This window comes from Parasteatoda tepidariorum, chromosome 1, assembly GCF_982258835.1.
Source record: "Parasteatoda tepidariorum strain Cologne lab strain chromosome 1, Ptep-v5.0, whole genome shotgun sequence".
NCBI classification, from domain to species: Eukaryota; Metazoa; Arthropoda; class Arachnida; order Araneae; family Theridiidae; genus Parasteatoda; species Parasteatoda tepidariorum.
Window position 1 is genome coordinate 95,283,765 of NC_141755.1, and position 101,435 is coordinate 95,385,199.

The 101,435-nt window shown below is 27.7% G+C and overlaps 4 protein-coding genes across 5 annotated transcripts; 2 read left to right on the forward strand and 2 right to left on the reverse strand.

The window, feature by feature from the left end:
• Positions 1 to 7,465: 7,465 nt before the first annotated feature.
• On the reverse strand, positions 7,466 to 20,576 carry LOC107451689 (uncharacterized). The gene is made up of 6 exons (XM_071179436.1): positions 20,335 to 20,576; positions 18,126 to 18,308; positions 16,737 to 16,898; positions 15,844 to 16,051; positions 14,634 to 14,829; positions 7,466 to 10,228 (listed from the first exon to the last, which is right to left on the reverse strand). Exons 2-6 carry the CDS (start codon positions 18,297 to 18,299, stop codon positions 10,042 to 10,044), a joined length of 927 nt encoding a protein of 308 aa, XP_071035537.1. The 5' UTR covers positions 18,300 to 18,308; positions 20,335 to 20,576; the 3' UTR covers positions 7,466 to 10,041.
• A 168-nt stretch (positions 20,577 to 20,744) lies between these two features.
• Positions 20,745 to 35,321, forward strand: LOC107451690 (gamma-soluble NSF attachment protein). Its single transcript, XM_016067859.3, has 10 exons — positions 20,745 to 20,913; positions 23,404 to 23,471; positions 24,844 to 24,928; positions 26,856 to 26,873; positions 26,946 to 27,086; positions 28,072 to 28,138; positions 29,291 to 29,361; positions 31,075 to 31,233; positions 33,801 to 33,921; positions 35,014 to 35,321. The coding sequence occupies exons 1-10, from the start codon at positions 20,852 to 20,854 to the stop codon at positions 35,143 to 35,145; spliced, it is 924 nt and encodes a 307-aa protein (XP_015923345.1). The 5' UTR covers positions 20,745 to 20,851; the 3' UTR covers positions 35,146 to 35,321.
• Positions 35,322 to 46,920: 11,599 nt separating this feature from the next.
• l(1)G0320 (signal sequence receptor subunit 1 l(1)G0320) lies at positions 46,921 to 71,523 on the reverse strand. 2 transcript variants are annotated; one of them, XM_016067866.5, is made up of 9 exons: positions 71,273 to 71,523; positions 69,074 to 69,165; positions 64,618 to 64,720; positions 60,704 to 60,831; positions 58,279 to 58,410; positions 53,686 to 53,765; positions 53,527 to 53,605; positions 53,127 to 53,229; positions 46,921 to 47,145 (listed from the first exon to the last, which is right to left on the reverse strand). In XM_016067866.5, exons 1-9 carry the CDS (start codon positions 71,340 to 71,342, stop codon positions 47,012 to 47,014), a joined length of 921 nt encoding a protein of 306 aa, XP_015923352.1. In that variant the 5' UTR covers positions 71,343 to 71,523; the 3' UTR covers positions 46,921 to 47,011. The 2 variants fall into 2 exon arrangements, with proteins under 2 accessions (XP_015923352.1, XP_087025320.1); XM_087169194.1 differs by lacking the exon at positions 71,273 to 71,523 and adding an exon at positions 70,803 to 71,266.
• A 350-nt stretch (positions 71,524 to 71,873) lies between these two features.
• On the forward strand, positions 71,874 to 89,125 carry LOC107451691 (RIB43A-like with coiled-coils protein 2). The gene is made up of 7 exons (XM_071179434.2): positions 71,874 to 71,977; positions 74,218 to 74,351; positions 75,749 to 75,830; positions 81,506 to 81,725; positions 84,119 to 84,359; positions 86,543 to 86,770; positions 88,598 to 89,125. The coding sequence occupies exons 2-7, from the start codon at positions 74,238 to 74,240 to the stop codon at positions 88,844 to 88,846; spliced, it is 1,134 nt and encodes a 377-aa protein (XP_071035535.1). The 5' UTR covers positions 71,874 to 71,977; positions 74,218 to 74,237; the 3' UTR covers positions 88,847 to 89,125.
• Positions 89,126 to 101,435: the final 12,310 nt, after the last annotated feature.

The window sequence follows — 101,435 nt, forward strand, 5'->3', positions numbered from 1 at the left end:
AACAATGCTCAGTTTCCGAATCAATGATATTTATTCTTTATAGTAAACAGTAACATCATGTTAAACCAATTCGTAATTAGTAACAATTTTGGAATTTCAATGTTAACCCTTTCAACTCCGATTCCACTTTTTATATTTCTAAAAATGTTGTGACAGTCGTTAAGGATCACCTTTAATTGACTGAACATAGTTGAATTTCATAAATCAGACAGTAGAGCATCAATCGATCTATTTAAACAATATATATTATATATTTTAGATGTTACTAGTAGTACACTAAGTAAAGGCTACAATTATTAACTTACGGAGATGTATAGACATGGTGGAGTAGAAAGGGTTCCTTTTAAAGAACAACAGGAGGAAAATCTATGCATTAATAAAATTATTTGAAACAAATTAGACAATGCACACACTGTAAAAAAAATCTGAAATGTTGCCCATAACGCATTTCGACATTTTCATACTATACCTCCAAAAAATATAAATTAAAATTTTGATAAAATGGAAATCGGAGTTTCCTACTACTTATTAAGAATAATATTGGTTAGGTTTATCTGTAAGCGTCTCTAATTAGCTTTTGTCAATAGTTTCAGATTGATACTTTTTATTTAATTTAATAACTGGAGTTATAAAATAAAATAAAAACGGCCAACACAATTTTGACTTTACGATTAGCAATGTTCAACTCCGTAGCCTTTTAATTTTGAACCCAACCCAGAAGACAAGGGAACCCCTGGATCAACCACTAGGACAAACAATTCTTCATAGAGGACTTTTTGATGGAACAAACCCACGTTTGCGTTACATGAGGAGATAAATCACTAAAACATCCCACGGTTAGCCCAAAGGAATTCATTCTTTTTATTTTATTTTATAACGGTAGTTGAACAGCCGACCAATTTTTGGGTTTACGACTGCTAATGTTCAACTCCGTAGCCTTGTAATTTTACATTAATAGAAGACAATGGGAACTCCTGGATCCAGTACCGGACGAAATTTACCTTCCATGAGAACTTTTTGATGGAACTGACACGCATTTGAGTTACATGGAGAAGATCACGAAAACCTCCCACGGTTAGCCTCACAGCAAAGGGACTATAACCCATGATCCATCTACCACTGAGGATATTTTACGTCAGCATTGTAGTCGGTTCAAGCCGGAATTCGAATCGACCAGCTATTGTTGGGATCGAACCTGGGTCACCCCATTGGGAGGCGAGCGCTCTATCCCCTGAGCCACCACGATTTAGGATTCATCCTTTGTGATGAACGGTAAACAATACTGGTGCCCGTGTGCACTATATTACCACAAATAAAAGATCAGATAATTGTTGTAAATAACGCTCCCCACCCATATGTGGGCTTTGGGGCTCTGGTAACTAAATTAACCCTGCAGAAGCCTACTTCTTTATAAAACGGAACATTTCTGAGCTGGCAGCTCTTGGAAATATAATGTAAAAAAGAGTGTGGAATTTATGTTACACTACATTGTAATACTTCTAAATACTGTTCAATATATTTAACATAAATATCGTTTTACATATCTGACTTTGAAACAATTCTTTTGCTTGTTTTAATATAATGCTTACTAGCCCACATTATTCACTCAGTTTTATTGACACTAAACCAATTAATGGGAATTCATTGATATTCAATACACTTTGAAACTTTCACCACATTCTTTTACAGCCTATATTAACCAATGTTCAATGATGGGATTAGGCTTGTCACCAACGTCTCACTTTACAATGGCCACCCAGTAATTGGAGGAATAAAAAACTGCACCACATTAAAATTGTACAGGTTCTTAAATGGTTTGAATCCTGTTACTGTTAATATCTCACATGGTATTACCTCACTACCATTGGTGGAACCCAAAACTGTATTAGATTTATGAATTTTGATTTAAAATCTAAAACTGATTTAAAATGTACCCTGGTCATTCCAATGATTTGTCACAGAACAGTTGCATGATGTTAAAAAGGTTTTAAAAAACACAGTTATAACAGATAATAAAACAAATAACACTTCATTATTTCGGCATTTTCGAAAAATAATATCCCATTATTTTTGCCTGCTTCGCAGTGGAACAGGTAGATAGGCGATAAAAGAAATGTATGTAAAATTAAATCATGGTATCCCTAAACTTACAAAACAGCAGCAAGGAATACCGAATTTTAATGCTTTTTAGATTTTTCATGAATTTAACTCGTGCAAAACTCGTGCATTTTGGAAACATTCCAGAAACTTTTTACAGTGTAAAATATTGATTGAAAAGTTAACACTTAGACAATATTAAAATATAATAATGATAACATCATATTAAAAAGAAAAGACAAAAAACACTTTATGGACGGATCTACACAAATTTTAAAGTAAAACAATAAGACTGACTTCCCTATAAAATAAATTATTTGAGGGTCAAATATTACCCCTTGGCTCCATTATGCTTACATTTAAATTTGACGTAGATGTTCTAACTTTCTGAATTCTAAAATTTAATGTTCTCTCTTTTTAAGTAGTTAGTTTCAAAGAAATGTTTAATTTGAGATAAAATGTAAGTAGTTTTACCAAAGTGAAGTTTTACCCGTAATATTTTCATTTTCCATTTAATCTACAATCTTTACTATGTTTGATTGATTACAATAAAAAATAAATTTTAGCTCTTTTATAGTTAAAAATAAGAATATTTTTTTCTTAAAAATACAAAATAAACAGTTAAAATAACTGCAATTTTTTTCCTTTATGAATAAATTTGATTAACCTTACTATAAAATATAAAATAAATAAAATTTAATTTTATACAAATTATATGTTCCTTTACAAAGAAGAATAATAAATTAATAATTATAATTAATTACAAAATAATTATACTGAAAAAATTAATTATATAAAAGTAAACAGTTATTCATAAAATATATTTTTTTGTATGCATACTTTCTGAATTTATTAATATTTCCAAAATTGTTATGAAATCTAAACTAAATAGAGGGAAAACTGTTTCTAAATATTTTTAAATAGAGTACAAACAAATATAATACCAGCAAAATAGCAACAGCAAATGGTAAACAAGAGGTAATAAATGCCCCACAAATAGATAAACAATAAAAATCTAAACAATTGAACAGATTAAAAATTCAAATATAGCATTATAAATATTTTTTAAAAAAACATTATGAAAATAATATAATGAACTCATAATTAAATCAAATATTCAAAAAGCATTATCAAATATATAAAAAGTAAAGATATATTTTTTACAGTTGCATAGATTTATTAGAAATCGTTAAATATGAAAATATGTGCCGTAGCATTTATTACTGAAGAATAATTTATGCCTACATTAAACTATTCCTAAGTATATATATTTTCAAGAAATTTTCTTTTCCCTAAATAATAATCTGAATTTCTAAAAAATAAAGAGCAATTTTATTTTAAAGCCATTTAATTCTATGATCAATATCAAATTAAAACAAATTTAATAAACACATATTTATAACACTTCATAAATACACATTTATATAATCCCGATAGGTACAATACAGTTACTCCAATAAATATACAATCTAATATATATATATAATTATTCCGATAAATATTTTTTTATAAAATTTATATCATTTAAAAAAGTAAATAACAATGCATGGAAAAAACATATTGCATGAATTGTTTTTGGCACAAAAATGTATGAAAAATTCAATATAGAAAAAGGTATAAAAATAATGTATCAACACACTTGAAATCAAAGATGATTTTGACAACATTAAAAATACTTAGAAGATACTTAAAACAATTTAACTTCTTAAAATACTGAACAAAGATTGACACAAACATGATAATCTTTTATGTGAAATTCATACACTTACATTTATTTTTAAATAGTGTCTGAAAATAAAATTAATAATATATTAATATCATGTATGCTATATATATATATATATATATATATATATATATATATATATATATATATATATATATATATATATATATATATATATATATATATATATATAATGCTGATAATAATGATTATCATAAATTGAAAATACCTATGGTCATTAGAAATTGTTTAGGTTTTTTCACATACAATCATAAACTTATTATTGAGATGACATGAAATAATATAATTTTATTAAAAGAATTGTTTCCTAACACTTTCAGGTTTACAGTAGAACAGGTAATAACAGGTTACAGTCAAATTTTGCATTCACAAAATGTTGTTAAAAATAATCTTTAAAATTTTCTATAACAAACAAAATATTGTTTTTAAACAATTTATAGTTCTTTAAAGTTTCTTTAATTGAAAAAAAAGGCTAAATTTGAAAAAAATAAAATATGTAGTATAATTGGTTTAAAAAATTGCTTTCTTTTCTCAATTTGAAATAGTTAAACAAAAAAACTTTTATTGATGCATTTCTTGAAAATGATCGTTATACCATAGAGTCAAATAAAAATTGTTAAGAAAAAACTAATGTACCGAATAAGAAGAATATTAAAATTGTCTAGATATAAGGAACTGATATTAGATTAACAAATTAGGTAATGTCAAAAGTCTTGATATTAATAAATCATGGCATAATAAAACATTCGAACGACAATAATTCTGAAAGTTATGTAACATTTGAAGGCAAATTTTAATATATTTTGTCCCTGAAAATATTTATTTTCCATTCTCTGTGACATTTAGAAACAATATATTAATTTAAATAAAATTTTTTTTAACTGAATGCATTACACCTGGTGAAGAAAATACACTTAAAAAGTTATTATAGAGAAAAGTTCTGACATACACTGTTAAAAAAAACTTATCACTAAAAAAATAATGCTGACTTGTGGAATAATGAATGACAAGTTAAAAAAATTAAAAATAATACTAAAATGGCAGGCATGTTTAAGTTTTATTGAATGTATATTTATGTGACTTGAATATTGTATAACAAACAGTATATTAAAATAATTAAAAAGGTCACTTTTATTCAATAAAATTTTGAAATAAGAAAAATTGCATTGCAACAATTATATAATTATCAAAAAACGAGTAAAAAAAGTAAATTTGGTTTGAGGTATTATAATTTGAAGCTAAACTAACGATATTAAATTTAAATTATTAAATTAAAGCTAAATTCATCTAATAAATACAGAATAAAAGTTTGCACTAAATATTTTGCATTCATACAAAAATAGCCCTCAGCAACAAGAAGAAATAGTAGGAACAATTATTGTACTAGCTTTTTTTTCTATTGGTATTACAATTTTAAAGTAAATTACTTTACTTCTCTAATTGCATAAATAAAATTATCTCTAATTGCATAAATAAAATTATCTCTAATTGCATAAATTAAATAATACTGAATGAGAATGGAATTAACTATTATTTCCTATTCTATTTATGTGAGCAGAGAGTTTTGTTTTCTTTCCTAAAAATAATCAATGATATATAACTATTTACACATCATATACAACAATTTTAAGTTTCACAATAAAAATTGTTAGATACCTGAAGAAACACCACATAAATTGCCAACATACATAAAAAATTTAAGGATTTTTCTTTTTCAAATTTTGAAAAAAATCAAAGCAAATAACCTTTAACATCAAACTAATAATTTCAGTCAACTATCTGATTTCTAATTCAAAATATAGTTTAAGAACACGGTCCAGATTTCGATGACAGTTGCATTTTTTTTTTTATATTTAATTTTTTAAGACATTCTTTTAGGTTTTAAAATTTTTGTAATATTCGTTCATCCTTTAAATTTTTGTGATTTTTTTTAATTGCAATTATTTACATAAATGTAATTAATTAGCATTGGTATCATTTAATGTTTTCTTTTGGTTAAGTATTTAGCAATTTACAACATTTAAAATTTTAATAAAAATTGATTTAATTTTTCTAAATATATTGAATTAATTTCTCTAAATATATAAGTGTTTCTACTTTAAAAAACATATGTAAACTTAGGAAATTCAAATAGGAATTAGTTTAACCTTAAAGGCATTTTTATAAATGATCACCAAAATCTGGAATCTATTAATAAACTACAATGCGTACTTGAAGTTTTAAGACTTTGCACTTCTCTGTAATACAAAAACTAGTTTCTACTAATTAATTGCATTTCTGCTATTATAATCTGTTACAAGGCCAAAGCTTAATATGATTGGAGCAAAGGCCAAAACTGTTTCACTGCAGGTACCTAAGTAAATTTAAAACAATGCATGCTGTAGTAAAAAATTTCAAGAACCAAAAACTTCTAAATAATTCACTATTTCTGTTTGATTAGCTGAAAAAAGTAAAAACATATGTGTGCTCTCTGGCTGGCATGAAGAGCTAACAAGGGCTTCAAGGGAGCTGGGTTTTTTTAGGGTTGCTGGTAGCCTCAAATATGAAGTTTCAACTATTAAATACAACTTCCCTCAGTAACATACCCTCCAACACACATTTGAGGGACTTAAAAAAAAAAATTTTTTTTAGTGCTAATGAACTCAGGTAGAAATTTTTGAAACAAATAGAATTTTTATAAAAATTTCAACAAAAACTTAAAAAAAAAAAAAAAACAACAACATATATATCAGCTAAATATGTATAAGTAGTGAGGCACAAAACTTATTTAATTCTAACAAGTTTCAAATATATTATCTTTGATGAAAGAACTGGGGAAAATATTTTTTGAAATTGCAGAAATTCTTAAGTAAATGGAGGGTATGCCATGAATAAGGTTAACAAGTTTTTATGGTGCAAAAAATAGCCCTATAAGTAAACTGTTCGGCAATTCAGCATTTAAGTATCTAGTGTTAAATTACATACTATATTGCCTACTAAATTATTGTCATATAATACTTCAGTAAATACACACATAAACCCCATAAACTACAATAAAATTTGAGCAAAAATACAACAACTAGATTGCATTTTGTACAACTCTGGAAGTAATAACTGAAGGACTTCTGGACACTTCTACTACATAGAAAATAAATTTCCTATTAATTGGAAGTATACTTAATAAGTAAAAATTAAAGTTTAAAACAAATGGATTTATTTATTTTTCAAGGCCACAATCAGGTTGAAGGCCAAGGTTGAAGGTCAAGGCCAATATCAGGCACATGCTAAGGATAAGGAAGAGTTAGAGAGTTATATACATTTGCAAAGACAAGTTTTATATTAATACAGTTCCGTAGTGGTCATTGACATTTTAACCAGTTCATTTTTAAACAACTGTAAGTTCATAAGTGTGCTCCTAAAAAATTTGATTGCATTTTAAAATACAAAGCACTTAATTAATATCACCTCAAATGAACAAACCTTAGGTGAATTAAAGCTGATACAACAACCAAATACAAAACCAAAAATACATATAACAAACACTAAAAGAAATGATAATGTGTAATGGAATAAAATTTAGTTACAGAAAAATGAAGGTATCTAACTGGATAAAAATCGGCGATTTCGAAAAAAAAAAATTCGTTTTTATTTTTTTTTTACTGTCTACATTTAAATTTTTGGCCTCCAATCTTTAGAATTGAAGTTTTAGTTGTTTTTACACTCTTGCTGACAAATGAAGCAGAATAGCAATTGGCTATCAAAATGGGCTACAGTTGGCATAGAGCAGAACTCTCTACCTATGGCAACACATCGCATGCTTTCACCATTAGCGTGTGGAGAGTCATAGAAGAAGGAAGGAAGTTAGTTAGTTTCTGCCTTGACTTAACATAGACACTTCTAGATCAAACACTTTTAAGTTAGGAAACATTATGGAACTGAAAACTGCATTGAACATAGTTCAAAAAGAAAGCCTCATGGAAATTTTAAAAAATATTTTTGACAATTAAGGGACAATATATTAGTACATTCCTATACAACTTAGAAGAGGAGGAGAGGAAAGGGTCAATACTCTTCCCCAGATGGATTATTCGAGCTTTGCAATCACGAATTGCATACTTTAAATGCATTTTCAGGAAAACATTGATTTTAAGAAACTCTCTTTATATTAAAATCTCTTCATTGTATTAACACACATTACAAAAAATGCTAAATATAGAATTCTTTGAAACTTTGTATGTAGATTTTGCATAATGTTAAGTATGTTTTGAACTAATAGATGGGGTCTAATCGTGAATTCATCATGTTTTAAGAATGCTTAGAATTTTTATTTCAAAAATAAATGCTCAGCAATATATTTAGTCTTATTTCATTGTTTATTTGAAATTTTTTAAAGATTTTAGTTCAAAACATAGGTAATCATAATTTTCATCTAGAAAAAAAAAATTGAAATTTCTGCATTACAATTTGTTGTAGAGCTGTATTCCTGACATAAAAAATGTGTAGTTTTTATCTCAAATAGGCTATTTTCAAAAAAAAAATTAAGCCGAACCCAGTCAGATACCTTAATATAAGACTGCATATATCTGTAGTTTTTAGGGAAAAAATGAAAAAAAATTTTTTTTTTGAGTTATAGCAAAATTTGGTGCTTTCACAACATAAGTAATTCCACTTAAGCGCTATAGTGCATCAAATATGCCAAAAATAAAAGTGAAGATGCAAAAATAAAGTTTTGACAGGTTCGTTGGGACATGTAATTCATAGAAAATTAAATAAATATTATTGAAAATAAAACTGACACTCAAAATTACACTGGTTCTTTTATTTAAGGCAATTGTTGAATCAGTTCAAACTAAAAAATTTGATATCAATTATAAATTTATTCTTGCTTTCAAATTCTTTGTTTTGATTATAAATATATGCAATCCTTATAGATGTGCATATTAATAGAAGAGTAAAGAGGTAGAGAATTTGTTATCTATTCAATATTACAGAACAATATTTTTCACAACTTGAAGTCTAATTTTCCTCTAGTTAACTTATTTTAAATTTTTGAGAAAACATTTGAAGCAGGAATTCGTTTTATTTCAAGCAGAATTTCATAATTATTGAAAATTAAGAATGTTCTAAATGATTTATATTATTCTAACCCCTTTGGCCCTATCGTCCTAGCACGTACTAGATCACTTTAATACATTACTCTATACTTTGTATTTTTAAGATTTCTATCGCAAAACTTAGTATCCTACTAATAAAATACATCTGAGAATAAAAGCACGCTATAAAATTTGCTCAGTTGACAACAGCATTTCTAAAACAGAGAAAATAAGTAAAAATTATATATAAGTAAAAATTATAACGGAAATAAGTATAAGTCCATTTGCATCTAAAAGGTAAATGCAACTTTTGTTAGTTTTCAAAATATTAAGTGTTATGCCTTGCATCTTAAAATTATTTCCTGGTCAAATTAGATTTTTTTATGCCCACTTGAGTACTTTTAAAAGAAAATTCTGTACTTTTAACTAAAAACCATTATTCTTAGCTTATTTATAGCCTGCTGTACAACTATTAGGAAATTTTTTATTTACTTTCGTAATTAGCACAATATAATAACATTTCATATTCAAGATGCTTACATTTAATACAGGGTATCTAACCAGTCATTAATTTTCTTCCGCCCAATTGATACGTTAGGGCCAAAGAGGTTAAATTGGGACCCTGAAATTCGGAAGCACTGAGTCTTTAGGCTCCGTAGTAACCAAAGTCTTGCAGAATCACTGAACATGCCTTTCCATCTAGGAAACTAACTCTAATAAACAGTAATTTATCTAGGAGCTGTAAGCTTTTAAAAACTTACTATTCATACAAATAAAATTGTTTCAAATTTGATTTTTTGTAGCCACTCAACCAAATCTTAATTACCTATAAACCACAGATATATAAAGACAAAAAAAAATTTGATCAATCATAACTAATTTAAGTACATATTCAACTAAAATAAAAAAAATAGATAAGAAAATTCTTAAAAGCAATAAAATGACTTAAAAGGAACTAAAACTAATAAAATAAGCATATGAGTTAATTTTTTAATCGTCATTTTTTCTACCATGAAGCAATGCTTTTTGGATAGACAGAAAAAGTTATAGTCAATTTTCAAATTCAACCCTCACATGTGTGCCTCATTTCTTCATGACTGAACAGAAACAGTATGTCTAACTGCTTCATGTCTGAACAGGAATAGTTTCTCCAGCTCTGTCTGAGGCACCTTTCTCCGGATCTAAGTAGTTGTACAGAGGGAATTCCCAGAATATGAGAACTTTGAATAATGTTGGAATATCTGCATAAACAGTAGGAGGCAATGGAATAAGTGGACTGGTTGTGGTTTTGTAAACTCTGTATTCTTCAATACTGTAAAATAAAGAAATACCCAGAAATGTTAATTAAAATTTAAAGTTAGATGTTTCTAACATTAAAGTGCAGGCAATTTTTGTGCTTAAAATTTTTTTTTTCTCTGGAGTTTAACACAACTTAGAAGCTTCAACATAATATTCTTTCCTACTCTAAAATTAAGAAAATTCATAATCTATAGTAAAAACAATAGTGCATACATTGTAACAAAACCAGTGAAACTGTATATTATTTTATTCAATTATAGTAGGGAAAGTTTTAATTAAAAGTTGTATACATATTTTTAGAAAGTTTCAACGTATGTAATTTTAGATGGCAAAATACAAAATTTGTCCAATAACTTCTGAGCTATACAATATTAAATAGTTGCATACTTAAAATTTAATTTCTTGAGGAATATTTGTTCAAATAGTGTAATTTACAGTTTAAAATTACATACTTTAATACTATGTAAGAGTTTCTTTGCTTCACAATTTAAAATTTTTTCAACTGGTTTAATAATAAAAATTATAAAAATGATAAATAATTCTTTTTTACATTGAATCATCATTGGATAAAAAATTGTTAAAATTAGGTGCAAAAAGAGAGGTTAACATTAAGGGGTACAAACTTTAACTACTCTACTGCCTAAACTATTAGGACCATATTTTCCGAATTATCTTCAATATTTTGCATGTCAGGAGGTCAAATTTGTGGAAAAAATTTATGTTTATTTAGAGAAAGTAAGTGTTTGATTTCATAACTAAAAATATCATATTTAGGTTAGACCCTTGAATCATTATGATTCAAGTCCTTATGTATAAAAATTCAATCATTCGATCAACAGTTATTCATAGTGCTGTTTTTACAATTTTTGCGCACCATACAATTAAAAAAACTACTAAAAAACATTTCTCTTATAAACAATTTTATATAAAGAGTTGGCATGATTTTATGTTACTTAACATACAAAATACTTATAACTAAAATTCTGAAAACTTAAAGTTTTCTAGGTGTTACATAACGTCACAAGTTTCTTCATTTAAACTTAACCATTTAACAACTTAATAGATAAGGTTGAGCTAGTATAAGAAACACAATGAAATCCGCAATATGCACAATTACAACTAAAAGCTTAAAAATAATTATGACTTAGTACTTAATAATCAACTTTCTTATTTCTCAATAACTCATGATGAAGTGAAAAGAAAATTATATATTCAGTTTTATCAGATGGTTTAAATACTAGTAACTCACATTATCATGATATCATTGTTAAAAAGTTTAGCCTTTATAATTTTAATTTAAAGTTCAGAAACGAAACAAATAAGTTGTTTTTTTCTTGAGGATTTATACTAATGTGCTGTATTAATTTTTCATCATTAATTAGAAATTAATAATATAATATAAAATCAAAACTTAAAAAAAAATTTTTTTTAAAGAAATAAATTACCATGAATTCAAAATAATTTAAAAAAAAGTACATTATAATTCATATTGAAAATAATTTACTTTTTCTCAGATAGTTTAATTTCTTACTTAAATATAAGTGTCAATTTACTCATCAGATTATAAAAAATATCATATATTGCCAACAAGCTATAATAACAAAACAAAAAAAAAAAGATTTTTCTTGATTTTACTCAAATAAAAACTGTCCAATATTTAAAACAGAATAAGCACAAAGTGATAGGTAGAAAAATGGTTATTGCTAAGAGATTCTGAAATAAGATGATTTCTTATAGAAAAAAGGAGACTTTCTAAACAATTAAAATATCAATTTTGACTATAAATAAGCTCATATCACATTTTAGTTTAATCAAACAATAAGATTCAAAGTTTAAATGTAAAAAAGGTAATCAAATTAAGAATTTTTGTTTAAAAAACTTATTTTAAAAGCATATTTGTTTAGAATACATGTTGAAATTAAATATAAATTTACTAATAAGCTTGTTATTAAATCATAATTTTGGTTAAACAGCTTAAGATTAGATTTGTATATTATTGCTTCTTCAATAAAATTTGCATTTGACCACAAAAATCAAGTCTCATGTTCTTTCAATTCCAGACCATTCAACCCAATGAATTTTAATTCAATGCAAATTACATGCCTATTTAGTATGCATTCAATCAGATAACTTTTTGACCAATCTAATACAGAGAAACCTTACTCCTACAAAATGGATGCCTCTCATTACAGACATTCGTTTTTTTAATTCTCTTCCATTAGAATCTCTTATGAACAATCCATTATGCACCCTCTCCAGCAAATATTCCTGTAACCAGACATGGACAGTCATTTATGACCCAAAACATTATATTCAGTCTCTACTTATTTTATCTTTGCAAAGAAAAGGGAGAAAATTACAGAGCTCATGTGAAAATATTGCTGACTGCAGCATCTTTTGATCTTTTCATCTGGACAACACAGGTTACGAGACCCTACAAGTTGAAATGAAACATCAAATGATCTCAATTTCCCTTCTCCACTGAAAATTCCTTTTTTCTTCTAATAAATTCGACGTCTGTACTTGACACGGCAGGGTTAAAAAAGAGAGAGAGAGAACAGAAATTTAGTCATAGCGCTGTTCATGCAAATCAAATAGTTATGAAGATTCTTGATAATTGGTCAATAGTGAATATAACAATTCCTTTGGGCTAGGTTCTTTACAGGTTGGTATGGCCACATTCTCTTATCATCACTCACAGGATGTTTACCTTTAAAGAGATATTGCTATCTTTTCTATCAAGTGACTGGAAGGTGTTCAGGGTGTAAACCTATTGTTTGAAACTTTACTATTGAAACTATTGGGAAACAAATAAGACTTAAAAATTTCTATTTGTCATAATTTTTTTGTATCCAAAAATGTTGAAATTGGTGTAAAAATGAAAAAGCATTTAAAAAGACAGGTAACAGCCCCTTAAAACAAATTTCTATCACATTTTTTTTTGAGTGCACAAATATAAAACAAAAGCATGAATATGCATATCAAATTTTTTCATCTATTCTTCATCAGGGTGCGTATCAAAATGTTTCAACAAAAAATAAGCACCATTTAAGTACTTTTCAAGCACTATACATTAACAAAATGCAAAATAATTTTCAGACTTTACATGATCATGATAAAATAACTAGCTTCTGTCAAAGAACTCTTTTTTATCATTATTATATTAGCTATTATAAAATGAGCAAGAGATTTTTCGGTTCGATATCAGAGGGTGGAAAATGAAGCCTGAAATATCTTGCAAAATGCAGCAGAGTTGCACTTGAAAAAGCAAGAATCTCAATGAACCCAGCTCAGTAGACACACATGCTGACTGGCAAGTATTTCATCAAACATGCAAAATGATTAGCGCTTTCATACGCTACTGACCGATGGTAAGCCGAAATGGATTGTGGTTAAATGAATTGTAAAAACGTTGAATAGAACAATGTGAAAAGCACGCTTTTGCATAACAAATGGCGAAAATAGACATGATAAAGAAAAAAATCTCTTTTCGAAAATGGAAAATTAAGCACTTTTTAAAAACACCCAATGAAAAAAGGACCTTTAAAGGCTTTTAAAAAACGGAAATCAAAAATCAGCACCTTTAAGTACTTTTTAAAAACACTAAGCACCATGTTTATGTATTGTAAATTTTTATAATTTTGTTAAGTTTAAATAAATATCAACATAAATAGTTAAAATATATTACTTAATTATTTCTATATCATTGCAATTAAAAACAATTCATGGTGTCAGCCTTCGTAACTAGTGTACTTTTCATGTAAATGAACAACTCTCAAAAACAGATAATTTTTTTGATCTCAAGAGTGTTTGCTTAACACAGGGTTTCACTGTAACTCTCAATAATATTACATTGAAAGGTATTCTGTACAAAAAAAAACTCATTAGTGCATCAGTCTTTACTTAAAAATTATATATCAACAGCCTACAACAACTGTTTTTGCACAAATTGAAAAAAAAAAAGTTTTTTTTTTAAAATCTACTTTAAAATACAAATCTTTTTTCCAATCCTTTTAAAACACATTTCACTTTAGTATTACTGCATAAGAGTGTTACTTTGCAATGTGGTGCTACGTATATAAATAAACAAAACAAATTATCTAGCGAAATTAATCGATACACATGCTATAAATTTTTAAAAAGGAAGTACAATAAAATATTTTCATGGTTTTAGTATGTTATGTAGTTGATCAGATACTTTTGAAAACATTATAGTAGCTAATATTAACATTAAAGCATGATTAAGTACAAGAAAGGCAGAAGTTTTATATAAAATACAAAATAAAAGAATAATAAAAAAGCACAGCATTTGCAAAAATCTAAATACTCAATGAAATTTTATATTTTTAGCTGTTATTAAAAATAGCCCAAGTTTAACAGTTATAATTATACTTGAAAATAATCTAATTTCAACATACTTGCGATATCTTTCGTCAGAGTTTCTTTCTAGTAGAGGTATTCCACTGAGGAAAAGGATAATTAAAGTAGTGAATACAGGGCTCAAAATAGCAATCCACTCATAACCACGAATGGCATTAATTGATATAACAAATATACCCCACCATAGTAGGATTTCTCCAAAGTAGTTTGGATGACGTGAAAATTTCCACAATCCTAAAAAATGTAAGAAAATTTTTAGCACTCCAATATTTCAAAAGTATTTCTTTAATTACTAAGTCTTAAGGTAATGAACACTTACACTAATTTACATAATTTTATTAATTAACATATCATTAATAATAAAATTATATTATTATGAAGTTATTTATTATGAAGTATATTATATTGAAATATCGATAGAAACACTTATAGTAATTATTTAATTTATATTGTCTTAAAAAAACATATGCATACCTTTTTTGAAAATAAACTAGTTATAAAATTTTTTTTATAAATAAATTAGAAAAAATGCAATGATAATTAATGAATAAATTATAAAAAATACTTAGTAAAAATAATACGTAATTCAACGTTAATTGCAAATGTATTGTATTACAAATTTTCTGTGTTTAATAGACAGACAAAAAGAATAAAAATAGAAGATTGTAAAATTTTGAATTTAGAAAATTCAGTGGCAAAATAATTATAATCAATATTAACATTAAACTTTTTATAAATATTTTTTCTCTTACTCATTAGTTCTTACACTAGACAACCTTATAAGAGTTTTCTTTTCACAGAGGTAACACTATATATTTCACAGAGGTATTACTTGTAAAACAGAACTTAATATAAATTTTTACTATGCACAAAATATTTTTTAAAACTATACCAAAAACAAGAAACAGATTAAAATATCTGCCACTGATAACAATCAGTTTAAAAAAAATAACAACAAGATAATAATTATATTTCCAATTTTTCCCCATGTACTACGCAAAAAAAATGAAAGTTATTATGTAGTATTTGCATGCCACCAGCACCAAACTGCTAAATAAACAAAATTAAAACAATTTTTAAAAAAATTTAAATATCCAACTCCCTTTACAGAAACAAAATGCAAAACTTAAAAAACAGTCCTAACAACTACTCAAGAAATAAGAACTATAAAATGTAAATTATATTTTCTTCATCAATACAAAATAGATCAAGTTAATATCTTTCAAATTAACTGTTATTTATCAGCACCTGCATCACACCATCGTCCCTTCGTTGTTGGATTCTCCTTGAATTTGAATTTCTGTATATCCGATATAGACTCACACAAAAAGCCAACAGCAAACATGACTGTTCCTGCAATATCCAAATTTGTCATGGGAGTTGGATTCATTTCTTTCTGTTTTTTAGGTGAGTTGATGAAGATTACTGGAAGACTAACAATAAATACCCAAATGGCCTAGTTAAGAAAAGAAAAAACATGTGTAAAAGAAGCAAAAAAAGTTATATTTTAGAAACAAATATAGAGTATAATTTACTGAAAATTTTTTTAAAAATATTTGGAGTAAAAATGAAACTTTACATACATTTAAGAGCAAACAACAGGTAATAAAAGTATAAAAATCTAAATAAATTTTATGAAAAACATTTCAACATAAATATGATACAATTTAAAATGAGCTCTGGTTTTAGGAGATCCCAAATTTAATCAAGAAACTTTCCTTAACTTCTTAAAATTTATTTTATTTCAACTGTCAGAAAAAGTATTGGATTATTCAAAGAAATGTCATTCCTTTAAAAATGGTAGAAAAATACTAATTTAGTCTTATATTTTTAAAAATTGTAAGTAGATACTATAAACATGCATTAGATAAAAATTGTACAAAATTTTATTCACATAAAAACTAACATAAATTAAATTAATGACATGTTTTGTGAATAATAGTCTTAAAAGTATAAAAACAAAGAAATCAAATGCAACCAACAGTTTTTAATAACTTAAAAATACCTCTGTGGACAAAAGAATTGCTGAAACATTTTAGAGAAGCACACACAAGTAAGATAAAAAAAAATGCAATTGAAGAACAATAGAAGTTAATAAGCGTTTTATATCCAAAATGTCTTCATAAATAAAAAAAACTTACTTGGAAAGTCCAGAAAACAGCAAATCTAATAACATTGCTCCGTCTGTCATCAAATCTTTTATCTCGACCAATTTTAATTATCCTATACAGCAGAAATCCTGAAAGTCTGAGGCCCCATAAAATAACAAACGATGTTACCATAATTTGCCTTAATTCATAGGTCTGAAATAAAAATATAAATATTTTACAAAGGTCAACAATTATACAAAAGTAATGTTCAAGCAATTCTAGAATCAAACTTTATTACATAAGTTCGTAAAATCCAATTAGGTCAAATATAATGAATGCTAATGAAGCGAAATATTTGATATAATTTTCATGGTAGCCAAAATAATGCAGCTCAAAAAACAAAAATATTGTGGAAACTAATTTATTAAAGTGCATTATTTTATATAATGTGAAAATATTTATTTGAAAATCTAAAATTTTTCATAAGTTTTATTTATTTGAAAACATGTGATAGGATACATAAAATAATGGGTTTCAATGATTTACTTTATCAATTTTTTGGAGGAGTCACAACAATGACAGAGGTTTACATGAAGGTTTATATGAAGGTTTATATGGTTTCAATGTCACAGTTCTGTGACATAGAAACCTTCAAACTACATTAAATTGTAAAAATTTTGATTGTCTACAATTTCTTGAAAGAAAAAAGAAAGAACTCAAATAAACAGCTTCTGAACACAAGACTGAAAAATATAGATGGCTAAAAAGACACAAAACTTGAAGTTTTTTATTTGCTACAATCACAAAACTCTGTATTGTTCTTTGTGACTCTTTCTAAAGTTTCAATTTCAGAAAATCAAAGTAAAACAGTATTTTACTTCCTATGAGCTTTCAAAAGCAGTTTGAACTTAAAAGAAATTCCCTTGCAGAAATTGTAGATGCATATGTGTTAGATTAGATGATGAGGGTAATAAACTATTCACAACAAAGTTAAATCTAAGACGCAGTAGAATCATAAAAACCACATTTTCTTCAATTAAAAATATATCTTTGAAAACAAAATCTAAAGGTTATATGATAAAACTTTTCAGCATCTATCTACAATTTAGATACAAGTTTCCATTATCAAGAGAGATTTTCAATTTTTTCATGAAATTTTTAACTTTTTGCAGATTTTAGCCACAAAAAATACAACAGCTCTGGTGACAATGCTAAAAAATTAGAAAAAAAAAAGGATAAATAAAAATCACTATTTTAGAACCTACAAAAATAAAATTTTTCAGCATGATATAATTATGTTCTTTCAATATTTAAAACACAAAAAACTTTGAATAAAATAATAACTAAATAAAAAGTTTCCACACAAGAAAAGTCTTACATAAAAAAAATTTAAGAAGACAGTTAAATAAAATTAAGAAATTAATTAAAAGCTGCACTCACCTGTGATAGTACAAAAGTTAAAATAGCCAAGATAATAAAGTTGACACCGCCAGCAAAATCTGTAACTTTATCAAACTGAAAGGTAGCAGCAATAATAAAAAATATGAACTGCATAATAACAGTTATAATGAGACTGATTAAAAGATGATCATCATCCAATACTGAAACAGCCATGATTGGTATCTAAAAACATAAAACAATATCTTAATTGTGATAATTAAACAATATCTTAATTGTGATATCATAATGTGAAAGGTAAAATAAAAATATAAGTTTAACATTTGAAATAATGTATTTCATTAGCTACAGTAAGAAATTAAAGACAATTAATGATGAAAGATATTTCAATTTTATAAGTAAATGTAATTATGACTTTAAGACATAAAATTATCTTCTTAACATGTCGCTCTGAAAAAAACTATCATTCCAGCCAAGACATGAGGGATAATTCTGTATTGGTACCTGTTCGTGCCAACAACTACCTTGAAGGCGACAAAAAGTTTTTGTACTTGCACCATTTCTTCAAAAAGTCTCTTCTTAACATGTCGCTCTGAAAAAAACTATCATTCCAGCCAAGACATGAGGGATAATTCTGTATTGGTACCTGTTCGTGCCAACAACTACCTTGAAGGCGACAAAAAGTTTTTGTACTGGCACTATTTCTTCAAAAAGTCTCTTCTAGATAATATAAAACCAGCAACAATTTAATTTTATTAAAAAAAAAAAGAAAAATTTATATAATTTTATTTATTAATTTAAAAAAGGTTAAACTCATATTTTATCTCTACATTTTTTCGAGACATATAGATATTGAGAGGAATTAATCTTAGACTATATCAACCTTCATCTATCAAGAGGTACCTCCTAATGCAGTGTTTCCCAAACTTATGAATTTTTTGTACCCTTTCTAAATTTTTTGTAACTCTATGTACCATTAATAAAAAAATAATGTATTTTTTACTATGAAAAATGCACAAAAGTTAAAAATCACAACTGGCTGTTTACACCACTAATTATTAACTGCTAACTCTGCAAAAAAATAGCCAATAGAAAAATACATAATTGTAAATTTTCATGGCTAGTTCTGTTTTTAAATAAAAATTTTTGAAATTTTCGTATGTTGCAAGATACCTGTATTTTGCATAAGAAAGCGTACCCCCCGCTAAACTGTTCCCGTACCCCTGGGGGTATGCGTACCACACTTTGGGAAACACTGTCCTAATGGAATCAAGTTAACATGTCTTATATACTAGTGATTTGATATTTAATATTTGTAGTGGTAGTTACACCACATTACTCCCCTTCTAGAATTTTATCTGTGATAGAATTCGATGAACGAATACCACTAGTTGATTCATGCTGTTAATTTATTTATATCAATTTTTGCTTATTATATATATATATTTCTAGCATTTCCCTCATTTTGTTTTCCTTCTTAATTCTTGCTTATAGCGTTTCACTCATTTTTTTGTTTCTGTTTTATAGCATTTCGCTGATTACTTCTCTTTTCTTCTTCAATATTGCTTATTGACCGGGAGACTTTATTTTACTTCACCAGACTTTTTTTTCTTCGAGCATTATATTTTTAAGCAAATCAACTGTTTAATGTGTATCATTCATCCATATTGGCATGTTCTTATCACGTCCGCAGGTCACCAATGAAGGGAATTAGTAAATCGACCTTCAAAAGGTACCTCCTGATAGAATCAAGTTAACATGTCTTATATACTAGTGATTTGGTATTTAACATTTGTAGTGGTAGTTACGCCACTAAACAAGTTATCAGTTTTTATGAAATCTAACAACTATCAAAATTATACGTAAAGAAAATTTCTTTTTCTGCAGTTCACTTCCAAAAACAGGTTATGCTTCTTAAATTATAGATTTAAAAACATATGAAACGGTAGATTTCTAAACTTCATATTAACATAATCAAGTAAAAGATCTGCAAGTATATAACTTGCATACTTACATAACACCAAAACTTAAAACAGTAGAATTTGTATATTAACAAAAAGAGTAGAATGAGTATATTAACATTACATATTATTTTTTATAATATACTTCCTTCCATGAACATACATAAATCTCGAACTTATAAGATTTGCCAAGAACACAATTAAGTATGAAAAGTAAAAATAGTGTCGTTTACAAGAAACATTACAAGTTTACTGCAAATAGTTGTCAAAATACACTTCAGGACACCTACCTACTTTTACCGAAGACGTCCTAAACAGTTTATTTTAAAACACATAAAATTCCGATTGAGTTCACCCTTTCTTAAGATTTTTCACATGAATTATCAAATTTCATTCTTTGTCACATGAAATCTAATTACTTATATAATTATCAATTATATAATATAGTTGCGCATTTTGATAGTTCAATGTTTATACCGCAGTCTGCAGTTTAAAACCGAAAGAAAACATACGCAGAAAGCGGACAGAAATCGATTACGATAAATTAAAAAAAAATAATAATTTAAAGTTATGTCAGAAAACTAATTTTTGGTCATTTTAAGATATACAGAAACAAACAATATTTAAAATTTTTAATTAAGATATTGAAGAACAAATACTTGTTACAGAATAAAAAAAAAAAATAAACCAATCATATGTAGTAAAATAGAGTTCAAGCCAACTCCTAACTAATAAAATCTGTACTGCAGCTGTTAGATTTGTTGACATTTTATTTGGATCCGTAATCTAGGATTTAACATCAAAAAAATGAATAGTCCATCAAAAAATTTAGACCAAGCAAATCAAAGTATTAGAGAAGCTGAAAAATTGTACGAAAGATATCAGTTTTTCTTTAATTCGTTCCCTTAATTATTAAAATTGTTAATTTCAAAATAATTTGAGATTACGTACGATAAATATAATTTTACTTCTCTTTACTTCAGCTCTGAGTGCTAAAATAGAAAGATTACTTATATAAACATTTGTTATTTTGTAAGGCCTTGGAGTTTTGCAGATTTTGTATTATAAATTAAAAGTTGAAGTACCTCTGTCGAAAGCATAACTTAATGTTTAAAATTTCTTTTGTTCGATATGAAAAGTCTTTATTTGCATAATTCACCGTTTAAATTTTAAAAAAACGCTTTGAAATAAGTAGCATTATGGATTATATCTTAAGAAGTCGCTATCTTTTTCTCTAATTTAATATCCAATATATATAGTATTTATATGGTTAAACTGTGTTGCTAAACTAAAAAGGAAACTTTTGCTTGAATTTTCATTTCTGGATGTTGAATGTGCATATTTTTCATTGTTTACTAGTATCTTATGTACACTTAAAAGTTTCAGAAAAGTCTATATATCAGCTTATTATAATATTAATTGTATGTTGCCAGGAGATATTTCCGTATTGTGATCTGTCGAGCCAACTATAATCGCGAAGATGCCAAACAAATTTTAAACTTTCAAATCGCTGCCTGGAAGTTGCAAAAAGCTTGGCGATTATTCTGTCACAGATTACGATACGAAAATCTCCCCTGTTGCCAACAAGGATAAAAAATTTGGCATTTAATGTAATGCTGAAAATTGAGCAGCTATGTATGAAATATGTTTTCTTTTTCATATTTTGGACAGGCATGGTTTGCCACTATTAGTTGGGGGATATTTCCGTATTGTGATCTGTCGCGCCAACTTCAATCTCCAAGGTGCCAAATAGATTTTAAACTTGCAATATTTTTTTAAAAAAAACATGCAGATGTTTGCTCGGGGGTGGCTACGAGTTATACCTTTTGAGTTGGTCCCTTTCTGTGATTTTTTTTTTGTTTGCTACTCGCGGGCCATTGCCCGGAAGTTTCCAAGACTTGGCGATTATTCTACCACAGATCACGATACGGAAATCTCCCCATTATTTGGAAATCACTATTACACTTCTCGATTTCTAGGGTCAAAAAAAATTTCTTATCTCTTAGCTATATTAGCATTACTAATTACAGAATAACTATATTAGTACCTATGACCACAGAAATTTTTAATTAGTATAACAATAGCAATAATACCTGTTGCCACACTCCTCACCTGGGGCAATGATAATACGGCAAATTTTCCAAGTCTTCCCAAAAAAGGAATTAAGTCTATAACTGTACTGTATTTATTTGGTACAACCAATAGGTTTTTACTTTATTTTTAAGAAGAAATACATAAATATGGCATTTGTTAATTGCCATACACAAATAATAATAACTAGGATGGTAACTATTCATGCATGTGAGAGCCATAGGTATTCTCTGCACTTATTTTTTTCATAAGACTGTTGCTTGGTATTTCCTTCATTAATATTTTTTTTGATCAAATATGATTAATTACAATCAAAATGCTTGTTAAAATAAAATTTGTGTTTCCATAAAAAATTGTATGATAGAGCGCAATTTTTCTTTGGTCATCAATTCTGTAATTTTTCTAAAGGAAAGAAAAGAAAAAAAATAATATATTTCCTTCTTGCAAAATATAAAGCATGAAGCAATTATAACTAGTTTATGCTATTCTAGAATTCTAATCTATCATTTCCAAAAAAGAAAGAAAAAAAAAACATGATTTAAAGATGTCTAATTTTGATACCTATGCATTTTTATGGTACAAACATGACAGAAAAAAAACTATTTTGCTGAGTTCTAGATTTGTTTTTACATTAGTTTTGCAACTATTTATTAAAAATATGTTTTTTCCTTCATTTGCTTTTTGTTGTATTTTTCATGCAAGTTTTATTTATTTATTACTTTTTTTAAGGAAGTAAGGATTATTTGTTTGAATGGATGTTAAAATATATTTTGCAACCTGAGTACAATAAAATTGTTATATCTAGCAATTTTCTAATGTATATAGCCTCCTGAATGATCATAAATTTTGAGATTAAAATATAAATTTATAAAACCTAATCTAAATTCTAAAATGTATTAAAATCTTGAACTGCTAAGTTAGGCAAATGAAAAGCTAGCCTATTGGAAATCCTAGTCACTAAATTGTTTTCATTTACAAACATGTAGTAAAATAAAATTGTATAAATTAAGTTTAATATTTTCTGAATATGCTAGTATATTAAGACTAAGATCTTAAAGTATTAAAACTTTAATCTTTCATTGACAGTATTTTAAGAGAACCCTATATTAAATTAATATCTTTCATTTATATATTGCTGGTATTCTAAAATAGTAATTTCATGTATACTATTGTAAATAAAACTTTAGTTACCAATTGGATTTTGAATAATACAGAAAAAAAATTTTTAGTCATCTGATTTTATACTTATACATTGCTTTATTTTATAGTTTGAAGACTTCATTTTTAAAATGGAAGCCTGACTATGACAATGCAGCTAGTGAATATGTAAAAGCTGGTGAGTTTATTTTCTTTGCAGTAATAATGTATACTATTTCTGATTGAAAACAGTGACTTGTTAGGCACTTTTTGATCTTTTTTTTTTTAATGCAATATCTACCTAGCCAGCTGACCAAGCTGTCAGCTTACCTAACTGCAAAGCCGATGATTGTTAGTTCAAATTCAGGGTGAAATGAGAATGTAGACAAGAGCAATAATATGTGAGGTTAAATCTCGCTGATCACACACTAACCAAATTAGTTATTAAACTAATTAGGATTGTTGCCAAGTTTAACCAAAAACTGTAGTTCCAAAATTCTGATTAGAATTTATATTTCACGTAATTTTTACCAATATAATCAGTGAATAGCAAATCTGTGTCTTCACATTTAAAAAGGATTAGTTTTAGTGCGGCAGAGATGCATGCATTTGAAAGTTTTTGTTTTTGATGTTACATTGTTAAGATCAAAGCAAGTTGTTTTACATATTAACTGATTACATTCCAACAATATATCACCAATCTTTTTCATATAATAAACAAATTATATGAAATAAATTTTGTGATGCCTAATCGTGATTAATATTTGTGTGAATCTCTCACAATTAAATTAATATTTTTGTTATTAAAGCTTATGTTACAACATTACAACATCAAACATTATGTTATCTTTCGTATTGTGGTGGCAAAAGTTTTTCATAAAAAACAGTCTGTACAAATTATAGATTCAAGAATTAAAATTTTCCAAAATATATTTTTAACTTTTTTTTTATTTACCAAACATTAAAAAAAAAAAAAAAAAAACATTTAAGTGCAATGAAAAAACTATTTCCTTCTCACTGTTAGAAGGACGTTCAAAAATTTTTATTCTTTGCAATATTAAAAATTTTCTCATTTTAAAGATTGGTCTAAATATTGGGTAAACTGCATTCTAACTGATAAATCCATTAGAATTTTAGATAATATGTTTTCTCTCTCAACGAAATATAATAAGTTTATAGAGTTCTAAACAATATTTTCTGAAATTCAATATTTATCTGAAATGATTACTTTTTTTTATTGTAATGCATTGTATTTCTTAATATACTATAGTACGTAGATCCGATATTTTTTATTGCATTAATACAATATATTAGCACATGTTTATAAGTTATTAAACAAACATTTCTTCTAAGAACATATAAATAAGTAAGAAGGAAGTTATGTTGATTCATCTAATGAAACCAATTTAATTTTTACCAAACATTAATTATTTTATGATTTTCTTTTAAGGTAAGTAAAATTTTTAAATTAAGTTCTGACAAGCTTTTTACTATCAGAATAAGTTAATTCTAATTTTATGTAATACATACAACTGTTAGTAAATTGTATTAAATGATTTTTTTATTTTTAGCTACCCATTTCAAATCTGGCAAGCTTTATACTGAAAGCAGAGATAGTTTTATGAAAGCTGCTGACTGTTATGCTAAAAATAACTCGTATCCTTATTGTGTATCATTATTTGATGCATCTTTTTAATCATACAATTAACCCCGTTTAAAGCCATCATCGGTTCCAGCAAAATCTATGCAATTAAGTGGGTTATTGGATTAAAAGGGGAATGCAATATTCATTCTTAAATTCTAAATTTTTGTGAAATTTTACTTTTTAATGGTATTTAATGCATAGTATAGTGTTTTGATTAAATAAACTCTGTTTTATGAACAATAAATAATTATAATTAAAACTGATTGTTTTTGTATCATAAAATATAAATGTCATTTAAAGTTACATAAAAATAAATCAATGTTAGTGAAAAGTATAATATAGATACTAAAATATTATTTGTTCCCTTCCAAAAAAATCTATTATTGAAAACTGTTTTTATGCCCTTTAATTCATCAATTTATGATAAATAGATTTTCCCTTTTGGTTTCTGCTTATACTTTCATGACCTTTGTGCTTCTTTCAAATACATTCGGAATTTGTTTTATTTTTATGTACTTATTTATTTTTTTCTAATCCTCAAAACTTAAGAAATTTTAAATCAATGTGCTATTTTAGTTTGGGATTTTTTTTAATTTATTGTTTCTAAGATTCATTTTTTTTCTTTTTTTCTTCTTCCGATTAATTCAAATCATTCCTTTTCACTCTCAACTTGCAACCAACTCAGAGTTATTCACTGGATTAAGCAATGATTATTCCACTTAAGAGAAAGACACACTGTACTCTAGTGTGTTAGGTTTGTGAAACTTTTTCTTATCAAAGCTAATAGTGCAGTAGGAGGGGACCACAAGTCTTAACCACAAAACAAATCATTCTGTACCTTTTGTACATTCTAAACGATGTGTGAGTGAAATAAGCCAAAGAAGGGTGAAACTCCCTTCCTTTATTTCAATGTATAACTGGCAGCAAGATTTGATTAATTTTTCAACTTTACTCCTAACACCTGTTTAGACCAATTAATGAACAGTTAAGTCTCTATTGAAGTGACCACCTATTACAACCTTATCTTAACTGAAAAACAGAAATTCCAGTTTAGCTGGAGAAACATTTCTCAAAAATAAAAATTCATTTCAGTACCTCCTCTTTATGCAATTAGGCACGGACATAAATAATCAAATACTCCTATAAACGGGGAAGTTTAGCATTGGTTTCATATAAAATGATTTGGTTCCATAAAATTTTATTTGTATAAGCGGGTTATTTGGTTATCCGATATGCCATTAAATGGGGACGACTGTATTATTCTCTGTTATAAATTACCATTAGAAATTATATTATTTCATTTTATATTGTTTCATTCTAATCTGAACTGATTTATATGCTTGATAGTTTAAATACTACATATGCAAGAAATATTATCTAAGTATATGGAATAATACTTCAAGTATATAAAATATACTGGATTGACTTGTAAAAATATACATTTGTCTGTAAAAATATTTATTAAGTCTTAAGATTGTGAGTTATATTTCTGCTGTATAAGGTTTTTCTATCACATAAATATATTACTTTATATTTTGTTTCATATTTTATTTTATTACATGCATTAAAATAAAAAAGGATAAGTTTTAACATCAAGAAATTTATTATATATTGTTTAACTAATATAAATCTAAAATCATTAGTAGTTTTCTGTGTTTATATTTTATATATCTGCAACTAATATATAATTACATTTTTTCCAATGCTTTAAGAAGCTAAAAAAAATTTTTATGCTCCCTTGTTTTATAATTTTTACCTATTTTACAAAAGCTTTAAAGTAATTATGTTTAAATTTTATTGCAGAATGTTTCCTAATTTTGATTTTAGTTTTATTTTATTACTCTAGTTATTTCATTACTTTGTATTGGTTTTTAAATATTTAAATATAATTTAGTCTATAAGTTTTTTTTTTTTGTTGTTGTCCTTAATTTAAGAAAGTTTCTTCTCAGCTGCAAAGTAAGTACTTAATAAAAAAAATTTAATTTGTATAAATTTTTTTGACATTGTTTTAAAAAAAAATTATTTTAGGAACTATGAGCAGGCAGCTTTGATCTCTAAATGTATGGAGGATTACAAGACTGCTATTGACTTGATTCATCGAGCATGTCAACTATTTAGAGAGCATGGTACACCCGATACTGCAGCTTTAACATTGGACAGGGGAGCAAAGTATTTATATATATTTCTTTTCACTTTATAAGTTTGCCATCTTTGATAATTTCAATTGCTCATTTTAATAGTTTAAAAATAATACTTGCACCACATTGAATTTGCAACTTTGCAACAATTCTTTTAATGTATTAAACAAACAGGTATACCATGGTGCGTAGCGTTTTTAAAAAGTGCCTAATTTTCCCTTTTCAAAACTGAGATTTTTTTTTTTTACCATGTCAATTTTCTCCACATGTTATGCAAAAGCGTGCTTTTCACATTGTTTTATTCAACGTTTTCACATTTCATTTCAGTGTACCATCGGTCCATAGCGTATGTAAGCGCCAATCATTTTGCATGTTTGATCAAATACTTGCGAGTCTGTATGTGTATCTACTGAGCTGGGTTTGGTGAGATTATTGCCTTCTCATGTGCAACTCTGCTGCATTTTGCAAGATATTCTCAATTTCAGATTTCATTTACCACCCTCTAATATGAAAAATCTCTCGATCATTTTATAACCGCTAATATAATCAAGAAAAGAGTTTTTTGTTAGGAACTAGTTATTTTCTCATGATCATCTAAAGTCTTTAAAAATTATTTTGCATTTTGTTAATGTATATAGTGCTTAAAAATATTTTTGAGTGCTTAAAAAGTACTTAAAAGGTGCTTATTTTTTGTTGAAAGATTTGGCTGCGCACCCTGATTACTGTTCTAATCTAACTTACATGTTTTAAAGCAAGTTTCTTGACATATCTGCCTGAAACACGTTTTGTCACAAAAAATAGAAAGTTTATCGTGAATTTTTTTTTTCGTTAAAGAAGTAAATGGTAAATTTTTATGATTGCTAAATCTTTTATGTAATAGGATTTTAATGCCAGATATATGTTCAATTTGATTCTACAAGAAAATCTGTACTAGGATTATTGAATCAGTTTCTTTTCTTTTTTTAAGTTACTTCTCAAAAAATATTCTTGAAATAAGCTTTTTTTTTTTTTTTCAGAATGGTTGAAAGTAAAAACCCTGAAGTAGCTTTACAACTTTATATAAAAGCCGCAGATGTAGTTATGGTAAATATAACTTTATTTATTTTATCATTATTACTTTATGTTTATTGTATTTTTTTCAGTTGTGATTCAAAATATTAGAATTATTTCGTTTGTATGAATATTTCAATAAAGAAGTTTTATTTAAGTGTCATTCATCAAATAACAGAAAATAATACTCTCTGTAAAATAATAATTTTAAATAAAAGGTTAAATATTAATAATTTTGTTCAATAATAAATAATTTATGTATTACAATGCAAATTGTAAATAATTAGTTGGCAGAAAAATCTCAATTCATTTCTTGTAGTTCAAAATTTGAATCTTTTTCTTGTAATTTGCAATAATATTTATATATTTTTATTTTAAGCTATGATGTAATTAAATGAAAGTCTAAACAAATTGTTTATTTCTCTTAAATAAGGCAGCTTAAAATTAAATTTGAAACAAATGGGATTTTAAAGAGGATGTGAAATGATTTATTAAATTATTCTTTGTCTGCGAAATTCATTTTTTTTTTCAAACATTAGTGCAATTTTAAATTTTATCTGATGATTTCTTACAGATGTAACAAATGAAACTTTAAAGCAAATGATTTATTCCTTAAATCCTTTTATATCTTTTTTAAAGCAATTTTATTGTATTAAAATATTTTATACTGTTATAAAAACTGTGTTTAACACTACCTATTTCTCATCAAAATAAAATCTTTGAAGTTACACATCGTGGTATGTGCTTTGCACTTGTGTTTTTAAGTTGCAAAGTTTAGAAGTATTGGAGAGAAATATCATGGGTTTTTGTAATTACTAAATTTTAAAGTTATTACATGTAAGTTACATTTATTTATAAAATTTAACACTTTTTAATGCAAACTATTTAATTAAAACAATTTTGCTTAAGCAGTTTCATGTCGCTGTTCTTAAATTATCTTGTAACCAGAGTAATAACCTGAGAAATTTTGTTAAAATGTAATACCCTTTAAATAATAATAATGAAGGCTTTTGACACATTAAAAGAAAGTGGTAGGTAAAAAAAATTGTATTATGTACTAGGTGAAAAAAATTGTATTATGAAATTTTCATTAATTAGTGAAAACAATCATATTATTCTGTTGCTAATATTGTTTTAATTGTCATTCTTTGAAGAAGTTTAAAAATTTTGTCTTTTTAATTTTAGATAGAAGATCGGCCCACACAAGCTTCAGAATTTGTTGGGAAAGCTGCTAGGATTTTGGTCAAGCTTAGAAGGTATAATAACTATTAAATTTTGGTTATAATTGTACTTGATCAATATAGACTCTCAAACATTTATATTAGCTTTCTAAATATCTAACTGTACACTTGTCTCTAAGTGCATTCTCTTTCTTTATCAAATCTAAAACTAGTTACTACGAGACATACCAGTTGTTCCAAAATTGTTAAATGTTAATATTACCCTTCAAAAATTATATTTGCTCCAAAATATTTTTTTTCTTGATTTCTGGTTTCCTAAACTCAAACTTACCTGTTCCATAATGTATTACTTTCCTTATTCAAAATTCAATAAAGATATTGTATTCATTTTAATACCACCTTCTTTTTATTTATTTATTATTTTACTTTCATTTAGTTTATTTTTTTAATGAAAAAAGTAAACTGTGTTTTCTTATGATTGTATTACTTTGGATTTATCATGCAATATATTTTTCTTGTTAAACATTTACATTATTTTTTCAGAAAAATATGCTTGTTCCAAAGTTTATATTTTTTCTTTTCCTTTATTCAAATGAACTCCTATTTTATGAATTTTATGAACCTATTAATGAACTATTTAATGAACCTATTTAATGAACCTATTTAATTTAATTTAACAACCTATTTAATGAACTTTTATTTTAATAAAACTCATTTTTCTTAAGTTTACATATTTTGTTAAAGCAAAAGTGTGAACAAAAGAAACAAACCATTTTGATTTATGATTGTGTTAGCTTTTAATTTACTATGCAATGTATTTTTATCATTGAATTTTTCAAAAAATTTAAAAAGATGAGATATTGTTGTGCTTATTCTTTTTATCTTTTAAATCTTGAATTTATTGACAAATAAATAAATTATTTCTTGGCTAAACTCTTAATAAAATCGGTTCACCTTTGAATCCTAATATCGGTTAATTGGATCGAAACAGCTATAACAAATCATTAAAGGGAATCATTTTCTCGTTCAAGTTAAATCGAAGAATTGAGTACTATTGAAAAAAGGTATTGATAATACTCAATACTATCAAAACAACTTATTGATACTTAAGAAAACACTATACCATGGTAGAGACTTTTCATTGCTAATTCTCTTTCATCTCCATAAGTAATTTAAAATTTATAGTGTTAAAAAAGTAAGTTTAGACAAACCTAGAATAAGCCATTAAGTTCCAAATACTGAAGAGAAATTTTCAAAATACTGATTACTTTGTTCCAAATAAATTTTTCCCCCTTATTTCAGATTAACTGCTCAATACTATATTAATTTCCTCATTCAGACTCCAAAATTGCAGTTAAGATCTCTAACAGTGAGTTTGAGCCATGCAAATAATACCAATTTCTTCTTTTTATTAGATTCTGCTTCTTATTCCTTTATATATATAAAAAAATGATTTATTTAATGATTGTGTTGTTAGACTTGTCTAACTTTTAAAATAAATTTTCGTTGACATAAACATTTTTGATACTTATATTTGTTATGCTTCTCAGATCTTATTTTTTTAATGAAAATCTTGGTTCATGTATAAAAATAGCTTATATGAAGAATATGAGGATGCATTTTGCTTTTCATTCATTTGTTTTAAATGTAGAGAGAAAAATGAAATGAAGTAGTCTGCTATTTTTCAGCTTTGTTGTCTTTCAACATAATTCATAAAACACCTTTCATAAAACACCTTTCATAATACTCATCTAACTGTTAATGATAATTATTCTTCTAAATTGTTAGGTTTGATGATGCAGCAGACATGGTTAAGAAAGAAATGGAATATCATCTACAAACTAATAATACAAGAGCTGCTGGGCGGCTTGTAGTAGCACAGGTTTTGATTCATTTAATGAGAGAGGATTATGTTGCTGCTGATAAAGCTTTCAAAGAAGGCTGCAAGTATGTATCACTCTTGATGACTCACATTGAAATCTTTGCTAAGAGTATTCATTTATGAGTAGAACTTTAATTTGTAATGAATACCATTATATTGCTATGTGTGCTTCTTAGATGATGCTTATTTTGTAATAATGATTTTCTAATGTAAGCCTGGTTTAACAACTACTGGAAAAGAGATAATTCTTGGAACTCTGGCTGAAATAGAATCTCATTTTTATTCATCATTATTCACACCTTTCTTTTAATTTTTAATCAGTTAACGGTCTGTTCAAATATAACATAAGTACCTAACTGAAAGAAGGGTTTGTATTATGCTTATTTTTGCTGAGAATTGCAGCAAAAGTGGTATGAATTTTGTTTTGAAGCATGAATTTAGTTTTTTGCAAAGTTGCATCCTCGATCTGAATTCAATCTTAAAATTAGAATACTACAGTTGATGCCAAAGTTAAAGTAAAAGACAAACGGAGAGAGGGGTGTTACAACTTTCTTTTGCAAGATTATAATTTTCTTATCTCTGCTGACACAGGAGAAAGAAGAGTTTGAAATGGCTAAAAGCATACTTACATAATGTTTGAACAATATATTTTTTAGGTATATAACAGTATATGCATAATATTTTTATGTGATTGTTTATTTATTTATTAGAAAAGTAACGATTCACACAACTTTGATAAACCTATTTTTTATTGTTACCAGTTTCACAATATTTTAATGTTAAAGAGATTTTTTTTCTAAAATATAACAATTTATTTATTAATTTTTTCTTACAAATTAGCACATTTAATAGAAGTAATAGGAAGTAACTGACTAATCTACAAAAATGCACTAATTCTTTTTACCTTATTTTGGAAATTTCTAAAACATTTAACAACTTGAATATTAGAAATATAGGTAAAGCTGATAAAATTTGTATAAAAAATTTATATTTAAGAAATTAAGTACAGTCTTTAGCACACTAATTAGAAGAAAATAATTTTGTAATCAAAAATCAAGAAGAAAAAGCTGAATTTGTAAAAGAATTTAGTCTTTTCTTTCAAAAATTACTTCTTTTTATTTCAAGTTTTGCACTCTATATTTGCAATTAAATTATTTTATTAATATTCGTTTTTTCATGTAAAAAATGCATATAAAAATACCAAGACACTTCTATTGAAAAATATAAAAATAGTTGAAAAATAAAGTTTTCTTTTTCTAGTATGATTTAATTTTGTAGGGAAATATCAAAGAAAATAATAGCTAGCATACTCAGGAGATATTTTAGCTTTATATAATAGCTTAATAAATTAGCTAATATTTAGCTTAATTAATTAAAGTTTATTTCACATCATTGTTTTTTTAATGTAATGCAATAAATATTGCTTTTTTGTAAATTTTGATCTTATATGGATAATTATTTAACTTTATACAGAATAAACTGTATAATTGATGGTTAAAGAGGCACATTTAAAAGAGAAATTTTCCGAAATCTTTCAAGTACACTGCACCATGGTTGAGGCCTTAAAAGTTTTTAATCATCAGTGCTAAGTACTGATGATAATGATGCTTGTCTCCATACCTGCCAAGTCTCCTGTTTTTTAAGGGAGACTCCTGTTTCTTACGACTATCTCCTGTTTACCGTATATTCTCAAATTTCTCTATATTTGTTGAAGAAATTTTAAAAAAAACATTTTTGGCAATAAAATATCTGCTGATGGCAAAAATACTTCTCTTATTCCTCAACAGCTGGTGCTAATGCAGTGCTGCAGTATGTTGAGTGTTTATAGTTTAAGTAATTATAAATAATGGTTTAAAAAAATCTTCTTTAGATTAAGATTTATATATATATTTTTTTACTTCACTATATGTAAGTGCTTATATTATTTCCAATTTAGAATTTCTCTTTTTGACTTACATGAATATGCATAATGTATCACAACTTTTCTTGCAAACTAAAATATGTCGCTAGTAAAATCTCCATTATTTTATTTCTCCAACGTTGTCAGGTTCAGTTGAGCCATTGTATTCAGTTTCCTCATTGACTTTCAACGAGCTTTACTCCTTCAGGAAAAACAATGACTTAAAGTCTTGGAAGATCCTTCCATTCCATGATTGGTATTGGCAGAGATGTCCTGGGGGCTACATTGGCCTTCCCTGCGATAGAGCCGACCAGACGGCACTGTCGAAGTTTGCCAGCGGCCACCTGAGGAGTGGCTTCTTTTGTAATAGCAACAGGGTTTTCCGGGTTTGTGCAAAGTGCGGAGTGGAAATTGCATCCCCATAGCACTTTCTGGCTTGTCTTCGCATTTCTAAGGAGACTTTCGTGATGTGATATACACATTTCTCGCTCTAAACTTTTTGAGAGTGTATGGACTCGTGGATATGCCTAGCTGCCGCTAGACAGTGAGGGGATTAGTCACACATGCGTTGTCAGGTAAAGTATGAAAACAGCCTTACGCCCCTGATCCACGTTTTATTTTTACATTTCTTACAACTTACAATGATCATTCCTTTGATTTTATATTGTTTACAGGTTTTGAATCTAAAGTACAATATTCTAAATTGTGCAATATATTAATTTTTCTTATTAGTTATTGTGAGAGAGATGAATGCGGCACTCTTTTGGATATATTAGAAGGCTTTGACCAAGGTGACGCTGAACAGCTCAACAGGGGACTTAACAGCCCATTTATAAAGCACATGGATGTAGAGGTAGAAATATTATAGTGTTATAATATTATTTTATACATATATTTCTGCTATGCTCTTTGTTATTCAAATGAAATACATGCATAAAACATAATTTATATTTACCATGCAACTTATATTTATATATTTTTTTCATTCTAGCATATTCTCTTGTCACGTAAAACAATATTTAGAGACCAATTAAATAGTGCTGTGCTAATTTAAGTGTAGTTGCTAATTTAATTCTTATAATAAACTGAAATTAATTTCTTTAGTTGGAAAAAAAGTTTTCCAATGATTACTTTCGCTAATCACAGTTACTGATAATTACTAAAACTGGTTTCTGACATTCATCAAACATAATTGATTCAGAAACTTGCATTTTCTTAATTCTTCTTAATACCGTAATGATTCTAAAATTTTTATACCGTATATTATATTTTTTATTGGAGTATTAGCTAAGGTATTTTAATTAATGTAATTAATTTTTAAAATGTAATAACTAGTTTTATTAATATTTTAAGTTAAATTAATATAGCAATTAATTTTTATTAACATAATGATTTATAATTTTAATATATTTTTATTTGAGTTCAAAGTAATCTTTTCAATACTGTAATAATTTGTAATAAAACTTAAACAGTTTCATGCATCAAAGTTTATTTTATTATTTGGATACTTTTATAAAATATAATAACATTAATTGGTATACATTAAAGCTTATTCTACTTTTGGATACTATAATAAAAGGGATTTTATACAATAGTAATTTATTATTCAACTTATTAAATTTTAATATTCCTATAAAAAGTCATTTTAAAAATTGTTTTTGTTGCTACAGAAACAGAAAGTACTCCTAATAAAAAATAAAATAAAGAAGTATACAGTATAAATAAAGAATACGGAATAAAAAATTCTCCTTGTAGAAATTAAACTGACATTTTATTGTGAAAATTTAGGAAGTTCGACTTTGATTTATTTAAAATATTTTTACATTAATTTTTAGAAAATTCAAGGAACTGACGAATTATTTAACTAATGAAAAAGTTGCCAAATTATAAGTTTAATAACAAAATATATTTTCTAACTATTTATTAATTAATGATTCATATTTAGTTCGCTAGACTCGCTAGAAGCCTGTTAGCTGAAACTGAAGAGTCTGAAAAGGTTGCTAAAAAGAAAACTGCTAATTCCTCTAATGCTCAAGGGCAAGATGAAGAGGATGAATATGCAGAAGGGCTGCTCTAATCATTCCACTAGATTTCCCTCAACTGTATATACTTGTAAATCAAAAGCCTAATTCTCATTGTAGGCATAATGTTATCATTGTGATATTTATTTCGTAATTTATCTTGTTAATTTGTATATTACAACTGAGATTAATTTATACTTAGTCATGAAATCATTAAATATGTGTGTACCTACCTTTGGTTATTTATTTTATTTTGTATAGCTGCATTAAACAGCTGACTCAATTTTAAGTGTAAGATTGTCAGTATTCAACTCCGTAGCTCCGTAATTTTGAACCCAACACATCAGAAGACAAGGGAACTCCTAGATCAAGCATTGGGCATAATTAGCCTTTGTGAAGAACTTTTTGATTGAACTTACCTGAATTTAGGTTGCATGCAGAGGTAAACCTCAACCAGTTAACCAACTCTAACCCATGATCAGTCAACCACTGAGGATATTTCACCTCAGCACTGTGATTGGTGCAAGTTGGGAGTGAAGTATCGACTAGCCACTCCTGGGATTTGGACCTGGGCACCTCATTGGGAGGTGAACACTCTATCTCCTGAGCCACCTTTTACCTGAGTTACTTTTTGATTCTTTACTAAAAAATAACCTCTATGATTACAAATAAAATTCTTAACTATTTTCATAGTGAAATTTTCTAAGAACAGGATTGCAAAGAGCGTGATCTTTTCTGACTTAATCCTGGTCAATATTAAAAAGACTGGCTTTTACTTAAAAAAGGCGGCCTTTATTAACTTTTTTTTTATTCGCAATTAACATGTGTATACTGAAATTCAATTTATTTATTACTATTTGTTAAAAAAAATTTAAAATTTGTTATGATATTATGATGCAGCAATTGTCTAATATTGCAGAAAAATGCTAAAATATATTATTACAGCTAATGTGAATAACAATGGCTAAAATGTTAGTAATTATGATGCATGCCATTCCATTTACTTTGGGTCGTTGGGCTACCGAAGCGGGGGAGCCATTCCCTCTGCAGAGGATCAAAATTGTGATGGCATGTCTTCAGATCATCCTCAGGGATGTTTCCCAGACCGTCGCCAATAGCCCATTGTGCAGCTTTAGTGCGACGTAAATGATCTAATAATACATTTACCTCAAAACAAGCCCAAAATCACTAAACGTATTACAATCATGTTCCAAAATATCCCAATTGTGCAATCGCTTCAAAATAAAAATAAAAATTTAAAAATTATGCTAAATCTTCTTTTCATCAGGTATTTTTGATAAAACTGTAAGATTTCTTCAAAAGAATATCAAAAATATATTCGGTTGTAAAACTTAAAAAAATGATTGATATAATTCCAAGAAGTTGAAAATTATTATTATTAATATTTCTAAAGTTTGAAGCTGTTTCATATTGTTCTTAACACCCTCTGTAATTAATCGAAAAGATTATAGTTTTTCTCATTCTCATTTTATTCTTTTTAATAAAAGCTGTCTTTTTATATTTTAGCTGGTCTCTTCTTAGTGGTTTCAAACAAATAAAAAACCAACCAGTGTTTCTTGGCCTGGCTTAAGTCTAGCAACCCTGTCTATGAGTGTTTTTAAGATAGTAGTGTATTAGTCATAAATCAGGGAGAAGAAGCTGAAAACTTTTGAAAAATTATAATTTCCCATATACTGTAGTAAAAATACAGTTTTTAACATAGACGTCATTGGCAGTGGATATCAGACATTTTAAAACGGTCCCTTTATTATTTCAGACAAATAATAAAACATCGATTTAAATCTAGTTCAGTTAAAGAAAGCTAAAAATTAAAAATAATTAATAATTTTGCAAATATAGAACAATTTTTTTTTAATTTATGTAATTTTGAGCACTTTTGTAACTGTCTGTTTTAATTTTGCCCCTCTTAAAAGTGGGATGTGAGAGACACCCATGAGTTTAAATCTCGCATGTAAAAAGAAAAAGGTTACTACCCAGCAAAAAACTGCTAACTGTAAAAAAACTGCTTTTTCCTCATTAAATTGTTCAATGATAAAGGGCTCGACATTCGTGGGGGGAACTATGACGAGAAATAAAATTGTGATTGTAGGTTTTCGAATCATCCTTAGAGATGTTTCCCAGACTGTCACTAATAGCCCTCTGTGAAGCTCTAGTGCGACGCAAAAAAGTACTACCAAAAGCAACACATCCTCTTGAAAATGGCCATGCGCCTCTTAAATGTTCTGACTAAAAATGACACATGATATGGACTATCTATGAACTTCTACATTTGGAGACTCGGACGCCTAGAGGAACCGCCTTCCTGTCATAAACCCTATGTGCAAACAGTTAGTTTGAACCTTAGCGTGTTTAAAGGAACCTGCAAAATGTCTTGTGGATAGAGCCATTCCCTCACTGTGCCCACCATACTGCTTTGTCCAGGGTGCGAAGCTCAATGCATTCCAATTTATTTACAAAATTGAAAAACTTATTTTGCAGATGATTTGGACTAAAAACGTTACTTCTCTTCCTTACTTCTACATTACCTTACTTCCACATTCCTTACTTCTACATTTATGAGGGCAATGAGGAAGTTGATAGACAGGCCAAATTAGCTGGTCAAAACTCAACAATAGATCTATATGAGTCCCGCAGTGGACTGATCGTTAAGACACGGTTCCCAGCAGATCACCGAAGTCAAGCATCACTGGCTGCGGTCAGTGTGCGGGTGGGTGACCACTTGGATCAGTCTGCGTAGGGACCGAGGGTGTGCGGTATTGGTCCTCGTTAAACTGTGCTACCATAAAGTGCTCGACTTCGCGCGCAGGTCGTCGGGCTACCGAAGCGGGGGTGCCATCCCTTCCGCAGAGGCTCAAAATTGTGATGGCATGTCTTCGGATCATCCTCCGGGATGTTTCCCAGACCGTCGCCAATAGCCCATTGTGCAGCTCTAGTGCGATGTAAATTAACAACTACAGCAACTGTCTAACACAGGGATGGATAAACTACGGCCCGCGGACCAACTGTGGCCCCCCGCGGAGAGAATTTTCAATTGCTGATTCCGTGGCGAATATATATATTATACGTCCATTTTCTTGCCTACTTTGTTTGAAGCTATTTTTGTTCTTTTTTAGCAAAGTACTGGTGACCTTTTTACTTTCTCTATTTTTGTTCTAGAAAACATAAATTGATGGAAATAGCACAGACAGCTTCAATTGGTAAAATGTTGAAAGCAGAAGTTCTGCATAGAATAGCTGTAGATTGACTCCAACGAGGGTTTGTCTTTCTCGAGGAGCAGACATATAGAATCTAATGTAGGTGAATTGTACTTCACATGTGGCAGACTGCGCATTCTGCCGGCGCGAGTTCTATCATTATTAATTGCGCGTGGAGGAAAGATTGCACGCATATAATGTCATAGTAAATAATGGTGAAATTATTAAATACATGAAATAACTAGTGCTTTTTTGAGTTATTTGTAAATTTTTTTATTTTATTTTAGAAGTTTTTACTCGGCCCACCAAACTTTTCTCTCTCGATTTTTTGCCCTCGATCAATAAAGTTTGCCCAACCCTGGTCTAACGCATAAGCGTAGAATTCGAAAACCGTTATATAGTTGCTAATGTTCTTATTTCATTAAAATTCGTTATTATTTCTCACATTTTCTTTTATACCAACATATTTGAATGCGTAATTCTAAGGAAAAGAGCCTTGACAATCAGTGGTGAATCGTGGTAGTGGCAGGGCTGGCTCTCACCAGTGGCGCTAGCTCGAGGGGGTGGGCACAAATATTTTTTGAGCAATGTAGTAGAAGATTTAAACTTGACGGGGGAAAAAAAATAAAAATCGATGCTGAATATAATAATTTTCAATATTTTGCATCTAAACATTTTCCTTGCTTTTCTTTTCATTAGTTACCCTCATCTATCCAGAAATATCCCTCATTGCAACAGGACCGTCCAATGCATCCCACTTCCCAAACTCATCTTCTTTTCTTTGGATTCTCCAATTTCAAAGAGTTGCGTTTATCTTTCCTCTCCCCCATGATGATTTTTATTACATTTTCTCAAAAACACTATTTTGTCTCATTGTAGGAAGTTTAGAACCCCCTATAAGCCCATCACTTTCCCCTGTTTTTTTTCTTCCCAAAGCAAAATTATTGCTAGTTTTCAGTACTATCTCCTACCTAAACGCCATAATAACTCCTCAACGTAATATTAACTTATTTCGAAGTTGAAACAGTTTTTAAAGTGTGATGGTCAACTTTGTTCATTTCTTTAATTAAATGTTCTGTGTTTGTTTACGTTTCCAACATGAAAGTAACTTTTCAAGATTTATAATTAAAAAGGAAGCATTGTTTTAAAATATATTGCTCTAAACCAGTGGTCGGCAAACTTATTAGCCAAAGAGCAAAATATGAACATTACAAGAATTTTTTAAGAAAATTGGGAGCCAAATCTGCTTGTTTAATAAACTTTTATTACACTAAATAAGTAGTACACTAAATAAAACTGAATTTCATACTTAATAAATATTTATTAATGCGAACAGTGTGCTTGCATCTCCTTTTGAATAAGTCAAGTTTGTATGTTGTTGTTTTTAATTTTAGGCATGCATGATTCCAAATTATCATCAATAAGACGACTTTTAAGTTTACTCTTGATAATGTTCATGCTTGAAAAAGATTGTTCGCATATATATGTAGAACCGAAACGGGAAAGAACAGCAAACGCGAGCTTTTTCAGCTAATCGTTAGAGTCAGGAATACTATTCCAAGCTTTGAAAATGATCATGTCTTCCTTCTCCAGGTCATTCAAAGCAGACCACTTGTGTTGTGAACTAAGATCAAATTTTTTCTTCTCCAATATTTCCAACTCAACACAAAGACGTTCGAATTTATAGCGCCATATTTCCTTGTTTTTTAAATCCAGCAATTGTATTTCGAAGCTACCAATGTCAATTTCAAAAGGAGAAAATTTCAACTCGGTTATCGTAGCATTAAGAGGATTTTTGACAAATGCTAAAGTTTCTCTGCTGTTTTTAAATTCCTGAAACCTGCTGAGAAATGCTTCCCTCACATTTAAAATTATTGTTTTAAAATGGTGTTTATCAATAAAAGAATTATTTTCTTGGAGATGCTTCAGCAGGCTCGGAAAGTGAAACAATGTTTCCCTTTCAAAAATCAAGAGCGAAAATGGATAATTAGTTTTCGAATGTTATTACTTCTTCTAACATGGAAAAAATTAAGTTTCCTTTCCCTTGTAGTTTACGATTAAGCTGATTTAGATGAGACATAACGTCTACCCTGAAACAAAAGCTTTGGATCCACTGATCGTCTGTTAGTCCTAGATAGTAAATTAAAGCATTTCTCAAGGAGAAATGCTTTAATTTCCGGAAAAAGGGACGCGAAACGTTTTAAAACGTTCCCTCTTATAACCAACGTACCTTGTTATGAAGCAGAAGATCAGCGTACTCACTCGCCATTTCAAATAAAAATTCTTTGAATTGACGATGATTAAGAGCTGTAGCTAAAATGGAGTTGATAATGGTAATCACTAATTCCATAACTTTATAAGTTTCATCCGGAAATATTTGCGCACAAAGCGCTTCTTAATGAATGATACAATGGTAAACAAGTATCTGGTGATTAATTTTTTCTTTCAAAATAGCAACAAACCCTTTTCTTACTCCGGTCACACTTTTGACCCCATCTGTTGAAATCGACACAATTTTATCGAGGGGAATATGATGTTTATCCATACACTCAATTACTGCATTTGCGATATCTTCTCCACACGTCTGACCTTTGAGTGGCAATAATCCTAACAGTTCTTCTTTAGGGCCTGAATGAGACATAAATTTTACTAAAAGTGAAACTTGCACTGTATCATTTATGTCACAAGACTCGTCAACTGTTATTGATAAAGCCGAAACCAATTTCAGATCTTCGATATTGTTCTTTCTTAAATGGTTTTGGCAGACAATGGTACCTCTTTAATTCTCTTCAGAATATCTGCTTTGTTCTTAAAATCTCAAAATAGCTCTTCGGATTAATTTATCAAAATAAGATGTAATTTTTTTCTTACCAAGTTTTTTTTAAATGAAAATATTATTGCGTTTTCCGTGGATATTTGTGCCAGGCCAGAGCCGCACAGGAGCCAAAGAGCCACATGCGGCTCTGGAGCCGCACTTTGCCGACCACTGCTCTAAACGATTGAATAAAATGTTTATTATTTAATTTAGAAATGATGGGAGATCGAAACTGTTTGCATTATAAGGTATAAAAAAGTTGATATGTTAAATAAAATCCAATGTTTCAACAAAATGGAATTAAACCTTCCAAGAAATAAAAATTTAAAAATACGACTTTATTTTTTATTTTTCAAGGACTGGTTTGATTAGGATTAAATTTTGTACGTTGTTATTTAAAATTGCATAACTTGACTTGAAAAATACATTATTAAAAAAATTTTCGAACATTAATAGATTAAATAAAAAAAATTACAATTATTAAATATTTTTGTGCGCAAAATTATTTTTAGATAAATGATTATAATAAAATATATTAAAAAGCCTTCAAGTCGCGCAATTAGTTTCATGATCTAATTAATTGTGCTAAAAATAATTTAAGTTGTAGAATCAGACGCAAAAACGTACTTCCTGCAAATTAAACATAACTTTCTTACAATAGATTTTGAATCCAGACTCTTTTAAATTTTACTGGTTCAATTATGGTCTTTAAAATATGGCTCCACTAGTTAAGTCAGAAAAGTGGCCAAAATTTTCAACCCTCTAATGTTAATTTTGTTTTTTGTTACTTCTGCTTATCTCTGCAAATCCAGACTCTTTTAAATTTTAATGGTTCAATTACGGTCTTTAAAATATGGCTCCACTAGTTAAATCAAAAAAGTGGCCAAAACTTTCAACCCTCTATTGTTAATTTTGTTTTTTGCCACTTCAGCTTATCTCTGCAAACTCTCAAGGAAATCAAACAATTTTTGCTCATGATTATGAAACACATTTATTTAAAAATAATTCAATGTAAAATTTAATCTTTAGTACTTTTTAATTTAATGATAGTCTAAAAATTTTGATGTATGTAAAATTAAAAGGAAATGGTAGTTTCTGAGTTAAGAAGTTTAAAAAAAAAGATACATTTTTAAATTTTAATTTCTCTAATTCCGTTTAAATTTGACATATAAAGTTGTATTTATAAAAATAATATACAAAATGTGTATGACTTATAATGTTATGTTTTTCAACCGTTCTTAAATTTATAATTTAAAAATAATAATTATATAAATTATTATAATAATTATAAAAATAATATATTTTTTAGCATGAAATTATCATTTGAAAAGCAACTTTCATAATTATGGGCACTTAACCCCCCCCCCCCTTTTAGAGTTAAGACGAATTATGCAGAGAGAGAAATTAATATTAAGTATCCTTAATATTCCACCACTCACCAGATTAAACTATTGAGATTATTTATTCCAGATAGCGGTTAACCCCCATATTTTTTTTAGAGTCAAGAAAAGCGAATCGTTTGAAAAAATATATATTGGTTTAATATTTTGTGCCTGATTTTGTAGCTTAAAATATTTTTCCGTACTTATTAAGTTATATTTTATAACCATCATTCAACAACCGACCCAATTTTGAGTTTACGAATACTCATATTCAACTTCGTAGCCTCTCAATTTTGAACTCAACCCGGAAGACAGGGGAGCTCCTGGATCAAGTCTTGGGAGAAATTGCCTTGGGGAGACTTTTTTGATCGAACTAACCCGCATTTGCGTTACGAGCACAGGAAAACCTCTCACAGTTAGCCTAAAGGCAAGGGGGAAACTAACCCATGATCAGTCTACCACTGAATATATTTAGCGCCCGCACTATGGTCGGTGCGGAATTCGTATCGATCTGTAATCTGGGGAATTCGAACCTGGGTTGTCTCATTTCGAGGATAGCGCTCTATTCCCCTAGCCATCACCGCGGCTCGCACTTAATAGGGGTTAATTTTGGGTTTACTACTACTAATGTTCAACTTCGTAGCCATGTATTTTGAACCAATCCAAACTTCTGGATCTGTACCCCCAGACGTATAGATTTGTTATGGGAACATGGAGGACTTTGCGACTGGACAGATTTAACGTGCATCAGTCACCATTTACTGCACGGGGAGTCTTCGGCCAGAGGGGATCGAACCCACGAACTCTTGGATATGGGCCCTTACACTTAAGTTTTATTTTATAACCGTCGTTCAACAGCCGACCCAATTTTGGGTTTACGACTGCTAATGTTCAACTTTGTAGCCTTGTAATTTTGAACCAATCTAGAAGAAAACTCCTGGATCAGTACCCCCAGAGGTATGATTTGTTATGGGAACATGGTGGACTTTGACAGATTTAACGTGCATCAGTGACCATTTACCACACGGGGGATCGAACCCAAGACCACTTGGACATGAGCCCAGTGCCCTACTACCTATCCCGGCAGCGCACTTAATAGTTAACATATTTCAAGTTAGATTCTCGAACCATTAAGATTGTATCTTACGTTACGGATTTTAAACAGCTCCTCTTTTATTTCACGCCCTGTATGTATACTGAATAATATTTTTAAGAAATGAAATAAAAATATTTTATAGGTCGCAAACTAATCTTTTAAACCATTAACGAAGTCAATAATCGTAAGATACGTAATTAACGTCATTCTCGAGCTGCGTAACAGACTATTGGCGACAATCTGGGAAAGATCCCTGAGGATGATCCGAATTCAAGCCATCGCAATTTTGGTTCTCTGCAGAGGGGAATGCACCTCTGCTTTGGTAGCCCGATGACCTTTCCCGCGAAATCGAGTACTTTACGGTAGAACAGTAGTTCCCATTTGAAGTTTTTAATAATTTTTTTTTTTGGTCTTTGGTGAAACTTATGCAATAGCTTCTGATTTGTCAGTAAGAATTTTATTCTCTTTACTCTCATTTTTTTTTTGTTGGTGTATTTGAGTCTTCAGGGTTCCCACTCTATGATGAGATTGAAATTCAAGGACCTCAACAAAATTTTCAAGGACCTTAATCTAAGACCAATTTTAAAAATTATTCTCTTCTATTTTACTAGAAGCAACAATGCTTGTTGTGGCAATAATTAATTTCAAATATAATACCTAAATGCTTTGCCTATATAGAGAGAAGAGAGAATATGTTTTATGGACTAAAATTTATATTTTTTTAAAAACAACCCTACTGGTTTTACATATTAATTCACAAAATCATTTTTAGCACAATCTATAACTATAATGGTAATGAGGTGTTAATGGTGAAATCCTTTAATCCTGTGTATTTCCATGTGAAGGCTGCATGAAAGACAGAGCTAAATCTTAGGTATTCCATATTCCATGACTATTCCATAACCCCCTCCTCTCCTCTATTAAGCATCGTTTCTGAAATTATTCATCCATAATTTACACAACCTTCTCTAAATGTTATGCAGCAACAATTCTTTCTGAAAATAAAAATTAGAAGGAACATATCCCATTTTCACCATGTTTAAAAGCATTATTCGTTATGTGTAATCCACAACTGCCAATGAATACGACCTGGTGGGAATATTTCTCTTTTAATTCACACTGAAGCTTCTAATAGAATTTCCAATTGACGTAGGGTCCATCCATGGATAATTGAAGTATTTTAGAGAGCTTTTAACCATCATCCATGCATTTGTAAAAAGAGGACAAAATATTTTCTGCAGTTCCATGACCCATAAATTGGGAGGTAAGATACTTAGTGCAAACTTTATTATCAATTCCTTACCATAATGTCCATCTGCTTAGATTGTAGAGACTGATTTAACGTCTCATCAAAGAGTACAGTGTAGCAATCAACATTCTTCAGCTCATTTATAAGAATCCCTTTGAAGTATAGTGCCAATCCAAAGGAGCCCAAATAGGCTCACTTTGTGGCACTACAAAAAAATTGTCTCGCTATTCAGCTATCAGCAAACATTTTGGAGAACAATTTACTAATCCCTTCACAGGAGTTACATGAATAATTACTAGTGGTGCACTTCAGACTCCAGAGAATTTCAGCATCAAGCACATTCCTTTTGACCAGATAAGAAAACAATGTTACCTCGGCCACTAAAGTTTCTGTTTCACATGGGGCACACGATGTTGAAGGAGTATTTACACCAGATGAATTAGATGTTGATGTCTCTGGAAAAAGAGAACTCAGGGCATGAGACTGATTTTTTGTTTTACCTTTCTTTCATGTGTGATTTCAGAGCAGATTCTTCCATTTTCGCGATATCGATCTCCTTCATGCATAATCGGCACTTAGCTCTGAACTTCTTTTCGGGCATCGATAAAATCCATTCTTTATAAGCTTGATTATCCATCCATTGGGGATTAAAATAGCACTTCCCAGGCATAACTAGTCTAAACTACATAACACAAATACGAAGCCGTGCCTTTGCGAATACGCTTTACAATAAAGTTTTGAAATGACGCAAACGTATAAGGACAAGTGCGGATGGTAAAACGGCAAATTTATTGAAAACTACAAGGTACATATTGTTTCGAAATTCGAGAGTATTCCAGTTTCGATAAGAAAAAAGATCTAAGCATATGCGACAGAAGATGAAGTCGGGTCTCGCCCCGAACGCATTGATTGTCTGCTGTGCTCCGTGCGCTTGGCAGACACCAAGCCCGGTTAGAAACGGTGGCGTTAAAAACCACGTGAGAGAGCTCGGGAACAAAACAGAAAGAACCGCGGGTGTTTTATAAAAAGGGCCGTCGGCAGTATTGGCCAAATTCAAGGACCTATCAAGTTTTTCAAGGACCTAAGATGTTTTTCAAGCACTTTCAAGGACCTAAATTTAGCAAAAAAAAAATTCAAGGACCGTGGGAACCCTGCTCTTTGTCTTTTAGCAACATTTTTTCCCCCCGTTAATATGAAACTCGATATTGGATTTCAAAAATGCGAATCACGTATAAATACGAAAATCGATGCTTGACATTACAATCGCATAAACGAATCACATCGGATTTTAAACTCGCGTGAATACGAATCGCTATGTTGGATTTATGAATCTCGTAAATAAGAATCGCAATGTACGATATTTAAATCGCTTGTATAAGAATCGCAACGCTCACTTTTTAAATCAGGTAAAAACGAAAATCCATGTTTGATATTAAAATCGCGTGAATAAGAATCGACATATTAGCCGATTCTGGGCTTAGATTTTTTTAAAGGCTTATTTGTATGTTTTTGTTTATTTAGCTATAATAAGCATTTTTTACCGCAAATCAGCCACTTAATTACAACATAAAAGCCGCGACATCTGAATTACGAAAATGCGAGCGATCTGGCGGGCGGGCGGGTAAAAATGCGAAAATCTTATTTTCTGCGTGTAAAAGAGAAAGTAGCTAAAGTAATAAAAAATGCGGAACCAGCTACGTAGTTTGAATTTTCTGTTTAGATTTGAAAATCGGAAATAAATTAATTATTTTATTTCAACGGTTGAATTTTTTAAGAAAAGCGGAATATTTTTCAAAAAAAAAAAAAAAAAAAAAAAAGAAGAGAAACCTTGAGAGAATTGGAGTTTTTGATAAAAAGGCTGAAAATCTAGAGAAAAACGGAAAAGGCGGCAATCCACTAAAAAGCAGGAAAATCTCATCCCTGAATACTATGTTACAAAATTCTAGCATGTATAATTCTATAACAAAATTAACTTTAAACACGTGGAAATCAAGATCTTATTAGTTGGAAAGTCACATTGATATTTTAAACAAATGATGATAGTGAATGTCGAAGTAAATGAAAAAGAGACACATTTATAAAAAACCACGCCCATGGTCCACTCTTTAATCACATCACAACTTATCATTACAACATTCTTTCATATTTTAAACAAAACTAACTGTTCATTCATCTCTCGCACCACGCTTCACTTTTCGCTGTGTAGCTTGTTTGGGTAGTTGTGGCGATACTTGAGCATTCTTTCCCTGAGCCTTAGACTTCCTGGGCGACAACCTTTCAGATCGGCGCGGAGACTTGTCTAAAAAGAAAATATTAAGTAAAATCAGCATTTAATTTTTTTTTTTATTTTTTAAAAAATAAAAAAAACTAATTATTAAAATTAATTTGAACAGGGTTGCCACTCAGACCTAGGAAAAAAATTCCCTGTAGAAAATTATACGCAATATATTAAGCGGAAACAACAATTACTGTGCTCTACTGTGAGCCATATTGGGGTAACTATTTTAATTAGTTTTAATTACTGGAAAAAAGCACGACATACTTAAATAATGCTATAGTAAATGAAAGAGTTAAGTATAGCTGAAACATCTTCCTTAAATATCCCGTAGATGACGCTTTGAGTGGTCCCAATTTTTTAAAAGACAAAAATAAGAAACAAAATTCCCTGTATTTTCCCAGTAAAGAAAAAATAAAAATTTCCTGCATTTTCCGTGTTATTTTAGGAAATTTTTGAATTCCCTGTATTTTCCAGGTTTTCCCTGTGGAGTGGCAACCCTGTTGAAATACACGAAAAGAAATTAATTTTAAAAAATAATAATAATATAATGAGAAACACACACGTAAATGGATTTTTTTTATAGTAACAAATAGGTCACTTATTTAGTTTCTTAAAATTTCAATACTTTTACGTCTGATTACATCAAAATAAACAGGTTTCAGGAATCTTAATTTGTCCTGATATTTTGGAGAATCAACACAACAATATCGCTCATTTCACAACATTGTCGTTCAACACCTTATTCCTTGCCACAATTGTGTTTTTTAAATTTATATTATTCAAATATGAATTTTCATTTCAACACTCAACCTTAAAACATAAATCTGTGAACTTAAATAGCATTTATAAGTTCGTATAATATATATGATCGCAGAAATCAATGTGATAATAATTTGAATTTATAAATTACCTTCTGAATGAAAGCAGTTATTGTAAATTTGCAGATTTTTTTTAAAATCTAAAATTGTGGTTTTGGCTTATATTCAATCGCATTTAGATCAGTAGTCTCGTTATTTCAGTCCTATTAAATATTTCCATAAATTAAATCAATATTAAATACTTTTCATTCATTATATTTAGAGACATTGTGGCAAGCATTTTATACTTAGTTTTTGTAACTGATAAAAAGTTTAATGTTTACAAACTATCTGTTCAGGATCAACTTATACAGTATATCAGTCTAAACTGCTGATAAACTTTCTTTTCATATTATTAAAACTGGCAAAAACTATTAATTTTAGTTGAAACTGGTAGAGGGACATCTAAAGAACAGACTCCTACACAGAAAATTAAGAATAAACTACAAAATTCCACTTATGATTTATTTTCTAAGGTGGGGTAATGTGAGTGTATGGTTTGGCTTAGCTAAGTGTTGTGCGATTATACATATATCTTACTTCTGTGTTAGCTTTAGTAAGTATTTCATGCTTTATATTTTATAATGAAATAGCTGAAAAATAATCTTCTGACGCTATATGGTAGTTTTAACACTAAAAACAATTTAATTAAATCGAATAAAAATACAAATCAGCACCTAAATAATAAAAACACTTTAAATTACCACTATAGATATTTATTTTTACTCTCTCATTTATATTTCAAATATACCAAAAACTATCACACTTTTTTTTGCAATTCCATGAAATTTAGTTGATTTCAGAAAAATGTACTGCATCCTAAGTGAAGCCTAATTTTGATAGCCATAAACATTATCTCTATTTAAAAATATGAAGGGAAAAAAAAAACATTTTTTAGCAATTGTCTTTCTTTACATATAACCAAAATACATTTATTTCAAAAACAATATTTACAAGTGTTTTTTTAATGAAATATACATTAATTTTAAAACTATCTCCACTATAGGGTAAAGTGCGTACACTAAAACATGTTCTTTTGAATGCACTACAGCAGTGTTTCCCAAACTTCTGACTTTAGTGTACCCTTTCTAAATTTTTCTTAATGCTGTGCACCACCAATAAAAAAATGAATGCATTTTTTAATATAAAAAAATTGCACAAAAGTTAAAAATCACAACTAGCTGTTGACACGGCTCAATATTAATTGTTAAGTCTGCAAAGAATAGCAAACAGAAAAATACGCAATCATAAATTTTCATGGCTAGCTTTGTTTTTAAAGAAATTTTCGTTTGTTGCAAGATATTTTGCATAAGAACGCATATCCCCGCTAAACTGTTCAGGTACCCGCGTACCCAGGGCTAACGAGAATAGAAGGGTTGGTTCACTCCTTTGAAGTAGCTCTCGCCGAGCCAATCCTCCGATTTTCTCTGGTGACGTCACTTTGGCGCAAAGCTCGCGCTTTTACTTCAAGAACGGAGCGTTCGGCGTTAGTAGCTCTAACTAATATTGGAGCATTTCTTTTTGCGAGATATTCTAAGACATTTGTTATTTTCTATAATGACTTTCCTCAGTTTTTGCAGTGAATTTACAAGAATTTGAAACTATTATCGAAATGCCAGTTTGCGCGATTGCAACTTGAAAAAATTTTGATAGAAAAACAAAAATAAAAAATATAATTTTCCGCATGTTCCCTAAAGTAAATGAACAGCTACGTAAAGAATGGATTCTAAAATGACACAGTTAATATAAAACAGCAATACGTTTATTCTGTCGTTAAGAACTTTTATAAAAATTCATTATCTAAATAGAAGCCGCCTCGTTACTTCAAAAAAAAGGCAGGTGAAAAAAAATTTAAAAATGGATAAAGTCAAAGAAAATTAAAATGTAAATAAAAAGTATAAATAAAATACATTGTATATAGTTGGAATTCTCCTAATTTCATAACATATTTTTTAATGTAGTTATTCTAAATATTTATGATTTTTTTAAAAAATTATATTGTCTTAAATTTAAATATCTATAAATTGTATCATCGTAAATTTAAATATCTATAAACAATTGTAAAATTTCTAATGTCATTATGAACCTAAATTATTATTTTGTTTCAGTAAATCGCGTTTAAGGTTGATGTTTCCTAATGATTAAGTATGAACAAATTGCTATTAACGGCATATTTTAAAATCAGGGATTCTTAATTTCAGGGATGAGATTAGCCAAAAGGCAAAAAAGCTGAATTTCCACGATAGTAAATTTTACGCAAGCGTAACCCTTTAATAATAAATTCCAGACAGTTTAAGGTAATAAATAATGTGTTGACATACAATTGTGTACTAATCTATTATTATATAAATGATTACATTGATACTTAACATTTAGTGAAAATAAAAATTACCAATTGAAAAAATAAAGCTGGAAATTATATTTTTCCTCAGTTCGCATAAGAGACAATTATTACTTGAAAAACTACCTGGTTTAGCAAATTAAAACTACTGAGAATTTACATTAATATTTCATTTCTTTTAATGAATACTGTTATGTGATTAATAGTAAATATATCAGTAATATTACTTTTTAAATTATATTGAAAACAAAAACTTTAACAATGGACCGAATCATTATGTTCATATCATAGTCTAATTTAAGTAGAGCCCTCTGAAACATATCAATAACAGTGAAGTAGAAATATATAGTAACTCTTTAACATACAAAAATTGCTATTTTAGTTTGAAAAATTACATGACAATCAGCAACTGTTTAGATAATTGTTTTTCATTTGATAAGAATTTTGCATTTTATAGCATAAATAACAGCAATTATAAGTAAAATTTTGATGATGAGTTAATTACTCTTTTTCCAAAAAAAATAAATTAATTAATTAAATCCCTTTTTAGGTGATTGCTTTTGTTTACTATATCTTTATGTTTGCTATATTTAGTCGTTAGTCCATCTTCAAACATCTTGTGACAAATCTTATTTTTTCTTCTTTGCTTTTTCCCTTCCAGTTTCTCTGATGTTGTAACACTTACATATACTAATAATCGTCGTTAGAAAAACAGTCACCTTTATAATAACTAATTTTAAAAAAATTACTTCTCACAAGAATCGCGATAGTTGATCTTAAAATTGCGCGAATATGAATAACAATTATGGATTTTGAAATCACATGAATATGAAACTAGATATACGATTTTGAAAATGAGAAAAGACAAACTGGGATATAGAATTCTTAAAACGCGTAAATACAAATCACGATTCATAATTTTTAGATAGCGTAAATACGAATCATGATGAGCAATTTTTAGATTGCATAAATAAGAATTATGATGCATAATTTTTAGAATGCGTGAATGCAAACCCCATTGCCTTATTTTAAAATCACGTATAAATACGAAAATCAATGGTAGATATTATAAACCGCATGAGCAAATCAAGACATTGAATTTTAAACTTGAGTGAATACCAATCGCTACATAGGTTTTTAAAAAGGCGTAAATAAGAATCGCAACGTACAATATTCAAATCTCGTAAATAAGAATCGCAACGTACAATATTCAAATCGTGTGAATAAGAATCGCAACACGCAAATATGAAAAGCTATGTTTGATATTAAAATCGTATGAATAAGAATCGAGATATTAGCAGATTCCAGGCTTGGGACCTCTAAAAGGTTTGTCAGAAGCAGCGTCGTTTGAACTACGAAAATCGGATTTATCTGGAGGGCGGGTAAAAAATTCGGAAAATCTTATCTGCTGCGTGTAAAAGGGGAGAAAATAGCTAAAATAAGTAAAAATGAGAAAGGATTGGTAGCTATGTAGTTTGAATTTCCTGTTTCTCTTTGAAAATCGGTGAATTTTCTAAAAGAGCAGAATATCTATAAAAAAAAGTGAAATTTTTAGAAAATCTGAATTTTTGATAAAAAAGCTGAAATTCAAAATCGATAAAAGTGAAAAAAGCGGAAATCCGCTAAAAAGCGGAAATCCGCTAAAAAGCGGAAAAATCTCATCCCTGTAATTTAACTCAACTTATTGTTATAAAAGAATATGTAGATAAAAAAAAGTGTCGATATATGCTTTCATTTTTCTTAATAATTAAAGTTAAAACTGAACTTTTTAAAATAAAGTATTTATAATGTCATTTTCGCCAACTAGTAAAACATTTTTATAAGATTAAAATGGTATTCTTTTAACTATAATGGCCAAGAAAGTTTTTTTGATCTATGTTTATGAACGGAAATAATGTGTTCATTACGTAAAGTTTGAAAGCTAATAACCAGAAAAAGTCTAACTTATTTTAACAAAGAGAAAGATGCAAAGCTATCATAATATCTTTGCTTGCGATCTCCGAGATCTGTGAACACAGTGACGTCATGAGGAGGGAAATCGTAGCTTCAGCTCTAAGAGCGGAGTGAACTAGCCCTTCTATTCTCTTTAGCCCTGATGCGTACCACACTTTGGGAAACACTGTACTACAGTAAGAAAACAATCAAACAAAAAAGATAAACTGTGATAGATAGTTAATCTATATGAATCCAATGTAAATAAAATGCATAAAAATTTCGGTAAAACAACTTAATAGCTTGGTTTTAGAGCCTACTTTAAAAATGCTCGATTTTATATTCACTTCACCCTACCTGACCGTATCCTTTTCACAAGTTACCTCATGGGCTTATTTAACACATTTTTATTACTTTTAAAACCTTTCATTTATGAATTTGTATCTACTTTAAGTTAATTTTTTGCTTAATTGTCAAAGATAATTAGTTTTTAAAAATTTAATTTATATCTGTAATAAAAACGACTTTAATCACATTTCGTTCAATATGAATTTCAAAATTTTGCTAAACTGCATAGATAATCTTTCATAAATTCATTTTAAATATCCCCCTAGGTTTTTTGATACTTGTCATGTGTAAAAATCCAGTTTTTTAGTTCTTGCCTTTTACTTCACATCATTAAAAGAAAGTGTTGTAACACAACAAGCATGTTTTTACCAAAACAGAACTCTGTGGAGATTTAATTTTAAAAAAATGTGTAGAGTTGTGTTTAAGTAAAGTACAATCCATGATGCTCTGTTGTACCAGATTTTTAGAAAATGAATGTTAACAAAAAAATGAAAAATATATCCCAATATATATCTTATACATACTGAAATCATTCAATGTTTCTTTGGGTAGCCAATCATAGTCTACATCATTTTGATGATTCTGAGTACCAGTTTCAATTTTTTGACCAGATGAAATTTTCTTTTTCTGGAAAAAATGTAATCATAGTAAATATTAACATATAATACTTTTAAATTTACAATGATTGGGTCCCAAATTTATTATAAAAAGGTAAGAATGTGATGAGTAATTTATCAAATTAACATATTTTTCATTTAATGCCAAGGAGCAAAGTTTTATTAAGATAAATAAGGGTAAATATTTGTGAAATAAAACAAAATATCATATTTATGCATAACACATATTTTGTTACTTCATATTCATAACTGTTATCAATTTAAATGTTTCATACAAAAAGAAAATAAATTAAATAGAAGAACTTACAGTAAAGTTGACCAAAAACTGTTGGGTTACAACAATTATAAGAACAATGCAGGCAGCAAGTAGGACATAGAGGAAAAAGCTGTCGAGAAAAATGTTACATTCAATAAAAAATGATAGGATAGATTCATAATAAAATATTGTTTGATATCAAGAACTTACGTTTCACCATCAAGTGAATCTTCGATTTCTACAATTGTAATAGTTTCATTAAACACAGCATCTAGATATTGGTGACCATCCTTCATAAAAGAAAAAGAAACAAATATTTATATATTTGTATGAAACACATACTTCATGACAAAAAATGTTTTTACAAAGAATAAAATATCTTGTAACAGTTGAATTTTATATGTTTTTAAAACCAACTTTTCGGCGCCCACTTACTCATACACAACTTTAACAGATGGTATTATTTTTCTAGAAAAACTTTTATTAGCTATTTCCCAATCAACATTATGAAGCCGTTTAAATTTGAACTTGAAATGAAACACTCTGAATTATTTATAACATTATCTATAACATTATCTATATTTGTTTTAAGAGAGATTAGGCCCTCATACATAGTTGTACTTTTTTAACATGATTATCTAACTTATTTTAGCGAAATCTGAATAAACTTTTAATTCTTCGGAGAGAATAGATTTCAATTCCGAATATCATTTGTCACCTGATCAAAGCCAAATAATAACAATAAAAAAATAAATAAGAATTGTGTACACAATCCCCAAATGTCTCTGTGAACTTAGAATACTTCTTGATAGCAGAATTCATTTTATTAAAAAAGGGGCAAAGAAACATTAAACATTTTTGAATATCCCCAATTTGCATAAATTATGTCATAATGAACTTATTATTTTCGTTAAGAATCAGTGAAGGAAAAATTTCTGTAAGAAATATCTATATACGTTCCAATAAATTTTATAATGCTGCAATATTAATTTTGCATAAAAATATTTTAAAAGAATAAATTTAAAAAAAGTTTTTTTTCAAATTAAAATTTTTGTGAATTTAGCATCAATTACCTAACTGTGCACCTCATAAATATTTAATAACATTAAGCTTATAACATTCAAAAAAAAATATACAAAATAATTTTTGACACATAATTTTAACTTTTAATAGATCATTTTGCAAATGAATGGTGACTTATTTTTTATTCTACATCGAAAGCTGAACAATTAGCCTGCTAGTACCAAACAATTATTTCCAAATTAAATAAATCCTAAAAAATGACTATAATTTTTTATTGGAAAAAAAAAGATACAACTAGATATACGTGTGAATATACATACAAGCTATGCGAAGATATCCCCCGAAAATGTGAAAAACTAAAAACTCAAACTGCATTCGTTTGATCACCTTTTAATTTTTTTTTTTTGACCATCATTCTAAAAATTAAATTCAGGGGCTAACCTAGCATTTTTATGCCAAATAAATAAAAATCCAAATTTTATATTGTATTTGTTTGATCACCTTTATTTTAGCCTAAAAACAAGACTTGGAACAAGCATGAAGTTAGCTCCCGGAAATCAGAAAAATTTAAACCGCACTCGTTTGACCAGCTTTTAGTTCTCGGCTTTACCACCCTTATTTCCGCCGTAATCCTAAAAATGAGGCTCAGGAGGAGCGACTAAAGTGGCTAAAACATGGATGATAATAAAAACTAAAAGGTGGTCATACGAATGCAATTTTAAATTTTCCTGATTTTTGGAAACTAACTTCATGCTTCTCCCAAGTCTCTTTTTTAGGATTACGGCAGAATTAAGGGTGGTCAAATAAAATAAAGGGGGCCATTTGTGGCCAAACGAATGATGTTAAATTTTTGTATTTTCTTATTTTCGGGGCTAACTTCACACGTTTCCCCCAAACTTTATTTTTTAGGATTACGGCTAAAATAAGGGTGGTAAAAAAAATTAAAAGGAGGGCATTTATGACCAAACAAATGCAATTGAAATTTTAAAATTTCCTTATTTTCGGGGGATAACCTCATGCTTCTCCCAAGTTTTATTTTAAGGACTACGGCTTAAATAAGGGTGGTAAAAAAAACTGAAAGGTGGTCATTTGTGATCAAACAAATACAATATAAAAACTGGAGTATTTTTGGGCATAAAAATGCGAAGTTAGCCCACGAAATTTTTAGGATTATGTCCAAAGGAAGGTGGTCAAACGAATGCTGTTAAAATCTTTTATTTTTCTTATTTTCGGGGGCTAATTTGATATTTCTCCCAAGCTTTATTTTTAGGATTACAGCTTAAATAAGGGTGGCAAAAAAACTAAAAGGTGGTCATTTGTGGTCAAACGAATACAATATAAAAATTGAATGCTTATTTTTATGGAGTAAAAATATGTGGCGTAAAAATGTAAAATTAGCCCCTGAATTTAATTGTCAGGATTACGTCCAAAATAAGGGTGGTAAAAAAAAAAATTTAAAAGGTGGTCATCTGTGGTCAAAAGAATGCAGTTTGAATTTTTGATTTTCCTCATTTTTGGGGGCTTTCTTCACATAGCTCTCTATACATACAACACACAGGATAAATAAGCATATGCACATACTATATATACAAACATAGAGCATATAAATATTTTCAATATTTGTAAACAAAATGAAACATTATATATATACAGTGGAGCATCGTTTATACGACGATCACTTATACGACGTTTTAGTGTGGTCCCAAATCATTCCTATTGATTTTAATGTAAAAATATATCGTTTATACGACGCACAGAATCGGTTATACGTCGATTTTTAGATTTTGTTCTTTATTTAATTTTTTATTTTTCTTGTGTATTTTAAAAAAGGGCGGAATTTGCCAACATGAATGATACAGAAAAGGGTGTCAACAAGAATGCTTGGATGACAACCGTAATTTTTACTAGATGACTGAAAAAACTAGACAATGTTATAAAGAGGAAAAAACGAAAAATTTTGCTATTCATCGACCATTGTCCAGGGCACCCATCGATACTAATTATTTTGGAAAATGTAAGAGCTCTCTTTTTTCCTGCATATTGCACAAGTGCGCTTCAGCCATCAGATTTGGCCGTGATTAGAAATTTAAAATTGCATCATAGAAAGCAGTAACTTCAACTCGCTATTCAAAGCATTGTAGAGAATAATAGCAAGAAAATATAATTAAAGGTAACATACATTCAAATGGCTCAATGCAATTTTTCTCCTTTGGTTATTTGTTTGTTTTGCTTTGTCTAATTTAGAAATTTATGTAAATCAACACGTTAAACATTAAAATTAACTGAAAACAGAGTTAGTTTCAGTTTTAGAAGTAAAAATCGATTATACGACGTTATCGTTTATACGACGTTTTTCGGTGGTCCCTTCGGCGTCGTATAAACGATGCTCCACTGTATATAGCACATTTGTATTAGACGGATACACAATCAGCAGCTTTTAAATCAGGGGTTTCCGCGAACTAAAATATATGTAATTTTTTTGCGAACAATTTTCGTAAAAATTCGATATGGGTTTAAAATACTTTTCTCGTTAATAAAAACCTAATTTCTTTGTTCTGTGAAATGTAACATACCAACGGTGCAAAGAAATTTATTTTTCAGGTTTTGCATCCAAGAAAATATTTATTCAAATACAAAAATAATCGTGTATGTTGCTCTTTTTTTTTTTTTTTTTGTATTTTGTGAATATAATTTAGCATGTGCGTATCAAAAGTTTTCTTGCAGACTTTTAACTTTTTGAAACCACTCACTTTGGACGAAAATATTTACACACACATTTGTAAATTTTAAATTTAAAATGTAAATATCAATTCTCTGGTGGTTGTAGCAGACAAACCTTAATTTTCTCATTGAATATTTTGTGTGCTACTATGTAAGTTTTAATACCTTAACAATTAGATATCTGTTGCATATTAATTGTTTAATACATAGGTGCACATTAAAGTTATTGTAGCCCGAATTTTTATTATTCATTTATGTCAACAATTAGATATCTGTTGCATATTAATTGTTTAATACATAGGTGCACATTAAAGTTATTGTAGCCCGAATTTTTATTATTCATTTATGTCTTTAAAATTATTATTAATAACAATTAAATATTTTTAAAAATCTACTTCTTATTTCAATTTGCAATTCAATACTTTTGTTTTGTACAACTTGGTAAAACTCTGACAGTAATATTTAATGTTTCTTCAAACATAAAAGAGTCCTACAAAAAATTTTGATAAAGTTGCGGCCCGCCATTTGATTTGTATGTTTAATTGTGGCCCCCGGCCTCATATAAGTTGGAAACCCCTGTTTTAAATGGTTAAATGCAACAGCCTGATTAGGAAGAAACTACACGAGAAATTTTATGCCTAAATCCAATAAACTCGTGGAAAAAAAAATAATCCAAATAATAATCCAATGAATATATAACTTGAAACATTGATTTGTTTTAAAATAACTTTTTTATAACCAAAACAAATATAGTTCAATATTTTATTTAAAAAGTAAAGATCCAAGTATTATATAAATAGTACAATAATAAAATTAATTTATCCATCTCAAAAAGAAATCGAGAACTAGTAATAGTTTATGAATAAAATAAAAGAGAGCAAATTTAGATGTTTTTCTAAATAAAATTGTTGTCTTCTAATTTTAATTACTTGCTGATATTCAGTTTATGACACTTACGGGATTAAAACTTATAAATTAAATAAATGTAAATGATTAATTTGCCCTCCCATAAAAAATAAATTGAAATAATTTTCTAAAATAATTGTGAAACAAACTTACAGCGTCTCTGTAGTAGAGGTTAACTACTAAACCAAAAGGACGGGAACTGTATGTCTCACTAGTGTAAAAAGCATAATACAAAGAAATATCTTGTTTAGGCTTGACAACTCTATTGTATGGAATGGCAGAGAACTGAAAATTAAAACAAATCATTATTATTATTGAAGTCATTACTATTTTTATATGATTAATACATATTTATAGGATATAGAAACAATTTATAACAGCCTATACCAGTTGATCTCATTTTTTTCCGGCAGTGGAATTTTATATGTTCGAACTTTATCAGGTGGAACCCGAAGATTATACATATAAAAAAAAAATCAATATAAGCTGTTAAATGTGGAGAGTAAAATAAAATTTTGAATTTGTTCTTGGTGTAAGCTGATAAAATTATATTTCTAAAAAAAGAAAAGAAAAAAGAGCTTTTATAAACAGAACTGTTATCAGAGAACGCGAAATCTTTGTTCTTGAATTTATTAATTTAATTTTAATTAAAAAGAATGACTAGTAATTTTTAGAAATGCATATCCTTTACATAATTTAATATATTGTTCCTCCCTTTTTTAAAAAAATAATATTCTCGTATTATTGACATTTACGTAAAGCATTTCATACACCCAAATATTAAATTAAACAATGGATTGGATATAAACATAATTATTACTAGTAAAAAATCTCAAGTCTTGGAACCCCTGTGATTCTGGAACGGAACTTTAGGGTTTTGAGGAGCACCTATTAAGAACCACTGATCTATACTATAAGGCGAATTTCAGCATTACTTTAACATAATATTAATGTGAAAGAAGCCCAGGTAAAAGCAATAAAACAAGCTTAACAGATGAAAAAGCTTATCTTATTAAGAATATAGGTCTATCTTATTAAGAACATAAATTTTTATTTTATATATATTAAAAAAATATTTTCAAAATTGAAACAAATTAACTGTCAAAAACAGACACATTTAATAATGATTTGAAAATAAAGTGAATATAGATTAAAATTTGTGATTAAAAAATATATGCAAAACATCAAGCATAACATTAATATAAATTGCAACAATGTGTGATTCCTAAAACTAATTGACCATGAAAAATTATGTGTTGTCGATATTGTGAATTTGAACTTTGATGTATGAATTACGATTTCATGAAATAAGAGAAATGATCTATAACATCAACCTCTATACAGTGTTTTCACTACAGCGTGAGAATCTCGCTTATTTTTTTCTTTTCTCGCATGAAAAAATTATTAACGCGAGAAGATCGCGCACTCTATTAATCAATTTCAAAATGAGCGAATTTTGGAAAAATTCGTCTCCTGCCATTTTGAATAAAATCCGTTTCACTTTTCTTCCTTGATCTTTCATTATTTTCAACATGGATCCCTGTTATCTAACTTCCCTATTTACCAGTATTGTTTAGAACCGGTGCAAACAGCAGAACACAATGCCCCCCCCCCCCGAATGACGGAACACCTTTCAGAACACATTTTTCTGCAACCCCGTGTTCACGGAAGGTAAGATTTCTTCATGTAAGACGTTACATTTTTTTTCAATGCTACAAATTTACTAAGTGATTCCGAATTGCTCAGCATCTGTTGCAAGGTCATTTAGCACTCAAAACCGAATTAAGACAAAATATCTTATACAAATGACTGATAAACATTTGAGCAACCTAATGAGAAAAGCTGATGAAAAAGTAGATATAGAGCGTTTTCCATAGGATGATGCAGCAAAAATATTCAATGCTTTAAAAATTAGAAGATGTTAAAAATGTATTATAATTAAAGAAATATTTTTTTTCCAAGTCTATTCGCGTTTTTTTTAATTTTTAGAAATCTCACTTAACTTTTTGAGATCTCACCCTGTTTTTGAGAAAGGGTGAGAAATTCTCTCTAATTTTTTTTCTGTAATGAAAACACTGGTCTATAGTTGCAATGCGAAATTAAGAGCGAATAAAGTTGATTTAATATAAAAGGAGATTTTTGATAATTTAATGAGAATTAAGTGGAATAGCAGGTGAGAGTAGAATCAGTATAGTTGTGCAAATATTTTGTCACGAGTGGTGAACCAAAATTCTGGGCATATTCTTAGTTAAGAGTATTTCAACAAAAATAGTAAAAGTGAAAAAAAAAGAAACATTTATATTATCAAAATTTAATAAGACAATTATCAGAATAATGAAATAGTCAATACTACTGTTCTTTACGCAACATATTCATTTCAATACACCTAAATTTAATATTGTTATTTAGTTTTAACTAAATATAAGTTCCATTAATTTCGACGTAGAACAGGTGATACTTCAAGATTGCATTTATACAAAATTTAACTCCCAAAAACACAAACAAAATTAAACTACACATTAAAAAAAATTGTTAACTACATATATTTTAAAATAATGAAACCAAACACGTAACTCACATTTTGAATATAAAATGTGAAATCCATGGGATAACGAAATGAAGCATCCATAGCATCGACAATGAAATCCTTATTTCCCTTGTTGGAAAAACCTACCAGGAAATGCACATCTTTTCCAGCAGGCAATTCTAAATTATGAGACAGTTTTTAAATAAAAATAAATTTAATATCAATATATTTAAGATGTTAAGCATAATAAATATCAACCTAAGTTCTTGAACAAAATAATAAAAATTAAAAAAAACTTTCGCAGCGAAAAGTCTATATTTTTATTCGATTCAAACATAAATTGAAAAACATTTGACACACCATAAACATGTAATCTTTTTTGATTACTTAAGAAATATATTGGAACTTTGATTGATGAAAATTTTTAGACTAGGTCAAAAAACTTTTTGAAGATAAATTCTATTTGGCGAGAAAACAAAAATAAATTCTGCTTGTCAGAAAAAGTTTAAAACTTATAGGGTAGTAAAGTTTGACAGCAGGTACCAGGAAAGAAAAATTAATTACCTCTAATTTTACAGACTTTTCTAGCACCATTTTACCATTCAAAAAAAAAATATTTTTTTTTTTCTCAAAGGAATCCTTGTAAGTAATTTTACAGAAAATTGAAATTCATGAAATTTGTAACTAATCTTGCTATAAGAATATCAAAAAAATTTACGAAATAAAAATGATTTTATTTCCCCCTCAAAGCTTTAAAATATACTAGATCTAAAATAATTTTTCCTTCAATTTATCACCTCGCATTATAATTCTATTTTGCTTATTATAAATGAAAAAAAAAGGCTCAAATCAATAATTTACAGTTATATTTCATTTTAATAAATAAAGTATGAAAACACAACACAAAATAATCCTTAATTATATTTTAAGACAAAAATAATGAAAGCGTAAAAAAAAAACCTACTAAGAAATTACAGCCTCACATTAAATAATTCTACTTTAATTATTACGAATGAAAGGTAAAAAGGTTCTAATCAATAATTTACAATTATAATTCATTTTTAATAAATACAGTAGGGGTGCACAACCTTTTTGAGTGAAGGGCCACTTGCACAGCTGGCTGGCTAACGAAGGGCCGCACACGTATTTAGACATGTTAATGACAAATGTAGTAATGTTTATTTAAACATTAGCGTTCCATTTTTTTAATCAATAAACTTAGTAATATCAATAACTTAGTAGTGTTCCATTATTAGAATTCATTCAAAAATAAAAAAACTTACACTTTTTTTTTTTTACAAAAAAAACTTGCTATTTTTGTTACATGAACAATAGATTTATCAAAATAAATAAGCATTGAAGAAAAGAAATGTTTTTTTTTTTATCATATCATGTAATACGAAAATTCATTTTTGAATTAAATTCTAATAAATAAAAAAAAAATTGCAATGCCTACAAAATGAAAATAGGAAAAAGTTTAGTCATATTTAAGTACAGTACAGAACCCGTTATCCGGAAATCAGAAAACCGGAAAACCAAAAAACCGGAATGAAATTCGATAAATTTTTCCGGCCATTTTCAAAAAAAATTTTTTTTTTCCTCTTAAGATTTTAGGATTTTCTTTCTATTTTGAAAGATGTTTACCTTACCATCATTTTAGAAATAATCTTTAGTGTATTATTTCATCGGTTTTTCTTCGTTTTAAGATTATTTCCATTTTTTTTTCTTTTATTTGGGTTTAAGAATAAATAAACGGCTTTTTGTAGCGACCCAGAAAACCGGGAAAATCAGTTATCCGGAATAGCGATGGTCCCGATCGTTCCGGATAATCGGTTTCCTACTGTATAATACATTCAAATTAAATATTTTAATTGAAGAAAATTTATAGGTTTTAAACAAAAGCCTAAAATAAAAGCAAAACTGTGATAGTTCAAAATAACATTCAATGCTTATTTTGTAATGTACTTTGTTATTTTATTTTATTAATTATTAGATTTTTTTATATCGTAAACATTTTCCTTTTTTTTTATCGAAAAAGATCACTTAAGCAACAAAAAATTTAAATCTAAACTACAAACAGTGAGCAGTTTAAAAATTCACGTTTTCCGCCATTTTATGAATTTCTCAAGTTGAAATAACATTGCATTTAAATTAGGGAGGGATGTAACGAGTATTTGGCCATTCTGTGAAAAATTCAGTTGGTTGAATGATCAGTCAAATATTCGGTAGAATATTTTTTAGAAATGTATTTTTCTAAGTTTTTTTTATTTTTGAATTTTTATAAATATTACTTTTTTTAAAAAAAATTATAATCAGACAATTTTTTCGATACTTTGAGAATAGAGAAGGATTTTTTTCCATTTTTTGCTGCTTTTATTATAACCCAGCATTTTAACAGAACGTCTCATAGTATTATCACTCTTTTCCTGTACTGTAATATAAATAACCAGTAACATAGAAAAGTGTGATTTTCAGTATTAAAGTTTTGTTTCAGGAACTAAGAAAAATTTGTTTCTTCTGTTTTTCTTTTTTTAGGCATTTTTATTATGACTCAGCATTTTTTTTAAAAATTAAGTTACTAATAAAGTTTATTTTATAGCAATTTTTTTTCTTCTAAAATTATGGCAATGAGAAAAATTTAAATTGGGATTCTCAGCATAAGTTTTTCATTTTAAAAATTAAGAACGTTTTTTCTATCTTTTTATTTTCTTTAAATAAAAAAAAAAAAAACTTTTTTTAGACGTTTTCACTATAACGCAGTAATTTTTAATAGCATTTCTGATGACTTAATTCATTTTTCTTGGCTTTTTCTGGTAATTGAAAAACTGAGGTGTTCAGCTTTAAAATTTTTTTTCAAAAATTAAGATTGATTTTTATGTTCTCTGTTTCGCTTTCGACATTTTCAAAAACGTTCCTGATTCGCCTTGATTGGCAAAAACGTTCTTTTTAGAGTTAATTTATGAATACGTTTTTCAAGGAAATATTATTCTGAGCATTAAAATTTTAGTTTCAGTGTTTAGTAGCAGTATAAGATTTTGCTATTTGGCCCCAATTGTACTGCGTTCAGTCGATTTTTTCTTCTTTTTTTTTGCCGAATATTTGGTTTTTGACAAAATCACAATTCATTACTACATTCGACCAAATCATATTCGTTGCGGAAATAAAAACGAAGGAAAAATAACTAGGATTTACGATAAAACTGTACTGAAATACCGTATCAAAAAGTGATTATTTAATTGCGCGATTAACAATCACGTGTCGTAATAACATCATAGTTAAATAACGGGATAGTCAAAATCATGTGGAAAAGCATAGAAATAAGTGGGAAAATATATATTTATGCTGAACTCAGCATGAATAAAGCGTGTCAAATGCATGATTTAAAATTTGCACGTCGTAATAGAATAATTGGAATTTTTTATAATACGTGGGAACGCATAGCAATAACTGCCGAAAAAAATTTTTGAAAAAAAGAGAAAGAATTGCAAAAAAAGATAAAAAATCACTTAGATTTAAGATGAAATCATCCCAAATTAAGTGCAAGAAAAGTGATTATTTAAATTTGCGATCTGAAATTCGCGTCGTAATAAAAATTCGGGATTTTCGAAATCACGTAGAAAAGCAGAAAAAACTGTTAAAAAAAAAAATTTATATTTACTATAAAATCGGCTTAAAGAAAGCGCGTTAAACGTACATTTACTAAAGAATCCGTTAAAATTGATTGTGTAAAAACGTGATGACTTAAAAGTGCGATTAAAAATTTCCATTTTTAAAATTTTTTTATTGTGTTTAGAAGCTCTCGCGGGCCGCACTTCAGTAGTCGAAGGGCCGCAGGTTGTGCACCCCTAAAATACAGTATTAAAATATTGTATGCAAATGGAAACTGAACATTTCTAAACATTGTTAGTTTAGTTTGTAAAAAAAATTTAGCCTGCATAATTTTTTTGTTTTGTTATTTATTTTACCTGAGACTATTCCAGCAGGTTGAGTAAAAAGAAAAGTTGTGTCAGCATCAGGAGATGCTTTCAGTGGTTTATCATCCGAATCTTCATCTTCACCTAGATTTTCCTAAAAATGAACAACCATTAAAAAAATACATAAATAAATTGCCAATCACATTTTTCACCTATCAGGAGACGGTGAGTTTGAATGTAAGTTGCAATATTGGTAGATTTTTTTCCAAATAATATAGGGAAATTCCAAGCTAAATGAGAATTGAAATTAGAAGTGAATCAGGATTATCTTATTTGACTTATCAGTTTTTCCACCTCACTATATATATATATATATATATATCTTTTTTTCGAATGGCAGGCACTGAACTTAGAAGCCTAAGAAGATGCCAGAGGTGTTACTCATTTCGCGTTCCCCAGTGGGCACCTGCGAACCAAAGTCACGGAGGCGAGTAACATTGCCCACGCCACAAATCCGTTCATAGGGTGGGTCACATTCACACACAACAGAGAGAAACATCCATGCCCAGAGCGGGATTTGAATCCGCAGCCATTGGCTTCACAGTCAGGCGCGCTAACCGCTCGGCCACCTGGCCGGCCCTCCTCAGTATATTATACACTTCATTTATGAGCAGGAAGTGACAACAGCCATTCTTTTTGAATAAGAATGTGTAATTCATCACATTAGGCTTTTTCAAAAGATGTTCAATTCCAGGGGTCTGTTTAGAAGAAATCTGGGTCCGTCAACGGACCCCTCACAAAATATATTTTCATAAAAACGGACCCTTCACAAAATAATTTATCTTTTAATCGGACCCTTCACAAATTATTTTATCTCTATTATTGTTTTAATTGAATAAATTCTTCCCGGGGGAGGGGAAAGATAGATGGTTCGAGACAAACTAAGTTTCCCTAAGTTTAAATTTCAAATGTAGTATTCTAAGAAAATATTTCTACTTTTACAAACATCGTGTGTGCATTCTTATTAATATTAATTCATAAAATTAATTAATAGAATATTATGTAAATAAAAATTTATTTCTGGAAATTTTTTAAATAAAATATAAATTTAAGAATTGTTTAAGTTTACTTAATGCATAACACATTAAAAGTGATACATTTTTAAGTTGTGTTATTTAAAATACGTCAATTGAAATTATTAAAAATGTGAGTGATTTTGTTTCCATTTTTCATCCAAAATGAATATTCGGTGTTGCGCAGTATAGGCTAAATACCAAATATTTGTATGTTGCATCTCTAATTTAGTAACATCAATTGTTGAGCAGAATCTTGTATCTATTTACAATTTAAAAACTTCTTGATAAAATTTTTAGCAATTTTTGCAATAACAGAACCTTATTTGCACAAATTCACAAAAGCAGGACCCTGGTTGAAAGAATGAATTAACGCTTGTATTATATTCATAAATATGAGGAGTTTTTTTCCACATTTTTACAAAAACAGGATCTTTCACAAAATGTAGGGACAGACACCTGCCCACGTATACAGTAAAAAAAAAAAAAAAAAAAAAAAAAAAACAGATTAGATAATAAATTAGAAAGAAAACACATTTTTGAATAAGGCTACCCACACATATCGCAATATGAAATTTTGTCCTTTCCAGTTCAACAATTATGCAGATCAAACACTGTTAGCTTTTTTAATTTTCATACTAAGGTATTTTACTTAAAATATGAGTGTATCAAAGCTTACCGTATAAGTCAAAATAAAACAAACAATTAGTTAAAAAAATATGATTTCTAAAAAATATATATTTCTAAAAATATTTGTATTTAGAAAAATACTAAAAAAACTACATCTGGAAATAATATATAAGTTATTTGTGTAGGAATTCATCATTCAACAATTGAAAAGTTTAGTGGAAACACATAAACAGGTGATTTGAAGATTGATTTTTCAATGATTTACTGAAAAGTTACAACTCTTTTAATTGCCTAAAAGGAAATGACGTGAAAGGAAACAATGATTTTGTTAAAATATCACAGTATTTCTATTATTTAAAAGGAAGCTAAGAGAAAACAAACAAGTATAAGTATATTTGAGTTTTTGTGATACTCACTCCATATGGGACAGTAAAAGCCTATATCAATAAAGATGTTAAAGTTAGATTAATGTTTCAAAAGCAATCTAAAGAATTAAGAAATTATAGTAGTTTAACAAATTTAAAGGAGAAAAAAAACTTAGTAAAACAAAAGCTAATTAAAAAAAAACAGTTAACTTAATCACATTAAGTCTTCAAAACAATGTTTGTCATTTACAAAAAGATAAAATTTGTTATAGAAAGACGGGTAGCCAGTTTTTCAATCAAAAAAATAAGCACCTTTTCAAGTACTCAACAAATATTTTTAATCACTTTTCCAAAAAAAAAAAAAAAACCCATAATTAGGATCTGAGTAGTAATAAAAAATATTTTTTTCTATCGTTTAAAGTACCTAATTCATAAACATAAAATCAATAACATTTTCAAAAATTTGACATAATCATGATGATCTAACAAGTTTCTGATAAATACTGCAGAGAAAATTGTGAAAATAATGCATTTTCTGTAATTTAGAACAACAATCAATACGGCAAAGAAAAAAAATCTTTTAAAAGATAGAAAATTAAACACTTTTTACAAACACTGAATAAAAAATAAGCACCTTTAAGGGCTATTAAAAAACATAATAAAAAATAAGCACCTTTAAGCACTTTTTAAAAACGCTACGCACCCTGAAGAAAACTAATATCATAGCATAAATCAAGTGTAAAATATTGCAGATTGTTATTTTTTGGGTAGTACCTTGTTGAGTCTTCTGAATTCATTCTTTGAAGTTTAATGAATATGTTACATTGAATAAAAGTAAGAATATGTTACATTATGTTACAAGTATAATAAGATTAATGGCGTGTTTTTTTTTTAAAGCTTGGGCTTATAGATCAATCGGAATTAGTAACTTAGAAATCTTACAGCGAATGTTAACCCCTAGCATCACATGTGCTTAGCTTTATACAGTCAACCATCCATAGTTTTAAGGCTATGATAAAGTTTAGATATTAATCTTATTTCAAACAAAACAGAAAATTTACTTGGTTTTATTGTTGCGGTTAAAATAAATATTGATGACTACATTTGGCCCAGCAACTGATAAACTGTGGCTGATGAGGACTCAGATAATTTTTTTTTATTTTTAAAATTGACATTAGATTTTTAAGATTAAGATCAAATAAAAGACAAGCACAACCTACCCTGGTTTCCTATAAATAAAAAAGAACATGTTTACCTTCAGAGTAAAGAACACTTTTATTATAATTGATTATAATAACTACACATTAAGCTCAAATTGTAAAAAGCTAAAAAACTTTTAAGTTTGTTATTCAAAATTAGTTGAATATTAATCAGAAACTAACAATTCTTTAAAATTTACCATAATTTTTTTTTTAAAAACTGGGATTAAATTAGATTAAATTAAACAGATTCAACTTACCTTAGTTTCCTATAATAAAGTTCAATAAATTTTTAATAATCTGATTATGGAATAAATATGCTGGGGGCCACTAAACATTGTTGCATTTATTATGTCTAAATTTCCCCCTTTTTTTCTTCATTACTATTTTTGTTAATAAAAAAAAAGTTTAAAAAATATACATGTTTTTTGGATTGACATAGGTTGCCTTATATTTTAGCTTTTCATAATGTTTTGGCTCTAAATACAAAATAACCAGGCTATGAATTATGTGGAACATATGGCTTATAGTGCCAAATAATAAACTTGAAAAATATTTTGTGGACTTCATTAAACATTTTTTTGATCATCAGAAAATTTAAACACAAGAAGCAAAGGTTTTTAACGTAAAAACACCTGCATAAAATTTTATAGCACGAACACTGGCAGAGTTAATTCATTGGTTATAAATAATTAATAACACTTAAAATGAATGATGAAATTATATATACAATAAATCTTACTTAACAGAAATGATGCATATCAATAATTTTCTAAACTATTCAAAATATCGTGAACAATTTTTGGCAATTCACAACAATTGCCAACACATTATGTCTAAAATTACTAATTTAAAATATCTCAATTTTATGTTAACCAAGTGACTAAGCAAAAAATAAGAGAAAAATATTACCCAATATACTGTCCTATTAGATACTAACACATACAAAAACATAAAAGTTTAAAACCATAAATGCAACAACGTACATGATTACAGCATAGATTTAACAGTTTATTTTTTTAAACTCATTTTTAAAGTGATATTTAAAGGAGTATGAAAAATAAAATATTTTATTACTTCTAATTTTGATCCAAACAAAAGTCGAATTTGCCCAAATAGAATTTTACTGTAACATACGATTATTTCTGCCTACTTAAATAATTTCCATTGGAAATTCCTAATATTAATATATAATACGTATCTAAAATTTTAGCAATAAGACAAAAAATAGCACATTTACCTTTCCAACAACAGCAGCTTCTGATTCAGGTTGTAGATCTTCAACATCAGCTTCTTCATCATCAGTTATATCAATTTGAGCACTAACTAAACCTATAATAGATGAGAACATTATAGAACATCAAAACAATATATCATTACCAATTTCAAAAGTGTATAGTTAGTTTTTAATTATAAAGTCTGATGCCAAAAAAAAGCAAAATGTTAACCAAGATGCTGAACATTCTTTTAGTTTCAGTAAATTATATTTTAAAAATAATACAAAAAGTTTAAGGTTTTGGGAACTTCCGGGCAGTAGCCCTGAGAAACTAAAAAAAATAATAAAATAAAATCTTCACAGAGAGAACTAACTCTTACCCAACTGTGGACCAACTTTTATATATTATTTTAGAAGTTAAAAAACCCTCTCAGGGTACATAGTCAAATTTTTCAACAAAAAATAAGCACCTTTTAAGCACTGGAAATTTCTTTTTAAGTACTTTTAAGCAAAATTTTATAATTAGGATATATACACACTAATAATTTTTTCCCTTTATATTGTTGAAAGTTCTTCATATATATGTTAACAAAATGCAAAATAGTTTTAAAAAGTGACAAGATCTAGTTCTAGTATGATCTAGCTCTAGTTTCTGACAAAGAATTCTTTTCGTGATTATATTAGCCACCATAAAAACAATTTCATAATTTCAAATACATTCAATATTGAGTGATTCACTCAATTTTTTAAATTTCGAATTACTTCACACAATTATGTAAAAAAATTCATTCAAAATTATCTTTCTTGAAAAATGCAGCAGAGTTGCTCATGAGAATGCACGAATCCTTCCTTAGGAATCCAACTCGGTATTCGAACCCACAAGTTTCTCATAAAATGATTGGTGCTTTCATACGCTGCAGACCGATGGTATGTCGAAATAGATTGTGGTAGAATGAACACGTTGAATAGAACAATTATGAATGAAAACGCTTTTTGAGTAATTCAAATTAAAAATTGATATGGTAAGGAGAAAAAAAAATCTCATTTTGGAAAAGGGAAAATTAAGTACTTTTCAAAAACACCCAATGAAAAAAGCACCTTTAACGGCTTTTAAAAAACAAAAGTCGAAAATAAGCACCTTTAAGCACTTTTTAAAAACGCTATGCACCTTGCCTTTGCCATGAACAAGTACAGATACAGAAATATTTCCTTTCAAACTTCATTTGCAAATGTAGGGCAGTCAAATGAAGGGAGGGAGAGAGTTCAAGAGAGGTATCCTATTAGTATGCACTCTAGATAAGCTGAACAAGCAGTAGGGTAAAACCTGATTAAAAAAAGTAGCAGGAGTACCTTTCTTTCCCCCTAAGGTAATTCTAATGCATAATTTTGATAAATTACATCAGTTTAAGATTCCTGAATGTAAATTTCAATAACATAGAGCCAGAATCTGCTATACTGCATCAAGACTTAACATTTTGTCCTCTAGTTAAGCTGAAAAAACAGTACTGTAAAGTCAAAATGCAAAGAGAGGTTCATAATATTCTTTGAGTATCTTAGGTCTCAGAACCTATATTTACCTAAAAGCAAAACCCTTGTTGGGATCAATTAGGCATAGATACAATGAAAAGATAAATTACAAATAAAAATACCATTTTGTTTAATTATCATTGAAAGCAGAAATAGTTTTAAGTAATACATTCTGCAAAAATGTATTAAAAACAATTATGTATTATAAATAAGAAGGGAGTCTTACTCATTTAGCATGCAATGCATATCACTTTCAGATATGCGGATTCAAGCGATTTTATTACATTAAACGTTTGTAACAATTCATTAAAACATACAAAGTATAATACCGGCTATTGAAAACCAGAAAATGTAGAGAAAAAAAAACGAAATGAAAAATTAACTAGTCATAAACTTAAAAGTATAACACTAATTAGATAAATCACAACTAAATCAAAGTGATCAAAATTTTATTTATGGGGTCAAGGAACTAATTTTGTATTATGCTAGTAAATAATATTTAAAACTGATAATAAATTAACATTGCAATTCATAAATACTCATTTAAATATAAGGATTTAAGGAAGAAAGTCATCAAAATTTTTAAAAGGTGTCAAAAGGGGGCCACGTCACTGATTGTTTACATTTTGGGGGCCCCCTTTTAACTATGGAGATTCTTCCTAAATTCTCTGCAGAGATCAAGATTGAAGAACTTACCTTTAGATAAATGTAACGTAATGACGGGAAAAACAATTAAAAAAACTAACAATAAATTCTTAGAAAACATTTTAAATAATTTATAAAACAAATGAGTAAGGTAATATTTAGATTATCCAAGATTATAACCTCATGATAAGAAACAACTAAAAGGAAATTTCTGTTTCTCGGTTCGAAAACAGAACAGCGTTCCCAAATCGGCTAACAGTTTTCTGCTCCACGGTTCCAGTTTTCAATTGCCATGTTTCGGAATCGAAAATAAGGATAACGTGTTTTGTGTGACGTGTCTTCTGCTAAGTTTTCAAATGAATTTTGTTAAAATTGTTAGTTTTGGTAAATTAAATAATTTAAAATCACTAAAAAAAAGATTCAGTGCCATTAATCACATCTAGTTTACTTTTTTTGAGCGTTTTTGGAAATCAAGGATATTTGAGAAATAAGTAAATTTAAGTAATGAAATTGCTGATTTTTTTTTTTACGTCTCAAGTTTTTATAATAAATTTAAAAGAGGGATTATTTCAATTTTAAATCATTTATGAAATATTATTAAAGCATCTGTAACAGCAATCATTAAAGCATTCAGTATAACTGGGACTGTGCGAACCATTGTCATGGCAACAACTGTCGGTGCTATCGTTTGTTTATTTACTCAAAATTTTGAATAATTTCCTATCTAGACTGCTTGTTTTTACTTTCTTTTTACATGTATGAGCTTTAAGTTACTCATTTTTTTTCTTATAAAAGCTATATGCTTGGTCTACCAATAGGCTTAAATGATGTTTAAATTAAAAAAAATTATTTGTTTCTTTAGTTTATGCATTGCTCATATTCCAGTTTACTGTATAAGAACTTAGCATTAAACGTGATCAATAATAGAAATTTTTAGCTGATTACATATTGAAACTATCTTTATAGAGCTGTTTTTTTATGGATTTTAAATTCAAAATAGCTTTATTATTATTATTTTTTAAAACTTTAAAAAACTATTGTGTTGTGTTGCAGAATTATTCCTAGCAGCAAAATAACTTGGGTCCTCACTGCACCGATATTTACGAATTTTGACTCACTGAGGGTTCAAATGGTCGTTATTTCCCGCTATTGGCCATAGATAGAATTGTCCGATTCATCCCATATTTTATATTTATCATCCTGCCAATATAGGCCATTCTAGGATCAATATTAAAAAACCTATTCATCACAGTATTGGTCCCTTGGTGCATATGTTCTTATAGGTCTCAACAATTTCGAGCCCAACTTGGGCCAAGGTTCTTACTAGTTATAATTATTTTAGACAGTTTGATTTTTATACAATATCCTCTTCTCTTTATGTGAATATTTCTGGTGTCGAATTTCATGCAGATTTTAACTATATAACTAGAAAACATAAGAAAAATCTTACTAAAATGAAGGAAGGAAATTAAAAATTTAAGTTAAATAATTATAAATAACTAAATAAATCTAAAGTGAACTTTTCATTAAAACAGGTGGTTAAGAAAACAACCTTTTCCTGAAAAAATAGAATAAAAAAGCAGTGTTTTGGAGGGAGGGTGACTTATTTTTACAAAAGAGGCAAAGTAGGTGCATTTCTAACGATCAAAGGGCAGGCCACCCTTCTAAAAACGTTTAGGGAGAACACTGCAGTAAACTCCCAACTATCTGATCTAATGTGAGGGAGAGATAGGCCAAATGACCAAAAAGCTGGATAAGATGAAGTTCCACACTCTACCACTATTTAATTAATGTTACACATTTCAAAATGTGTAACATTTAATAATATGTGACTCAGTGTTGGGGTTTTGGACGTCCTAAACTGGTTTTAGACAGGACACATGGGTTTAACTGTATTTAAATGTCTTAAATTGTCCTAAACTGACTAAAACTGTATTAAAGTGTCCAAAAGCTTGCACTTTGGTAAAAGGTAAACATTCTATATGTGTAACCCTTAATAATTACATATATTAATAAATATTTGATGCTATTTATGCAGTTTGCTTAAACTTATTGAAAGAAAATAATATAACAGGAAAAGATTTATAACTTTCGAGGCTCCACAATTCATTGAACAACAAAAGTGAATACCTTATCCCTTAAATATGAATGTATATGCTTTTTATACTGATACATTATGTTTTTGCATAAGGATAAATAATGCAATATTAAATATAATAATAAACTTTTTTAATAAGACAATAAATTGCATTCATTTTGTTTCTTGTTCAAAAATTAACATTTTATTTTTCACAATATTTTTTTAAAATTATGGCATAATCTGAGTAAAAGGGTTTTAGACAGTTTTGGACAAGACTGATTAAACCGTGGATTAATCCATTCTGTCCTAAACTTTGCCAACTCTGATGCAATTGATGTCAGTTAATGCAAAAAATTATTAATACCAAAATACTTTTTGTTTATTAATAGCCTATACAAATGTGATTAAATCGTATGACTAAAAAGAGTCAAACTATATAGTTTTAATGAGTTTTGCATATGACACACAGGTTTTAAAAGTTGGTAACAGGCAACTGTTTCTTTATTCCTTATTTTTTCACCTCCCGCTGCAAGTTTTGCCAATGGCTGGTTTGAACATTAATTATTTTTATTAACTATCGAGGACAAATAGTTATGACCTAGATACTTTTCAGCCTAATATAAATATTAATTTTATGCAACTACAAATGTCAGGTTGTGCCTTGACATTACAATCTTCAAAACAAAAGTGGTAATTTTCTCTGTCATGCAAATATTTTAGGAACTCATTTTGATAGTTTTTATGAGTTTTTTTCTCTCTTCTTAATTTGAAGTCAATAAATTTTTTTTTATCCTATTCATAGTCACTAGGAATACAACAAAGATAATAGATTCCATCAACAAATATAATATTTATGTATTTAGATATGATCAAAATTTTGAAAATATTAATTTTATTTTATTTTTTGTTAAAACAGCTTTCTCACAAAGCAACAACATGGCATTAAATCTTCCTCTTGATGAAAAATTAACTGCGAGCATAAATCGAAGAAGAATAGTTGAGGAACAGCGAAAACAACGTATTTTCAACAGTAAAGTCAGACAGATTGGGGTAAAAAAAAATTTATTGAAATATTTTTATTGGTCATGTATGTATTTGATAGTATTTTAGTTTGTTTTTAATTATTTTTTTTGATTAAAACTTTTTTGCACTCTGACTTATTTTCCCCAGGATTTTGTTTTCAACCAAGGTGAGTCAGAGTTGAGGAATTGAAGAAAATTTGGTAAGAATTGGAGATTTTTGACATCAAACTCTACATTTAACTCAACTCTATATAACTTTTTTTAGCTATATTATTTCTATTAATTAATGAATAATGAAAATAACTAAAAATTATTTAACAATCAGAGTAGTTTTTGCTACAATCCAAATATGTAAAAGTGTGCAATAATTCAATGTATGCCAAATGGTTCATGTGTGATTCATAAATTAAATCTCTAGAAATTTTTTTCCCAACACCAAATGTTGTGAGAATTTTTTTTTTTCTCCAGAAGACACTATGGTAATGAAAAATTAAAAAAAGTAGAGTAGATTATCCCCATAGTTTATTTTTATATCAATTCAATAATCATTGCAATAGTTTTGTAAAGTTTTCTCAATAATTAATCGACTGTTATGATTTTGAAAATAAAAAAGTAGTTTAGTAGTGTTTGAAAAGCTGTTGTATTGGCTAAAACGAGTTATTGAGAGAAAAATGATTTATCAAAAGGCAGAGCTTCTGTATGATAAATGTAAAATCAAATCAATATAATGTCAAATCAATATAATGAGTATGATGCTGAAAAATTGTTCTTAAATTTTTATGTTGGTTTTAAAATAATGTGTTTTAGAAGATTCTTTAATATGTTTTTAACTTCTTTCCTCATGAGGCTATTTAAGTTGATGAGATAATTTTTAATATCCAGTTAGTATAGGATTTTTATAATTCATAAAGTAAATAATATATGGGTAGTAACTTAAAAATATGAATGTTTTATATTTGATCTTTATTTAATTTAGAGCATGTTTTTATCATTTACTTCTGTGATGCGCAGTTTTATATAATTTCAAACTTTTTAACGAAGTTTTAACTTGCTAATAAGAAATGCATTTTTAATTTCCGATCTTAGTTTTTCTTGAAAAGTTTATGCATGTAGAGCGTAAGCTCCTGGAACCCAATTAAAATAAAGCTAAGTGAAAACCCTGGTATTTTGTAGAATATATTTGTTCTCTAGTTGAAGTTTTATTTTTAAAACTACTTTCTATGCTCTATTTGCATAAATGATGGACTATGAAAGTTTAATTTTCTTTTTATTATGAAGTCTGTCTAATTTTCTTTACATTAGTTATATTTTAATAAGAATATGAATTTTTTTAAAATTAAAATCCTGATTCTTCAAATTATGTTTTTCATTTTTAGTTTATCGATTATTGAATTCTTTATTTTTAACTTTTTGCTCCCTTTTTAGATTGATGTTGAAGCCCTGAATTGGCAAGTTCATGATTCCAAATTTCAAAGAGCAAAAGAAGAAGAAAGAGACAGAAAATTTGGTAAACACTAAATTCTAATTCATAATCTTTGATAGTTTTTTCCTCTTTAATTTTTGTAAATTTTTAGTACATTGAAGATTAAATAAACACAATGAAAATCTTTATATTCAATTGATTATTTTTTTTATTCACTAAAAAATGTATGGTTAAACTTAAAAGAGTAAAATCTAAAGTATGTAAAATTGCTTTCTTTGTTTTTTTGAAAAATTATAATCTCTTGAATTGACTGTATTATTCTTATTTATTTTATATATATATATATAGTGTTCACTGATTTAAACCATGCTTTTAAACTAAATATTTTTTAATAGTCTTTTTAAAATTTAAATTTTTTATTATTTATTAATCTAAATAGTTATAATTTGAATAAAATCAGTTGAAAAAATATAAAAAATTTTCTCTTTTAATTTTATATACAAATGAAAATCTGCATTTGTTTTAAACAAATATAGTACATAATTTTTAAATATTTAGATGTGATAGCTTTCTTACAAAAATATCCATAAAAACAAATTGATGCGAGAAAAAGTGTTCTGAGAATGCTTAAAATTAAATACAGCATCACTAAATCCATTTTTTGTTTTTCTGTTAAAGTTAGTTCAGTATTGTAATTACTATTTAATGAGTTAAAAAAAGCTTTAGTTAGAGAAGCTTTTTTCTTATCTTGTCAAAAACATATGCTTGTTACAATCAAAAGCATAATTGGAAATGAAATGCTTGTCTAAATTTTACACTTTACTTTCGGTTTATGTTTAGAATTTTTTTCTGTTATTAGTGTAAACAAATTTATATTGTATTATGATTTTATTCATTTTTGTAATATTTTCGAAAATCATTTTTTGTATTAAATACAATTCTTACAAAAACATTTACAATTCATTTAGAATATTTTTATTGTATTTCATTTTATTTAAGGCAGCATTATGTTAATAAGAAAATTATAAACCTAGGCTAAAATTGAGGCTAAAGTAACTAAACCAGACATTTTTGATACAGCATACATGTTCCAGACTACTTTTAAAAAGGGTAAACAACAAACTAAAGCAAAGTAAAATTTGCTCTATTTAAGCACAATAAAAAAAGTTTTAACCATTTTTCCATTAGACCTCTATTAATGTATTTACCAAGCAATTCTAATAAAGTGAGATGAATATTTACGGAATTTTAATGATACTGTCGCATTAAAAAGATAATCGATATCTATTATAGTTACTATTGTTTCTTGCATTTAAAGTTTGAAATCAAATTCATGACTTCTTTAGTAAAATTTTTTAACGTGGGATTTCAATTATTTAAAGCAAAAACACAAAGAATCATGTGTCTCAGCAATTGTATTCAAAAGTAAGCTTCTGTATGAACTATTAGTTAAAAAAGATATTAAATCAAACATTCAAATCTTAGATTTTTCAAATTTTTTTTTAAAGAACTGCATTAGATATCGTTGAAAATGGGGTGTTCTGAATGCACACAAGTCAGAGATCAGGGCGATTGAAAAAGTAAAGGACAAATAGCAACAACATATTTTTTATTAGGAAAATCAGAAATTTCAGAACAACTATACTTCTGATATTATTAAACTTAAAGCACCATTGTGCAGAAATAAATGAAAAAAGTAGTTTATGCTTTATTACCTTTATTACTAAAGCATACTTTTATCATTTTCTGTTCGACCCATATCATTTTTGTGCCTTTTCATCATTCCATTTTTTTTAAAAAATGATCTATATGAAATATGTATGATATATTCCCTTAAATTTGTTAAAGTTTGTATTGATTTAGAAGATTATAAAAAATAAGAAATGTATATTCCATAAAACTTAATAGTAACATAAATTGTTTACAACTAAATAATGTTATAAAATAAATAATGCCAAAGTATAGCATTTTTATATTACAGACAAGCAAGAGAGGAAGTCATTCTTCAACATATACAGTGAGACCTGTTTTTGTGCAGTCCTTTTTTATGCGATTCTGTTTTTGTGCGATTGGTTTTATGCGATTCTATTTTTGTGCGATTTTTTTTGTGCGAATTATTTTTATGCGGTATATGGATCTTAACGGCGTTAGCACCAGTTTAATGTTTCCTATCAATGTGCATATGCATGTTGTGGACGAACTCTGATTACGTGGTCTCCTTGACAACGATGTATCTGAACTTCGCGATGCTCTGTTTATTTACTTTCATTACTTCATTTATTATCGTCAACTCCATTTTCTCTTCTGTTTAAAATTTATTCTGCGCTAAACAAGTTGAAGTAAATCAGTAAAAAATCGTTTGCTGTGATAAAATACTTAGTATTTTAAAATTAAACCGTTATTTTTATTTTGTAAATTCTCGTCTGCGCGTATCTCAAATACTATACGCTTCGTATTCAGAGTTCTATACATGATTCATTAGATTAAGGATTCATTTTATAGTGAGATTAAAGGTAAAAAAATTAATTACTTTTGTTTCTATTTATATGCAGTTTTTTCGATTTTTATTTTATTTTATCAGATCACTGACTTTATGGTACCAAAAAACAAATAAATTGAAATCCTATTTTCAAGCAATTTTCAACCAATTCATTCCAAGAAGATGCGCGTTTTGGATTACGACGAGTAGCAGCAAACTATTTAATGTATAATTTGAAAACTTCTACATGTATATGTACAATGAAGAATTAAATATTTTTAAAATTTCTTTAGGTCGAATTTAATTATTTACTTTTATTGAAAGCATTCTCTTATCTATTTCATAAATCATTGATGTATTTTCTGAGTCCGACTTTTTTTATGCGGTCCCTATCAACCGCATAAAAAAAGTTTCTGGTGGTATATGGTACAAACTTGCTTATTACATGTCAGAATTTATAAAATTTTCGAATTTTTTTTTTGTGCGATTTCTTTTATGCGGTCCCTATCCACCGCACAAAAAAAGGTTTTACTGTATTACTGAAATAAAATTTTAATGTTAAGTGTTTATTTGCTTGCTAAGCAGAGTTGTAAAGTAAGTGTAAAAAGGAGAAGAACTGAATAATTTAAAAGCATATTTAATGTCCTCAGTTCACTTTTTTATTATTATGTTAGCATATTTATGGAACAAAAGTAGATATTTTTGAATTGTTTATTGAAAAAATTAACTATTTGTTTAATATAATAGTTAAATGCTATAAAATACTTTGGAATGGTTTATTCAATTAAAATTAAGAGCTTAAAATATTCTTCGACATATTGTTTAAGTAAAATTTAAAAAAAAATCCTTCTTAAGAAAAAAAAATATAGGTTCAAAATAAACAAGTAGTTTTTCCCCCAAGCTTTATATATATATATATAAAGCTTGTGCGCTTTATATAAAGCGTGTTTTGTCTTTTTATACTATTAGTTTCTTTCAATTGCAATAAGCTAATAATAATAATTAGCAATAATATAGAATATAAATATAGTAATAGCACTGATTTAGCAAATATTAGCTATGTAATAATAATCTAATATATATAATTCTCTTACATGGCTCCCAAATTTTGGATGTATTTCTTTTCCGCTGGTGGCAAAAGTTTTCATTTTTAAAGAAGTACTTTGCACAACTAAATAAGATTCTTTTCACAACACTTAAATATTTACATTGTTTTCTTCATATATACAGAGAACAGTACAGGCCTTCATCAACAATCAAAAATATATACATTTATATTACAAATTCTATATTATTAGGGTGGCGCCCTTTTCAGAATTAAAAATACAAAATTATCTTCATCGAAGCCGATGCTTTACATCCGGCGTTCAGTGGCAGACTACTATTTCATATTGTTTTACAACACATGGCTTTAGCCCACTGGTGGGAAAGACTTTAAAACAAAACTTACAACAGTTACTTTTCTCAACAACTGAAATTTAGAATAGTATGATTAAACAAAATATGTGAACTGTTTGCAATTTCAAATTAATATTGAAATGTACAGGTTTAAAAGTTTCTACAGTGAAAAGTTTTCGGAACTTCAGTATTAAAAAAAGTATACAAAAGCTAGACGTTAAGAACGTACCCAATGAGCGAGCAGAGCGAGCATTGGATTGCGAAGCAATCCAAAATGAACTGTGAAAGCAGTTCCGAGGGTTGGCGAGCGCCAGAGAGCAGGGAGCGATGCCTCCTAATTATTTGTAATATCTGTGTAGCAAATTTGAACTTTTAATGATGCTTTTAGCTTTAAACTGTATGAAAATGTATTGATACCATTCTATGATAATTATACTATGATAGTTATACTATGTATATACTATATTCATAAAACTTAAAGGCAGCTTTAGACCTATACAATAAAAAATATAATATAATTTTATATTATTATTGAACAAAGTTATAAAATTATAACAAAGGACTTGTTAAAATTGTACATCTTTAATGCACTTCGTTGGCTAAAATGTTTTAAATCTTTTAGATAATGGCTATTTATGAAACTGTTTTGTTGCCATGTTTTAACTTTTTGTATAAATTTAAAATTACTTTGAAATACTGTCAATAAATAAGAGAAAACAGTATAAAAAAATATTTTATCTAAAGATCTACTATTAGAGTAAACTTTATAGTTTGAAAAATTATTGTGTTTTTGTGCATGATAAATTTTTAAACATATCAGTCCTCATATTAATATGCTTAAGTTAAATGCTTAGGCCCTTCAAATCTGTTTTCGTTTTTTGAGTATCAAAGTAGTTTGTATGCAAGGCTTTATATTTTTTAATAAATTATCATACATTACTCTTTTTTATAATCATCAAAGTAGACTATATTGCCTTCATGAAGCTAGCAAAATAAGATTTTTTTTAAATTTAAAATTTGTATCAATTTCAGAAATTCTTCTTCACTAAATCTGAGTGTGTACAGATGTGCATGTGTACATTATTATCTAGCCTACACGATATTTTGAAGTTAAAAGGTTAAAAATAAAGTGTTGATTCTTAACAACATTCCAATAATAGGATGAATTACTCACAAGCTCATTGGACAAAAAATTAGTCACAATCAGATAAATAATGAAAGGTAATAATTTAATGATGTGCAACTCCGTCCATGGACTTAATTATTTCTTAGATTCAGTACACAAGGTAATTTTATAAGATTTTGTAGGTCCCACAGATATTCTATGGCATAGTTTCACAATATTTTTTGGGTTCATTGCCCACTTTGCAAGACAAGGGAAAAATAATTTTTTCATTTATTTTTTTTTTAAAATGTAACATTTCTGATAAGATATAATGAAGTCAGGCCGTTAATTTACTGAAAGTTTCTATTTACCAATATATTGCTATTAAGAATTATTTTTAGAAGCTTTTTGAGGTACAATATACTAAAATTTTAGTGAATTCGAACTGTAATGAGGTAACCTGAAATCTATCAGTGTTCTATCACCAGTAAATCCAGTACTGAGACAAACTTATTTCAAATTTAATTGGTTTACATTTTGAAAGATAACTAAAAAAATTCAAAAGTTTTTTTTTTTAGAAAAATGTACAAAAGAAGTTTAAATTACATAGATTAGATTTATTTTTCGAATATTAATCTCAATCTGACTGTGTGGAGGCTAAAAATGAAGATAGGTAGTGCTTCAGATTCACTCCATAAATTTCGATGTAGGGAGACTAATTTTTGTCCAGCCTGCCAAAGCTTTTTGAATAAAAATTTTTTTTGATGCATATTTCAGCTGAAGAAGCTATAAATAACGACAAACTTGCCCTTCTTTTTGAGCAACAAAAAAATGACCAAGTTCGTGAAGTTAATAAGAAAATGGATGAATATCGCCTTACTGCACAGAGACCTGAATTTAGAAGAGATTTTGACTTATATGATCCCGATGGGAAAAAGAAAGAACTTCCTCCCAGGATATCAGATAATGATCTTTGTCCTATATCTGGATTACAAAAGTATGTTAGTTGTTAAAATTAAATAATATTTTTTGGCCTTTCTTTTTATATGAGTAAATGGTTGTTGATCATATATAGGATTGTAGATTATAAAAATGAGAAGTTCTTCAGTAAATTTTATTTCAAGTACATGTAGCAAAGTACATAAATATATATGGAAATTTACAAGGAAATTGATGTAAAAAAATTTATAAAGTTAAATAAAATGAAATTTGTCAGGTATATTTGTCGTTTAGATAAGACTAACAGAACATGTGAGTTTTTTAAACATAAACCAGTTGGAAGTAGAACTAAAAACCAGTTGACTTTGATGGCTGGACTTCATTAATTCAGATTTCAGAGCAATTGTGGTATTGAAAGGGCAAGAAAATAACTGCCTGGAGAAAGCTAAAGGCTACTCCAAGATGTTGTTGGATCAATAATGACCACGATGATGACACAAGTAGAAAATAGAAGATACGAACTTTTTTTAAAATTATGGTTAGAAAGTTAAAAATATTTTATAAATGAACCAATTAATTATTTGAACTAAAATAAATTTCTTTGCTTCACTAAATAATTATTTTACATTGCAGATCTTTTTACTACCAGATCTTTCTTCCAATATTGTTAAAAGTGGAATATATTTTCAAGATAGAAATGAAAACTTAATATGATTTGAACAATTCGTATACAACATAAAAAGCCAGATGCATTATGATTATTATTTAAAGAGAGAGAGAGGGGGAGAATGAAATTTCATCAGTACATAGATAGTTGAGCAATGACCAATTTTTATTATAAAATCTTAGGAAAAGAAAAGTTAATGAAGAATTCTGAAAATAAAGCTTTAGAAAAAATTTCTATCAATATTTTTGTAGAACGTAAGATTTACTTTTTCCTTGTAATTGTTAAACTAGTTGTAAACAAAAGTAACTAAGTATGCAAATAAATATTTGAATTTTTTCCTTTACTTTACACCTCTTTGCCTTTACTATACACGTTGATTAATCAATTATGAGTAATAATTTACTATACAATAATACTAAATCGGATGATAGAGATGTGTGTAATTCAAATCAGAATGTTCTGACTTTATTGTTTCATCTCAGAGATGGTGCTACCATTGAGTTTCATTCTGAAAATAACTTCTTTCCTAAAAGGAGTCAGTATTATTCTGATCGGTAATGAGTGAGGTTTTCTGACCAAAGTTTTACTGTTTGTATAATAATTTTCTATTTGTGAATAAAAGTTGTTAAATTTAATTTTAGTGTTTTTTTTCTGGAAATCCATACAACTGTAATAATTGCAAATAGTTTTGGAATTCTGTGTTGTCTACATCTGTACTTTAAATACTTTTGCTTATAATTATTTTAAATATTCTGTTGGAGGGTAAAATTATGTTGTGCTCTTTTCTTCGCTGTATTAATCGATGCATAGCTAGATATTATTTTATGGACTTAAAAATAATTGCTTATGCAATATTTTAGAATTTTTTCCTTTTGTGAATATGATGCATGAGGTAACTTTTATTAATATTTTCTAAAAATATGATTCAGCTGTTGTAGAATAAGTTTGGGGCTCTTTTTTTCTAGTAATATTAAGTTAAAATATTTTTGTGGTCAAGATTGACTAATGAAAAGAAATTCATTTGTCTAAAATCGATTTTAGTTATTTATTTTGGTGGAAAGGAGATTTTTTAAATTTTTACTTTCTGTAAAGAAGTGACTATAAATTTGAATTTTTGTGTTTATAAATAACAAAATTTATGAACTCTGTGCTTATAACTGCAAATAAATTCTATGAAATGTGATCAAAAGAACGAATGCATAATATGCAAGAAAAAATAGATGCCCAGTGTTAGTTTCTCTTTTTTCACTCCACTCTAATCTATGCTATTATCCACATTTATATAAACAAAGCCCTTAACTGTTAGTTTTTTTTGTACTCTCTGTACCTATCAGCAGATGGCTGCACAAATCGTAGATAAATAAAAAAATTACCATTGAGATTAAAGCTGATGAGAAGATACTTTTCAGGACTTTATAAAGGGTTAAAGAAGTGGTAGGTAAGATTTAATCAGAGTTGGAGCTAGCTTGTCATTAAAGTTGCTACTTCACACTTTTTGAACTTTTTTTATGATCACAGAAATTACATCAAAACATTTCATATTTCAAAACTTACTTAACTTGTATACAGTGTCTTAAATTACTCTTTTAGTCATAAATATAAATAGCTTTTTTTAATGTTTCAGAGGTTTCTGGGTATTTTGAAAAATAATAGTTGTTTTGATATCTCTTTTTGTTAAAGTCTTTTTTTGTTCGTTTTTTCACTTAAAACTTCTTAAAAATTTTTCTTTATATTTCTGAAAACTTTTCTTTTTTTCTTTTGGATTAAAGTAAGTTATTTTGTAGATTGGACGGAGAAGATTTAAACAATAAAAATAGAAGCAAAAAGCAGAAACAGCAGATTCGAGATCTTTTGTTGCAACAAATGCACGAGAAGCGCCTTGAAAATTATAAAAAAGACAGAGAGATTCAGGAATGGGAAAAAGCTTTACTTGATCAAGATCGCAAAGCTATGCTTTTAGAGAAGATGCAAGAAGAAAATTATAAGAAGATGATCGAGAGCCTTAAGAGAGATAACAAATTGATGGTAAAATATTTAACTTTGTAAGATGTTTATCATTATTGTAACAACAATATATGTAATTTGTTTAACATATTCTGTAATTTTATATTTTTAAGTTCTAAAATTTGAAATATTAACCATCACTTTTGAAGGTGTACCAGGTTCTCAAATGTTGCTGGGTCCAAGTACTCAGGGAAACTGGTGATTACTTAGCTTGTACCTGGCCTGGTATTACTACATTTATTCAAAATAGTTGAAAAATCTTATAATTTTCTATTAGATATTTATTTCACAAGATATAGTTTTCTATACAAAAGGAAAAAAATATGGTTTTCATTTTTAGTTTTCTTTTTAAGTAAATCCATAAGTAATGTTTCTAATAGAAATTTTAGGTGATTGTTGGGATGTAGAATGATTAACCTGAAGCTTTGTTATGAAGTTGAGACATCTGCTAGTAAAGGACTTTATGATTAATTAATTAATTGTGTGATGTAATTTTGTAATTATGATTGTTTTATTTTAATGATTTGATTTACCTAAACTTTCAATAGCATTTAATAAATAGCATAAAAATATTCTAATAAAATCACAGCAAATGAAATAAAAATTATTTTAACTACCAAGGTTTGATTTTTAATCACCCAGTAACTATAAACATAATTTTTTCCAATTTGGGATTTTTTTCTCATTCTACCTTAGTACAATCTTTTAAACTTTGATACTACATGAGAAATTTTATCTTATAGCCAATGTTGAACAGAAGATTCATATAGTGGTTTTGCTCCTCAAATGTTAAGATTCCATCTCTTTATCCTAATAATTTTAAACCCCCAAAAGATAGAGTATTATCAAAATTATAGCTATGTATTCTCTTTTCTTACTTTTAAAATGAATCATAACTGTTGAAAAACCTGTTATGCAAAAATAATGTTAATTGATTATATATGTTAAGTAATTAAATTTCATAATTAACTTTCACAGTCATACTTAGCGCTTTTATCAAGTTATTTGTGCTATTATATGTCAAATAAACATTTTATTTCCTGCTAAAACATTATTTTTTTTTTGATAAGAAGGTAGTTCTAGTAGAAAAGTTTGCAAACAAACTAAAAACATTCTTTAATTCTCTCTCTCTAAATAAATGATAAAATCACATATAAGGTTATCAATTAAACTGATGCAAAAGTAATATTACAATTTATATGATTTTGATGCATAATAAGAAATTTAGATTTTGGGAAAGCATCCCCAAGCGTTGTGAATGATTCCATCAGGGCTGGCATTTTGTCTGGAAGAAAATATTTCTTTCAGAATACAGGAGGAAACTGGAAAAAACTAGAAGAAACTGGATAGAATGAAAGAAACTAAAAATTATCAAGATGTTGTTTAGCAAGAAGTTTCAAAAGAACAAACAAATATTTAACTTAGTACCAGAAAAATAAAAGTTTTTCTCCTCAACTTTGTTAAAAAAATGTTTTTTATTTTTATTTTGTTCATAATTTTAAAATTTATAGATAATATTATTCAAGAGTTTGTTGGATACTTTTGATTGTATATTTGATGTTTTGTTGGATACTTTTGTTTGTACTTGAATAAGGAAAAATAAGTATGCTATTTGTAATTATAACTTCAATGTGTTATTCTTAGTGTGTACGTTCAGTATGGGATGTGTTAATTTAATTGTAGTAATAAGATTTTATTGATATTAAAGCAGTTCTTTATTCAATAAACAATATTGGATTTTACTATACAAATTTTTTAAAAAATGAAATATTGAAAAACTACAGTTATTTAAGTGTTTGGAGAATATTATTAAATTTATTTTTCCTACAAATTGTTTAAATTTATTTTTCTCTGATTTAAAAATAAATTTGGAAATAAAATAGCTTGGAAATTAATCTTATTATTTTAACTAGATTGCAATTATATTGTCAAAATATTGGTCATGAAGAAACCTATCAGAGGGGGATTTTTCTATGTTTTTTTCCCACTGTGGAAGAAACTTTCTATCTCTTGATTCCACTATCTTTTCTAGACAATTTTGAAGCTTATGTGCATAACTTCTTAACTATGTTAGATATAGGGACTCTCCCAAATCATAATGCCTGTAATTTTAATATAATACTGAACATTTGTTTTAGGGATTTGCAAGGAATAAAAAGCATTTCTTACTTATCAACTTAAATTTTCTGGTAACTATTTTTCAGTCATTGCAAACTCTTGAAAGGAAGATGAGTGATAAAATTATGGATGATATTGAGAAGAAAAAAGATATTGAGTTCAATTTCTATGAATCCCTTCTAAATGAAGATCTTTCTTCTGCAAGAAGCAGTTTGGGTTCTCATAGAGTTCCTGGAGACAGGTGGAAAGGGATGAACAAAGGAGAACTTCAAGAAATTTATAAAGAACAACTTAGACAAATAGAGGAGAAAAAGGTATTTAAAAATATGATTAAAGAAATTACTTTGTTTTTCCTTCTATTAATTCTTCACATTCAAATTTAAATCTTATCTCCTTTAAATCCACTCAAACTCACTAAAATGTGACTTTTTCCACTAAGATCCTCATCCATCATATCATTCAAGGTGATTCGATATTTCAGGGAAAGCTTTTCTTAGCAAATGTTTCACCTACATTGGTATTTTAAAATTTGAAGTATGGAAAAAGCGAGTACAGATAAACTTTAGAGTAAACTATGGAGTTTCAAATGCTGAAAAATATTTTCAAAACATCAAAATGCAAACTAATTATGGGAGAATAATTTCCATACGGTGTAATCCTGAGTAATTCTGCCATAATTTGTTTGCATTTTTATGTTTTAATATTTTTTTTGAGCATTTGAAACTTCATGGTTTACTCCAAGTTTACCTGAACTCGCTTTTCCTATACTTTAAATCACTTAGGTAATTCTTCCATAATATGTTAGCATTTTTATGTTTTAATTTTTTTTTTGAGCATTTGAAACTTCATGGTTTACTCCAAGTTTACCTGAACTCGCTTTTCCTATACTTTAAATCATTTAGGTAATTCTTCCATAATATGTTAGCATTTTTATGTTTTAAATTTTTTTTTTTGAGCATTCGAAACTTCATGGTTTACTCCAAGTTTTATTGAACTCGCTTTTCCTATACTTTAAATCACTTAAATAATTCTCCCATAATATGTTAGCATTTTTATATTTTAATTTTTTTTGAGCATTCGAAACTTCATGGTTTATTCCAAGTTTACCTGAACTCGCTTTTCCTATACTTTAAATCACTTAGGTAATTCTTCCATAATATGTTAGCATTTTTATGTTTTAAATTTTTTTTTTTGAGCATTCGAAACTTCATGGTTTACTCCAAGTTTTATTGAACTCGTTTTTCCTATACTTTAAATCACTTAAATAATTCTCCCATAATATGTTAGCATTTTTATATTTTAAATTTTTTTTGAGCATTCGAAACTTCATGGTTTATTCCAAGTTTACCTGAACTTGCTTTTCTTATACTTTAAATCACTTAGGTAATTCTTCCGTAATAAGTTAGCATTTTTATGTTTAAAAAAATTTTTTTTTGAGCATTCGAAACTTCATGGTTTACTCCAAGTTTTATTGAACTCGCTTTTCCTATACTTTAAATCACTTAGGTAATTCTTCCATAATATGTTAGCATTTTTATGTTTTAATTTTTTTTTCAGCATTTGAAACTTTATGATTAACTCCAAGTATACCTGAACTCGCTTTTCCTATACTTTAAATCACTTAAATAATTCTCCCATAATATGTTAGCATTTTTATATTTTAATTTTTTTTTGAGCATTCGAAACTTCATGGTTTATTCCAAGTTTTATTGAACTCGCTTTTCCTATACTTTAAATCTCTTAAATAATTCTCCCATAATATGTTAGCATTTTTATATTTTAATTTTTTTTTTGAGCATTTGAAACTTTATGGTTTACTCCAAGTTTACCTGAACTCGCTTTTCCTATACTTTAAATCGCTTTGCTAATTCTTCCATAATATGTTAGCATTTTTATGTTTTAATTTTTTTTGAGCATTTGAAACTTCATGGTTTACTCCAAGTTAACCTGAACTCGCTTTTTCTATACATTAAATTACTTAGCTGTATTTATTTTGAATTTACGTTTGTCATGGACGCTAAATGGTGTCATGGACATTAAATGGGCGCTATACTGCCTCCTGCCATATAGCGTCCATTTAAGATTGGAATATGTTTCTAAATTTACATTAAATGAGTGTGCTGTTATGGTGTTATTTACAGAGGAGGAGAGAAGCAGGTGAACTGGAAAATGCTGTGTGGGATCAACAACTTATGAATCTTGAGAAAGAAGCATTACGCTTGAAAGAGGAGGAGAAAAGAATAAAACACCTCATGAATGAGAACTTGCAGTCTATAAATCATGAGCTTTCAAGAGAACAAAAATTTCATAATGATTACATGAATAAGGTGGCATTCAAAAATACAATATCCAAAGACTTTTTCTCTCAGTTTAATACTACAACACGATAATGTTTTGGTACTTTTGGGCATCAAAAATCAGCATTGTTAGATTATGTTATTGTATTTATTTTGAGGTGTAAATGATTGTCATGAATTTGAATTCTTTAGTCACATGTTCATTATCTAGTCATTTACATTGTTTTTTTTTTTTTTTTTTTTTTTTTTTTTGAATAATAAATCTACATTAGCAGAAATTATTCAGTCCATACTATACAACTAAATATCTGTTTTTAAATTTTTATGTTTTTATACACATCTGTTTCTAAATAAATTCTGATAATCAGCTTGTATTTTGTGTATTTTTTCTTGAGATCTTGTTAATTTTCAGAGGTCATGGTTAAGTTTCAGTACAGTTTTACTGATGTGACATTATGAGCAAACACTAAATTTCTATATAATTTCTTCCTTTGGATACTGTTTTCGTTACTATTTTAAAAGAAAATTTATCATTGTTTTTAATTAGTACCCAATAGGAAGCAGATTGAAAAACCGTCTTGATAGTTTTTAGTTAATTATAGTTATAGTTATGTTATAGTTATGTTATAGTTATGTTATAGTTATGTTATAGTTATGTTATAGTTATGTTATAGATATGCTATAGTTATGTTATAGTTATGTTATAGTTATAGTTATGTTATAGTTATGTTATAGTTATAGTTATGTTATAGTTATGTTAATTATAGTTATGTTGTATAGTTATCCTGAATTCAAATTATTTCTAAATTCATAATATTTATCGCTATTTTGATTATGTATTAGTTTTAACTTGTTATTATAATCTTCATATTACTGACACTTACAACAAAGGACATTTATTTTGAACACTTTTATGCTTCTTTTAAATATTGAAACTAAATTATAAGCATTGTGTTGAAAGAAATTTTTTAGAAGTTATTAGAAGATAGCTTTTTTTAGAACCACATTACCAGCACTGTTTATTTAATTAGCTTTTTATTATAATAAATCAAAGTTGTTGTTTTTATTAATAGAGTTCTGAATAGTAAGATGTTTTAATTATTTTGAATGGCGTCGAAGATCATTATAAAAGTTATTTTCACTGTTATATGTAATTATTTAAAAAAAAAACTATTTTTTGATTATATAAATTTCAAAGGCTAAATACTACTCAGAAAAATTCAAATGTTGTTTTTATTTATGTTTAATTTTACAGTTACGAGAATATTTTCCTAAAAAAATAAACTGAAACTCAAAAAGGTACAGTACAATATGCCAGTGGCTTGCACAGACGTGTGGATGAATTTCACAAACTCTTCATTAGATATCCCTTAACCTCTTCGAGAAGGGGGAGTCTTATATGCATTCTCAGGGTGTCGATAATCAGGGTAAAAAAGATAAAACTGGTAGCCAAACTATTTTTATAGCAGTTTATTTGTGAGTGGGGTTATAATAGTTTGCTTTATTTAATTTACCACTACTTAGTTCGAATTGAAAATTGTATAGTTACACTTTTGACACACTAGGATTGGATGTGTTAGATTTAAAGTGAAAGCAAAAATAATTCTGTCAAATTAGCTATGCCCAAACTTAAGCTACCACTTTTTATTTTTTATTATCTTGATTCCATACAACCACATTTATGACTCCCGAAAAGGTTAAAAGAGGTGTGTAATAAACTTGTAACTGCATAAGGCAAAGAAAAAAAAATAAATAAATAAAAAAAAAATAAAGGAAAAACTATTAGAGTGAAATATATTCATAAAAAAGTTTATTTTTTATGTAAATATATGCAAAAATTATTCTGTAGTAAAAAATTCATGACATTTCCAACAAAATGTTCTCAATTTTTTTTTAAGTGTAAAAAAATAATTAAATTTTAATTACATAAAACTTTCCTATTAACTTTGTTTGAAAATCATATTTCACTCTGCAAGTATTTTGAAGCCCAATATTTAGGAATAAAAATAATTTTATAATTAAAATTATACTTGTTATATAAATTTTAATATTTACTCGTCTTTGTCGTCGATTGGATTCTTGGGGTTGCTGCTCCCCTATCTATATAAGTGCATTAAAATTCATATAGCTGGAATACAAAATTAAAACAATTTTTTGTTTGTTTAATTACATTTTATCAAAATTTAACAGCAAGCATATAACTTATATAATTTCCATTCTATCTATTAATTATTTTATTGCCTTTACTGTGGTCTATAAATTAAATCTTAACTCTTGAATATTTTTGTCCGGTGTTCTACCCTTGTGTTAAACATTTTTTTAAAAAATATTTTTTATTTTTTTAACAGCAGGCAATATTTTATAAATGGTAGAAAATAAAAACTTGATTGAAAACTGCACAATAAATAAATAATTCTTTAACACTGCTCATGCTCTGGAAAAATAATTTTTTTTCTTAATTTTGTAGTGAATCCGAAAAAATTCCGATTTGAATATCTTAAAAATTTAAGCAATTCTTGAAAATTCAGGCAATTCTTGAAAGTTTCAAGCAATTTTCTATGTAGTTTTTATACTTTTAGAAAGAAAGCTCAAAATGATAAAGAAGAATTTTGTTTAAATTCGCAAACATTTTAAAACATCGAGTTAATTGAAAGAAAATGCCTGTTTGAATTATTTATAAATTGTAGAAGCTAAACCAAATTTAAACAAACAATCTTGCATCGATTTTGCGACCAGCACTCGGAGATACCAAGTTGCTCCGCTTTGAAGAGAAATTTTTTTCTAGTGGTTGCAAAGTTTATGCTTTAATTTTTGATTCTTGTCTTACAAGGGAAACTAGGGAAGTGTGACTCGCCAATTTTGAAATAAACTAGTGGGATGTATGCCTTATGAGGAATAATTTTAGGGGGCAACATTCGTTTAGGCCCATAGAAGGTCCTGTGAGAGATAAAAAATAATTCAATCTATAGAAAAATCGGTATTTTATTACTTCAATGCAGACTATTAGTTATTGTAATTGTCTCATACTCCAATTAATTTTGTGGTACTTTCACGTACTATATAATGCATAATTATTGTCAAAATTGATTTAAAAAATTTTATATATCTGTAGTTTTTCAGAAAAACCTGTTAGGTTAATTTAAAAAAAAAAATGGACATCAAATTTTTTTAATTTTTTTCTCCAAAAACTTTCCAAATTAATTGGAGTATGTAATTTCAAATCAATTAATAATTAATTAATTTTCTGATTAATTTATTAATTAGCAAATTAATTAATTATCCAATTAATTACAAGTTAATTGGATTATGAGACAATTACAATAACTAATAGTCTGCACTGAAGTAATAAAATACCGATTTTTCTACATATTGAATTATTTTTTATCTCTCGCAGGACCTTCTATGGGCCGAAACAAATGTTAATTAATTTATTAATTAGCAAATTAATTAATTATCCAATTAATTACAAATTAATTAGATTATGAGACAATTACAATAACTAAAAGTCTGCATTGAAGTAATAAAATACCAATTTTTCTATATATTGAATTATTTTTTATCTCTCACAGGACCTTCTATGGGCCGAAACGAATGTTGCCCCCTAAAATTATTCCTCATAAGGCATACATCCCACCAGTTTAGTTCAAAATTGGCGAGTCACACTTCCCTAGTTTCCCTTGTTAGTAAATTCGATTTAGAATTATTTTTCGCACCACAACAAATAAATAATTTTAACATTTATATAGAATACCAGTTAGTTCCTGTTATCTCGTAGTGAGACTATTACTATATTTTCAAAATTAATTAAATGTCTACAAACTTTAGTATTAAACTTTCAATCCCTTTATGAAATTTTTTGCCCAAAAGTTGACATCTATGAGTGCTAGAAATGTTTTTTCTACCAACTGGAGATACGTATCCTTGGAAATGACACGTGGTAAGCAACTTTCGAAGTTTACCAAATTTTTGAGTTTTTTAGTTATCTTCCCCTTAATAAACTCTTTTGAAAAAAGTGGTTACTAATGTCACAAGAAATTGCTCATGTAAATAATCAAGACATATGTTTAGAAACTGGAGTTCAAACCTTCACAATTTAAAATAATAATAATAATAATAATAATAATAATAATAATAATAATAATAATTTTAGCTTTGGTTAGCAATAATGTGTTCAAAATAGGGTGCCGGCGCAAAATTTATTTGTTTAACAGAGATTATTTTTTTGAAAGCTCAGCTTCTTAGAAAAACTAGAAAAAAACTCGTTGTAAAATTTTTAAAATTATAATTACCTTTCCAGTTTAAAATACTTTGCATAATAAACATTTGTAATCGAGATTCTCAAATAGAAATCATAGTTATTATCCATTAAAAAATTGATAAAAAGTTAATAAATAATATTCATAATTGACGAAATTTTGAAACTTTTAGAGATTTTTTAAAAAGATTTTTACACTAGCTTTTTAGTTTTCCCAGTACTCTGGTAAGGCTATCTCATTATCAAATTAGCAAGAATCTTTACATTCTAGTCAGTAGAGCGAACCACCTCTATGTCACTATCTCCAAGATGAATGGGGAAAGGGTCGTAAATAGCTTCAGGCGATCGGTCAGAAATATATGATGATAATGATAAATGTTACAATCTGTGTCATAAAGAATTTAGTGCGAAATTATAAATAAACAGAAATTATATAAATAACAATGGGAAAACAATTAGATAATTTAACAAATTTAAACAATGATTTTTATTTTATTTTCTTATTATTTTTATAACCGGCAATAGCTTACCCAATTCTGAGTTTACGACTATCAATGTTCTACTCCGTAGTCTTGTAATTTTAGACCCATCCCAGAAGACAGGGGAACTTCTGAATCAAGTATAGAGATAAATTGGCAATAGTGAAAAACTGTTTTTTAAGAGAATGAACCCACATTTGCGTTAGATGGAGAGGAAAAATACGAAAACATACTTGGCTAGCCTAACGGCAAAAGGATTCTAACCCATGATTCATCCACCATTGTGGATATTTTACGCCAGCACTGTGGTCGGTACGAGCCGGGAGCAGAATTCGTATCAACCAGCCACCGCTGGGATTCGAATCTATTTAGTCAAAAATTTAACTAACAATATTCAAATTTTCCTTCGAATCTCTGTAAAAATCCTTATGGAGAACTCTTTCTATAATTTCATTTGAGGTTCTAAAATTTACATACATAATATAGCTTTGCAAAAAACGAAGCGCCGTGTTCCTATTCAAATAAAGAAGAATTATATTTAAGGTACCCGCTATTATTGAATTAAAATACTTTTTTTTTAATGGGAACAAGCAAGTTATGTATAGACAATTCTACATTCCAAAGCATTTTCAGTTTTAAATCTTTAATTACTCTCTGTTATTTGGCTTTGACCTTTAACTTTTTAAACTAGTTTCTTGAGCTATTTTTTTATTTAACAACGGTGAGCGTGCGTAAACGAACTAATTTTTATTTTCTTAGAATGAATGTCCATTTCGATTTGAAGTTATATTTTTTCTTCAACGTTTTCCTTGAACTTTTCTGCCATTCAATTAAACTAGGTGATTACTAAACTTACACTAAACTCAATTGTTTATAAACAATACAGTTTTTCGACCTACCGTTACATAATTTAATTTTACTAATATGACTTAATAATTGTACTAATTATTTTATGTTTTGCGTAAGTGCCAACTGTGTCTCCGTTGTTCTGTAAATCTAAGTATAAATTGTATTTGATGGAAAAACACTTCATGATTTTTTTTAATTGTTTTACTTAAATTGCAGTAATTTTCATTTTCTTTTCACCATTTTTTTATTATTGCGCTTATTCTTTAAATAATATAAAATAGCTCTAAAAAATTAAGAATATCAAAATTAATAAATTAATTACTTCCTATATAACATATTAGTTAGTTTTTTTCCTTAATTTTTAATTAAATATATAAGAATTAAACCTTCCTACAGCAAAGTGGGACCATTTTTCGCACCTCATTTTTATAATCTGTTCAAGTTTTACAAATTATTATTATTATTTTTTAATAGTTGACTCTTCTACTTTGTGTTAGTAACCGCGTTTTTTAAAAAGCCATGTTTTTTAGCAACCGTGTTTTTTTGTGTTAGTAACCGTGTTCTGTGTTAGTAGAATATCAAAATTAATAAATTAATTACTTCCTACATATTAGTTAGTTTTTTTCCTTGATTTTTAATTAAGTATGTTAGAATTAAACTTTCCTACGGCAAAGTGAGACCATTTTTCAAGCCTCATTTTAATAATCTGTTCAAATTTTACAAATAATAATTATTATTTTTTTTAATAGTTGACTCTTCTAATTTGTGTTAGTAACCGTGTTTTTTAAAAAGCCATGTTATTTAGTAACCGTGTTTTTTTGTGTTAGTAACCGCGTTTATTAAAAAGCCGTGTTTTTCAGTAATCGTGTTTTTTTGTGTTAGTAACTGTGTTCTGTGTTATTAGAATATCAAAATTAATAAATTAATTACTTCCGATAAAACATCGTGTTAGTAACCGTGTTCTGTGTTAGTAGAATATCAAAATTAATAAATTAATTACTTCCTACATATTAGTTAGTTTTTTTCCTTGATTTTTAATTAAGTATGTTAGAATTAAACTTTCCTACGGCAAAGTGGGACCATTTTTCAAGCCTCATTTTAATAATCTGTTCAAATTTTACAAATAATAATTATTATTTTTTTTAATAGTTGACTCTTCTAATTTGTGTTAGTAACCGTGTTTTTTAAAAAGCCATGTTATTTAGTAACCGTGTTTTTTTGTGTTAGTAACCGCGTTTATTAAAAAGCCGTGTTTTTCAGTAATCGTGTTTTTTTGTGTTAGTAACTGTGTTCTGTGTTAGTAGAATATCAAAATTAATAAATTAATTACTTCCGATAAAACATCGTGTTAGTAACCGTGTTCTGTGTTAGTAGAATATCAAAATTAATAAATTAATTACTTCCTACATATTAGTTAGTTTTTTTCCTTGATTTTTAATTAAGTATGTTAGAATTAAACTTTCCTACGGCAAAGTGGGACCATTTTTCAAGCCTCATTTTAATAATCTGTTCAAATTTTACAAATAATAATTATTATTTTTTTTAATAGTTGACTCTTCTAATTTGTGTTAGTAACCGTGTTTTTTAAAAAGCCATGTTATTTAGTAACCGTGTTTTTTTGTGTTAGTAACCGCGTTTATTAAAAAGCCGTGTTTTTCAGTAATCGTGTTTTTTTGTGTTAGTAACTGTGTTCTGTGTTAGTAGAATATCAAAATTAATAAATTAATTACTTCCGATAAAACATCGTGTTAGTAACCGTGTTCTGTGTTAGTAGAATATCAAAATTAATAAATTAATTACTTCCTACATATTAGTTAGTTTTTTTCCTTGATTTTTAATTAAGTATGTTAGAATTAAACTTTCCTACGGCAAAGTGGGACCATTTTTCAAGCCTCATTTTAATAATCTGTTCAAATTTTACAAATAATAATTATTATTTTTTTTAATAGTTGACTCTTCTAATTTGTGTTAGTAACCGTGTTTTTTAAAAAGCCATGTTATTTAGTAACCGTGTTTTTTTGTGTTAGTAACCGCGTTTATTAAAAAGCCGTGTTTTTCAGTAATCGTGTTTTTTTGTGTTAGTAACTGTGTTCTGTGTTAGTAGAATATCAAAATTAATAAATTAATTACTTCCGATAAAACATCGTGTTAGTAACCGTGTTCTGTGTTAGTAGAATATCAAAATTAATAAATTAATTACTTCCTACATATTAGTTAGTTTTTTTCCTTGATTTTTAATTAAGTATATTAGAATTAAACCTTCCTACGGCAAAGTGGGACCATTTTTCAAACCTCATTTTAATAATCTGTTCAAATTTTACAAATAATAATTATTATTTTTTTTAATAGTTGACTCTTCTAATTTGTGTTAGTAACCGTGTTTTTTAAAAAGCCATGTTATTTAGTAACCGTGTTTTTTTTTGTGTTAGTAACAGTGTTGATTAAAAAACCGTGTTTTTTAGTAATCTTGTTTTTTTATGTTAGAAACCGTGTTCTGTGTTAGTAGAATATCAAAATTAATAAATTAATTACTTCCTACATATTAGTTAGTTTTTTTCCTTGATTTTTAATTAAATATATAAGAATTAAACCTTCCTACGGCAAAGTACGGCCTCCTTTTAATAATCTGTTCAAATTTTACAAATTATTATTATTATTAGTAGTATATGGGGGGGGGGCTACAGGACACTTTTGCCCTTCCCTATATACTACTATTGATTTCCTAATTTTATATTAAAAAAAATTAAAATAGGCCTATATTTTACATTTTTTATGAAATATTTAACAAAATCAGCATATTTAAAAATTCTTATTTTTATATTAATAATTTTTATTTTATTAAAACCTTATTGAAAATATCGTTTTTTATTTTACATGTAATTCATAATCGTAATATTTATTTTTACCTTTAAAATCAAAAATATATTTTCCACTATTAATTTTTCTTATAGCTTTATCAGATAATTCACCATGACATTTCGAGAGATAAAAATCTTTCTCATCATTGTCTACTTCTAATCTAGCTATAATAGAGTCACCGTATTTTGTATTTATTTTTCTCAGTGATATTAAATTATATTTACCTATCTCGAGTTCATTTAATTTGTATGTTTCAGGAAATCGTTTGAGGTCATTAAATTCTTCCATTTATTTAGAAACATTTTTTGTAATATAATTTCTATAATACATACACTTGTATAACGAACATCCAGGTCCTAAAAGTTTAGTACATTTAGGTACATCAATGTCAATCGATGGTATATTCAATTCATCTAATATCTCTTTTTCTAAAATACCTCCTTTATAAGCAAATATACCACCATATAGTTGATATAGGTTATTTATATAATTTTTTACGTCTTGATGATTTATCCATAAACTATTCTTATTTCTATTAAATCTTAATCCGTGTACTTCTGAAGTACATTTACGTACAATCTTCAATTCTTGATCATTCAATTCACAATTAGGTGTAAATACGCCAATATATTCACCGATTGGTAAATTTAAATGAACCCATCCTATCTCTCTTACAATCTTACGACTGGGAAAAATAAATCCCTGAATGTTTAGGATGACTGTAATCTTATCCATTTATTAAGAAACATTTTTTTAAAAGCCAAAAGGTACAGTATCATAATTATCTAAAAGTCTACGTTTATCGTATCCAAAGGTATAACGTTTATTTGTTTTAATACTTGAAATATTTCTATCTTTTTCGATTTTAAACTGATTGATTTCTACATCCAAATAATCTGTTTCACCTGTTATTATTTTAGCCCTATTATCAAAGTCTAATATGGTTTCACTCTGATAAGACATTTTAAATCCTTTTACTTTTCCATATACAGATTTATCATTTAATTTATACCCATAATCTTTAGAGGCTCCAGCTATCCAAGATGTAATATATTTATCATTTCCCAATTCATCAGTCCATTCTCCTAACATACATCCCGTTTCAATTTTATTGGTTCCGTCGTCTATATATACTACACTATCTGTATCATAATAAAGTACTTTATCTCCTAATTTATCTAACATTTCATATAATCTAATTCTGGCAGAACTAGTTGTAAAAGCAGCTATATATATATTAGTATTGAAGTTATTTTTTTCAAATATATCTTTCATTTTATAACTCATTTCCACACAATCGTCATTCAAAAAATTCATATTCAAATCTTTAATAGTATCATTTAGAATAATTCTATAAAAATCTTCAATTTCCATCACATATTCAGTTTGTTTCATGTTATTTCTTTGACCAAACTTACCCCATAAAGAATTTAAACATATTTTAGCTATGAATCTCAAACCTGGATTTTCTTCAATTTTATCTAATTCTATATCTAATTTTTCTTTAACTATTTGTCTGTATTCTTCTTCATTTTTGAAATTGTTTTTCCATTTATCGCATGTTTCTAGTTTAATCTTTAAAAACGTTTTAACATATTCTTTAAACAATTCATTTGTTTTATTTTCAAAATGCCAAACCTCATATATATTCAATATTTTATATCCTTTTTTAACAGCTAATCTGATCTCATCGGTAGTCCACGTTCCTATTAGACATCTTTCGTTATCAGTGTGTTTACACTCAGAATTTCTTATCTCATAACACTGCTTACATTTTTTCTTTTCTAAAGTGGTTTTGAAATGATTACATTTTATTGTTTCAGAACAAGTTCTACATAATGAAAATATTAATTTTTCTTCTTTATAAGGTAATACTGGATGATATAATTTTCTAGGTGGAAGTACTTTACATTTTATTAATCCATACCAATTTTCATCGTATTTTTTAGGATTAAATATTTTGATTGGATGACCTTCTGGATAGTTATCAAAATAATTTACAGTAGGATATAAAGAACATACGTCAATATATCTGCCTTTTTCATTACTTTTCATTTCATATTTTAATTTGGTAGGTTCACATCTTCCACCATAAAAAGCATCTCTAGGATTTAAAGGTTCTATAAAATCTCTCTTCCATTCTTTTTTCATGTAATTTTTCATATCCTTATTATTATCAAAATCACACTCCCAGATATTTACCAATTCATAACCTGCTTCAATTATATTTTTATTGATCTTCTTAGTTCGTTTATATAAATCTTCCATGAGCAATTGATTAACAGTGTTTACTTTTGTTCTAGTGAAACATTTGGTACATCCATGCCAGAAACATCCATTAAATTGAAATACTGTATTTTTATAAAATCCATCTACCTTATAACATTTTTCACCTAATTGTAATTTTTTCTCTCCTCCATTCAAAGCATGGCGTATATTAATATTTTCCTTTTTTGATATGTAATCTAACCAAGCTATTGATTTTTTACTGTACTGATCTTTTTGAATGACAATTTCATCAATAGCTATTGTGTTTTCTTTCAAGAATTTATCTCTGTAAATGGCCATACATAGACCAGCTAAAGTTACATATTTAAACGGATCTATATTCACAGTTACTAAGAATAATCTTCCTAATTCTAAACAACCTTTTCTTAAAATATCTACATCAGATCTACAGTATTTTATAAATTCCTTTTGGAAATCAAAAGTTTCATGTTTAATGGAATCATACCATTTATCAAATTTTTTCCTGTCTTCATCAACCATATAATTATATCCATAGTAATATTTATCTGGATATTTACCAATATAATTTTGATTCTTTTGTTTGTTGAATAAATGAGGAAAATAACCCTTGGCCAGTTCATTTAAACCAAATGTTTTAGGAAATTTTTTAAGTGCACACATTGTAAAATTAATAGAATCAATAAATCTTATATAGTAACCATAAGCATTCATATATGTTAGTTTATTTCCTTGGTAAATTGTAAATACTTTAATATGCTTTTTGAAACAATATTTAGCTAAAAATTGAAAATCAAATCCTTTTCCATAATGAGCTATAACTGTATATCCTTCGTGTTCCTCGCTAAATAACCATTCACAAAAATCGTTTTCATTTTTAAATTCTGTTTCATTTCCATCAAAATCATGACATATAACTAGATTCACTTCATGAATTCCTGTATCTTGCTTGGTTTCAACATCAAAAAATAAGTATTTTCCTGTTTTACATTTCTTACACCAATCTATTTTATTACATTTATTTTTTACACAATTATCTTCACATACACCTCCTTTACTGTTTTCATATTTCATGAAACACTCATGACCTTTCATAACCCATTTCCAACAATTATTACAACGATATTCACCACATATATGTTCTTCTGTTTTCCTTTCATTTCTATTAATATTTCTTTTACATTTTAGACATTTCCATAGTAATTTGCAAACAGTAAAACCTTCTGAATTTTTCTTGTTATGATTATCAAAACAATTTTCTCCTAAGAATTTCCGATTACATTTTTTACAAAATATTTCCTCTCCTTCACAATTAGATTCTTCAACAAAACACCTATCACATTTTAAAGGGCATTTATGTTGATTTGAACGTTTATAACCCACTTTACAATAATTACAATAATTATTCTTACCTAAAAATCCTGTCATTGATGTAATGACATCGAAATGATTTCTATTCTTATATATAAAAATACATGTTGATTTATAATCACCATTATATATAATTTCATTACCATTTTCTCTACAAACTATATTGATCTGAATGTCTAAACATTTTTCAAATATTTTAACTTCTTCTAAACTACACACTTCTAAAGGAATTTTACATACATCATGTAATTTTATAGCTAATGTTTTTTGTAAAACACGACCTTTTTTAATATAAATTATTTCATTACTTGATAATTTTTCAGTACATAATTTATCACTTAACAGTTCAGGATTTTGGATAGCTAAAGCTGTTACAATTGATCTAGCCAAACATATATTATCATCATTTTTTATTTGACAAATACTTTTCTTTTTTGCTGGATCTGTTTCAGAATACATTTTTAAAGCCTTGTGTCTACCACCATGAGGTAATTCGATGACATTAAAATCAAATATACACTCTGTTATATCGAGTTCTTTATATTCAATTTGGTTGGATAATTTATCAATGTATTCATTAAAAGCAGTTTTAGTTGACATCATTTTATCATGAAAAGGTACA

Coding starts and splice junctions, on each gene's coding strand:
- LOC107451689 (XM_071179436.1), bottom strand. CDS start 18,299: ATGGCTGTTTCAGTATTGGATGATGATCATCTTTTAATCAGTCTCATT. Junction 16,899..18,125: donor TAACTTTTGTACTATCACAG/GTGAGTGCAGCT, acceptor TTTTTATTTCAG/ACCTATGAATTAAGGCAAAT. Junction 14,830..15,843: donor GGGACGATGGTGTGATGCAG/GTGCTGATAAAT, acceptor TACATTTTTTAG/GATTGTGGAAATTTTCACGT.
- LOC107451690 (XM_016067859.3), top strand. CDS start 20,852: ATGAATAGTCCATCAAAAAATTTAGACCAAGCAAATCAAAGTATTAGA. Junction 20,914..23,403: donor ATTAGAGAAGCTGAAAAATT/GTACGAAAGATA, acceptor TTTATTTTATAG/TTTGAAGACTTCATTTTTAA. Junction 28,139..29,290: donor AAGCCGCAGATGTAGTTATG/GTAAATATAACT, acceptor TTTTAATTTTAG/ATAGAAGATCGGCCCACACA.
- LOC107451691 (XM_071179434.2), top strand. CDS start 74,238: ATGGCATTAAATCTTCCTCTTGATGAAAAATTAACTGCGAGCATAAAT. Junction 75,831..81,505: donor AGAAAGAGACAGAAAATTTG/GTAAACACTAAA, acceptor TGCATATTTCAG/CTGAAGAAGCTATAAATAAC. Junction 81,726..84,118: donor CCTATATCTGGATTACAAAA/GTATGTTAGTTG, acceptor GTTATTTTGTAG/ATTGGACGGAGAAGATTTAA.